This window comes from Strongylocentrotus purpuratus, unplaced genomic scaffold (assembly GCF_000002235.5).
Source record: "Strongylocentrotus purpuratus isolate Spur 01 unplaced genomic scaffold, Spur_5.0 spur5_scaffold_5, whole genome shotgun sequence".
Lineage (NCBI taxonomy): Eukaryota > Metazoa > Echinodermata > Echinoidea > Camarodonta > Strongylocentrotidae > Strongylocentrotus > Strongylocentrotus purpuratus.
This window is the reverse complement of record NW_022145611.1, coordinates 22,945,566-23,067,461: the sequence shown is the minus strand read 5'-3', so window position 1 is coordinate 23,067,461 and position 121,896 is coordinate 22,945,566. Positions and strand designations below refer to the sequence as shown.

The following is a 121,896-nucleotide window of genomic DNA, read 5'->3' as shown; positions in this document are numbered from 1 at the left end:
ATTTTGTAAATTTTGTTGAAAACTACACTCGGTCATAAATAAAAGAACGTACGAAACACATATCAACGGTTCAACATATTGATTTATTATGGGTTTATTTTTCTTTTATTCTATAAGTTAGACATCTCCTCCCCCCCCCAATTATACCCCCCTTTTAAAAACCCAGGCTCTCTCTCTCTCTCTCTCTCTCTCTCTCTCTCTCTCTCCCCCCTCCCGGCCCCTCTCTCTTTTCAATTTCCATGATCTCTTACCCCTCCTCATTCAGTCAAATGACCTCCGAACCTGTGCTTCTTACTGATTTGATTTAAACAAAAGTCTGTTATACCATTTTCAGAAGTTGTCATTAGCAAATGTAAATTTGGTGAAGTGTGTTTTCACATTTTACTACCGGTAAAAGTCACCATTTTTGTTATCTCTCTATACTATCTTCCGCACAAAACGGATCTTATGACTAAGGCCATGTAAAATTGATTACATGTTGATCGTCCGGATTTTTTGAAAAAGAGGAGGAGGGTGTACCATGTTATTTGATATTTGATATTTCAAAATGGCCGCTCAAAATGGCCGCTCGGTACATTTTCCCTGACAGTCGAGGCTATTTTTTTTCAAGATGGCCGCCGACAATTTTTTTTTTTTTAAATCAGAAATAGAGCCATTTTAGCAGTGTTTTTCATGTTTTTTTTCTTTCAAAAAAAAAAAAAAAATCAAAATAAATTTCAAAAAAAAAAAAAAAAAAAAAAAAAAAAAAAAAATAACAAATAACAAAAAATAGGAGGCGGCCCCCAAAAAGGAAGCGGGCGGGGACGATCAACATGAAATCAATTTTACATGGCCTAATCCAGTTTTATAGTTACAGGTGGAAAGATCGATTCCTTTTGTCGATGTCATTCAAAATAATTTAATAGGTATCCTAAAAAATATCCTCCTTGATACAACCCTCTACCTGTGAGTTGAAAAGGCCTGTTTGCTTGAGTGGATCCTTTCATTTGATGAGGCCGGTAAAGTGTTTCTAATTAACACACCATCTTTTCATAATGTTTGATACACCTGTTTTCTATCAGAAATGCAGACAAGGCGACCCTATCAAAGTATAAAAAGTAGGCCTACCCACCTCAGTCAAAATTATCTGAGATTCTGAAGGGGCCGGAGACTAAAAATTATTTGCAATTGATCCCAAATTGGCAGGGGCGATGTTGTCCCTCTGTATAGATCTGCTAACTAGTCCATGCTTATAGGTTGGACATTTGCATTATTATAATAAATACATTTGGCCTACATAATGTGAGTAAAATGATGTGCACAATATTGTGCCTATTGGTACGTCGATGTCGCAGAGTGAGTCCCGAATGTTAGGGTGCCGGTAGGAAAGGTATACGGAGGCACAGAGAGAAAGAGAGAGAGAGAGAGAGAGAGAGAGAGAGAGAGAGAGAGAGAGAGGAGGGGGGGGGGCACTTCAGAGGGCTGCTCCAACTCAATTCCAAAAACAGAAATAAAAAAAAAAAGGAACGCAGAAAGGAAGGGAAAAGGAGAGAAAGGAAGGAAGGAAGAGCAAAAGTAAGGCATCAGCTTTTGTTTACATATCTTCCGTGCCACTTTTTTCACAATCATATTGGTTTCATCAAGTATACCGTCAAACTATGTAAGGTTCGTTTTTATAGGGCCTTATGTTTTGTCTTTTGGGGTCTAACTTCTTTAGTCCATGCCCTTTATAGAACGTGCATTTTCATTACTACAGGAGGTCGTCTATTAACTGGCTGAATGTTTAGAAATATTGCAATATATTATATTCTTCCCGACTCAATCCCCTCAATTATGCTTTAATGTGCCCTGCACGCAGGGAGGGGGTGCTTGGTCATGGCCGCGATGTACTAGAGTCTAGAGAGATGGTCGTAGAGGGAGGGGGGGGGGGGGGGGGGGGGGGGGAGGTAATTGTCCTGAGTTTTCCTTTTCTTTTTCTTCTCGTTTAAATCCGGGATTTCATTTTTATTTCAATGAATTGTTTGATAAACATCTAGTTTGGTATTCTCTCACTCTATACATAATGCTAATCTGGCTCCGGGCAGAAGTTCACAATTCTCCTCTTCTTTTTCATTCATGTCTTTTAATCGTATACTATAGTGTATAGCATATATATCGTATAGTTACATGTAATATTATCTATAAAATAGCAATAAAAAAAATATTTAAAAATATTATCAATTAGGGAGAAATGAAAAAGAAAGAAGTTTGACGGGATCGAGAGAGAGATTGCAAAAAGCCTGAGGGAAAATCGCCTTGTAGTTTGATCTTGCATGAAACTTTTTAACATTCTAAATTCTTGCTTATATCTAAGCATTGACTGAAACTATATCCTTAAACAAAATAATTAACTTTTGCCCCCTCCCCTCCTCTCCTGTAAAATCTAGTCATTTTTTTCCTGATCATGGTACTGTGGCACCACTCCCCTTTTCGTGATGATCAACAAACAAAGACACATTTTGACTATTGTCAAGAAGGCATCTTTTATTTTTTTTGCACTTCCGTTGCAGTCGAAATGGTTTACAGTGGTTACGCGATCTTTGCCTTGGACGAAATATTTAAAAAATATCTGATTTAAATTGTTGTTATACGATGGTTTAAGTATTCCTCCATCATTTATACAATAAAGAATATCATTGGTATTATGAATGACTAGAAGGTAAGTTGAAATATTACGTATTTATTGGACGTTAATGTTGTTTTTGTAGTGGTCTTCGTGTCGAAGTTGAAAACGGTATTGACGGTGGGCGGTGCACGATCGTAGCAAGCTCCACTGGCGCGGTGCGCCTAGTGTTCTCCGATAGATCAAAGTCAGGATTCGCTCGCGATGTCGGAGTTGAACCAGAACAATTGTCTACTCTAGCTTGTGCATGTGCACTTAAGTTTACTTGTATTTTCAAAAAATAATAATTCTATAAATTTATGAAATCGACTTCATTTCCTTTATGCCATTCAAAAGAGGAAATCTTACTAAACTTTAATCTGTTAATTGTTGTGTCAATTATGAATTATTTTGTTGTTGCATGCAAAAACATGTGATCATCCAAAATCATCCAAAAACCAAAATGCACCAGTTTGGATCGCTACAATAAGCGTAAAATTTAAAGATTTGTCACATATGGGGATGTTTCTCATTTTGTATTTGTGCATGTAAAAACTTTGATGCTAACTAGACTAATCCTGGACTTGCACTGGGCAACGCGCTCATGATGTAGTCTTGTCTGGCCACGAAAAACTTTGCGCATTGAGCGCTGTACAGTGAGTTTACGCACTCCCATTGGCCAATCTGCTCGAGTGGTTTCAAATTTAAGTGAGAGAGGGCCTACTTACCTTAAGCTCAACTTAACTTCAATGGCAATGTCAATACGTAATATTACGTCACACCACAGAGATTTTGACATGTCAGTCTTTAAACAGGTAAAGCACTTCACACATGAAATAGAAAAATCAACAAACATTTCAGTTATTCTTGGTCACACACAAGTCACAAGTTATGTTTAGAGTCGATGGAGACCAGGATGCGTGTGCTTCATTCCGTCATATGCAAGTCATGTGTATAGTCAATGAAGTGACATTGAGGAAACCAACGTGTGTGACGGAATGAGGCATGCACTGTGGCGGTGCAAAAGCATACTAGCGACAAAATTTTGATATTAAGCAGTGACAGTAAGCCTTATGTTTGTATTATTTCACTGACATCTCTTTGACTATATTACTGTCTCTATTTTACGCTGTAAGTTTTAGTCAATCTCACTACGTCTTTCTACCTACCCTTTGGATCTCTCTTTGTAGAGGCCTACCTTTTAACTTACTCGTAGCCATGCTCTCTTAGGCCATTTAAAAAAGTTTGCATGTTTAGCGTCCCTGTCTGCTTCCTATTTGGGGCCGCCTCCTATTTTGTTTTTTTTTTTAAGAAAAAAACATGAAAAACTGCTAAAAATGGATCTATTTCTGATTTAAAAAAAAAAAAAAATGTCGGCGGCCATCTTGAAAAATAGCCCGACTGTGAGGGAAAATGTGCTGAGCGACCATTTTGAAAAAAAAAAAAAAGGGCCTCCTCCTTCCTATTTTTCAAAAAAACAGGAAGCTAAACATGTTTTTTTTTTATTTGGCCTTACTATTGCATGATTGTTATGGTCTGATATCATCAATCATAGAATGACATTGATAAATGTTATGCAATTGTAACCTTTTGCGTTTCAATTAAAAAAATTATCTAAGATTGGGTTGCTGCATTCCACTGTTTCATATTTCTCTTACCGTAAGTCATCCCTTTTGCAGAGTATCACCATTGATTAGCATTTATAAAATACATGAAATGTAGAGGATTCCATGAAAATTCAGTTTTCAGTCAGTCTTTAAAATATTTAGAAGGGACTTCTTAAAGGTAAAGACCAGTTTTGGAAACGCCCCCCTCTCAAAAAATGAAATGGAAGTTCTTACCAATCATGTGAAAGAATATGTTTTGACTAATATATATGATGATTAAAATTTTGCCGGGAAACCACCTACTAATTGATATATTTGGTAAATTAGATTATCTATTTGGACGTGATAGATAAAATGCATGTGTCGCGCACGTGTGCGTAGTCCCATATACATCTTTCTGTGTACAGTGCTTGTAACATTACGAAGACCGAGCCAAATTTCTTATCATTTTGATGATTCCAGAACCTTGCAGAAGTTGCAGTACACACCAATACTTATATGCTAGATGATCAACCTTTTCAGATTGATTCCACAACGTTTCTTTCACAATGCAATCGCATAACCATAACTGGTCTTTATCTTTAAAGTGTATTTTCTTGAACTTGCCATTTTCAAACAAACCATCCTATTTGATTGGCCTGCCGAGGGGATACAGTATTTTGACATGCTATTTTGCAGATCCGTTTATACAGTTTTTATACACCTAAGCAATACAAAATGTTTTATCAATGTTTATTGTTGTTTTCCTCATTTAATAGCTGACTGATCTTCCAAGATCATGGCCTCTGTAGGGTCAGGCCAAGGTGCCAGTCACTTTGAGAAGGGGCGCATCCATGCTCTACAAGAGGAACGCATTGCCATTCAAAAGAAGACTTTCACTAAATGGATCAACTCTCATTTGGCAAAGGTATGTACATCACGTGTATGTATGGGTGCGTTTATCGTGACTTGCCGCTCAGAATCAGCGTTTCTATATATCGAACCCCACTGCACGAACGTGATTTGTGGATGTCTCGTTTATCGTCTCTTCACGATTCAAAATAAAAAATTATGAAAGAAAACAAATTTGTGTGGTCATACCATATTTTCTATAGGGGTGTTGTAAAGCACAAGTGCTTCTTCTCCTCCTTGATGTTATTTCTTGTTCTTAGAAACATTACAACAGGCATGTAATATAGTATTAATGACTGCTTTGAGAGAAATAGTTGTTTTTATTCGCTCAAGGGAAGGTTAGAATTGTGCTATTGCCCGAGGCGTGCCGAGGGCAATAGCCCAATTGTAACCTTCCCGAGAGCGTATAAAAACAACTATTTCTCGAATATTAAAGCAGTCATTAATACTTTTATATGCCAAAAAAATTATGACACCACCTTGGCCTTTTTCTAGTTTATCTGCACGGTTGTTTTTTATGATTGTTTCTTTGAGAGTAGACTAGATCTAGATCAGTACTAGTCTAAGCAAGATATTTTTACAATTTTGGGGGTGGGCCGGCCCTGTGGGGAATATGGAGAAAAACCTGCGCTAGTGCGCTTTCATATGACACCTCACTTATTGAGTATCACCTTCAGGATCACAAGCAATATTAGTTTGAATCTCTGGTAATTAAAACATCGACCAATCTAGCATGATCGAATGTGCAATGGCCAATGGAAATGCATAGGGATGTGTGTAATCTCTACGGGAAGGATCTGCATCTGTCCGTGACGTACAAATCACTACAATCACCAGCATCTGGTTGTCGCGTACTAGAATCTAGATCTAGGGCTACTGAAAAAATTATGGAAGATTTCACGTACCCTTTTTGGAGTTCTTGCTGTCAGCATGTCTTGCATTTGATCCTCATCCAGAAGTCAAAATCTTGGGAGTGTTTCTAATTCAGCCATTTTGGCCTAGTACAGTCGGTCGTCTGCGCTGGCGCAGCTACTAGGGAGTCGGGCTAACTCGCCCCACGGGACATCTCGCCCCAGCGAGATATCCCGACATGATTTATCGATCGAGAGATACCAGTAGTCTGCTAATTAACGGCCAGGATGAAAGAATGTGAACAAATATCAGCCATATCGTCTAAAATGTACAATGAGCACAAACATATACACATTGGTATCTCTCGATCGATGAATCGTGTCGGGACATCTCGACCCAGTCTTTGATGCTGGGGCGAGATGTCCCGTGGGGCGAGTTAGCCCGGATTCGCTGCTAGTTGTATTACAAAATTGGTAAAATATAGCGACCAATTCTTCGCACACGTACGGTAGTCTCGATCGCTCAGACCATTTTTTAACATATGTAAACCTATGGGGTAACCGTGGAGACTGAACTATTTTCCCAATAACCATGGTTACTGGGATTTTTACGGAAATAGTTGAAGTTTATGAATGCAATTTCGACCAATCAGATGGCTGGATTTCTTAAGTGAGGTATATAATTATTGATATTATTATTATTTTGTTATTGCTGTTGCTGTGTACATGTTGCTGATGTACATGTAGATTTATTTGGAGTGTTGTGTATTCCTCACTGTTTTTAAATACATTGTAATACACCTAACCTGCCAGATAATATGATTTGTAAAATTTAAAAAAATTAAACATGTAAGTTATTTTTCACTAGTTTTACACCACTCTATCGTATTATCCCAGCCTTATTATTTTGGTTAATGTTAGGCATCAAATTTCTGGCTAGTTTTCTTCATAACATTTACCTCACTCTTTTTGGTCCCCCTCCTTGCAGGCAAACCTTCACATTCAGAATCTATTTGAGGACCTCCATGATGGTAAGGCTCTGATGCGTCTCCTTGAGGTCATCTCTGGTGAGTCGGTAGGACGACCCAACCATGGCAAGCTTAGAGTACAGAAGATGGAGAACATCAATAAGGCACTCAAGTTCCTCTCATCCAAGGTTAGTCAGGCCTGTCAACTTGATTCAGTGAAATTGAATTCGCTTTGACATTGGTAGAGATAACTAAAATATCACATTAATAAAACGATTGATACAAATCAACTGTAAGTCCTCCAATCAATCACAAGTTTGCAGTCTCCTATCTCTTATGAACAAAGTTGTGATTGATATCAACTCTTTACAAGACAGGCCAGGTCTTTCAATAAGGCCTAAAATAAAAACTTGTTGCATTGCCCTTTGGGTGCCAAAACATGGGTCAGTCGGTCGGAAAAGTTTTTTTTGTCGCCCTCTTTTGGCCGATATTTGTCAGTTTTCAATGTTTTTTAGTGCCTTCAAAAAATATAAAAGTGTTGTGAGCCTTTTCGTAGAAACAGCGACCGTCGCCCAAATCTCCTTGGTTTCTAGCTGGTGCAGTGCATGGTATAAACGGGCCTATAAACACGTACACGAGGCCGGGGTCTACCTATGTGCAAGTTTACGCTAGTAGGATTTTGAAACTAGGGCAAAACTTTGAAGATGAGTGAGAATTTGGAAAGAATTTTATTTTATTCATTCATATCTCATTTAAACAATCAAAATACATGTTTTTCTATTCATTAATAAAAAAAAATCTAAAAAATGGTAAAAAAATCTAAAAAATGGTAAAAAAAAAAAAAAAACTTTTTTAAAATGCCGACCATAGATTTTCAGATTTTTGGGTCTGTCGCAAAGGGCAATCCAACAAGTTTTTATTTTAGGCCTAATGTGTTGCTCTCATGAAGATGACCTGATTGTAGGTAAACATCACAATTTAGTTTTTTTTAAAGTTCTTAGACAATCACTCTATTTGCCTGATGATGGAGTAAAAGAAATATTATGTGAATATCCTAAAATGAGAGGGAGTGGGCTTGTGAGTTTTTTGTTTGCCCACTTTGTGGAGAGGATGCATCATCTCATATTCTACAATTACAGTATTGTTTTGCATAACCATAAAATACGTAGCAAAGAACTGTGCCATAATCATTTGCATTTATAATGTAAGAAACACAGTACATGTACATGTGCAGTTTGTATACTTTGTACACTTTGCAACAATAAATCCCGTACTCTTGTCTGTTAAATTGATAATGGAGTCCAGAGTACAGTTTTGGCTTACTTATCTGAGCTGCGCATAAAATAAAATTATGTGGCTCCATTTTACTACTTATTTTTAATGGTTGTTTTGTGGAATCGCAAATCCTCAAGAAAGGTTAAAGTATATATTCATTGATTTTAAAAACTAACTTAAATTCATTATTGCAAAGTTGAAACTTTGATTCGACAAGGTTATCAAAATTCAATGCTTGGAAACATTCAAAGTAATGATTATTATAAATTATAAACGCTTAAATACAGCCTCGTCATAGCACCTGAAGAGCTCTCCGAACGCTGCTGAGATGTGTGAGATCACAGTATGGACACGATTTGCACAAGCAGACGATGTCCCATGACATCTCACACATTTTCAGTGCCTGTGTTTTCATCTTCTCTTGAGTTCTTTCTCTTACTTCACTACCGTCAGGCTAAATGTATAATATATTGCCTCACTCTAAACCCTGCACATGTTTTTATTTTGATGACAAATGCAGCGATACAAAAATAAAGGAATCTGTCGCTTGTAAACAAAATAAGACGCCATTGAATATTCAGCTGCACACACCGCGGTATGTTTGGCGTTTCAAGAGGGAACAAATGCCGGCCTTAATATCATTCGGGGGGGTTTTTTCGATTTGAAAGTCTGGTTTCTTTGATTGTTAATTAACCCCTATCCTGTGCATTTACAAGCAAAAGATTTTAGTTATCGGAATCGGGTCATATCTCCTTTTGAATGGTGTGACATGCCATCACATTTGTATACACTAAACTCATTATAATTTGACATACTTGTGATTTTCTTTGAATTTCACCTTTAATGTTGTTGAAATTAAGTCAGTTTGTTAAATGTGTATTCAGTTGATAAAACTTGTTTAGGAATAAGTTTTTGTTTGTTTTTTTGCTTCTTGCAAAAAGATATTCTTGCAAACTGTGTACCTACATGTATATGCAAAAGCTAAATTTAGCAGATACAATACTTTCTTTACGGAAATATTTTATTTAAAAAAAGTCAAACTTTTTACACTGTACAATTTAAAGGTGTAAACAGAGAAAATTTGGTGCAATCAGGGAACAAGATATGTATGTGATGATAACATTCATATTAGGCCTATGATGTACACTTCATTTGTGTATAGTGTGTAGTCCCACCCTTGTCCCTGTGATTCTTTACTTTGGAGCATTTGTAAACATACTACAAAGCTTGTAAAATAGGAGTGATTTGCTATGCAAATATCAAGAGCAATTAACAGCAGCACGAAAAACAAAGAGAGAGCTTTGCAGTCACACTGCATTGGTGCAACTAACATTATTGATCTTAAGTCTCCAGAAACATGTGTTACTAGGTACACAAAGTTTGTTGACATAGTGGTCCTAAGGTGGAAATCTCAGGAGATATTGATTTTTTTAAACAGTTTAATTATTTCCTGTACTGCATATGGCTCATTAATCTCTTTTAACCCGATGAATACAGTTCCATCGAGGTATCATCTATGTTTACCATATGACCCCACATGGAGTTAATTGGCTCTAGCTGTTGTCATTGTTAAGATTCATACTTTAACAAATCTTTCTTTATGTTTGTTTTAGTAGGTAAGGGAGAGTTTTACATTAAGATTTTAATTTGGAATATAAATATGAGTTTTTGGTAAACCATTCAAGAAACCTTGTGTCTTATTATTTACATAATTTTTCTATTTTGATTCTAAATAAGATGAATATGCCATTATCTTTTGTTCATTCAAACTTTGCCATGCTTGAAGAATACACTTATTTCTGCCTTGAGATCGTTGATAATACACACTTTAGTTTTTGAAAAGATTTTAACTATGGATATACATGTATGTCTCTACATATATGCTACACGAAATGATCATTGTTGCTTTTTAGTATTTTTGTACATACATATACATGTATATATACATAAATACATACCGGTATATATATATATATATATGGGAGCCTATTCATATACAAGCTACCGGTATGCTTATTATTTAGGCTCCTCACATTTTACATTGTTTTACTTTGCCTGTTATATCTACATATTTCGAAATTTTTGTACTTATTTTACGTACATTATACTTGGATTTGAAATCTTTAATATTTTTTTTCTTGTGTGAAATCTACTCTTACATGTATACAATATTTGCTTGTATATAAAAAAAAAAGAAGGAAAAAATATAAACTGTTTTCTTATGCAAAATGTGGAATAAATAAACTTCAGTATACAATGTCAACATGTCTGTTTTCATCCATTGATTTAATTGTCACTTGTGTTTTTGCAGAAAGTACGTCTTGAAAGTATTGGTGCTGAGGACATTGCTGATGGCAACACTCGTCTCATACTAGGGTTGATCTGGACTGTTATTCTTAGATTTCAGATTCAAGATATCCAGGTTGAAGTGAGTATTATATTTACACCAAATAGAGATGATCAGTAATATTTATGCACGTTTTTACAATGTTGGAAGAAAATCTTGAAATTCAACTTATTTATTAAACATTTTGAGGTAATTTTAAAGTTTTCTTTTGGATATGAAGAAAATGGATTCCAATCAGAGTGTTGTGGAATATATCATGCATATCAAAATTAAATTTAAAAACCAAAAGGTGTAAAGAAATGCTTCTCTACTTGTGTATTTATGTGTCTGTTGAAATAACACATGTAACCTAATATTCCACAAAATGAAGTCCAATTATGGATCAGAAAATGAAGGGGGAAAAAAGAGAGAGAGAGAGAAGAGAAAGGGGGGGGGGGGTGAAAGCTCATATGTACTCTTTGTGTTGACAAGACGTATTTCATACATGTTCATAATTTTTGTTTTGCCAACATTCAGAGCGAATATGTAATCGTAAAGAAGTAAAGACACTAAGGATTCATCACAACATTTATTTTTTCTGGATGTTGTAACTTGTAATGAAAACACTATTCTTTTAATTTTGTATGCATATTAATTTCCCCTTATGCATGTATTTCTTTTCTTCTTTAAAAAAAAAAAAACTTAACTATTTTAGGATGATGGCTCAACAGAAACCAAATCAGCCAAGGAAGCTTTGTTGCTGTGGTGTCAGAGAAAGACAGCTGGGTAAATATTGTACCAATATCTAATAACTCTCTGAGCTTGAAGAAAATCACAATTAATTATGAAAAATATTTTGTTTCCATGTAAATTATCAATGCAAATTGCTTTAAAAATTTGAAGAAATGTGAGATGTAAAATTTCAAGTTTAATTGTTAACAATTGGAACAGTGGATTAGGAGGGGGAATGTTATGACAGTTTTGAAATGTGTTCCAATCAATGCTATATCTTTTATGAGAATTTCCCTGTTACTACTTAAGTACTATCACTTTCAATCGTTTAGGTATCCTGGTGTGGATGTTCGTAACTTCACCAGCAGCTGGCGATCTGGTTTGGCATTCAATGCACTTATTCATGCTCACAGGTAAGAATGAATGGATATATTATACTCAATTAATCACATAAAGATGTAAACAAATCAGTAGATAGTCAAATATTCAGATTGTGCAAAAAAACATGTCTATTAAAGTTGTAACTAACAAATGCTGTTACTGCTCAATTTTGTTTACAGAATAGTTTAACATTTCATCTGAATTTACATATGTAAAGATTTCAGTGTAATTGATATTATTACCAAAATTTTCCCTTGTTAAGAATTTTCAATTTTTTAAGTAACTCATGAACAGAAAATAAGTATAGAGTGGAATTATTGGATAGTATTATTATTGATATATAGAAATGGGGATTGGTAGTAATGTAACCTAATGTTAAGTCAATCATTTCTGTTTTTCATTTATTTGTATTTGTAGACCTGAGCTGTTGAACTTTGAGGTGTTGAAGCATCAGAGCAATATAGGTAATCTCAACAATGCTTTCAAGGTGGCTCATGAGAAGCTGGGTATAGCCAGGCTACTTGATGCTGAAGGTAATTATTCTTAGCCAGTACTGTAGGGTGAACTTACTTTTTATGCAGTTTATAGGCACAAAAGAAACAATATTGCAGAAGTACTCAATTAACATGTGAGTTGAGTATAGACAGGACTCTCTCCATGTACTCAAGGGGGAAAATGGCTGTGTTAGATGGAAAATGTTTTTGACTCACATTATATAAGGCGTATAGAGGCTATACCCCAGTCGTAAAAAAATAGGAAAAAAATAGGGGAAAAATAGGGGAAAAATAGTCCAGAAAATATATTTTTTTTCTATTTTTTCCCTATTTTTTTTAAAGGAAAAAATAGGGAAAAAATAGTTTTGGAAATAGGAAAAAAATATAGGTTTGAAACAATTTTTTCTATTTTTTTCCTATTTTTTTCCTATTTTTCAGACCTGAAAATAGGAAAAAAATAGGGAAAAAATAGTGTAGAAAATGGTGAAGAAAATAGTAAAAAAATAGTGATAACTAGGTGCTAGTGGACAGTGAAAAATAGTGAGGAAATAGGAAAAAAAATAGTGAGGAAAATTGGAAAAAAATAGTAAGGAAATAGGAAAAAAATAGTAAGAAAATAGGAAAAAAATAGTAAGAAAATAGGGAAAATAGTAAGAAAATAGGAAAAAAATAGTAAGAAAATAGGAAAAAAATAGTAAGAAAATAGGGGAAAATAGTAAGAAAATAGGAAAAAAATAGTAAGGAAATAGGAAAACAAATAGTAAGAAAATAGGAAAAAAATAGTAAGAAAATAGGGAAAATAATAAGAAAATAGGAAAAAAATAGTAAGGAAATATGAAAAAAATAGTAAATAAGTGAGGAAATCAGAAAAAAAATAGTCAGGAAATAGGGGGGGGGGATCACTCATCCTTTACTTTCATGGATTTCTCAAGCACTACCATCTCACACATCCAGTCAACGACTCTGTACATTCAATTAAATCATACAGTGCAAACTTGATATAAAGAGATCAGTTATACCTGAAATGACAAGGTAATTTAACAGCTTTTGGGGGTTAAGATTTCTTGGTTGCACATGACCTCATTGTCAAAAGTTTCCACTGTAGAATAGTCACCCTACTCCTACAGCTCTTTTCTCTGCATCGATGCACCTACTCAGTTTGCCAAATTCACTTCATCCTTTCAGTCCAATCCATTCAGTAGAACATTTAAAATAGTCAATGGGTATATGGAAAATGTTATACAGTCCACTCCTATTATAACGAACATGGATACACCAAGATTTTATTATCAGGCAATTCTCATCAGTCCCAATTTTAAACAAACCAATGTGTTCAGTAACTTGAGTATAACATGATTTCATTTTAACAAGGAAATTGGCTTGGTTCCAAGCACCTCGTTATAATGGCAGTGGACTGTAACAAACAAAAATAATAAAAGGGAATGTGTCAAATAAAATACATGTACTTTATTTTCGAGAGGTAAACACAATGACATGAGTTTAGTATAGTATGTGTGTTCATATAAGCAAATAAATAAAAGAACTTAACTGATATTTACAATCTTTGGTTAAGTACTGTAGTGTACATGTTGTAGTAATAGAGTTGTTCATGGTTTGCTATGATTATACTCTAAAAAAAAAACAAGACAAATGCGACTGCGTCTCCTATATGCCTCCGCCTTAAAAAAATATCATCCACCTAGAATGTAGCTTTCTATTTTTGTTCAAATAAAGTATTCAGGTGAGTTTCAGGACTATTACTGAGCCGATGTGGATATGCCAGGCGATCACAAGCTCTCTCCCTCACTAGTAACCAAATAAAGCAGTATTCTGGACATGAGAGTGTTGTTTTCTGTCTCTTTTATTACAATTTAATTGCAAAGTGCTCTTAATAATGTAATCACATTTTCAAACCTCAAGAAAATCATGACAAATAATTTTTTTTTTCTCGTTATTTACAAAGATAACAAAATAAAATAAATCATAAAACAGATTTTTCAACAATGCATGCATGCTCTATAGTACAGTTGACATGTTACATAATTTTCTCAATCTCAATTGAACTGTCAAAATCTTAATACAATCATCATAATCTAGAAACACTTACTACAAAATCAATGACATGTCATGTCATTGAGATATATATAAACAAGAAAATGACAGACTTACATGCTACTATTTTCAAATAGTTTTACAAAGTATAGGCCTACCATCATTACCATGTATCATAAGTAATGGTCTTATGGTCCTTTATCTTCACAATATGCAGGCACTCATTGTGTACACATACATGTTGTACTTGCCTATGAATCTCAATGATTAGACATAATAATTACATAATAAAATGGAAACAAATACTAATGTAAAGGATACAGATGTTGGTCATGCTGTTCACAGGCATCGAATGGTGGTTGTACTTTACATGTACATTGTAGCTTGATTAGTTTCAATGGATCTGTAAAGATATAAATGAAATGTGAGTTAGGGGTTAGAATAATCATGCATTGGTACATTTATGAACATGCAATTAATACTTAGTACAAGTATTTATGTATTTCATAATGAAAAATTCAAAGGCACAGAACATGTGTGTACAAAAGTATGATAGCAAAAAAGATGCCAGGCTGACGACGAACGGATGGTGAAACAACGGAGTCATCAAAGAGCTGTCAAGGTGCATGAAATGTAAACCACTCAGGTAGGCAATTAATTAGAGTTATTTTATTCTTAGATATATTGGGTGAACATACATAAAATAAAACATAAAACACAGAAAAGAAAATAGTAAAGGAACAATTTGTTGAAGAAAAAAATAAAAAGGAAAGAGAAAAATAATGTAGATCTAGGTAGAAATTGTGCCACCTGCAAATTATTGTTCTAGCATAATGATGAGGTAAACTACTCTAATATTTTGATGTCAGATCTTAACAAACATGAAATAAATAAACCCCAAAAAATTATCAACAATAGATTTAGATTTCTACTTAGTAAGGACATACCTCGCAGACACATGCACTCTCGGACTTGGAAGACTTGCTCTTCTTCTTGCGTGGTGCTTTAGCAGGTTGTGTTTTCTGATTCCTAGAAAAATAATTTGAGATACAATTTAGCCTAAAACCACATCAAAATATTATATCATGCAAGGCAATATAATTGACAGACGTAGTAATGGTACAAAATCTGAAATTTCTACGTGGATTTATTGTAATCACGTTTGTTTACATTCACTCATTCACTAACAGACACTACACTGCACATGGAGATTCACTAGGCCTACGTACACTTCACTCAGAAGTTTTGTAGTATAAGTTACAACCTCAACACGTCATGGGAATATTGATACGTAAAATAACATTCTATAGGCCTACTATGTCTATGAAGTAGCATTATATTCAACAACAGACACAATAAAAATATATATATCATAATATAATTAAGTTTCAGAAATAAACGTACCTTTTCAGCTGTTTTCTGGGGCCAGTTCCGCTCGTCGATGTTCCGTCATTCGACAACAAACTCATTTCTCTACGAGTGGGACTAGTAATATTTTGAACATTTGTCGGGCTCATTTTCTTGGGAAGAATCACTAAAATGGGATAAGGAGGCATCGGAGTATGAGGAGTCACTATCTCTTGATGAAATTTCATCGCTAGAATAATTGCTGGAAGACATTTTGGTGTGATTTGGAGACGTTTGATGAAGGAAAATCAGCAAAAGTCCGATGCGCACAGTAAGTGGGGAAAAAAAATAACGGGTAATTTTCAAATTACGTACTTGCGTACTGTCCTCTACGTTGAAACTTTGCACACACATAGAACGGGAATATCTCGATCGAATGCTTTTTTTTTCTATTAATAAAGGAGATTTTTTTTGGTTGAAATTTCTATGTGTACATTTTCTTTTTACACATGGTTTATGTATGGTTATCTTTGAGTGCACTAGTCACTACTATAGTTTGTAAATAAAATCAAGAATATTAATAAAGGAACAAAATTGAAATTTCGTACATTTTCTTTTTACACATTGTTTATTTATGGTCATCTTTGAGCTCACTATTCAATATGTGACCCCACAGCTAAAAACCACCAACAAGTCGCGAAATGAACAACAGAGATAATGGCAGGAGAAGCGGGCTTTTTTAATCGGATGCCAGTCATAAACAATGAAAATATGCAAGTTTAGAAAATAGACAAAAAATAGTTTACAAATTTGTATCATGTCATAAAAAATTTAAGTGCAAAAAAAAGGAAGAAAATAGTACTCGCAAATAGGTAAAAAGAAGTCTGAAAAAGATAAAGGTGAAAAAATAGGCAAAAAATTGTCTGAAAAAAATTAAGGTGAAAAAATAGGGAAAAAATAGTCTGAAAAAGATTAAGATGAAAAAATAGGGAAAAAATAGTCCTATTTTTTCATATTTTTTTGGAGAAAATAGGCAAAAAATAGTCTGAAAAAGATGAAGGTGAAAAAATAGGGAAAAAATAGTTTGGTACTCGAGAATAGGAAAAAATAGAACTATTTTTTTCCTGTTTTCTTATAGGAAATAGGAAAAAAATAGTCTGAAAAAAATATAGGTGAAAAAAATAGGGAAAAAATAGTTTGTACTTGAAAATAGGAAAAAAATAGGACTATTTTTTTCCTGTTTTTTTATAGGAAATAGGAAAAAAAATATAGGTGAAAAAAATAGGGAAAAAATAGTTTGTACTTGAAAATAGGGAAAAAATAGCTCTATTTTTTTCCTATTTTCTTGAAGGAAATAGGGAAAAAATAGTCTGCATTTCCAGAAAATAGGGAAAAAATAGGAAAAAAATAGGGAAAAAATATATTTTCGCAACACACAAAACTACTAGGGTATGCAAAGTTGTGATCCAACAAATAATTATCTTAACAATATTACAAACATAACATTACAATAATAATATTACAATTCTGTTATAATACTAATATAGTAATGTAACATTGTTATTATTATTATTATTACATTATATAAGGCTGAGAGGCAATGAAAATATGTGATCTAGCAAGTGCTACAGGGTATTTCATCAAAGATTTAGGATTAAGGTTTGGGTAATGTCTGTGTTTTTGTTAGTGTTTTATCAAGGGTTGAAGTGATCGAGGACAGAAGTAGAATTGTCATAGGAACAATCATGAAAAGGTTTCCAAGTGTAAAAGTCTGTTTCTTTTCTCTAAAATAGATTTGGATGTTGAACGACCTGATGATAAGTCGGTGATGACATATGTTGCTGCCTACTATCACTACTTTGCTAAGATGAAGACGGAGAAGACAGGTGGCAAAAGAATAGCAAAGGTATGAATGTATTTAGTTACAACAGGCTCATAATTTGAAATTGAAAAATATATAGATATCATGTTTTGGAACATGTTTGAGAAGTGTGAGGAGTGAATGTAGAATTAAATGTTATCATGGATTGGAAAAATGTGTATCTGCAAACATAGATTGATATTTGATATCTTGAATTTGATTCCTTATATATCAGAGCAACATGCATGTTGAAAGGGTATATTTCTAATTTTCCGTCTGATTTCTAGATCATCAGTCAAATCAAGGACATAGACACCCTCCAGGATGAGTATGAGAGACTTGTGACTGATCTGTTGGAATGGATTACTAGTACCACCAGGAAGATGAATGATAGAGATCTTCCCAACCTCCTAGCCGGTATCCAGGAGGAGATGGCCAGATTCAAGACGTACAGGATGACGGAGAAACCTCCCAAGTAAGTGAGCTTTAGGGTGTCCTTTCACTAATGTGGCTCGAGAAGCATGATATTGCATGGCCCCATTCATTTGGTGATAAGTATTGCTGAAGGAACTTGTATCAATTCTAGAAAAAAACTAAGTACCATCTAACATATGGTTCTATGTCTTATTAGACCTGGGGGCGTTTCACAAAGATCCTAAGTAGAACTTAACTCTAAGTTGGACTTAAAAATTATGGAGAGCCTTGTGTAGCCTTAAAATGAAATATATCCCAACGCAGAAATTTAAGTATTTTAGACTTTTCATAAATTCCACATCAAGAACATGAAATCTACTTGATATAAAATATGAATGAATTAAATCAAATCAACATTTTATGCCTTTAAAATAAAATATTTTCAAAGATGCTAACGGCTTTCCATAATTGTAAAGTCCAACTTAGAGATAAGTTAATCTTAGGATCTTTGTGAAACACCCCCAGGGTCCTGTATTATAAATAGTTTCAATTGATTAAAACCATCATCGACATCACGATCAACATTACCTCATCACCACCATCATTTTCGCAACCACTACCTACCTCCACAATCACCATAGACACTTCTCATCATTTTTATCCTTCTGAATTTCACAGGTATGCAGAGAGGGGGAACATAGAAGCCACATTGTTCAGTATCCAGACCAAGATCAGGGCGTGCAGACGGAAGATGTACGTGCCAGCTGAAGGCAAACTCATCAACGACATTGAGAAGAAATGGGCCCTCTTGGAAGAAGCAGAGCACAAGAGGAAGACTGCACTACGAGAGGAGCTAGCTCGGCAAGAAAAACTGGAGAGACTGGCTGAGAAGTTTGAGAGAAAGGTAGGGTCAAACCTTGAATCCTCTGATGCAGGTACACTTGCTTGTTTACAAAATTAATTACACAAGGAAAGTTAACTTACTCTTCTTGACCATAGATTGTGTGTACATTTTTAATAGAATCTTGGGTTCATGGGTACTCATTGGATGGTTTGGATTTAGGAAACTAGTTTCTTAAGCACTTGGTATGTAGATACTTATCCCTTTTACAGATTCTCTGCGCCACTTAACTACCATTCCATACTTGTTATTTCTGCACTTGGTGCAACTTTACCAAGTCTTCATGATGACTTTGTTTATTGTGTTAATGACAAAGAATAGTAGCAGTAGTAGAAGTAATGGATTTTATTGGACTTGTTTAGCACAAGGTCCATGAATGAAAGTATTCACATATTAAACACATTAAGTATAATTTTCTAAAAGTGAATTAGTCTGTGGTAGAGGAATTCAGAATATTGTTGCAGATGGTCATGTTTTTGATCATCTTGTTCCTCACTGTATGTGTAATATTTTTCTCCATTGCTTTCAATTGTAGTAGGAGATTACATTCTTTCTTTTTATGTAACTATTCCAAGTCTTTATATTCAATACTCTAATAAACAACTTTCTTCCATAATCACCTCTTTTTGTTCAGGTGCTCTTGAGAGAATCTTGGCTAGAGGATATGATGAGTGTCTTGACTCAGAGTGTCGTCCCCAGCAGTGATGTCCATGCTGTGGATGCAGCTACTAAGAGACATGAAGCTATAACAGCAGATGTCATGGCAAGGGTATGTATTGATTGATGTCATTGAAATTACAGCTTGGCATTAATCCTCGGGAGTATATTATTTCGTCTCCGGGAATCAATGAACAAATGACCTTTTGTAGCTATGGATGGTTTGTGATAAAGAAACGACTTAATGAGAACTTTTTTTTTCTTGGCGTGATATTGACGAATACCTTAAATTTGCTAGTTTTCTTGAAAGCTAGTTTCCTTTAATAGTGTATGAAGCAAAATATGCAGACTTCTTTTCCGTCAAACAGCACAGACTATTTGTCACTGTAGAACTAATCACCATTTTAGCACGTTTAAAAAAAATGCATTTAGTAGTAAGTAGCTTTAGACAAATATAATTTATAGCAAACTTTTAAATTAATGTTTAAAAATTGAGATAATGACATGAAGCTTGCATTTACTTTGTGCTGTCTTTAACCCGATTGTGGCTTTGGAATTTCCTGTGTATACAGAAAGAAAGATTTGCTGACTTGGAATCCATGGCACTGGAGCTCGCCAAAGAGGGCTACCACCGAGAAAGAGAGGTCACTCAGAAATCACAGGAGGTCAGTCGGAAATGGAAGGAGCTTCTCAGGCTGTTGGAGAAGAGACAGGAGGTACTGAAAGGGATCAATGAGCTGATGGGCATGTTTCGAGAGGTGGATGGTATCATGGCGGAGATGAAAGAAATACAGGTTAGTTATTGCTTTTTTTTAATAAATCTTGTAAAAATCTTGTAAAAACAATTACTGTCGTATGTATGGCTGGTTCATTGAGTATTCTGTTCAAATGTATCAGATATGCTCATTTTTATTCCTCATTTCTGTTCTCTTTAATTCCTGAGAAATTTTGCAATGTGGAAATATTGAGAATATACACAAATCCAAGTAAATATGAAATAAGGGTAGTAATTGTCTGATTTCTATTTTGTATAACATACTGGTTTTTCAAAGAATTTGCAAAGATATAAAAATGCATCCAATTGAGAAATATGAGGAAGTGTCCAGATTGATAAAAGGCATTTTCAAATTAAAAGTAGAAATGAAATGCTATGTATTAATTTCCTTCAAATTTTGGACTGTTGTTCGGAAGGGGGAGGGGTCAAATCAGTCCTGCCAAAGCCATGTGTACATGTAGATAGTTTGATGTGGGGGAAAACTAGAAATTATGCCGTCTGTACTAATTTTGCAAGGACACTGACTGGTGGTTATCTCATCAAATCGGCTCTCAATTAACATAAGAAAAAGAGGATCATGGGGGACCAACAGATACTCATTATGCATTGTTTGATATATAGGGCACAAATAGCTATAATTAGTGCAGTGGGGCTTTAAATGAAAATTTCTTGCTTTTTCAGGTGACTTTACAGTCTGATGAGAGAGGCAAGCATCTGCAGGCTGTAGAGGACCTCCTTCAGAAGCAGAGCCTGGTGGACACCCAGATCCTGACACAGGGAGAGAGGATCAACCAAGTCAATGTGATCGCTGATAGGTGCCTCAAACAAGATCATCCAGAGAGCTCTACCATCAAGCGCAGAACAGTGGACCTCAATGTCACTTACAATGCGTGAGTATATAGCCATTTGGGATGTGCCACCATATTACCTGTGGTCTGTATCCAGCATTTTGTACAGCTTAAATCCATTTACAGAATTCTGCTTTATTAAGAGCAAATAAATGGTACTGTTCTTGTACTGTTTGATCTGCAGAATTGAAAAAGAAATGGGCAGGTAAAAAAACAAAAACAAATAGAAGTGATTTGAATCAAACTTGCACTAATGCTAATTTTAGTACCACCAATATAGTCACTCTTTAAAAAATTGCCCTATTACCCATGTCCAGCATTAATTTTAAATAAATTGCTTTGGTAGTATGAAATATCTTACAGAATATTAGGGTTCAGGCCATAACAAATTGTGATTGAAAAGTCCATGTAAATTAATATCTGGCCTTCCATTATTTAGACAGTTAAGTATTGGCTATGTAGACTTATCTAGTATCTGGTTGTCTGTTTCCTATCTTTTCTTGTAGAATCAAAGAGATGAGTCATTTGAGAAAGTCTTGCCTTGAGGATTCCTTGAAGTTCTTCCAGTTCATGAGAGACAGCGAGGAGGAGGAGTCTTGGCTGATGGAGAAGCAACGTATTGCCAAGTCAGCTGTCACAGGCCGTGATCTGCGCAGTGTGCTCAGCATGAAACAGAAGCATGCAGTAAGTAGACCATGAATAAATGAATGAGTGAATGAATAGGTGAACCTTAACACTGAAGTGACGAGACATTTTTCACAGTTGTAAGGATCACCTGATGTATTTATTTAGAAAGAGTTGTGGACAGCTTCAGAAAATGCAAGTGACATGGAGCCATAGCTTTTAATTCTTTTCTAAAATGTTACCGTAATTTTTTGATTTTTTTAATTTTTTTTTTTAAAAGTTTTGATTTATGGCGCTTTGCCTGGCAATGTCTCCCAGCTCAGTAATCAGTGTGTTGACTCACCACTCAGAAACTACAACAACACTCAAATTTGTCTGTCATCTTGGTTTGAAAGTAATCTTTCTAACAGATCTCAATATGTAGTTTATAATAATAATTCCTCAAATTTTTTTTCTATAACAAATGGTGTACCACATGGTTCTATCCTAGGTACTCTTTTAAATTTTTTTTTACATTAATGATCTTACACATTATTCTAAAAACAACATTGTTACTATTATTTGTGACAAGTTCACAAGCACATATCAGCGCCTTCAACTGCACCTCAATGTTAAATGAAGGTCCTTGCCCGCGTCGGCAACAAAACAACAACAAAACAAAACAACAAAAAACAAAAACAATTTTTTTTTTTTTTTGCCCCCAAAATAGGGGTGCGCCTTATACACAGAGATTTACGGTAGTTTACAAATATTTCCTTTATCAAATATTAAACATTTATTTTATGAGTGAACAACCATTCAAATTAGAACCATGATAATCTAGATAAATTTGCACACAATAATAACAAGCGATTAATTCAGGATTTAAAGAAAATTTATCAGTTACTGACCTTATTATGTATACTACTGGATAAGTTAATGTGTATTGGTGTAGGAACAAAAGTAGACTGTTTGCTACATAAAATGGTTTCTTTCAGAACAGCATACAATAACATTTTATCCTCAGTGGTTCTTTTTATAATTTTTCTGTTCAAATTTCATTTCCAGAGTAGTGAGATTACAAAGAGAGACCATACCCATAACAATAATGTGCCTTATCTCATTCCTAGGTGCTTGAAGCAGAGGTGACAGCTAGACAGCGGACAGTCCAGGGAGTACTGGACACTGGTCAAGAGCTGATAGATACCGGTCATCCATCCAAGAGGAAGATCAAGACCAGGATGGAGAGTGTAAGAGAGAAGATGGATCGGCTGAGGGAGTATGTGGAGGGAAGGAAACTGAGGCTACAGATGGCTGTAGAATCTCATCAGGTATGTGTGATAAGTGCAATGTTTTTAGCTTATCTTGTCTTAAATTGCAGTTGCAAAAAAAAAGACAATTAAAACACAGAAAGTTTAAAACCTTTAGGAAGAAAAAGAAGTGTTTTTTAGCATTTGCTTATTATTAAAAAAACATATTACTGGAAAGGTAATTATAGTCAAGTATGCTCATGATTACAATATAACATGGCTTTTTACAGATAACGCTAGGCCATAGGAATATACTAGTTCTGACCCATTCCTTTTACTCAATTTTGATTTTTAAGTTGCTACTCTAATATCACTAATGTACATAACTTCAGTGACCCATTGTATAAACACATTGAACTCTGTACCAGCGAACCTGCATCTTCAAACTATTGGTATGTGTGTTATATAAGAATAAAACCGTATCCACTAGATTAAAGTAATTCTTTGAAATTTCACCTTAGTACTACATTGATGCCAATGAGGCTGAGTCCTGGATGAGAGAGAAGATGCCCTTGGTGTGCAGCGATGACTACGGGAAGGATGCAGACTCGGCCAAAGTCATGCTACAGAAACACACAGTGCTTCATGAGCAGATCCAAGCCTATGACAATGAGGTCGTACAACTCAGAGACAATGGACAGAAGATGATGGCTACCATCAAATCTAATCAGGTATATTGTCTTGTCTAAACAAAAATGAAGGTTGAATGAAAAGGATTCCAGTAATGGCAAATTATGATACTTCATAAATTTCCATCTATTATACTTTTTGTTAGTGACAATTTTGATCATAACACTCATAACAACAACAAAGCGTTCTTGGTCATAGTTGGGCCATAGGCTTCTTGTAGATTTTCGTCTTGGTAACATTGTCATACAACATCGGTTTCTTTGTTAAATTCCTTATGTAGTACAGAGATTGGAATCTAGGGACCGTGCATTTTTTGGATAATCAATGTTAAAGTAGATATTCATTGATTTTAAAAACTAACTCTATTTTCATTATTGTAAAGTTGAAACTTTGATTTGACAAGGTAATCAAAATTCAATGCTTGGAAACATTTGAAGTAATGATTATTATAAATTACAAAACGGTTAAATACAGCCCCGGCATAGCACCTGAAGAGCTCTCCGAACGCTGCTGAGATGTGTGAGATCACAGTATGGACATGATTTGCACAAGCAGACGATGTCCCATGACATCTCACACATTTTCAGTGCCTGTGTTTTCATCTTCTCTTGAGTTCTTTCTCTTACTTCACTACCATCAGGCTAAATGTATAATCTATTGCCTCACTCTAAACCCTGCGCATGGTTTTATTTTGATGAAAAATGCAGCGATACAAAAATAAAGGAATCTGTCGCTTGTAAACAAAATAAGACGCTATTGTATATTCAGCTGCACACACCGGGGTATGTTCGGCGTTTCAAGAGGGAACAAATGCCGTCCTTAATATCATTCTGAGGGTTTTTCAATTTGAAAGTCTGGTTTCTTTGATTGTTAATTAACCCCTATCCTGTGACTTTACAAGCAAAAGATTTTAGTTATCAGAATCGGGTCATATCCCCTTTTGAATGGTTTGACATGCCATCACATTTATATACACTAAACTCGTCTGCTTGGGCAGTGTTGGTCCATATAGTGACGTCATTAAAACATCGTTATTTTTCTGGCGAATCTCTTGTATATCCCAGCTGCTATGGAGGTGGTTGTATTTGTATTTTTATAAATCACTCCATATGTAGTTGACCTAAAAATTGTCCGATGTCCATCTGTTAGCTTACCAGTTTCCGGTGAAACATTAGTTGACATATTTGTGATCTTCTTTGAATTTTCACCTTTAACCTTTCAGTTGAGAGCTGACAAAATGAATGTTTCTAAAGATTTCTTTGGTCAATGCAACATATTTTAAATACCATTGAACAGGCAAAGATTCAAGACAGGTCATCACCCCCGACCAATGAGGAATCCTTCACGACAGAGACGGTGGATGTTCCTTATGAGGTGGAAGAGGAGGAGATCGTCGAGCGAGAGGTCATCAAGGAAGTGATTGAGGAGAGGAAGTACCCTCAGGTCAAGGCCCTGTATAACTACAAAGGAGAAGACATGCAAATAGCCAAGGGAGAGGTAAGATATGAGAGCCCCAGGGTTACTATTAACCCCTTAAGTGCCACTGAGTATACATTCTGGAGTCAAATGTTTATATTTAATCCCTTGTTTCAGATGTTCTCAGGAAAAAGTTTCACAATGCATGTACCTGTTCCTTGTTTTACTAAGAAAGGCAAATTTTCTTAACCCCAAAATAGAGCACAAAATGGCAGCGTGGTGTGTGGGTAGGGGCACCCATGTACATTTCTACTCTGCTGGGTATAAAGGTATGATAAATTTGTCTTTGCCATGTGGTACAATTCCACCCCCTTCCACCTTTATCCCATACTGCTGTAATTTAGGGAAGTCTACATTTTCCCATTGATTTCCATACATATTGATTACTTAATACAGTATCTGAGATGTAATATCTGCTTTCTTGCTAAATACCTCCTGAATTTAATAGAATTGCATTCTCTCTTTGCACAGATCATGATATTAATAGATAAGACCAACAATGATTGGTGGAGTGTGAGGAGAGGTAACGCCCAGGAAGGCTTCATCCCAGCAAACTACATCAAAGAGGTCAGCCCCAAGGTCGTCAAGAAGAAGGTCAAGAGAAAGGTCAAAGTTCCTGAAAAGGTCATGGTCAAGAAGACCAAGATCAGACAGGAGGTGATCAAGAAGAGGATTAAACCGAAGGATAGGAAGAGTATGCTGTCAAGATCAGGGAGTGGTAAGAGCTTTCCTACAAAAGCTTCTATGTTAGGAGGAGGGGCATGTTGTCTTTTAAAGTAATGTTATCAAGGGGAAATAAGATGATGTTATAGAAGCAACACAATCTCAGGTAATACAATTTCTAGAAATGTCAGCATTCATTATTTTTTTTTACAAAGTACAAATTTGTCAACAGAATAAATATATCAGTACATGGAAGGAATGGTTGTAACAGAAACCTGATATTTGAATATTAAGCAATGTTTTGTTTTATCACTTATGAAGTGTAAATCCAGCTGTCCTTTGATGATCTTCAGCCGGTCAACTCTGCTTTAACCTAATAAAGTTTTTAAATAACATGAAAGTATCAACAGCACCATTCGCCTTTTGATAAAAACTGGAATCAAGAGAAACCCTTTCTCTGTGTGAAAGTTTAGAAGAGCTCCAAATCAGTATTTCTATCTAAAAAAGAGCGAGTTCTTAACCTTTCTGATCACTTCCTTTCTGTACACATTAGCGCGAAGACAGAGTCATCACTTTGATGAGGACAACATTGAATTAAAACTAGCCGCTATCAACAGCACCTACAAGAGACTACGCAAGCTGAGTGAGGCCAGGTCTAGGTACTTAGAGGATGCCATCAAGCTCTTCACATTCTACCATGATTGTGATGAGTTCCAGGATTGGATGAAGGAGAAGGTCAGTACTGCCTCAAGGTCACCAGAGCATATAATTTAGGCTCACATTTAGTTTAGAATATTAGAGTAAAGGAGCCGATAATCGGCCAGCTCCAGTTTTCGGCCGATTGGTTGGAGGCAAGGTAAAATCCCTCTAAAATACATCGCATAATAGCATAACACATATCCCACACATACCATACCATGCCAGTGTCACTGAAGAACCACATTTGCAATGAAAAATATATCCTAAAATATCACATTTTAGCGATGTAATCGGCGGTCCCGCTACCCGAATCTGAAAAATTGAGTATCTTACGCGTGTCTGTAAGAAATATGGGTACCATAAAATGAGCTTTATTTCAAGTATTTTTCAGATTTAGAACCCGATTTTGTGCTAGTCGCAAGCTCAAAAGTATCTCATCGCATGTATTAAATCAATGCAGCCGCACACCGCAACGCACACACGATATCTCTTTCTAATTCAGATTACAATATCCGATCACCGCAGTACTAGTTTTCGGCCTGGCGAGCTCCGGGGAGCTCCGGCGTGGGATATCTGCCCCACCCGCTAGTGCTATAGATCAGCGCGGAAACGCACGGCGCATGCGCGCGCTTCCTATTGACTTTGTACATGCGGCCGAAAACTGGTACGCTATGCCGAAAACTGACTCCGAAACAGTGAAAATTGAAATGAATATTGTCATGGCAATTCGTGATTTTTTCTGGGATTCTTGTTTTGTTTAAATAATAATAATATTTGCTTCATGATTTGAACAAAAAATGATAATAAATAGGAAGTAAAGGGTCCAAAAAATAGGATTTTATCTTAAGTGGCCGAAAACAGGCTCCTTTTACTCTATACTGAATACTTGTTTCTTTCTTTTTTTTGTATCATGCTGTGTAAAATGTCACCAAAAGACTTGAAAAGTCAGACAATAAGGACTCCCTTAATTTGCATGTAGCAGTAATAGGTTTTCCTGTTTTTCAGCTAAAAGAAAAAAGAAATCGACTATTTTGTATAAAGTAATTTCAGACATTTTGTCCTCATTTCATGTCAGTAGACCTCATACAGATATTTCTCTTTCCTTGATAAGAGCTTTTGGAGAACACTTTGAAAAAGGAAACCTTAATGATACCTGAGGTTATGTATTTACCTATATGATGTCCTTTTTCCTCGTTCATACATAGGAGAAAGCCCTGAAGAAGAAGGAGAGCTTCTCAGAACACGTTGAGGCAACAAGGAGAAAATTTGAGAACCTTCTTATTGATCTGGTGGCAAACCAGGGCAGGGTTGAGAGGATCAACAAGATGGCCGACAGGTTCGTTGAGACGGGTCACAGCAAGCAGGGAGAGGTGAGGAGCAGACAGAAGGAGGTCAAAGAGCAGTGGAAGAGGCTCCTCGAGCTCAAAGCTGAGAAGGAGAAGATGCTGGAAGGAGCCTCCAGGTATGACCTTCCAAGTGTTGGCAGAAAACTTTATTCTGGTTATATACGTAAGGATAGAAGCATTTCAGTCAGAAGTTATAAATGCATTGTTCAATGTTATTTGTTTATGTTTTTGTTTTGTTTAGCTTTGAATGTATCATGACCTATTGTGATGTATTATTTACACCAAAGCTTCATATGACTGTGTTTGAAATTATTTTCTTACAGAAAACATAAAAAAGTTAAATATGTATTTTGGTAAAATTAAATGTTCTTAATCTGGCATTAACAGGTAAATAATTAAGAGAATCCATCATACTATTCACTATTCAATTATCTCCATGTCAGTAAATTTGATCAGATATCAATCTTTGTGCTTCAAACTTTTTATTGTAGCATTGAGCTGTACAATCATTCCTGGGGTGAGACCAAGGAATGGATCATGGATAAGTTCAAAGCTCTGACGTCCGATGATCCAGGCAAACAACCCCTGCCAGCAGAGGCTCTACAGCGCAAATATGAGAACCTACAGAGGGAGCTCACACCTGTCATGGACAAACTACGCAAACTGGGACTCCTTGCTAAGGCGTAAGTAATAGTGTTCCGATGATATTTGGAAAATATATTCCTTACTAATGAAGAACACCCATTTCTAGCCATCATTATTAATTTTGTTGGAAAATTATTAAGGTAAGCAAGACATGTATATAGTACATCGGTTAGATTTAGGACAATTTTTACTTGGAGAAATGATGTTGAATGAATTGTATGACTTGTAGGCATTTTCTTCACATTTAGTATTGTTATATATTTCTTTGATCTGATCAAATGTAAAAAGAGACTAACTTTGCCCTACTTGACTCCATCTATATTGTATGTAATCATGCAATTGGTCCACAGTATTGGTCTAGGTCACATTTTGTTTAAAGGTGATAATGTAATTGATCACCCTCTGTCGTCCACATGTCCTTTGATGTGATTTATACTATTTTTACTGTATCTACATGATCTTTAGTACTTGTAGAGTACTGTAATTAACGTTGTATAAACCGCCCTCGTGTATAAACCGCACCCCTCTTTTTCGCCCTTTTTTTTTTGCCGATTCTGTCGGCAGCAAGCCAGGTCCGTGTTAAAAAAGCCCATGCGGGAAGGCCTTTCATTTAACTGCGAGGTGCAGCTGAATGTGTAAGATCATTAATGTAAATTAAAAAATAGTAGAGGACCTAGGATAGAACCTTGTGGTACACCGTGTGTAGGAATTATTATTATAAACTACGGTACATATTGAGATCTATCAGAAAGATTACTTTCAAACCAACGGTTTATACACCGTTAATTACGGTAAAGACATTCTACCCTGATGAAGGTGACCATATCAGCAATCATCAGGATGAGATCTGTAAGCCTTAGGGTAGTCTAGATGAACAAGGATACTTTGTTTATTTTGTTTACCATATTCGTATGTTTCTTCTGTAACTTGCAGAGTAAAAACCTCCTACCCAGATGAGGGTGATCACATCAGCAATCGTCAAGATGACATCCACAAGCTTTGGGATAATCTGGAGGATAAGGCTACAGAGAGGAAAACCCAGCTGGCTCAGTCTAGGGATATCACTACATTCCATAATGAATCCAAAGAATTGGTGAGTAAAGAATGTTTTTGGCACTAGGTTTTGTACTATTATCTCATGTATTTAATCATAAATGCTTCAGATGATATTTTAGGGTTTCTACACTGCATTTTGAAAATAAGGGCTGAAATGGGGATGTTATCTGCATGATAATTGTTGGAATGTGCTAATTGTGGGGGGGGGGGGGGTGGGGGGCATATGCAAGAGAAAGTATGATACCATCATAACTGTACCCAAGGAATGATTAATTCAAAATGATTGTAAATTGAAGAATTAGCATTTTGCAGTCATAGTCATTTGATCAGTATTCGAATACAGCCAACCCCTGTCTATAGAAGCCACTTAAAGGAACAAAAAGTGGCCATAGTAAAAAGGTGTCCTTTCTAGACAGGTTAAATATATATCTTCAGATAGAGAGACTAAGAGAGAGAGAGAGAGAGAGAGAGAGAGAGAGAGAGAGAGAGAGAGGAGAGAGAGAGAGAAAGGGAGGGAGGGTGAAATATATATGTAAGGAGACACTGTTGACCAGTGACCTCTATGTAGAGGTGGCCACAAGGGTTTGAGTGGTCTCAATAAGCTGTAGAATAAATGTGTAGATTCAGTGAGACTATGCTTGTTAGATATGGTATCACTGTCTCCCTGTCTGTCCTGTAGATTGCATGGTGTAATGAGATGAATGGTAAACTCCTAGACACTGAGCTCGCTAAAGATGTAGCAGGCTCAGAAGACTTGCTCAAGAGACATGGTGATCTACTTCAGGACATTCAAGCTCATGGAGACAAGTGAGTTCCCTTATTTTCCCTCAATTTTATTTTAAACTTAAGAGAGTCCTTGTTATGTGCTTAAAATATCCATGTAAAACAATTGTTATTATTTTTTTCTTCATCATTCTGGAGTGAGCTGTTACAATTTCGAACATCAATGTCATTGTGATTCATGGTAAAGCTGCTTTACACATTGCTGCCCTTACACTTACAAATTATTGAATTTGTGATTGATTTTTAGATTCCTGATTAGTTTGAAAGATTTCCTTAACATTCTGTTTGGTGATCACTTCAGCCTTTTGAAGAAAAAAATGTCCCTAATATTATCCTCTTCACTTGAACAGTTTGATTATTTCTGTATTGAAGAAAGTTTTTGTTTTGTTCAGTGTGCACTTCCAATGAGAATGAACTGAAAAATTTCAGCTATAAATTGGTCTCTATTAAGACATGGATTGATAGCGCATTGTCTCCTGACCTTCATGCATAGATTCACCAAACTGACCAAACTGGGAGGGCAGCTCCTGAAGACCTTACCTGATTCACTGACCATTGCACACAAGGTAGAGAAGCTATCAGCCATGAAGGAAGGTCTGGGAACCAGATGGGATAAGAGGAATACACACCTGGAAGATGCTCTGGACTTAGCTGTAAGTTCACAGTTCTCTTTATCACAGAGTGTTGACCTTCCTTGCAATTCACAAATTATTAGCTGCCATGCTGTGGTCTGTTGTTTAAGTTTAAGTCCCTATGCGCTCAGAAAAAAAAAGAAGGGATAATAGCAGACATGAGGGAAGAGAAAGAAAGAATAACTGCTTTGTCATAACATAACATCATGGTTGGATGATTACAATGGTGCGATATCTTTGTTTCAGAGGTCTTCTTCAGAGCTGTTAGGTGAATAGTGTGAAACTTTCATTGTGAGCATGCTTCAATAGATTCTTTATCATATATTATGAATGGAGAGCAATATGGTTATTGTTAATGTGAAGAAAACAAATTGGAAGTTATTCATTGTGAAATTATGTCTGATTATAAAGGAAGTGCATATCAACATATTTCTATCAATATGAATGTTAGTACTGAATCATAATATAACTTTTTTCTAATGATAATGTACCATGAATTTAGTCAGATACATCAGTTGTACTATGAATTTTACCATACTGCCAATAAATGGATTAGTCCTAGTTCTTATGTTGTTCCATTTCTTGATGTTGTATGACAGATGTTCAATCGAGAGGCAGATCAGATTGATGTAACCACCAGTGGTCATGAAGACTTCCTGGACTTTCGTGATCTAGGGGTAAGTTTACTCTCTATCGTCAAAAGTGTTTCTATTTGTAAGCCTTTGTAAAAAGCTTAATTGAAACTCAATTAAAATCATTGAAATCATTTATTTGAAGAAATTAATGTTAGAGAGTCCCCAGTTTATAAAATGTGCTTTTAAAGTCGAAAGTCATTTAATTCCATTTTATAGTTTTATACATTCTGTAAAATCTGAAAATTCAAAGACATTTTCAGAGGCTGCAGTTGTAATTTTTGTTCTGTTGGGCGTACGTTTTCGCAAAGGAATATGCACAAATTATCATACAAACAATAAATTTCATCATTTTACCTACTCAGTGTGTGGACATTATGTTTCAGTTCTTTTTTTTTTTTTAAACATTGCAGTATTTCCAAACATGTATTTTATTTACGTAGAGCACAGTGGAGAGTGTCATTTCACTGCTGAAGAGACATGGGGATTTCATGAAGAAATTTGACCTTCAAGAAGAAAAGGTCAAAGGCTTGCAGGATATGGCTGAATCACTCCTTGCCAAACAACACTACGCAAAGAACTTGTGAGTATGAACATTGCCGTACCAGAAAAGAAGATGCTAGTAATGGTTAGTGTGTTAAAGCAGCAAGATCAGGACAGTTGTTGGAAAATGGTGGTAGTACAGATTCAATGAATATAACATTTAATGTCATTTTTACGTTGAATTTACATACAGAAAGAATATATTTAGTGGAGAGAATGGCAAATATCAAAATGAGATGTGGTGATAATTCGTCCTTGTTTTCACGAAGTGACGGTAGTGAGGAAAATCGTAACGCAAAGTGAATGCAATTTTTTTTCACTACCGTCACTTTGTGAAAACAGCGACGAATTGTTTATCTTGAAAATGAGCCTCCCACCTCTGATTTTCAGAATATTTATGTGGAGTTGATATGAGTTCAAGAGTAAAAGCTAGGACTCTAAATATTCATGCTTGTTCAGCTATCAAAAAAGTAAAAACTATAATCCATTAACCTTAATTCATTTTAGTTTTTAAACATATTAAGTTTTCTGCTTCTTTCCAGTGTTGGTTCTCGGAGAGATGAAGTCATAGAGCGAAGGAATAAAGTGAAGGAGAGGAGCGAGCAGAGATACAAAGCCTTGAAGGAATCTAAAGAGCATCTAGAGTTTGTTAGAGATGCTGATGAGGTAAGGTTATTAGAGAATTGACGATGGGGATGTATGATCTTCAATTTAATAGACAGCTTAGTAGTTGAATTCATATTTGTGTGTTGAGTTTGTTATCAATATTGCCAAATAACCTTTTATGTATGGACTTGCAGAAGGAAGTAAGTGTCTCTGTGCTGCAATAAAATGAAATGACATGAAACCTTCACCCATAAGTTTTCAGACTATATATGCATTAAGCAGATAAACATCTAAAAGTTGTAATTGTGCCATATGTCCAAAAGATTGAAACTGACAGAAAAGTAGCTGTAAAATTTATGTCAATGGCAGTTGTGTTAAGATACTGTAATTCATGAGTACTGTGAAACAAAAATATAATCTTTCACAATTTTCAAAGAATTAGGACTCTGTAAAATATGATAATGGCATATTTTCAGAGTGTATTTTTCTGATAGAATGTAGTTGCCATGTTCGTTTGCATTGTATGAATTTAATTTTCCATTCCATTCTGATCTTTTGGAACAGATATCATCATGGCTCGCTGAAAAGTTTGAAATCGCTGATGATGAGTCCTACAGAGAACTGACCAACCTACCTGGGAAAGTGAAGAAACATCAAGCTTTTGAAGCAGAGATAACGGCCAACAAGGAGAGACTAGATAAACTCAATGAGGTAGTTAGTCAGTGTCAGATTTAAATACTGTAAATTACTATGGTCTGACAATAAATTAGGTTCTGATGAAATGAGTATGTATCACAAGAAAATCAAGCAATTTAAAGAGTAAAATATTGTGTACAAACAGTTTATTTAAGAGCCATCGGCTCAATATAATTAAACATGCGAATAATTGACAAAAATAAAATGATTCAGAATCACTATGAACTTAGATAGGAGTATATCCTATCACTGTATATAATATCGTCTTATCGGTACTCGATTATATCACAATATATCACTCCATATTTCCAAAGGAAAATAAATTACCTGATGACCAGGTCATCCTTCGAGGTATAAACTCAATCATCCCCCGACTCTAGCCCGGTCTTTATATATAAAGTAAACTGTTGTGGGTTAGAGAGTCCCGATTTAGAGTTTGTAAATACCACCTCTTCCTGTTTCTGAGTATGTGAAACGAAATACTCCGGTGTATGTAGTATCCGGTGCGGTGGTGCATGACCTGCTAAGCCTGTCCTACCTGACCGGTGTACGACCGCAATGGGCGTTGACTCAACGACTTGACGCGAGTAGGTTGCCTGAGCGTGTCGACTATGAACACATGTCCATTCACTCCATTGATGGTGCTTAGAATTATGGCTACGAGCCCAGCTTGTCCAGTTCAGATGGTCAAACAATGATTCAAGATGAGGCGAGGACTGATGAGGCTTCTACCACGTCGGCCTGTGCTGCCTGGTTCTTGCCTGGCCCCATAGTATAGGGAAAGTCTATGCCAACAGCAGCATGCTTATAGCCTGTGGTTGTAACTTTTACCTTCGTGGCCAACACCCCTCATTCACTCCCAAAATCAGACCAAGTTCTGAAAGGTCTGCTCCTCTCGAGATCTCATATGCAATCTGATTAAACTACCCTAAATCTCTTAATCCACTTTGGCTCTCTCAATAGTAACCTCCTTAACATTCTTTGTATTCCTCTCATGCCAAAACTGTCCATCCAAATTCCTTTTACTGAATCCTCTATTCAAAACTTTCCTATTAACATTCTCCTCATCCTTTCCACACACACAGACAAAGACAGACACCTGCTCTACTAGAGACCCAAGTTAGTTGACCTAGTAAATTGCTACCAACAACATCTATTCAGCTAACACATTCTCTGTCTAAAAAAGAAATCCCAGTCACATTGTGACAGTCAGTGGTACACCCCCACAAATATCTGTATGATTGCTAAAATTACTAAACTTAAACTTATGTACAAATTAAAGAGTAGGAGGTCAAACGGGAAGTAAAAATGACAGTAAGGATCAATACTGTTTGAGCATGCAAAGACATATCACCTTTTTATATTGATTGATAATAGAATGCTTGTCATATATGGCTTTCAGAAAACAACCAGCTTAATACCAGGCTTTATTTTTATGGTAGTCCATGTCAGTGAGGCACAGCAATAGGGTAAATTCACTAACATTACACATCATAGGTTCATACTATGTTTACCGTCCAACTCCCTCTCGGCTCATTTTCTTTACATTAGACTGGCGCTGCTATCGTCAAGTCCGACAATGCCAACTCAGAGGAGATCCAGGTCTTACTGAAAGCCATCAACTCGCGCTGGACGGATCTGACGGACAGGTTCAAGGAGAGAGGGAAGAAGCTCCAGCAGGCCGTGGAGGAGCAGCAGCTGATACGGGCAATGGAAAATGCTGCGGGTAACATCCAGGAGATAGAGGTTGCCATGGCATCGCAGGATGTGGGTCATGACCTTCGAAGCGTCAAGAGTCTTCTCAAAAGACAGCAGGTAATTTCATGAATGATATTTGCCTTTTTTAAACATCTTCTTGATAGCAAAAATAGCTTTCTGTCACATTAAATTTGAAGAATTGTCTGCTTTCTTGGATTTTGAGGAATTTGTGTTCAGCTTTGACACATATGTAAATCTATGAGTGAATTGAGGGGCTTAAACTCAGTCTTAACTCCACCCAACACCCCATTGAAGTAAATGGCTAGTGAAACATAGACTTAGCTCCTTATAAAGGCCCAAGTGCTCAGTGACACATAAACCAGTCTTTCTCAAAATGGCCAAAATGGAGTTACGTCTTTGTGTCACTGACCCCTCGACATGTATGTATTACATGCAACATCTCAATCATCATAAAGCTAGAGATAGAACTTCCACCGATTGATTACAAGGCATACTTCTCAGTGTGACATGCTGTGTCACTGCATCATATATTTTTGTTTTCTTTTGTAGGTGTTGGATACAGAGATGTCTCTGCAGGCCGAGAGGATGAAGAAACTATCCCAGGAATCCAAGGAGCTTGCAGACCAAGGTCACTTTGACACAGACAAGATTAAATCCGAGACGGCATACGTCACACATAGGTATACTTGTGAAGACTTAAGACCCGTGTTTGATTGATTATTCATAGGAAGTATTCCATGTTGTCACCAGGAGAAGTGTCATAGATGCAGATTAAATGTTATGTAAATTTTGATGGTTTGATGTGATATAATGTTTTAAAGCTCCACTGCACTACTTATAGCTACTTGCTCCCTCTATATAGAAAACAATGCCAAAGCGGTGCCTGTTGGTCCCCCATGATCCTCTTTTTCTTATGTTAATTGAGAGCTGAGTTCTAGTACAGACGGGCTTTAAAGGTTATCACCATGTGACCTCATTCCTCTGTGCATGCTCTCCTAGATTCAAAGAGTTACAGGCCCCAGCTGAGAAGAGGCGCAAGAAGCTTGAGGAATCCCTCAGGGTACAGCAGTTCTACCATGATGTCGACAATGAGCTTCAATGGATCAAAGACCACTCTCCTGCAGCCAGCTCTACCAACTATGGAAGAGATTTCACTTCTACTCAGAGCATGGTCAAGAAACATCAGGTATGAGAACACCATAAATAGATCTTGTATAAAATTTTAAGCCATGATGTAATCATTAGATTCATCCTTTTTAATTTGACATACTTGATTTTTCATGATATGAAGAAGTTTGATTGTACTTTCTCTCAGGTTACAGATATGCTGTGGAATAATATGAATCAATTCTCTTGAAATATGAAATTGTCGATACACGTAATTTTGGTATATTTGATATATAAATTATATACGTAAAACTGCTTTTTAGTTACTTATATGTAATCATTTTGATGATTTTGCCCTCAGAAACTTGAAGCTGAGATATCTGGTCACCAGCCTGTTATTGACAAGGATCTGAGCACCGGTCAGCATCTCATTGACTCCGGTCACTTTGCCTTGCATGAGGTCCAGGAACGATGTCAGGACCTGTCCCTGTCATGGGACCAGTTACTAGACCAGGCCTTGGCCAGGAAAAAGCAACTGGATATGGCATTTGAAGCACAGAAGGTAAGTTGTGCTTTGAGAATTGAGAAGCATTAACAATCTGTAATTGCTGGAATAGAATTATACAAGAATTTAAAAGAAATATTATATAAGAAACAGTGATGCAGTACAAGCAGAACCTTGCCTAGAATGCTTTATTATTGATATAGATAACCTCAATTTTAGATATTTTAATATATTTTAATACGCCATAACACAACACAGAATCACCATTTTCATATAAGTTCAAAATAACATACTACAACAATTTATTTCTTAGTATCAAAAAATTGTTGTTTCATGAGACATGTCATATAGACCCAACAAATTCATAGGACTTTAATGTAAATAAGGTTTGGATTTTACATCCTGATATTCTCAATATTTTAGTTTAGTTCTATCTTCATCAGTTTATGTCGAAGTACTGCTTTCTGTCATCAAAACATGAAGGTATTAACTTTTCTTTTTGCCTTTCTTATGCCTTTCTCCATCTGAAATTGATATCTCTTGCATTCATGTTTGTTTTAGTACTACTCAGAGGCTGCTGAAGCTGAATCCTGGATGATTGAGAAGCTGTCTCTGGCAATGATCACTGACTATGGCAAAGATGAGGATGCTACGGAAAAGATGCTTGCAAAGAATAAGGTACTAACCCAGGGTTTTTTGCCTGTTATGTTCCCCTTTTCCTTTACTCTTCAGAGGTGTTGCTCACTTTGAATCGTTAATGTATTATATATATATATATATAAATATATATATATATATATCTGCTTTAAAATGAATATCATGTTTTCAAGTGTTCTGAAGGCAGTAAAACATTGAAAGGATATAGTTGCATGCATATGTATATACATTAGAAATGCTTTTGCTCTAACTTTTCAAATGTTAAAGTCTATGAAACTTGCCCAATTTATGAAAAAGGTAGAAAACACTTAGTTTATTAATGTAAAAACCACTTCCCATACTATGCATTGCAGTAAAGGGAATCTTTGCCTCATTTTGAGTATCCAGTAGGGTAAGATGTCGAAATTGTCTTTGAAAGGTCAGGGAAATTGTAATTTTTTTTTCTTTTTTTTCTTGCAGTAAAGATGTGAGACATTTACTACCCTTATAACACTTGACCTAATATGTGTATCTGTTTTATCCAGGCCCTAGAACTGAACATAGAGCACTATAACAGTGTGATCAGGGCTCTAGGAGACAGGAAGGAGCAGATGGTTTCATCAGGGAACCCAGAGGCTCAAGGCATCTCTGAAAGACAGGTCAGTCTATTATAGAGTGTCTTCTCAGGGGTTTAAGAACCCATCTACTTTTATTTTCTTCTTCTTTCTTGATTTAAACTAGAATGATATGGAATGGGGATGTCAAGTAAAACATGCGACTGATTTACTAGTTGATTTGTCTGGATATATTTAAATTTGTGCATAAACTCCCCATCTTTATCAGTATAGTCTTTTCAAATCGATAGTCACCCCTAATATTATTTTCATCCTGTCTCATGTCTAGTATTATTGTCATTTTGTTATGTATATCTGTCTTCCTATATTGTTTTCTCTCTCCCTTCAATTTTGATCTCTCCCTCTTTCTTGTTTTATCTCTCAACATCTCTGCTTTATCTCAATGATGACATTTATTCAGGTCGAGATGAAGGCAAAACATTGAATAAAATGTATTTAGATAAATGAAAAATTACATGGAAATGAGTAACTCTATGATGCCATTAAATAGTATGATGTTGTTCACCAATTCTTGATTTATTATGTCCCTTCAGGATGAGCTTCTTCAGCAGTACAAGAACGTGATGGACCAGGGTACCCACAGGACCTTCAAGCTAGAACAGACCAAGCTGATGCATCAGTACGTGAGGGAGAGCGATGAGCTTGGAGAATGGATTGAAGAACAGTATCAGGTGGCCAGCTCAGGGGAGTATGGTCAGGATTATGAACATCTGGAGGTAAACAATGTTTGCATGGTGTCTTTTGTTTTTTTGATGGAGAAGATCAATATTCCCTACATATTGTGAATTGATTTTTCAAAACTTAAAGAATGATTATATGTCCCAATGATGTTTTTGATGTAAATTTCTCTGATGATGAAGCAATAAAATGTAGATTTTGCTGATCTGACTTCAGAAAAACTTTGAAAAGATAAGTTAGGATTTACTTTGCGGTGTCAGATAAGGTATAAATGAAGTGATTTATAGTTGATATTACTATTTAGATTTAAGACCAGGGCCCCGTCTTACAAAGAGTTGATATCAATCGCAGCTATGTACATAAGACATAGGAGACTGCAAATTTGCGATTGATTGGAGGACTTGCGATTGATCCAAAGCAATCGCAACTCTTTGTAAGACGGGGCCCAGATTTCACATCATGTTATCAATATCAGTGAATATAATATTAAATTAATTAGTAATTAAATGAGCTGATATATGTCATATTTTGATAGGCTTCTACTAAACAGTTAATAAATGAATAATGATTGTGCAGTTGTAAAGGTTTGAATAAAAAATTAAAAAAACATTTTTGTGTGTGCTTTTTTGCTAATAGGAGCTGAGCAAGAAGTTTGATGAGTTTTGTCGCCATGTAGAGACGGGTATGGATCAGTTCAAGAGATGCGATAAGCAGGTCCAGAGCCTTGTTGCAGAGAGATATGAGCAGAGTGATTCATTGATAGAGAAACAGGATAGTTTGCAGTAAGTAGTGAACAGATGAGGTGCCAGAGGTATCAATTTGGGAAAGCTAGACCATTTAAACCAAAGTTGTCTAAAACTTTGTATAAGGATAGAACAATGGTTTGAGAGCTTATAATTGATTACCATAACCTTTCATGTCTGTACCTTTCCTATCGCACTTTGTATAAATGTATCATGTATGTATTTCATCTCTTGCACAAGCTGTGCCTTGAGCATTTGACTGTCAAGTGGATTTGGCGCCTTATAAATCATATGTATTATTATTATTATTATTATGTCAGGTAAAGAAGTAAAATTCATGACACAATGCCAAGACGATACATGTCTAATTTGTGGGTTAAAAGTTGCTTGAGTATGAGTGAATTCTGCTCCACTCATATCAAACCTGCACTCTAACACAATTCCATTTTGCCACTATAAGGTAAATTCAAATAATATTATTCAGATTTTAATTGAGCACTCTCATCAACTCTAATTTTATATCATCCCATCTATTTCAGACAAGCACTTGATATGTTGATGGATAGGCTAAACAGTAGGAAAGAGAAGCTGGAGGCAGCAAGACAGATCCACCAGTTTAACAGAGACTACGAGGAAGCTATGTCTAGAATACAGGTGAGCTGAAGACCCCCCCCCCCCCCCCACCTACAAACACACCATTGTCGTCTCCTCCAACCTAGATGCTACTTTAATAGAAAGATTATGATCTTTCTTAATACATTAATATTTCAGTCATTTTATGTTGGTGTAGTTTGCATCATTTTTCTATCTGTGTGCATGCAGTGACTTAAACATTTCTTTCTGATTTAATATAGCATGTACTAAAGTTGCTTTTAACAGTTGCAGTCTCATACATGATTACTGTAGTGCGCCAGCTAGGCTTGATATTTAATTAGCTGTTTAAAAATTCAACTGTAAAATTATATCTATGATCTAATGTAAAATAGTGATTCCATGCCCATGTTTTCTATAATTTGAACAAGATTAGATTAGAATAGCAACAAATATGTTACAACTAATTAGCAGTGCATGTTGAAACATATAGTTATCTAGTAACTGTACAGAAGATATAAATGATGCAAAAACAACATTAATTTTCTTTTTGTCATGTAACAGGAGAAATATGCCATCATACCTGAAGAGCTTGGTAAGGATGTCAACGCAGTACAGTCACTGGTCAGGAAACATGAGGCCTTTGAAAGTGACCTGGTAGCTCTTGAAGGACAGGTAAGTCTATTCTATGTCTACCATTATTTTGATAGAGCCAAGACTCTTTTTGATTGATATTCTTTTGCTGGAGAGACAGCTGTGCCCGACAATTTTCAACTTTTTCTTATTCCCACAGTATTATATTCCTTGTGGAAAGAAATTTTCTGTTTATCATTCACTGATTTTAAAAAATGTAGAAAGGATAGTAAGGACATACATATTCAATTGTAGGGATGCAGCGATTCTATACCTTTGTCTGTAAATTGTCACAGTTGTAAAATACATGTACATATATATTGAAAGGAGTTTCCATTTCATGAGTTTTATATTCATGAATAAAAAGATATTATACCCTGTGTATTTAGCCTCCAAGTTGCAAATATTTTATAAATGATGGTGGTGGTTGCTATTTTACCTGACTGCTAAGAAAGCATAAATGCTTGTACTGTAAGTAACCAACCAGACGGCTGACGGCTTTAGGTCCTCTCCGAGGGACCTGGTAATGAGGATTAATGCCTTACCAATGGGCACTAGCGCATGGCCTTGGTTTCGAACCCCGGTCACCGGATTACGAGACCACTGCTCTACCGACTGAGCTATCGCGCCTCATAAACAAAATATGATGGGCCAGGACGACTACCCTGATGGTCAGGAAAGCAGTGCTTACACTTTCAATGTGGCAGCTAGTACACTAGTATATGGAATACCTTTTTAAATGCATGAGCATGGGTTGGAAAATGGCAGCTCACACCTTTTATTTTTTAACCATACAGTTGCAGACCCTTGTCAATGAGGCTGTTCGTCTTCAGGAGGAGTACCCAGGAGAGAACGCCATGCAGCTTGATGAGCAGCAGAGTGTCATGGTAGCCGACTGGAACCTCCTACAGGAGAGAGCCACAGAGAGGAGATCAAGTCTTCAAGCAGCAAATGACTTCCACAGACTCATGGCTACTGTAAGCCCCCGTACCGTTTAATGCTCATCCATAGTACAGTTAAACCTGTCTATAGCAACCGCCCAAGGGAAACACAAAAAGTGGTCTATGTAGACAGGTGGTCTTTGTAGACAGGTTTCTTTAGTACATGTTTCAAAGAGACACCATTTTTAAGGGAGACAAAAAATGTATTCTTTCTAGAGAGGTGGTCACTAAAAAGGTTTGACTGTAGTTGGAAGTTCACTTGCAGTTGATTATTAAGCAAATCACTTGTAAGCACGTCACAGTGGAATCCTTACTTCTGATTGGCTATTAAAATATTTTTAGTAAATCCTAATAGTTTGATGTGATATAACATGTATTCAGGATACTAAGAAAGCAAGTACATACTTGTAGGTAAGCAGACAGGGAACCTACAGCTTTACGTATACGTCTTATCTGAAGTATAAGTTCAAGAGATTAGACAGTGTGAATGTAGAGATACAAGCTGATGAACTACTCTGATTAATTTCACCTATATACAACCTTTACTGACTAAGTTCTTAAATGAAATGCTTCCTTGAAATGCTAGAGCGCCGTAATGGCAGCCGTGCTAAACCAGGGTAATAATCTCCCTCTGCGCCTCAGAATATAGTTTACTTAGAGCGATGGCGCAAAATAAATGCTGTAGTACTATTATATCCATCAAGGGTCTTTATCAGAATTATCATATGTGTACATTTTCAACAGAGGTTGTATAGTCACATTTCTTTGCCCTAATCATACCATATTTGTGTTCTCTCTTATTCTGTCCTCAGTGTAAGGACCTGATCAAGTGGTCAGACAATGCAAATGCAGAGATACAAGCTGAGGAACCTGTAAAGGATGTATACACTACTATGAGTATGATTAACAACCATGTACAGCTCAGGTCAGAGATAGAGGCCAGAGAAGACAACTTTAGCTCCTTGGTTCAGGCAGGAGAGATCCTCATTCAGCAGGGGCACTTTGCCAGCGAAGAGGTAGGGATTGTAAGCTTTATGTGAACTTTAAAACTTGCTGATAGCTGTTTTACATAAATTGAATATCAATATGAGGCTGGAAATTAAATTTCATGTTAAAACATGCGAAGTATCTAGTTGTTAGACTTGTGAGTTCTTCGACAAAAGAGGTGGATGGTTATTTTACTTTTGTCAAAATGATGAATAGTTGATATTGATCACTGTTGGTCGATCAAGATGTCAAGATAGGTGCATGTGTAGCCCCCAAACATGATACCTTTTTGGTTGTGAATTTGACGAGAAGTTCAGTGTTGTAGGTGGGTGCATATCTATAACTTCGCCCCCCCCCCCCCCAAAAAAAAAAAAAAAAAAAAAAAATATATATATATATATATTACTTGGGTATTATTTGTGTCTCTTTTGTATTCTTGCCTGACTGCACATAAGTGTTTTTAACTTCGCCATGATTGTATTATGTATTTAGTTACTGATGAGCCTTCTGGCGAAACAGTCTGTATAACTCGTACCAATAAAGTGTAACCTTCCAACTCCTATATCTACATTTGCTCCTACAGTTGAGCACTGTCAGAAATTGCAGTTTCACTAAACTTGCTTTTATATATATATATATATAAATAAATAAATAAATAAATAAATGAATGAATGAATGAATGAATGAATGAATGAATGAATGAATGAATGAATGAATAAATATATAAATAAATAAATAAATAAAATAGAATTTAAAAATTATAAATATATATATTTAAAAAAAATAATAACAATAAAAATAATAATAATAATAAATAAATATATATAGATAGAAATAAAATTACTTTAAAGAACTGAAAGCTGCAGTTTTCTGTGTATTTTGATGACACCCATGAATAGACTGGTATTTAAACGTGGGTAAATCTGTTATTGTTTTAGATCCAGGAGAGAATTGAAGCAGTCTTACAGGCCAGAGAGGACCTTCACGGAGGCTGGCAGACTAAGAAGGAGAAACTAGACCAGGCCCATCAACAGCAACAGTTCTACAGAGAGGCAAAGATCCTAGAAACCCTTAGCAGCCAACAAGAGGTAGGCCATCTTTTTGCCTTCAGGCAATGCATTACAGCTTAATGATCATATGTTAAGGCAAATTGTTCTTCTTTGCAAAAGATTAATGAGTCTACTCAGGATTACGTACATATATTTTTCACTGTTGTCAATCAAATCCCATTGGGATGAGCAATTCAGATTTACAGCACTTACAAACGTAAGGGTAGATAACGCTATACGTCTTTGCATGAATTCATTTGATATTGAAAAGCTAATGATGAAATCAAGAAAAATGAAAGGTAGCAGATACTTATTGATTATTGATGAAAAATTGAATGTTGGATACTCTTTTTTTTTTGTAACCCCAGGTCTACCTTCAAAGCAGTGACATGGGAGCAACTGTGGAAGAAGTTGAAGCACAGATCAAGAAGCATGAAGCTTTTGAGAAAATTCTTGCAACTCAAGAAGAGAAGGTGAGTTCAAACGTTGCCATTAATGCAGCAACGTCTGAAAAGTCAAGAATTCATGCTATTTTGAATTTACAAGTTGTGAGGTGAATCGAGGTCACCGTTGGTGAAATTTAGTGGTAAGTAGAAACCCTGATCATTAGCATATGTTCCATCATAAATTTGATTAGGCGCTAGTTTTGTAGAGCTCTAAATAATTTATATTAAAAGAATGTAATTTTTAAATTTATCTATTTGATTATGTTATTTTTCTTTTGTAGACAAATACACTTCAAGTATTCGGTAGCCAGCTGATGGAAGAAGGTCATTTTGATGCACCAGGTATTCAAGAGAAACTGAAAGAAGTTACAAAAAGGTAAGAGCCTTTTAACTTCTCCCTCTTTCTATCTCATTTTTTGCACCCCTTCTTTTCCATTTTTTCTTTTACAATCTTTTGTTTGATTGGAGATATAGATGGTGTTCAATATTTCCTTGGTTTTTCCTGTTCCTTTATCCAGGTCCTTTTCTTTCTTCTATTCTTCCTGAGTAGTTGTTATTGTATTTTTGCTGTCAGTTCATACCACTTCTCATTTCTTTCTTATATAGGCGAGCAAGACTTCGAGATCTGAGTGCAGAGAGGAGACAGAAATTATCATCTGCTAAGCTGTATGCTCAATTCAGCAGAGACATTGCAGAGGTTAGTAACCTGCATTTTATTTGTTATCATGGAGCTATTATAGATACCTATTTTTCCTCTAACAAGTGCTTGTACTTGCTCTTCTCATAAAAGTAAAATTTGTAAGTGACAGTTGCTCTATTTGACTAAAGTGGCTCATTACATGTATTTATGTGGACTTGTTGAAGTTTTGCAATATTTTTTTTCTTCATATTATTCTAAAAATATTGTTTTTAATTTTTCTTAATACATTAATGATTGTTCAGAAAATGTTTGCAAAATATCTTTAGTCCACTAAAAATAATATGGTATCTATTCCTAGCAATTTTTTCTTTGATGCTAAATATTAGCTTCTCCTGACCACTTTTTTTTTGTTCTTTGACACATTTCTATGTTTTCTATTTAAAAAAAGAGTTTTATTCAATTTCAGTTCATTTATTAACTAATAATTTCATCATTTGATGTTATCTTTGTCTCAGGCTCAGGCATGGATTGGTGAGAAGTGGAAGACCTTTGGAGACGATGATCTGGAATCCCTCAGTAACCTGAAGGAGAAGATGAAGAGACTGCAGAAACATCAAGCCTTTGAGGCTGAGATCAAAGCCAATGAGAAGCTCATCTCTGATGTCAAACAGGTAATAAGGTCTCTCTTTATTTCCCTTCTTAATTTTACAAAGTACAGTTCACCCTTGAGTTTATTGTTGTACTATTTGGCAGGTTTGGTGCATTGTATGTACACCATCTGGAATGAATTAATTTTGAGGTTACGGAAATGGCGGTGATGACTGATTATAGCAAACTTCACTTCTGTGTCCATTTAAAAGCTAAACACATGATCTTTCTAGCTCTTTGAAATAACCGTATTCCATGGGAAAACATGTTTATTTTGTCTAGTTAACTTAATATCTCCCCAAAATACCCACCTTTAAACAAAAGTGAAAATAAAAAAATGTAACATTTTGCAAATGATGTGCAAAACCATATAGCAATTTTGCTAGTTTCCTTGTGATATTTGAGGCATATTCGGATATAGGATGGATGTGAATTTGTTTTTATATCTTTATTTTGTTAAATACGTTATTATTATGATTCCTTTTCTTTTTAATGTACTGCTATTTGTTTTTTCCATTGTCTTTCAGGAGGGGGAATCGCTTTTAAAGCAACAGCATCCTGACTCTACAAACATCAAGCAAAGAATGTCAGAAATGATGAAATCATGGAATGACCTGAGACAGGCATCCGTCAAGAGAGGGCAGCATTTAGAAGAGGTCAGGGACTTGCTGGAGTACAACCAAATGGCAGAGAAGATCGAAAAGTGGACGAGAGAGAAGGTGGGTAGAATTCAGATTTCAAATTCTTGATCGATGGATAAATGAATATTGATCTTGTCAAATCCAAAATAAACACATCTCTTGATATCATATTGCTATGACAACCTTTTGCAATATCTATGATTCTTCCTACTCTTGAGAGCTTTAAATTTCCCATGTTTGTGACCAACAGGAAGTGATGGTGTCTGCACATGACGTAGGGAATGACTATGAACACTGTATGGAACTACAGAAGAAACTCAATGACATCGGTTCAGTAAGTAAATATGAATTACATTACTTTACATATACATGTATCAGCTCCAACAACCCACTTGGCTGGTAGTACTGGTAGTCAGTTTGGAGTTTGATGTTGATCTAGTCTTTTCTTTCTAATACTTCACTTTCAGTTACTGTTTTCTAATTTTTTTTTTTTACTAAAATATGTTATAAATTGTACACATAGCATTTTTATTTTATTGTGCCAGTATATATTTTTTATTGAAAAAAATTGAAGGAAAAGTTTGCATATCAGAGAATTTCAACAGCTTGGAGGACATTTGAGTGTTAACTATGAAGTAAGATTAGAATAGCTCACCCAACTTGCAATTCTCCATGTCTCTTTTACAGGATCTCTCAGTGGATGACGCCTTTGTGAAGCGTATGTGTGAGATGGGTGAGAGACTGATGAAGGAAGGCAACCCAGATCAGACGAACAACATTAGAAAGAGAACCAAGGATATCAAAGCAAGGTGACAAATCTTGATGCTTTTTGTCGTAAGAAAAGTCAGAGGATTATTGAATGTTGTTGTTTTGGTTTAATTCTACATTGTAGAATAATTATCAACCAGGGCCCCCATCTTGTAAAGAGTTGCAATCGTTCCAAATTAAGCGCAAGTCCTCCAGTCAATCCCAAGTTTGCAGTCTCCTATCTTTTAGGTACATACATGTAGTTGCGATAGATATCAACTCTGTATAAGACGGGCCCCAGGTTTCTAAAGCTTTTTTCTAAAGCTTTATTGTCCATCTTTTCTTGACACCTAAATGTATGGAAATTCTGTATTATTAAGTTGCTACTATATTTTTATGTGGGAAACAAAGTGATGAAACTATTATTTTAGCAGACTAGACCTCAAATAAGAATTGTTCATGCAATGTTTTTGGTGGGAAGTGTCAATTTTATTTTTGTTATACATACTACACACAAGCTTCACTCTGTTTAGCAATTTTTGAATAATAAACATTGATATGATTGATTTGATTCCCCTAGCTGGCAAGGTCTTCAGTCTGGACTCACCAAGTATCGTACAGAGCTCACCAATGCTGCTGAGATACATGCCTTCAATAGGGATATGGATGATGTTATGGAAAGGATTAGTGAAAAGGTAATTTTAAACTTTTTATCAAAACCTGAAGTATAATTATTGTTTGCTTTTGTCTTACACACTACAGTAATAATGATACCCTTATTTGTCTTACTGTATAACCGTTATTGTTTTCAAGTGGTATCTACATATTTCAAGGAAATCCTATTTATGGTTAGTTTATTTGTTTGTAGAATTGTCATGTAATTTGTAGAGAAACTGTGATATTTTCCTTGTTTTCTTGGTTCATCCTAAGGAATATCAGGAAACAGCTAGGTTCATATGGCTTGGGTTTTTTGTTTTTCCAAGGCTATCAATCATCAAATGCATTACAACTTGGTAATTAGATGATTTAGGATTATACTATAGTATAGGATTTTACCTTATCCTTAGATGTTCATGTTCAAGAGGTAAGCTGATCGAGACATTAATGTTTTAATAGTATAATTGTATATATTTTTTTTTTTCGATGTCAGAGATTTGCTATGGACATTGAGGAAGTAGGCAAAGATGTGAGTTCTGCGGAGTCACTTCAGAGAAGACACGGTGAGCTTGTCCGGGATTCTACAGCTATAGAGACTAGACTCAAGGTGAGTGGTTGAATATTTTTGATTGAGTGATATGCTTCCTGTATCTTAGTGCTAATAATGCACAAAGATCCTGCATAGAAACGCAACTAGGGGCTAATGGTTTCAGAAGTGGTTCTAGAATAGCAATTAAGGAGGGTGATTTGGGGTTCTTACCTTCATTTTGTACATGTGCCTCACACAAAACTAGGGGGGCTTGAAGAAATAAAGCCCCCCCCCCCTGCCCCTAGAACCCTTACTGAGTGGTATGAAATCTTAGCCAAGAGCTTTTTTGCACTGATTTGGTTTCAAACCCGATTTCTTAAATACATTGAGCTAACCCTGTTACTTAGGGCTCATTTTTTTTAATTTTTTTTTTAATGACAACATTTTTCAAGTTTTTGGCTATCAAATGCTTTAAAAAAAATCATGGCTGGGATTATTTTGTCATTTGGAGTTGTTGTAGACCATGTTTGTTGATATTTAGTGCCTTTTCATGACTTTGAAATTAATAATATTGGTCTAAGAGAAGAGGCAAAAGCATGCCTACATTATAATCCAAGATGGCGGCCCTCATGTTTTGCCTCTTCTCTTAGACCAATATTATTAATTTCAAAGTCATGAAAAGGCACTAAATATCAACAAACATGGTCTACAACAACTCCAAATGACAAAATAATCGCAGCTATGAATTTTTTTAAAGCATTTGATAGCCAAAAACCTGAAAATTTTCGGCATTAAAAAAAAAAAAAAAAAAAAAAAAATCTGCCGATTTTTTTTCGATCATTTTAATTGATCAGCAATCGGAAATTATTATCCGATCACCCCTGATCGGATCGGTATCAGCGTCCGATCCGTTGATCGTTTACAGGGTTACATTGAGCCAACTCATCTACATTTACTTTAAATTAGCTCTTTAACAATGTGTAGAATAAGGACAAGGTAGTATAATGGGTCCACTGTGAATGAAGTTACCTATTAACGCATTTATGATTTGCTAGAGAACCTTGATCTAGCAAAGGGTTAAGATGAAGGATGAATATTTACAAGGTTTAAAATGAAAAGTCAATATTCTTTGATGATATTACTAAACATTTTATTACAACATCATTTAGGAGCTAAAGAAGACTGCTGCAGAGCTCAGCAAGAGGCAACCTTCTGCAAAAGCCTCAGTCCTAGCCACAGAACAGGAAGCAGAAAAGAAATGGGGCGCCCTCTGTGAGCTGAGTCAGCAGCGGCAGGAGAAGCTTGATAGCTCCCTCAATCTACAAAAGTTCTACAAGGACTACAGAGAAATGGTGAGTAAAACTTATATGTCTGCGCTAGTTCATTTGTCTTGATGATTGTGACCTGGATGTGAACTTATTTTGGGGTTCTCTAAAAATGTCAATTGTTTTAGATCGATGAGAAATCTGTAGTTTCCCTTCATTGTTTGAGCCTTTTTATAAAAGTTCTTGTAGTTGGAATTAAATGTGCATGAATAATTGATGAGGAATGAGTTTGGTGACATTTAATACATGTAATTACCAATTCTACCCCAAAACTGATGCCTGTAACATATCACCATCACTTGTGAGAGCATTTATTCTATAGTGTACATCATATTGTTGTTCTTTGTGACAGATGGGTTGGACTGGTCAGGTGATCAATCACATGACTTCTGGGGAGCTCGCCAAAACATCTAGTGAAGTGGAGAATTTGTGTGAGCTTCACAAGGAGAGAAAGGTATGTTGGTCAAACTAATGTGTCAGATTTAATATCTGATCATGTCAAGTTTCATAAAGGGATAATATTCACTGAAAATGAATGAACTGTTTTCATTTCAGACAGTGCATTATTTAACAAATGAAAAAGATGTCTTCTTTTTCAAAAAAAATAGTATTGAATTTTTATCCAGAGGTAAATCAGAATGAGAGCCATTGAAATATATGCTCAATGGAAATGAGTCCCTCAAACAGATTTATAATGGTTTTAGTCTTCAATCAGCATAATAGTACATGTTCACATCATACATTTATGGACACATGTATGGGTAAATTGACCTTAATTTCATTCCTGTTCTCCTAGGCTGAAATTGACGGTCGCAATGCCAAGTTCGAGTCCCTCTACGAGACGAGCTCCTCCATGGTGGACCAGGGTCACTATGCCTCAGAGGACATCAAGCAGTGCCTGGAGCAGCTGACCGAGGCTAAGGCCCAGGTTGAGACTAGCTGGGAGGAGCGCAAGACACTCCTGGCTCAGTGCTTTGATCTTCAAGTCTTCCAGGAGTTCACAGAGCAGGCAGAGAGCTGGCTGGCATCCAAGGAGGCCTTTATCACCCAGGAGGATGCAGGGGTAAGTATACTCATGTTGATGAGGAGGAGGATGAGTTAAGAAAAGTTGGGGGATCCACAAACTTCAAGCACTGCTTTTTAGTGGATCCCCCATTTCCTCAGAAATTAAGAATTTATTTTATAATTTATTCAAATGATTTATTTATGAGTACAGGGTATTTTTATACTTATCAAGATAAAAATGAATATGATCATATATTTTTCCATACTTTCTGTAATAATATCTGCAATTCCCTTGTTTATTTTTTGGTTGAACATGAAAAATAAGTTATGATACAAGGATGTTATTGATGATGAGGTGGAGGAGGATAAGTATTGTGATGAATGTAAATATGATTTGGAGCCTGAAAAAGAAAGATGGTTGTAATAAGGATTTTGATGGACTCTTAGGGTAATTAAGTTCTGCTATTGATAATGATAATAATGATGATGTAGATAATGAGGAGGAGGAGGGGGAAGAGGATGTGATGATTAGCATTACAACAAATAAAAAGATAAATATGAGGATGATAATGATAATTTTATTTCAAATTATGATTTTAATGATTCAACTCTACTTGTATTTAGTTTAGTAGTGAAAAGCGGGTAGCATCAAGATATCAATAGATTATTCAAGCATATCGGATTTCATTCACAGTGTACGGTTCTTTTTCAGGATTCCCTCACCACGGTGGAATCTCTGGCCAGAAAACATGACGGTTTTGAGAAGACTCTCGAGAGCCAAGTTGAGAAGATTGATGAGCTCCAGGTCTTTGCTTCCCAGCTGGTGTCTGGAGGGCATTATGATGCTGGATGGGTAGAGTCTAAATGCCAGGCCATTGCAGACAGGTCAGTGTCAGAAATCAGATTGACAGAATGAATTGCATGCACAAGCGTATGTTAATGGCAGGATCAAAAACTCTATGGAGAAAAAAAGTGTTGTGACTCACACAGTGGTTTTCAAGAGATGATAGCATTATAAACCTTATGTCATTTGATAATCGTTGAAGTTACTAGGCGTAAATGGAGTGATTTTGACACACTGAACATAGCAATGTTAGTAGGAACACAGTATCTAAGGTTCAAGGCCCAGTACGCTAGTTTCCTTGGACGTTCATCCTCAATTGCACATTCTCTTACAAAATAGATTGTGTAAAGCATGCGTTACAAAGGTATATTGACTCTGAGAACTCAGGTCACAGAAACCATATTATAAGTCTTCTATGCTCTCTGTTTTTTATATGTCCTGTACGACACTGGGGCTCTTGCAGTTTGCAAGATTGGAGTTAATCTTTATGTATTCATTGGTATCATGTGCAGGAGAGACAAGCTATATCAAGAGACAGAGGCAAGGAGGAAGCGTTTGGCTGAGTCCCTCGAGATGCACCAGTTTCTACAGGACATCTATGAGGTGGGGTCGTGGATCAGCGAAAAGACCCAGATTGCTTCTGATGAATCCTTCCGTGATGAGAGTAACCTCACCCACAAGCTTCAGAAGCATCAGGCCTTTGAAGCAGAGCTGCTCTCCAACAGGGGCAGGGTCGATTCAGTTCAACAGGTTTGTAGATGTTCTACTACTCCTTCACCAGGATTATTAACAAGAATATGTATTTTTTTAAAGAGAGCGTTGCAAAAATTTTGCAGTGAAATCTTGTTTGTTTGGTAGGTACTCATTTTAGTCAGAATGTGCAGATACTCTTGGGAAAAAGTGGTCTGACCTAAACCTCCTTGAATGTCTTTCATATGTTTAATACCCTTTATCACTTTTTCACCTTTTAGACTTTCAGCCTCAGTGTTCATCTTGCAATTTTGACAAAGTATTTTTTAAATACCAAAGATAACACTTATTTTTTAAAAAATATAACTACATTTTTCATGATTACAGATCCAGTGCTTTCCATCCTACTGTAATGTCTATAACAAAGTCCAAAACATTACATTAATAATAATAACTATGATATAGAATATGGATTATTTCATCATTAATTGGAAGAAAAATTTTGTGAATGACGATGGTGATAATTAATAAAAGTATTTGTTTTCCACAGCGTGGCAAAGCTATGATTGAACAGGAGCATCATGCATCAGCTGACATCAATGAGAAACTTCTTGAGCTAGAACAGAGATGGCAACATCTGATGGATCGATGTGCCTGGAAACAAGATCATCTACAGCAGGCATACAAGGTAGGAATTTGATTACAAGTATTGTCTACTTATCATCGACAGAAATAGACATGAGTTAGTATGTTGAAACCCTATACAAAACAGTGCAATGAAGAGATTTGAATATGTCTTGTAACTTGTTCAGTATTGTTGGACATTAATAATTTAGTAGATATTAGCTGTATTTATGAACAATAAATGTAAAATTTAGAGGTGAAGGATAGATGATGACATTTGGTAGTAAAACTTAGGATTTATTTCAAGAAAATGTAAATATACCCTTTGAATTATTACCATTTAAATTGTATAACATGTGTGAATAAAGTTATATTACATGATAAAGAGTTATGTCAAGTATCATTTGATTTGTTGACTACAAGTTTCACTCCAAGACCCTTTCTGTAATGTCTGATTTGTGTTGTTTGATCCCACAAGGCCCATGTCCTCCAGCGTACTATAGATGATATGAGTGAATGGTTGAGTGAGGTAGAGAGCTATCTTCAGTCCAGTGATGTAGGCAAGGACATGGCTAGTGTCAAGCATCTCATTAAGAAACATCAGGTAGGAACAATCAAACTTTTCTTCAGTGTTCACCTCCATAAAAATGATTTCTGAGGTTGAAAAAACATTATTGCCTGGAAAAGTGAAACTAGATGTGCAGGCACATGGGTGTATACATTTAAGAATGATCATTTGCTTACAGACTTATCATATGTCAGGAGTAAGTATTTATTTATTTTTAAAATAAAAACTTCTTGGTTTGAAAGATCATTGAACGGAAAGGCATCATAGCTTGAGAGAGATAGAATTCCTTTTTAATGTGAAAATCTGTTGCAATTCTTCTTAATCTGAGATCATTTCTGTATGAAATTGTCATCGATATGAATTGATTTAACTGATATTGCAAACATATTTGAATTTGTGAACCATGCAAGCAAGAGAAGTCCCTTATTTGATACTGAAATGTAGTGTTAATGAGTGAACTATAAGCAGTGATATGATTTTACACGTTATTTTCCCCTTTCTTTATTACCAGGCTCTAAACCTTGATATTGAATCATATGAAGAGAAAGTGATTGAGATCAAGCAGACAGCAGGTACGCTCAAAGAAGAAGAGAACTTCCTAGCTGATGACATGATCAACAAAACAGATTCAGTTTATGAAAGGTAAGGCTACAGTCTTCCATTTCTTGCATGGATGGTGACGTTTAAACGTCGGTCCGCAGACGTAAATAATCATATCTGATTGATACATGTCTGTAAAAACCCAACACACACACACACACACACACACATTGCAGAAATTAAATTCCTTATCCATGAGAAACTGTATCTGCCTGTAGAAGAAAAACATTTATAGAAATGTAATGGACTTCATCCAATTTTCAGCTTTTTTCACCTTTTTTGTATACCGGTACATCCTTTTCATTCATATGGACCTATATGTATATATATATATATATATATATATATAGGCTTGTAAATCTGTTCATGCATGAAGAGAGAAAAGGACATGAAATTTTCATTCCCTTTAGTAGAAACACTCATTACGATACTCTTTCTTTCTGTATTTCAAGGTATGATGCAGTCACTGAGTTGGCTGTAAGGAGACAGAAGCAGTTGGATGATGCCTTCACCCTCTACAAGTTCTCAAGAGATGTTGATGATGAGTTGTCATGGATACAGGAGAAAATGAACCTAGCATCATCCAATGAATATGGCAACTCCCTGACTGCAGTTCAAAACCTAGTCAAGAGACATCAAGTAAGTGATCCCCTTTTTTCTGTCATTCATATACAAATGAAGATGTTTCTTTAAATATAAGATAACTAATTACCAAGCTGCTTTTGAGTCCTTATTATATTTGTCCACTTTATTACCCCCTGCCTTAAATTGCCCGCTCTTTGAATAATGATGGTGTCATTTTTGGAACGTTTATTCCCCTTTTTAAATGCTTTCATTTTGTGGGCTATTTATTGAGAATATTTTTTGATTTCATCAAAGCTCAACAAATAACTAATTGGAGACAATATTTGATATTGATACATTCTGATACATTCTTTAATCCTGTTTAATTTTTTTTATTTTCTTGACTAGATGCTGGAGAGTGAGATAACAGCCCACGAGCAGTTGATCGGTGCAGTGTCCAACACTGCTCACCAGCTGCTGGATACGGGTCACTATGGCAACGGTGAAATCAAAGACCAGGAGATGAATCTTAACTCAAGATGGAGTCAACTCAAGGAGGCTGCCTCGGAAAGAAAAAGGAAACTCTCTTCTGCACTTGATATTCAGAAGGTAGGAATGAAAACATATAATTCTCGCTACCCTAAATAGGTACGAAAATCTCGAAATTCGCGAGACAAGGTAATTTTCACTCTCTCGGGTCGTCACTACAACTTCCGGTATAGAGTCCCATCCCAAGTCACGGCCTTCATCCACCCCCATTTTTCAGGGTTCTTACGCTTGGAATCATGAGCCCAGCACTGTGCAGCCTCACAAAAGAAAACCATCGTCACTGATGTCAAAAGATGCAAAAAACAACGAATGAAATGTTCAAATAAACGTTGAAATATTTGCAAAAAAAAAACAAGACCGAGCAGACGACATATTCGGTGCATACACGTTGTGTGGCGACGGCGTTTTACGTTTGCGCTATCGCGCCGCCTGCACAGGAAGCTGTAATGTCGAAAAGCTATCCCATAATGCAATGCGCGTTTTCAGGATTTTCCCCGGATCTCGGCAGAATCGCTATTTGGGGTAGCGAGAATTGCTTTAAGTCCATCTATTAGTGCAATAAATTGAGTGAAAATGTATTGTAATCAATCTAGCAGGAGGCTATGATTCACAGTGTATTGTTTAAAAGGGCAATTCCTGTGGTGAAAGGACCTATACATTTTTCATTCCGTAGTGTTTTCTATGTACAATTCATTTATGTACAATTCATTGTATGGTAATTGATAATTGTTTGCATCACATTAGAAAACTAATATATACTTGCAATGATGTGAGTACTGTGGAAAATTGAAATGATGCAGATCAGGGTGTTCCATCCCTCAAGTGTAAATTTTTTTTTTTTTAATGAATGTTTGATATTGAAGATACATGATATGATAATAATATTCCCCTTTTATATAGCGCTTAATAATCTAAATGCTTTACAGATATACTGTTATCCCGGTCATTGGATTCAGTACTTGCCCACACACACTGTGTGCACCATGTCCACTCCATTATGAAAGGGTCTAAGAAAGAAAAAATATTTTGTTCATTAAACTTCTTGTTAATTTGCCTCGATCAGTTCCTCTCTGACCTGATGGAAGCCGAGTCCTGGATGAACGACAAGCGCCCTCTAGTGACAAGCACAGACTGCGGCAAGAATGAGGACTCTGTAGTATCCTTGTTGAAGAAGCTGGATGGTTTGGAGCTAGACCTAGAAGGCTACTCTGGAACTCTGCAAGCTCTAGCAACTACAGCCAGTAACCTGTCTGATCCATCTAACCCTCTTATCAAGGATGTACAGGAAAGACAGGTTCGTAGATATTATGTTATTTTACAGTAGATATTTTGTACATTTGCTATTTATGAGATAGATATAGGAAAAGAATTAGAGTAGTGAAGAAAGGATTTTGAATTTTGAACAGTTCCATTCACAAATCTCAGGGATCATTCAGGGATGATGGCAAATATTTTGATAGGAATAAATATGTTTTCTTCAACATGTGTTATTGTTTGACAGACACATTCAAAATCAACAATCATCTAGCTCTCAAAGCAATACATGCCCTTTTGGTTAAAACTGAACAGTCTTACCTTTACTTTCATATATCATGATGATATGAATTCTATGACTTCTTTCTTTTGTTGCTCAAATTATCAAGAAGACTGAACTACATGTATAAATGCAGTTAACTTATCTCTTCTTTTATTGTGTGTTGGTTAATGCTAGAATGAGATAGAGAGTCAGTACCAGGATGTCCTGGACTTACTTGAGGCTAGGAAACATGTCCTGATGGGCCATCTCAAACAGTTTGAGTTCCTGAGAGAGATGGATGAGATGGTGGATTGGATCCAGGAGAAGGAGGTCCTGGCCCTATCAGAGGACTATGGCAAGGACCTGGAACATGTTGAGGTAAGGGATAGGAGGCAAGGATGTCAGCTTTGTTTTTTCTTCTACATTATGTTACCTGAAATTGTACTTTATGCAAGGCGAAAATTAAAAAATCAATGAATGGCCTTGATTGGTATGTGAGGTAGCACCTGTAAAGTGAGTTTCTAGAAATGGACAAATTATCAGCTGGAGTTCATGTTTACCAGTGAAGATTACTTAGGAAAAAGATATATGCCTTATTCAGACTCTAGAACAGGACTATATAGATAAAGGGGCTTAACAAAAGAATGTAATATAAAGTGCAATATGTTTTCAATGAAGATACATTAAAAGAGACCACCAAACTGTCTTCAGTATCAAAAGTGTGATGTTCCTTCAAAATCACGTACATGTAGCTCATGTGCTTTAGTATGTTACATACACAGACATAGATTTTCCTTTTTTCCTTTTTGTCAAACCATTTAGAAAAAAGTTGATATTTCCTATTCAAGTTTTTCTTATTGTATAGGGATGTTTTAATTGTTGTCATCATTTGTCCTCTCTTGCATTTATCAGATCTTGCAGGCAAGATTCAATAGTTTCACCAAAGATATTCTCACCAACGAGGGTCGTATCAGGGCTATCGGGAACAAGGCCAACACCCTTATCAAGAGTGGCATCGATGAAGACGATACCATAGCAACCAAATGTCAGGAGCTTGAGGTCAGATGGGATGAACTGAAGGAGGCTACAAATGCTAGGACACAGGTGATCTAAAATAGCAAAGACTAGAAGCAAAAACTGAAACCTTATACTAGATGCAAAGACCGAAACCTTATACTAGAAGCAAAGACCGAAACCTTCTACTAGAAGCAAAGACCAAAACCTTATACTAGACGCAAAGACTGAAACTATATACTAGACCCAAAGACTGAAAACTTATACTAGACGCAAAGACTGAAACCTTATACGAGACGCAAAGACTGAAACCTTATACTAGAAGCAAAGACTGAAAACTTATACTAGATGCAAAGACTGAAACCTTATACAAGACGCAAAGATTGAAACCTTATACGAGACACAAAGACTGAAACCTTATACTAGAAGCAAAGACTGAAAAGACTAGAAGCAAAGACTGGAAACTTATACTAGATGCAAAGATTGAAACCTTATACGAGACGCAAAGACTGAAAAGACTAGAAGCAAAGAATGAAAACTTATACTAGATGCAAAACTGAAACCTTATACGAGACGCAAAGATTGAAACCTTATACTAGAAGCAAAGACTGAAAACTTATACTAGAATCAAAGACTGAAAAGACTAGACGCAAAGACTGAAACCTTATACGAGAAGCAAAGGCTGAAACCTTATACTAGATGCAAAACTGAAACCTAATACGAGACGCAAAGATTGAAACCTTATATTAGAAGCAAAGACAGAAAACTTATACTAGACGCAAACCCTATACTATACTAGACACAAAACCTTATACTAGAAGCAAAGACTGAAAACTTATACTAGACGCAAACCTTATACTATACTAGACACAAAAACTTATACTAGACACAAAACCTTATACTAGAAGCAAAGACTGAAAACTTATGCTAGACACAAAACCTTATACTAGATGCAAAGACTGAAAACTTATACTAGACGCAAAACCTTATACTAGACGCAAAGACTGAAAACTTATACTAGACAAAACCTTATACTAGACGCAAAGACTGAAACCTTATACGAGAAGCAAAGGCTGAAACCTTATACTAGATGCAAAACTGAAACCTAATACGAGACGCAAAGATTGAAACCTTATATTAGAAGCAAAGACAGAAAACTTATACTAGACGCAAACCCTATACTATACTAGACACAAAACCTTATACTAGAAGCAAAGACTGAAAACTTATACTAGATGCAAACCTTATACTATACTAGATGCAAACCTTATACTATACTAGACACAAAAACTTATACTAGACACAAAACCTTATACTAGAAGCAAAGACTAGACGCAAAACCTACCAAAACGCAAAACCTTGTACTAGACGCAAAACCTTTTACTAGACGCAAAACCTTGTACTAGATGCAAAGACTGAAACCTTAAACTAGAAGCAAAGACTGAAAACTTATACTAGACAAAACCTTATACTAGACGCAAAGACTGAAACCTTATACGAGAAGCAAAGGCTGAAACCTTATACTAGAAGCAAAGACTGAAAACTTATACTAGACACAAAACCTTATACTATACTAGACTCAAAGACTGAAACCTTATACTAGACGCAAAGACTGAAACCTCATACTAGAATAAACCATTACATACCAAGTCACTGTCAAGAACACTTATATTTAAATATACTACTGGAGTCCTCCAATATATATGTATTGAGTGAAGTTAGTTTTGTTCAGCATTCCTGAAGGCCATTCATGTATATTGCAAATGCAGATAGTATCGCACCAAAACCAGGTGGGCTATATAGATAGTGGAGGCATTCAAATTCTTGAAATTGACATTTAAAAATGGACCATCTTGTGACTACCTGTGATTCAAGCATACTATGTGATTATTTTAAGTACCTTGAATTTACACAAACCTGGATGTCTTAATTCTGTCACTTTGAGTATTGTAGGTTCACATGTGAAGAATAATATTCACTCAATTCCGTAAAGAATTGAAATTGTTTAAAAGGCATTGACAAAATTGCCTGCAGATTTTATTTTATGATATGATAACTTTTGATCATACGTAGGCTCTAGCTGATGTGCGAGTAGTGCATGCCTTTGATCGAGATATTGCTGAGACCTTAGCATGGATCCAGGAAAAGGATACAGCAGTGTCCAGTGAGGATTACGGCCATGATCTACCCAGTGTCCAAGCCCTGGTCAGAAGACATACAGGCTTTGAGGTGAATATAGACTGACCATTGCAACTTCTCTGTGGTTATCTTTTTCTCCAGACATTATTCACTTTTACATCATAGAAGCATATACCAAAGTATTTTTCATTCATGATGAAACTTGTGGTTTCAGCATTTTTTTTAAAGGATGTTGATTTTACTTCCCATTAAATGTTCCAGAAGAATGTTACAATAAAATTTTAATGATGGAAAAGGATTGATGAAGGTGTAATAAATCACAGATATCATGTTGTATTTCTTTGATGTTCTTTGTGCTCAAGAAAGAAGTGAACAAAATGGAAGGGATGGCAATTGAAACACTAGTCATAATATCACACATCCATCTTACAGCCTTTTCACACACAGCTAAAATTCATCGTATCTAGAGATGATTAGTATAAACGTGTTTAACTCAACAGTTTTAAACATGTTTATAGAAAATTTTCCCTTCGTGAACATCGTTTATACAATGTTGGGATAGATACAAAGTCGCGATTCATACGCCCCTAAAAGCAGGCTGCAGATACGAAGTTCGTATCTAGAGAGCTTGACATTTTGTGTGTGAAAGGTTATTCGTGTTTAAACGTGTTTCAGACGTGTTTAAACTGGATGGAGCGTGCGCTTTGATTAATATGACATGATCTTCAATGCACAATGGCACTACTGCGCATTTTACGAGCAGTAGTTAATCACGAAACGATTAACGATCGCACCAAAATTTCTGTGTGTGAATGATGTCGTATGTTCAGGTGATTAGTTTAAAGCCCTTTAAACTAGTCATGTTTATAAAATTTTAGCTGTGTGTGAAAAGGCTGCTAATCTTGTTGCATTGCAGAGGGATCTAGCTGCTGTTGAGGAGAAGGTAGAGTCCACCTCAACCCAGGCAGCTCAGCTGGTGGAAGAGTACACTGATGCCTATCAGCATATCAGTGATGAGAATGATTCTATGGTGAGTGCATGGAACATGTTACTGGAGAGAGCAGCCCTTAGGAAAGACAGACTGATGCAGGCAGAACAGCTTCAGCTCTACTTCAATGAATTCAGGGAACTGAGGTAAGGACATTGATTGCAGAACTGTTCTTCCTTATTTTGTTTATCGTATGACCTGTGCTGTATTGGCAGATTGGGTGTGGTCCATGTAGAGAATTTGTTTGGAATTCTGTATTATGTGTCGTGCTAGCTTTTTTATGGTGCAAATATTACCCCAGAAATATAAAAGGGAAAGGTTCTCTTGTCCTACTGGTCAGTTTATTAGGTACATATTGAATACTTTTTTACCTGATTAACATTATAACCAATTAATCGTCTACACCACTTCCACCTACAGCACATGGATCAATGAGATGAATGCTCTACTCTCATCAGACGAGACACCCCATGATGTGACCAGTGCTGAAGCTCTCATCAACAAACATTCTGAACATCAGCTAGAGATGTCTCTCCATGCTACCAACATTGCTGACTTCATTGAGACGGGCAAGAAGCTGATTGAAGAGGATCACTTTTTAGCCAAGGAGGTAAGTTGCTTGGCATTTATAGTTGAATATGATTCTTCCTGTGTAAGAGATACATGTGGCCAAAGTCTTTATCTAATGAACTTTTATTGTTGAATGGTCTCTGAGTGGGGAATTGATGTAGGATTGAATCATTAGATTGATTAGTCAGTAGTCCCTTTATGTGGAATGGAATTGTTTTTGTGAATGTTATGAAACAAGTCCCAGGAAATTTTGTATCACTGTAACTAAATTGTGGAAAAGCGTATGGAATTTATCAAGCAAAATGAATATTAGATGTGTGCCTAGAGGATTTTTTTGTTTGTTGGTAGTTATACTCTTATTCCATATCTGGTTGAAGATATTAAGCATATGATATTTTGCATTAAACTTTGTTCTAATCTAATGTTTTAATTTTTTGCTTGAGAAATATTTAACTCTGTGATTCTTTTGATGATGGAACAGGGAATATCTTTACCCTGTATTTTCATTATAATAAAATTCCTATATCACATTGATTGTTATCCTAAGGTTGAGGCTAAAGTGCGGCAACTGGACCAGGCATGGGTCAATCTGAATGCCAAGTGTGAGGAGAGGCTGAACAACTATGAGGCCAAACTAGATACCTTCCTGTTGCAGAGAGACCTTGAGGTGGCAGATTCCTGGCTTAATGATAAGGACCCTATCCTTGTAGACCAGTCATTCCTGGTAAGTGGCACAGGTCTCATTACAGGGAGGGAGAGGGGTGGGAGTGGTCCTTGAAGGAGCCAGGTCCTGGCTCAATGATAACGATTCTATCAAACAGGGCCAGTCATCCCTGATATGTAGTCCAGGCCTCATTTACAGGGAAGGGGATCTTGAAGGCTTGTTTTTATAAAAAAAACATGTTTAATGGACATTTGATGTACAGATTCAAGAGACACGTTTTGTTCGTTTGATGAAAAAAAATTGATATGTTGTTGAAATTGTGTATTACTGGTAATTTTGAAACCTGTATACATTATACATTTTGAAAAGTACATATTACCAATCTACCAATAGTGCCAATACTTTTGAATTACCATAAGAAGGTTTAAGAAGTGCTGAAAGTAGAGACTAATCTCTTGGTCTCTCTCTCTCTCTCTCTCTCTCTCCCTATCTCACTTCTCTCCATACTACATCTCCCTACTACATCTCCCTTTGCCAGCTCTCTTTATATTTTATCCTCCTCTTACTGTATTTCTTTTATCCTGTCGTTCTCTTCCTGTCAGTCACTAGCTCACCCCATTGCCCCCTTCCCCTCTCTCTCTCTCTCTCTCTCTCTCTCTCTCTATCTCTCTCTCTCTCCTTCCTTTCTATTGTTCCCAATACGCTTTTCTTCCCATTTTTATGACCAAAAGGATAGAAATCAGGATGTTGGAACAGTATGCAATATCCAAGGATTTTAGAAAATTTGCTTTTTTTCTTCAAGATAGAGCAAGGTCTTTAAATACGGTACCATACATAAGATTAATCCAAAGAAAGAGTTACTGAGAGAGTGGGGAAAGAGAAGAGCAAGGAGATTTAAAACAACTCAATAGAACAAATTATGAGGCAAGTTTTTCAAGCTGGGGTTTTCTTCAATCTAGGGGAAAAGAGACAAAACTTTTCATCTGTAACTTTCTGACAAAGAAATCTTTATTGAAAGATTTCATGGTCCAGTGATTCTAAGAAGGATTTTCAGAAGCCGTAGAAGGTTTCAAATTGAAAAGAGACATGGGAGCCCATTGTTTATTGTGTTTACACCTGGTGTATAAATACTGTCTCAAAGACCTGAGTGTTGAAATCTGTCAAAAGCTACTGAGGGTCCTTATTGTACCACTTGAAGAGCTAACAACCCGCTGAATTTTACAATGAGGACAAAGCCTCTTTGAATACCAAATGTATAATGAGTTTGTGTACAAGTGACTTTTTGTATTCCTGATTGCTTCTTCATCTAGCAGTTATCAAGCGTATATAGCTACATGAACATGTTTCTGTTCTTGTGGTGTTATTTGATGTGATTCTGATTATTTTTTGTACAGGATGATTCTTGCGATATTGAGGAGCTGTTGAAGAAACAGGAGGACTTTGAGAAGATGATCGAAGCGCAGGAGGAAAGGTTTGCTGCCCTCACAAGGCTGACCAAGGTAATTAGTTTGGGTGTGGTCTTCATGCACTCAAAACCACATGTTTCTTGTGATTTCTTGCTTGATATGACAAATTAACCAGTTCTTAAAATTATTTAAACAAATATGCATATCTTGAAGAGTTCTTCGTGACAATGGAAACCTTGCCTGAGGCTTCACAGTACAGCAATATATACAATGTAGATTCCATTCATAGACACATTTGAAAGGTGATAATTTGTATTGAAGACCTCATTTTATTTTGTGAGGACATTTGTGTGTTTTAGCCGTCCCTTCTTGTACTTGTATGCAAATGATTGGCCCAACCTACAAAAGAGGATTATTCATTGACTGTTATTATATTTTTACATGGATTAACATGATATTTCAAGGGGTTATTAAGTCCAAAAATTTCATTTATCTTTTCTAAAAATTCAGGCTGAGGCAAAGCGTGATGCTGGCCATACAACTCTAGATGATGTCCTACGAGAATTTGACAAAGTGGAGAAGATGGGAGCACCCCCTAATGGCAGAGGTCTTCTTAACAAGCAGTTTACAATAGAGGAGGAAGATGAAGAAGCAGAGGTAGAAGAGAGGAATAAGGTAAGTCTTTTGAAAATGTGATACCTTGTTTCTGTTTCTTGATAAGCCTGTTTGAAGATGACATCTAACGCTTTTAATTTTTTTTCTTCCGATGTTTTGCATGGTGATCTACCGAGTCATACAGACTTTGGCTATTAGTTGCTAAATGTATGCCTGAGAAACAGACATCTAAGCTAATTTGAATATGTGAAGTGTCATTTTTCTTTCAACTTTTACACCTCAAATAAAGCATTGCACAATTTTGCAACAAATGTTATAATTTGCTTGGTGTGTACATATTTTATTGCAATATAATACATCGACCCAAGTTTCATCCTCGGTAACACATTTACTTGCCTTAAACTTTAAATATTGTTGATTTATTTATCCTTTTTTTCAGACTCTTCAGGATGGAAATATAAGCAACATGCTTGATGAAATGGCTGGCATGTCACCAGAGAATGCAACCATTCATAACACAGACAACTCAGAGTTTGATCAGACTGACTTGGTATCATCTAAGCAAACTTCCAGTCAGAAGGCTGCCATTCCCTCATCTGTTGCTAAGCAACAAGAGGAAGCTTCTCCACGTAGGCATGTACCAAAGTCCTTCAGACCACCACTCACATCCTCAAAAATATCATCAAGGAACGGTAGGAGTGAGATGCAATCCGATAAAATTGATGGTGATGATGAAGGCAAAATGGAGGAGGAAAAGAAGAAGGAGGAAGGACAGGAGGAGGCTGCGGAAGCTTCAGCCAGATCAAGAAGACGGATGTTGATCCCCAGGATAAGCATCACCATGTTTGATGACGAACTTCCAGAGACCTTTGGTGTTCCTGAGGATGCTGATATTAAGAAGGATGAAGCAGACCAGATTGAACAGATTATCAGACAGAACTCTATAGAGGAGGAAGCAGGAGACAATGATGGTGAGATCGATGAAGATGTTACACATGATCTCTCAATGTTTTATGCAATTATCATTAAAATGGCTACATCAATATGTACAATACACACATCAATCTTTGGGGATGTTTCCCAGCCCCCCCCCCCAACTCCGGGGTCGGAGGGACCACACCGGACTTAGGGGGGTGTTTTCAAAAGGAGGGAACATGCATACGCGTACCCTAAATAACACTGAGGGGGGGGGGGCAGGGGATGTTCAAGGCAATGTGTGCTATCATTACCTTGGATTAAAAACTCAGCTGCACTTGATCGTCCTACAATTTTTATGAAGAATTTTGGGTTAAAGAGTGGCAAATATTTAAAAGCTGGAGTGACAGCCTTTCCCAAATGTTACATCTTACTATTCCTCCTGCTTGATCGAACAGTGTAAAGTTTGTATCTAGAAGTTAAAAGTGTTATATTTACCATTATATTGTTACTCCCTTTGCCCTTATGAATCTAGATTTTACAATTTAAAGTGTAGTGTTACTCCTAGAATTCAAACATTTACCATAGTCAAGATATTTTTTGAGGGATACATACGCTTAAATAAGTTCAAATCTGTACTGTTATAGAAAATCTTTATCATGTTAAGATGTCCTCTAGTTGAAGTTTTTGATGTTGTTCTCCACTTTAATAGATGATCTCCTGGATGAAGACTATCCCCTTGACGACGATGATCTCGCTTTTCAGGATAGTGATGAAAGTGGTCCTGTTGATGACCCAGAATTTGATGATGCTGATGATTTACTGGGTAAAACAACTTTTATTTCATTCTTTCTTTCCATTAATTGTTTTCATACTCATGAAAGGTTTTGTGTGAGAGTCATTCTATTGGCGGGTGATAGGTATTAAAGTCCATTGCACAAATTTTGTGGAGCAATTCAATTCCATGGTTTTCATGGTATTCCATTGAAAGCATTTAAATTTGGCTGCAATGAAGTGTATCTGTCTCTTTTATATTCCTGTTTTTCCTTTTTTTGTTGCAGGGGTAGGGGGGGGGGGGTTAGGGTGAATTCATTGTCATGGCACTCCATCTCATCTTCCATTATGCCCCCACTTTTCTAAAATTGCACTGCAAATACTCAAGATTGCCTTACATGTGTATAATGTGTAGAAAAGTCAATTCTCCATTCTATTTCTTCTTTGCTCCGTTACAATACAATATTTACATTTTAGGCACCTTGCTCATGTCATTTGCATCATTTGTTCCACTTCATTATATTTCATTTCATTTCATATCATATGTTAGATCCACCTGACACAGTACCATCTGTAGACTCAGTTAAAAATCAGGTAAGTCCCAGAGCGGCATAACAAAAATACTGAAAGTTGCAATTCTTTGTAAAAAATGATTTATGTATACCCCAGTGGTTACACTATGGTTGCACTGTATGCCCAAATATCTTTCAAACTACATACAACGCTAGTTCTTTAGATGTATATTATATATGTATTAGGGATCTAAGGTTACGCTAGTATAATGTTTCTCATCACTTCTTTTTATTCCATTTCATGTTCAAATTTAATTGCCATATGTTCCCCATGATTGACATGAACGAGAAGTAGAACTATGCTAATTGCATGACAAATAACCGGTTGACATTTTAATTTATTGTTTAAAATACAAGTAATTTTCCCCCCCAAAAATATTAATGTAATCAAAATCTGGGGATACTTGTTGCAAGAAAACCCCCACCAATGAATTTGTGAGAATGAAATTTGTATGACCTGTTATAGATTGAGTCGAACTCATATCTCTAATTATCTCCTCAGCCTGAGACTAAACCACCACCTCCATCTAGCAAAAAGCCGGAGACTACCAGACGCCCAGCAGGACCAAGACCCCAAACTTCACACCCCTCTCCCCCAACCTCAGACCCCCAATTGCAAACATTGCCCCCATCTCCCCCAACTGCACACCCCTCATCCAGCACAGCCTCATCTTCCAGTCACACAAATGGAGCTTCAAGCCACCACCAAGGAAACAGTGGAGATCAAAGGTCACCAAGGTCAATACCCCAAGATGCAACAACTCCAAAGCCGAGGGTGGGGCGAGTCACGGCGGCACCCCCGCCTCCGATACAGGTGGTGGACCTGAAGGGGCGTTCCCCTCCGTCTGATGGCAAGGAGAAGAAGATCTCTATCAGTAGCATCTTCAAAAAGAAAAAGTAATCACTGTCACTTGAGGTAAGGTGTGGAAGATTATCAATAACGGCATCTTTAAAAGATGAAGTACAGCCACACTTTTGTTTTAAAGCCTATCTGCACTAGTCTGGCCAGGAGGGATTAGACCTCCCTGCATGGGTCACTGACAGGTGGTTATCTCATCAAATCAGCTCTCGATTAACATAAGAAAAAGTGGACCATGGGGCACCAACGGGTACCGCTTAGGCATTTTTTGTTATATAGAGGGCGCAAGTAGCTACAAGTAGTGCAGTCCAGCTCTAAGTTATGGATCTTGTGTGGAATTGCAGCTGATGGTTGAGAAAAGACTGTAATACAGTGGGAGTATCTACATGAAACAAAAAAATAAAAAAATAAAATATGCGATTTGTTAAAAAGTCATTAATCATCATCTTTTTTTAAAAAGTATAATGATAATAGAATGTTTAATGCAGTAGATCTAGGGTTGTGAGAGAGGCCTAGCTGATATCATTCACATTCCATTGAAAAGCCATTTTCACAAAGAAACAGAAATTCCATATTTTCTGCTTAACAGGTGATTTCTTCCTTGATCGTGTGTATGAGATTTCTTTAGAAATTCAAAACCAAACAGTACAAAGATCTACTTAACTTTTAAGCACATATATGGCCTGAGAAGTTTAAATGTTCATCCTTTTATATATATATATATATATATATATATATATATATATATATTTTCTTCTGTATTATGACAGCAAAAAAGGTTCTGCTTATATTATCTGCCTTTTCTACAAGCGCTTTCTCATTTTGTACTGAAATATTTGTAATATAATTATTCCAAATTGTTTTCTTTTGACCTATATGCAGCAAATAATATGTTGTTAATTGTATCTCATTGTTATTGGTATATTTCACAATGTTTTGCATACTGGCGTTATCACTTCATGGGTATTCACACTTTTCACTCAATTGTGGCTTTTCCCCCAACTTCTAAATGTGTACATCACATTTGCACATTTAATTCAAAATTATTATTATATTCCTCATTGCATATATTACATTTTAACCTCTTTCTCCATTTCAACATTGATGTGTACATATATGATAAGATATTGGCTCTGTTATCTCCTCAGGAAAATTTAAACTAATAAAAATTAATCAAATTTAATCATAGAACTGAAATAATTATAAGAAGTGGTGCAGATTTGATCGTGTGAATCAGTCAATCAGTGACTTTGTAAAGCTTTGTGTATATAATTCAGTTCTTTTGTCTCTTAATCATTATCATCTTAATACTGTGTGTGAATAATAGTACTTTTTAAAAACTTTGATAATTAATTAGTGATTTATTTTTTCCTGTGACATTTTCTTTTTAGTTAGGAAATGATTTTGTGTAAAGGTAATAGACAAATCATTTTGAGCTATGATACAAAATTGATCCAAAATGAAGAAACAAACCACTACTCTTTTAAGGCAAAACTGGCAGTATCTTTGCTAACTTAATTATTTTCTGTATGATTATTCAAAGATAGATGATACACATTTCAAAGTTTAGTTGCTGCAAAGTATACTTGATCAATATCCGAACAAACAATACAAATCAAACATTTATGGGTAATTTTTATCTAATTTCTTGTTATTTTGATATTACCATAGTCAAGTGAGAGACATGTACCGGTAAATCTATTAAACTTTGTACCTGGCATTTGGTATGTTTGTTCAAATTTCAGCTACTTGTATGCTGTTTTGTTAAATTGTCAGGAATCTTTGCAATCAAAATTAAGTCAATCAATTTTGAGATTTTTCACTTGTCATAAAGAAGAATATTGTTACAAATACACTGTATTAGCTAGTAGCCCATGCTGTTTTGTTTAGTTATCAAAATAAACTCTATCAATTGACAATTATCCAGTGTTGTATATTAATATTGCCTTTATTAGAAAATAATTGTAATGATATTTCCTATACATGTGACATGAAATTATAATTATAACTTTCCTGCATATCTTCTTCTAGTTGCAATATATGTAAAGATATTTGTGAATATTGCTTAAGTTTATACATTTAATTATCAATTTTCAATTGACATTTCATTTTCTATTGACTGTCTCTTAACTTTGTAATTGTGCAGTGAAATTTGGTAAAAACTATAAGAGAAATATTTAGCTATTAGCTTGTGGTGGGAAGTGTATGAATTGTTTTGTGTGTCTGTATATATAGCAATCATTATTTGTAAAATTTGGTTTGTTTAATTTATCAAGGAATAATCAAGGTAGCTCTAAGCATTTATGTGACTCAGAATGTAAATATATATTTCAAAATAACTGTTATAAATTTGTAGAAATAATCTAATGGAAACTAATCAACCATTCAATTGAATACTTCATACTGATTGTGTGCTTATTAGACAATGCTTAATAATATTGCTTGTAATTGCACTGTGGCATGTTATATATGATTATGGAAGTAATAATTAACAGTACATTATAGTGGGCATAGCAAGTAGACGCAATGTAGTGAGTGTGCTAATTAGCTTTGGGAAATTAACCCAGCTTTCTCATCTCAATCATGATACATATCTGTATGTGAAATTCTATTTTAGTGTGTATGAGTTCATGTGATCAATAGTTTAGAAATGAATTGTGTTCAGCTGGCAATCTTACTGTATATTTATTCTGCGGATCCAGGCTAACTGGAAACAATTATGGAAGTTTATCGGGATAGTTGACTCTGTCACAGATATGTGCATAATTTGCATAGATTAAAGGGTACTTAATACCCATTTCATGTTCATTTGATAGAAATGTTTAAAGTAGTGTCTCAAGAAGGAATAGTACTATTTAGCGAAATTAGCGTTCTGTTGTGGAAGTTAGCATTTTTTAACCTCTGGAAACCTATTTGCCACATGTTGCTGAGTTATCCCCTAGATCTAGTTAGCCCGATACCTATTGTACCTAACATGTTCATGTGTGCCTGGAGAGAGTAATGCTGTCTGCTACGGCAAAATATACATACACCTTGTGCAAGTATCATTCAGATTTTGAAGTAAATTGTCACATTCATCAACCAGTAGGATAATTTTTGCAAATGTAAGTGCCAAAAGAAAGTGATTTGGTCCAAAATGTAAACACCTTGAAAAGTTTGTCAAAGCTCTTCCGTCCAGTAAATTATTTACATGTTTTCCAGCTGTGTATATTTCTCTGTACGGTCACTCATATGTAGCGATTATCTGAGAAGAAGCTCCAAGAAAATGTTTTCATTATTTTTAAATTTTGTACAAGGATGTGAAGTTAATATAAACATGCTTTTATGTCATAATTATAAAGATTATAATGTATTGATTGATGAATTGGCAATTGCAAATAGAATTATTTATTGTATGTGAACTTGTGTTTGTGGATATTTACCCCTTACAAATTACAGTCATTTTTTTAAAAGAGAGAAAAAATACGGAGGTGAACAAATTATTCAAAGAAAAAAGATCCTTATTTTACTGACAAAGGGTTACCGTATCTATGTACATTCATATGATAGTAGTTTGTAATTTATATAATAATATTCAAGTAAATATGATAATATGCTTGCTATCTAACTAAAAATGAAAATCAGCATTATCTACGGTATATCAAATACATGTACATCAAAGAAAAGGTACTCATAAACAAAATGGAGCATAATAAACAGTATATTCTCCTTTGATTTGATACAGGAATTTTTTGCAGTTTGCGCAATTAGCGAATCAATCACTCGCGCTCTCTCACTCTCTCTCTCTCTTTGTCTTTGTCTTCAGTTGTTTTATTAGCTGTACATCAAAATGTTTATATCCATATCTCATTGGATTAATTGCTTTGGTATTCTTGAACAATGCATAATGCTTAAAGGTGTGTGTTTTATTTATATGTTTATCATATGACTTCAAACAAGTAAAATTCTGATTAAACAAAAACAATACGTTTTAATCCTTTTTGAGTTTTCTTCAAAGTTTTAATTTTGTTTTTCTATGATTCTTAGATTTTTCTTTTATTAAAGTCATATCCTGAGGTATACTACCTGGGATTCATCCATATAGTTTTGCTTGAAATACTTTTCGAAATGACACAGTAGAAGATGATATGAAGAGAAGGAGGAAAGGGATATAGCAATAGAGAGATGTATAATCAGAGATAGAGGATGGAAAGAAAAGAATGAGAGACAGAGAGAGGAGGGTTGGCGAGATTTAGACGGATAGAGAGGGAGAGAAAGAAATAAAGAATATTAATAGCAAAAAATAGACTTAAACTGCTGAAAAGGATTCTAGAAAGTTAAACCGAATTATTTCCTTGCTAGTTTATATAAATAATACATATTTTTTTAATTCATAGTGCATTTTATATCAAAAAATATATGTTAATAAAAAAGTAAATGTTCAAATTAAAATGAGAATTTCTCTTTTTATTCTGCTAACAAAGGGCAGTAGAATAGAAATTTCTTTTTCACACTCATCTCGATTCCATCAGTTTTATATCTCATAATCTATCGGAAGATATGCCTGATCATATGGAAAGAAAATTCATGGAGATGGCGTGTGAACATTTCTGCCCAAATCGATATTGAAAAGCGCCATCTCCGTCTCTCGACAAACAACAAGCAACTTTTAGCTTCCGATGAACGGTATTACTTGCCTGAGAAGTCGGCTATTGTAGGTCACTTTTAACCAAAACTAGAATATGTATTTACAACTGAGGAATCAAGAATAAATCTACTGTAATCTACTGCGCAGACGAAGTTGATACCGCATTTGTAGCTAAACTGTGGACAAAATGGTCGCTTCCGTTCGACGAGCTTGGAGACGAGCGCAGAGTATATCATCGCACTGGGTGGTTTGGGCCCGGAACACTGCGGTGAAGGTCGTGCTGCTCACCGCTCTGACGACTTTTCAGCTGTGGCTGGCATTCTTCTTGTATGGGACTTTTTATTATGCTTACATGCCAACAGAATTGCATACAAAACCAGTTTATCTTGATTATGGGTGAGCAAGTGTTTCTCTTGATAATTATTTATGATTTAAATAATGTGTGGAAAGTATATAAATGCAGTAGCAAAGTCAAAGAAGTTTGTAATCGTATGAATATAAATTGAAAAAATGGTGTTTTACTTTTAACAAAAGCAAATCTGTAAATCAGTAAGTTCAGAATTCAGTGGTTAAATTATAGTCGGACCATGCGGAACTTTAGCTTACTTTTAGTGCATGCGCATAACCTTCATCTGATCTCGACGAATTGCAGCCTCATTTTACTAAATTGGCGCCGACGAGCCCTTCTTATTGCTATATTGCCTATCAGGCACGCCGGAAGCAGTTTGGGACTGGGGGGGCAAACATTCCAGGGGGCTCACATTCCAGGGGCAGTGACGTAATGAGAAAAAAAGTTCGGAAGGGGGGGGGGGGCACACGAAAAATTTGCATCACCACCAGTCTTACACGTTACATGCAGGTCCCGCGGAACGTTTTTCAAAGTGGAGTATTATCGATCAGGTAGAGCGTAAATTGGCGTGGGGTCCAGGGAATGAGCCTCGGCAGGGGGTCAAGGGGCTGAGCCCCCGGAAGCTCAGGGGTTTTAGGTATTTATTTACGGTTAGATGAGCATCCAGGGGCCCTCTGTAAGGCAATTGACGTGTTCCAAGGGGGGGGGGGGGGAGAGCCCCCAGAAATTCAGAGGTTTTGATATTTAACTACGGTCAGATGAGCATCCAGGGGCCGTCTTAGGGCCCTTGGTGTGGTTCAGGGGGCAGAGCCCCCGGAATCTCAGGGGTTTTAGGTATTTAATTACAGTCAGATGAGCATCCAGGGGCCCGCCTTAGGGCCCTTGGTGGGGTCCAGGGGGCAGAGCCCCCGGAAGCTCAGGGGTTTTAGGTATTTAATTACGGTCAGATGAGCATCCAGGGGCCCGCCTTAGGGCCCATGGTGGGGTCCAGGGGGCAGAGCCCCCGGAAGCTCAGAGGTTTTAGGTATTTAATTAAGGTCAGATGAGCATCCAGGGGGCCGCCTTAGGGCCCTTGGTGGGGTCCAGGGGGCAGAGCCCCCGGAAGCTCAGGGGTTTTAGGTATTTAATTACGGTCAGATGAGCATCCAGGGGCACGCCTTAGGGCCCTTGGTGAGGTCCAGGGGGCAGAGCCCCCGGAAGCTCAGAGGTTTTAGGTATTTAATTAAGGTCAGATGAGCATCCAGGGGGCCGCCTTAGGGCCCTTGGTGGGGTCCAGGGGGTTTTAGGTATTTAATTACGGTCAGATGAGCATCCAGGGGCCCGCCTAAGGTCCCTTGGTGGCGTCCGGGGGCGGAGCCCCCGTAAGCTCTGGGGTTTTAAGCATTTAATTACGGTCAGATGAGCATTTTTTATACCTTATTTGTGACATTGGCAGGTCACTTATTTTTTTCTCCGTCTTTCTTTCTTTTTTTCTTTAACATACTTTTTCAAAAAGGAGGGGGGGGGGGGGCTCGAGCCCAGCCACTTTGCAGACCATGACATAAAGGCTTCTAAATTAGCGTATTTCGCCTGACTGTAATTTGGGAATTTCTTATTTTCCAACAAACGCATAAAAAGGTATGACTTACAAAAGAAATGGAGAAAAAATGCCGGAAAATCATGTCACAACATCAACATTTGTAAATCAATTGTTTCGAATAAGAAATACATCATCCCCCCCCCCATCAGTACGCCAGCGTTCAGGGGCTCATGTCTTCTCACCCCTATAACAAAAAAACGGGCACGCTTTCCCATTCTCGCACAATATGTCCACGATATGCGCGTATCGCTATTATAGAGACCTCCATTGATAAATACCGTATAGGTGGCATGCGCAATGTTTATGAAATTTAATTCCTGTGAACTTTCCGTTTCTTCGAATGGAATTGTATATGTGATTTAATTCAGGTTTTTATTATTGTTACGTTCTTTTGGATTAAAAATACAAGCCTTTACTGTTTTTTTTTTTTTTTTTTTTTTTGGAGGGGGGGGGGGGCGTTTTGGGGGGGCAAAAATGCGTTTTGCCCCCCCACTTTTTTGACTGGGGGGGCAACTGCCCCCCCTGCCCCCCCACTTCCGGCGCCTATGTTGCCTATTCACTATTCAATTGGCTATCGCTGGCTTCACTCAATGTTATAAGATATCGGTGCGAGGAGAAAGCTTGCGATTTTCTGTTTGATCCGATACCAAAATGCTGAAAAACCGTATCGAATAGTTCTAGAAGGTTCGACTAAAATATGATTTTTGTAACAGATCAAACAGAAAATTGCAAGCTTTCTCCTCGCACCAATATCTTTTATAACATTGAGTGAATGGCAGCCAGCGATAGCCAATCAGAAGGGCACTTGTAGGCGCCAATGTAGGAAAATGAGGCTGAGACTAGATCATTGTAATGCGCATGCGCTAGAATCGGCTAGCTGTAAGCTAAAGTTCTACCTGTACAGTGGCTTCAGAAGTTCAGAGTGCGCTAGTGCCAAGAGGACTCTTCTTTCTTCTTCTCATGAAAAGCACTTTGAAATTGGTCAAGAAATTAATATAAAATGTGAGATTTAGCTATTGGAGTGGTAGCGATAAATTTGCTTACCTTCAACATGTTCCAGATGACAATTAGTGAAGGTGCGATTGATATTACAAAAAAGCTGACCTCTTAAGGGACTTTGCGATGTTTAATAGTTACAGGCAGAAATGCGAAGACACAAGGTAAAAATTAAAAAAAAACGTTTTTGCTGATTAGATACTCACTTTACGATTATAGTGGTAATCGCTCTTCTCTGACAAGCAAAAAAAAAAGGGTCATTAACTTTTTGCGGGCATGTTTTTATTCCCATTTTGGGGGGCAAGTAAAAAAGAAAAATAGATTCTACTAAGTACTGCCTCGCCCTCACAATGCGTATTTATGCCTAGACCAAAAGTTTAAAGCCCCACTGCACTACTTATAGCTACTTGTGCCCTCTATTTAGCAGACAATGCCTAATCGGTGACCATTGGTCCCCCATGATCCTCCTTTTCTTATGTTAATTGAGAGCTGATTTGATGAGATAACGACCTGTCAGTGACCTAGCAGGGTGGTCTAATCCCTCCTGTAAACTATTGCAGATGGGCTTTAAATCTTTGATGTCAACAGTTGTTCAAATGGTGTATATGACCCTCAAATGGGGATATGACAATAATTAGAAATTCATTAAATTCATATATGGATTTTGACTCAACTTGATTGAAACTGAAAGCATTCCTCAGGCAGGGGGATATGAAATTGTTCTAAACTCTAAAGGGCTACTGAGCTGACCCCTCCAGGGAAGGGAGCTTGGAAAGTTGAGAGAAGCAACTCACCCCCCCCCCCCCCCAAATAAAAAAGCCCACTGGTTTACAATTTCCACTTCTCTTAAATGCAAGGCCAGATTGAACCAAACTTGGTAGGAATCATTCTTAGGCAAAGGTGATTGAAAAAAATTTAAATGGGGTACGTATCCCCAAGGGGGGCCTGGGGCAGCACCTCAAAAAGTTTCCCGGTGGCAGTAAATGAACATTTGTTTTTTCTTCTTGAAAACCCATGGCTGGATTCTAAACATAATTTGTAGGAATCGCCTGCAGGAAAGGGAGATCTAAAGTTGTTCAAATGGGGTACCTGCCTCCAAAGGGGACTCGGGGCAGCCCTCAATATCTACTATCCAAACAGCAATCATTTTTATGTGCAGAAGACCTGAATTTGTTTGAATGGGCAACCTGCCCCTGCAGGCTACTTTGAAGTAGCACCTCTGAATTGCCCTACTGTTCCAATAAATCCTATGTTCCTGGTGCAAGGAGGATGGGAGCTAATGTGAGGCCCCTTCTTTCATCTGCTCAGGCCCCCCCCCCCCCCCACTCCGAGAACGGACGGACCCCATGCGTGTTACCAAAATGTCCGGCTCGTAACAAAAGAAAAAGGTCGACCCGTATTGACTTTACACACCAGACTTTTGCTGAAAAGGGGGGGGGGGGGTCGCTTGGAACATGCATATATATGCATACCCTAAATACATGTAACACTGAGTGGGGGGGGGGGGGTGGGGGGCCAGGATTCATGAGCAGATTAAGGTCATTGGAGACCCAATCGTGAAATACACAGAGACAAAATACTGGATACGTGCTCATGAAAGTTATGTAATCATTATTCATTTATGCACAAGCAGTGCACTCCATGAGACCATGATACACAGGTGGAAGAATTCTTTGAAAAGGGAAAACAAGGCCTATTTACATGTACATTTTGTAGGTGGCACCTCCCACTATGAATATGACTGACAAAGAAAGCGGACAAAATATACAGTTCCTCAGGTAGACAAAGGAACATCCCTTCACTGCTATTATGTAAAAAGGTGAATATGCATGTGACACCTGTTCTACACATTTTTTACATAATAGCAGTGAAGGGATGTTCCTTTGTCTCCCTGAGGAACTGTATATTTTGTCCGCTTTCTTTGTCAGTCATATTCATAGTGTCCATCGCTATAGGAGTGATTATTTCAAAGTGTACAAAGTGGGACCTCTTCATGTTTTGAAGATCTGTGGATATTTGGGGTGACTTGGGACGTTTTACTAACAGTGAACTGGTCTATTTAGAGAGTGTCAAGTCCCTGATGTTAGTTGCAGTTATGTTGTGGAATGTTTTTACAAATAGGCTCAACAACACCCCCCCCCCCCCAAAAAAAAAAAAAAAAAAAAAAAAAATAGGTCTACAGTATAATGAATTCAGCACCATAATATTCTGTCCTACTTAACATTCAATTAAAAGAATACTTATCTGCCATTTTGATGTACCTGGTATGACAATCACCTGTTATTGTATTCAATAGCAAGAATGGAGATTACATACATTAGTTGTTGCTAGATGGGGGGACAAGCATTAAAGCTTGTCTTACATAATGACCATTAAAATACAATTATTTGTAACAGGTGAATAGTTTGTCACTATAGGCCAAGAGCTACATTCCTCTCATGATTAAATTTTTTAATCGAATCATAGAGTACAAACACAATTCTTTGCATTTTTGAACAAAGAGAGGTCAACAGGTAGTGTCAATGGGGAATTCTCATTATTAGGTCACTTTGTTTTTTAAGATTGGTATTCCTCACAGTAGCCTCTTATATAATACAGTACCGGTACCTAATAGAAGGGATTATAGCCTTTAAAACCTGTAGCTTTCACAGATTCCATCCATGAATAGGAGTCTAGTGCCTGCATAATAATGGCTCCTGTAGTTTAAACTTTAGGCTTTTATGTCTAGTGCAGCTGATTAAAATATTTCACTAAATTACATGTACAATGTGCATAAGTATGAAGGGGGTAGTCTGTGACTGCATGTGCATGTAGGCCTGTATGTACATCATCTATGTACTGGTGTACAGGAGGGTGTGGCAGCCCTGGGGTGTGGTAAGGTGGGAGTTTAGTTTAAAAACTGAAACATTATCAGCCTTAATATCTTTTTGACTATGTATGTGGACATTGTGTAAGTCAAACTTGTCTTTGTTGCCACCGTTCTCTAAATCCTACCATCTCTGTTGTCATTTAGACTTTTTTTGGTCACATTTCTCAAGAAGGTTTTTTAACACCTACAAAAAGAAGTGCCTCAAGTCCTCCTACAATGACCACTACCTGCAATCCCTTCACCCCTCCTCAGATACATGAAGGAAAAGTTGGGAAACAGTAATTTTAAGAATGTATGTATATTTACTTTTGAAAAATTATAAATTACCTTATCATTCCACTGTGGACATGACCATGTCAAATGTATCTTCAAATCCAAATATGTAGTTTGCAACCTAAAGTTACAGTCTTGGTTAAAAGATGAATCATTGCAATTTTTAACTGAGAATTATTTGTTTGCACTTTCATTGTTTGCTTCCTTTGTTATCGTTTGTTATCTTACAAAATTTGTTTCTTGTTTTACAGTTTATGTGATCGTTTTGATGGAAGTGAAGCATGCCCTTTCCCTCAGACCAACATCAGTCTAGTAAAACATCCAGGTCAAGAAAGGGTAAGTTCAATAATAACTCTGTTACATTCCTCATGAACATTACATTGGCATTCTCCTGTTCAAATCGACCTGTATTCTGAATATCATTTGTTGAGAGTTAGAAGAGTGTAAGTCTGTTTGAACAAAATATTGTTCAATGAAATTGAAGTGGTTTTAATAGTAAAATTTTACGATGGCCAGTGGCCGAACAGCAAAATCTCTTGCAGAGAAACAATACAGAAAAATCCTAAAAAGGGGCTCAAAACTATAAAGCTGGATACAGATTTTGTGTGAGAGTATTGTGCATGCATTGTAATAGTACTATGCATAGTATGATATTGATAATAGTAGGAACTACATGTACCAATGTTTGGGCAAGTTGAACAGATGAGTAAGGTGGAATAACCATTTAAGTAAGGATGCCCTTCTTGATCACAGCAGATAGGGAATTGGCTGCCCATTTGTAAGAATAAAAAATCGTATCAGACTTTTACATCTATTCACAGTTTCACACAAATCTCAAAAGTGAATATTTCTTTATTAATTTGTATTTTATTTTAGACAAGAATCTCCACCAGAGATTGAATAGCGAAATCACGTTCCTGGAGCTTTCACTGGAATGACCAGAATGACATTTTTCATGATTTAATTAATTTTTTTTAAAACTAGAGCTCTCTTTTAGATTTCCAGACCTCAAATCAGGCCTTGCTCCTGTGTTTGTTTGTTTGATTGTTGATTTGATTGACGAAACTATAATGACGAGTACATATAAGATTGCTTGATTCACATTTTGCAGTGCGCACCTATTGTTTGAAGCCGTAGGCAGGGCTCAATACTAACGAGTGCCCGGGACACGTACATGTAGAGGCCCAAAATACAATTCCGGGCCCCCCAAATTTTGAAAATCTCACATAGAGATTGTGTACATATACATGTAGACTCTAAGAGATTCAATCCAGACCCATTTGAAAAAAAGGTTAAGTGTGGAGCCCTGCCATACTGTACTTGTTGGTGATTACCAGCAGAGTGTTGTATGATTGATGGTATCATATCTTTGTTTGTTACAGTTATTCATGCCAGGTCAGAAGTATCATGTGAGATTGGATATGGATATGCCTCAGTCTCCTGTCAATGAAAACCTAGGTGAGTTGATAAGATAGATAGATAGCTGGCACCATCTTTGTATGTGATTAAAGGTGATGTAAAAACAATATTTTGTATTTTATTCAATTGTATTTTTCTAGGTCAACCAAAGAGGATTTATTCTTGTATGAAACAAAACTGGAAAGAGTGCCCAGGGTGTCCAATTTTTTTGGCGCACTAGGGCTCATATACATAAAACTTTACTAAGTATATTTCGTTGACGACTACCGGTAGTCACTATTCACAATTAATTTTGTACAGTTTTATGAATATGGGCCCTGAACTAGACTGATCAGCAGCTCCATATTTATTCACTTGCAGCTAAATTCTGTTCTCCATTATTACATTATTGTACCAGCACTGTGAGTCAGCTAGCAAATTATAAGTTAACTAGCAGGACCCGCGGAAATCCGCGGGATTCTAGAGGGGGGCGGGGGTGTAAATAGATATACAGAGACTGTCTAAATTAAAACCACCAAGAACTTTATTTGCCATTCAGGCCATTAAAAAAATATACATGTTTAGCGTCCCCGCCCGCTTCCTTTTTGGGGGCCACCTCCTATATTTTTTTTTTTTTTTTAAACAGCTTCCCCGCCCATTTCCTTTTTGGGGGCCGCCTCCTATTTTTTTTTTTTTTGAAATTTTTTTGAATTTTTTTTATTTTTTTAAATTTTTTTATAGAAAAAAAACAGCGTCCCCACCCGCTTCCTTTCTGGGGGCCGCCTCTCCTATTTTTTTTTTTTTTTTTGAATTTTTTTTTTGATTTTTTTTTTTTTTTTTTTTAAGAAAAAAAACATGAAAAGCACTGCTAAAATGTATTTCTGATCTTAAAAAAGAAAAGAAAAAAAATTGTCGGCTGCCTGCCATTTTGAACAATAGCCTGAATGTCAGGGAAAATGTACGGAGCAGCCATTTGAAAGAAAAAAAAAAAAAAAAAAGGGCCTCGATCCTCCTTCCCATTTTTCAGAAAAAACAGGACGCTAAACATGTTTTTTTTAAAATTTGGCCTTATATAAAAAAAAAAAAAAAAACGATCCAACTGTACCGGTAGTTATTCTTTAAGCCACTGGAACTGCGTAGAGTTCCGTAGTGTGGCGTACCGACTACGCAGAAATTAGGCTGCGTATTAATGGGAAAATAGTCCCTGCGTAGGTTATGCGTAGGCTGGCGTACAGGTTTGCTTATATGGTTGCTTACTGTGTGGAAAGCTTTTACTGCTTTGACGATCTGGCGTAGGGTAGCATAGTGTTGCGTAAAAAGGCGTACTTTCTGCGTCAAGTTTCTACGCTGAAAGTACGCGAAAAAAATTAAAACATGTTGACTTGTTTTCGTTCATCTTGCGTACCCCTTTCTGTCCCTCAGCATATAGTAACGTAGGCCAGCGTAGTTGGTAGCAACACTACGCAACTCTACGTATTGACCCCACGCCAATTAGTGACCCGCAAGTGTCACAAATAAAGTATTAAAAATATGCTCATCTGACCCTAATTAAACGCCTAAAACCCCCGAGCTTTCGGGGGTTTATGGCCCCTTGAAACCCGTGGACCCCACGCCTATATTGTATATACACTCAACTCGCTGCGATCTGATCTCTCCCCCCCCCCCCAACTTTGAAGAACGTAACCCCCGAGCTTTTGGGGGTTTATGGCCCCTTGAAACAAATATACACTCAACTCAGGGTTTCAGGTTTCCTTCTTCATAATTGCCTATTTTAAAAAAAAAACATTTTTCTAGTTCAATAACTAAGTTTTCATGCATTGATTTGATGCAAGAACTGTAACATAATAGACCCTAGATTGTGATTATTTCTGACCATAAATTTCGATAATTATTTTTCAAAGTAAAATTTTCACAAGAAAATCAGACAGTCGTTTAAAAACGTAGACATTAGTAATACTTTTACTAATTCTAAGCTCAGGTTTCGTAAATCTATTCACGAAACTATATTGAAATCGCGGCAATAATGATGCAAACCAACAGATAACAATTTCAAAGTGTCAAATCTCTTCGACTCGAGCTCAGCTCAGCTCTACTCACACACATAACACTCCAGCGTAACTCCACGAAGCTCAAACACAGGCGCCGCAGGCCTCGGACGCCTGCGGTGCCCGGTGCCGGTGTTGGAGATTCCTCGAGTTACTGCACTGTGATGTGTGGTGACTGAAGTTAGCTTGCGACTGAATTGTCAGTCCAATGGTTTTCTTGTCAAAACTTTCCTTTTAGAAAATGATAATCAAAATTGAGTACACATGGCCGTAATAATCACAAAATAAGCTTTGATTTCATACCTCCATTCACGAAAACTATATAAAAATCGCGGCAATTAATCATGATGGAAATAGGTCTCTAAGTTTGGACGTCGACGGGAAGCCCCGTGTATCTCTTGTGCAGCTACTACATGCAAATCCATGCAAAGCACATCCTACCTACAACAAAGCACATCCTATAGAAAGATGCTTTACTCTCGGTAATCCCGCCCTTTGCATAGAGCATTTAATACGCAACTTAATGTGAGTGGATAGTCATCGGTCGTGTGTCTACGGATGTCATGTTGAATATCCATGAGGTATCTCTGTCGTCACGCATATCCTGCATTATGCATGTCGCGTCTGTTTTCGCCCTGGACGTCGACACGGAGGAGGACCTCGGGCGTAGTATAGCCAATTCGCTAGAGTAGACTCTCCCGCGGACGACGGCACCGGGCACGGGTACCCCGAGGGCAGGGTTCAGGAGGAGATAGCCGCACCAACTTGGGTCGGCGATCTCATTAAAAAACAATAGAATACAAAGGCTCGCCGAGACGTCGCGCCCCCCGCGGAGCCTTAGCGTATTACTTATATAGATTGTGATTTACTGTCCTGAATTCGAGCTCATCCAGTCATAATAAGCTAGGAGGATGTTCACATGTAGATCTAATTTCTTTTTGTTTGTAATAGCACAATTGATTCAGTAGGAGTATTTGCATACAATATGATATCATAAAGTAATGTTTATTCAACTGACTAATAGATCATACTCTCTGATAAGTACAGGTAGTGTGAAGGTGACTTTGAGGATGGGTAAGATTATTAGTTTTTCTTAAATGATATTCCTTTCCACTGAATATCATACAGTTGTATATATTTTAGAGGATTATTTATGCATTCTAGAAATTATCGTTCCCTTAGAAATACATATAGTGAATGCTTTAAGGTTTTTCTGTTCGGTTGAATAAAGTTGCCACAAATACAAGGAAAATGTTTATGTCTACACTCTACAGGATGGTGTATACAGAATGTACAAGGTACTTCATATAGTTCTACCTCTATGAATTGATTGAGACTATTTATGTTTTTCTCGGTGTAAAGTACAATGTATTTAACGATGATTTTTCGTTCTTGCTCGCACCAGAGTGACAAAACCACGATTTCCAAACTAATGATCATTTTCACTGTGCTCACTTTTGAATAGAAGCCAAAATATATTATACAACAGCAAATGAAGTTGAACCAATTTGATTAAATCAATATGAATACTATATATTGGAGTGCAGTGTGGCTTATTGTAGCAGTGCACAGATCTTCTTTATGTTGTGTTCATTAAATTATAGATTTTATACGTATTGGCAATCATCAATTTTAATAACAGTAAAAATGAAATACAGGTTCCCTTTAAAAATGATTGCTTATCATTTTTACCTGAAATCCAAAACATGTTTTGAATGTGTACCTTCAGAAATCTTATCCCTATGCTAACAATACTATGAAAGGATAATGAATGGGTGAGATAATGGAAGGTCTCCAAATGTTGCAAATAGATCAAATGGATGTTGTACAACATACATGTACAAGCTATGTGTAACCTCCACAGAGTGAAATACTTGGTGTCATGACTCGTGCTTATTCACTTCACCTAGACGCCTACCTGTATTTTTCTTTTACTAATGTGTTAATCAGGATCCTAATAAACCATGCACATGATATGCAGTTCTGTTAATTTTGTAAAATGGGAATGATAACTGAATGGCTTTCTCTTAAATCCACAGAAGGAAGTTGAGTGAGAAATGTCATTGTCTACCTTTTTGAATAGTATCAGATCTTAAATTTATTACTCTTTGATATTGCTTATAATTCAAAATTGCTTAAAAATGATATCCCTTAAAAAGAGTTAACTCATTAAGGATTGTAGACCCATAGGTGTAAGTGTTAGAGTAGATTACAGTATGAACAGATGGTTCATTTCCTTTGCTGGGGATACAGACAAGATTTGTGATAGGGAATAATTCTTTTACAGATGACTACAAAAGATGGTTTGATGATTAAATCAGGGGAAATGTATCTTTAATGAACATATTTTTCAGAGATATGTTTTAGTGTTACTCTGTAGGTTCAATAGAACATATTTGTATATCATTTTCCCCATGAAGAATGATTTCAAAGGCATGTGTACATGTATGCAGCAGGGTAGGTACACATCATTTTCAGAAGGGGGTGGCACAATTTGACGAAAAAAAAATTAAAAGGCGCAAATAAAGCTTATATACTTGTTGGTGCTGAATTTCATGACCACCCCCCCCCCCCCCTCAATGGGGGAGAAAATAAAGATAGGTGGATTTTATTTTGTTTTCTAACAATTATACACACAATTAATTGCATTGGAGAGAAGAGGGTGGGGATAGGCAAGTATCCCCATCTACCAGTATTTACAAGTACAAAATAAATAATAATAATAATAAAAACGTTACTTATAAAGCACTTACCACAAGTCTTTCCTTTTTTAATGTTACAGATGTATCAGATTTTTGTGTTTAGGTGTACAGTGTAGGTTATTATTACATTTTGTTGCATACTGTATTTTTTTGTGCATTTTCTATCAGGATAATCTAAGTTGCAAGATGCCACTAATTTGTTGATAATTATGCACCTCTACGTTCTGTACTTCTGGTGTAGCATATGATACGTTATATGTGGAAGGTTCTGAAAGACACCTTCAAATTCCCAAATATACATTGTATAGGTTTATGCTTATGATTGCTTTTTAATGATCCTGCCAGACATCAAATAAAAATAATCTCACTTCAAGGGCAATAAAGTGTCTGCCTTGCAAACAGCAAATAATCTAGGCACATGTACCCTATTTGCTTGCATTTATGCAAAGATGAGACATGCTGGTTATTCCAGAGGCTAAATCATGATAGAAACAAATGGGGATGTTTGCACAGAATTCTAATTGAAGATAGCACATGATGAATAAAGGCATGGGTCTTTAGTCCATCCTGTTTCATCTACTTTGAATTTTATTTGTGGCTCTTGTCAAATTCATTTCAATTCGAAATATACATGATGCATTCAAATTTATTTACTTTTGCCTAGCAACAAAATATTGCATCCACCTGTGTAAAGAGGTACCAGGTACTGTATATCAATAGCCGTACTCAGAACGCAAATTGCATATATTATCTGTTGCTAGGTGGGACAAACATGAAAGTTCCTCTGGCCTACTAACATGAAATTGCATTATGATAATATGATTACTGAATTAGAATTACTTGTAACAGTTGATTGAATGAAGCATCTGATAGTGGACCATTGAATTTGAATGAATACAATATACATTAAGTGTGTCCAGTTGCATGCAAACATTTCATTGAAGATCTTTGCATGTAACATTCTGATGCTTACAGTTTCATAGAATTGTTCACACATTCTTTCCTTTTCTCTTTATGCCTCTTTATCGTGTTCTATCTCTTTAACAGGAGTCTTCATGATCAAGATCCAAACATTTTCAAAATCTGGTGAAATTACTTCAAAATCATCTAGACCAGTAAGTTTGTATTTATTATTTCTTTATTGCAACCAAAACTTAAGGTTGGATTTGAAACAAAAATGAAAAAGAAACAGTTACATAACAATGGTAGAAATAATTTACAACAGTAAAAAATAAATAAAAAAAAAAGGAAAAGAAGAAAATTGTAGAGTCTGATTCATGAATATATGAATAACAGTGTGCTACAATAAAATTATTACACAACACATTATCAAATGAGATATTTTAAGCACAAATCAGTAGAACTCCAATTATTGAAATATTCTTATGATCAGACAAAGTGACAGTAATAAGGAAACATGTACTTTCCAATTTTCTTGATTCAAGAACTCAAGCTTAATTCCATGAAATTGGAAGGTGTCTATGACCTCAGTTCAACTTAAATATTTTATTGCAGATAATTTCATGGAATGTGGCCCCTTTTTGAGAAAAATGGCTAGGGGTTAGCCCATAATGTTGGGCAAAAATTTGAACAGTTCCAAAAAGGCCTCTTTTCATCTGTGGAAGGTGTCTACTGTATGAACGTTGTTCATCCAAAATATGTTATTGCAGATAATTTTATGACATGTGGAAAAATGGCAAGGGGTTAGCCCGTCAAAAATGCCCCTTTGTTTAATTGGGTGGTAGCTACATCATTACAGTTTAACAAATCATCCCTTACCAATGATCTGACTTGAGTATAATTCTGACCATTTATCTGTTTTACAGGCCATGATACGGTATCGCTCCCCTCTGCTCAAAATGATCAACGTTGTGTTTCTTGCACCACTCTATCTGACGGGATACACAGAAGAAAAACAGAATCTACAAGTAAACTTAATAGATGACTTTGTCGACAATGCTGTAAGTAATCAATTTTCAATCTGAATGGAATGGCTCAGTAGACAACAGATGGGGTCCTTGGGGATTTGTATTGCTTTATTTCTTTTCTGGTGTTTATTGCAAAAGAGAGCAGACATGAAAGATCTTTTGGTGAATGTGCATGGGTTTGTAGAAATATTAATTTTGCTGTAGACTATAATTGATTTCCATGAAAGGTACACAGATGTTTATTGTGGGCAAAAAGAATTTTCATTTCGGTTTAATAAAATTTGGAGTGGACTAAAAGATTATTATTATTATTATTATTATTATACTATATTTTTTGAGTCTTTTAATTTTGACTTATACTCACAATTTATATTTAATTGTAATTCAGGAGGGCAATTTCAAATTTTTTGTATTATGAAATCTATTTTTATGTTTGTTGCTGTTGCTTTTATTGATTTGCAGTACAAACCTACTATCAAAATTGGACTGGAAGTGAGAGCCAAGAAAATTGAAACGTATGCTGCTGTGCTCAAGGTCCATGCCCAGTTCACAGGATTACGGTAAGCTTTTTCGTTTTTCAAATTGGTTTTTAGATGCAACGCCATGACAGATATTAGAATGTGAAACATGTGTGATGTAGGCTACTAGGAAGTTTTTAAATTTCACCTTTTCATTGCCTATTTTGGTTAACCAGCTACCATATTTATTTTTTTTCCTGATCAGTGAGTTCAGCCTTGGTCAGTGTTATCTCTGCAAGTTCTTTTGCTTCCTGGTGTTTTATCTTTTATTTACATTAATGACTATCATTTAATACCATTCTTGTTGTTTGTTTGTGCATTCAGAACACTTTTGATTGTGTTTCAACTTTCAAGAATCTTTAGTCTACATTATTTAGAAATCATTTAATTTCTACCACCCCTTTGTTCATTGTTTTACCTTGGTGCATAACACAGTCAAGAGAGTAGGTTGGGCATTTATTGTAACTATGTCCCTCAGAGCAGTCAATATTTGTAAACTGTGCCTCTCATAGCAGTCAATATATCTATACTATGCCCCTTAGAGCTATCAATCTTTGAATAATGTTAGATTTTCTATTTGGTTTACCAGGTACCTCATGTTTTACTGGCCTGTGAGTTCAGTCGTGGTCAGCGTCATCTCTAACTTCTGCTTCTTGACGGTGCTGACGATGATGATGTGGCAGCAGTGCGTGGGTTACCTGATAGGTGACCCTAGTCTAGAGGAGAGAGAGGTACCCACCACCTCAACGGTGCTCAGCTATGAGGAGAGACGCAGGATGGCCAGGCAGAGTATGGGACAAGAAAGATCAGGTGGGTTATATAGTGTGCGAGTTGGAAAAAAGAACACAATTCTTTACATGCCTTGTTTCATGATAGAGTTGAAAATATGAAAGAACATGAGTTGCCAAACAAAAATGGTACCAAAAGAAGCAGGTAGAGTTTGTCTTCTTGGCCCCGTTTGATTGATCCAAATCAATCGTAAGTCAATCGTAAGTCTTCCAATCAATCAAAAGTTTGCAGTCTCCTTTCTCTTTTGTACATTAGTTGCGAATGATATCAACTCTTCATAAGATGGGGCCCATGTCAAAATATGTGATATCCACCATTCAGTCTTGTGGTCAATTTCTAAACAAATGGAATTCCTAACTTCATCCCTCGAGACAACCGTATAACTATTGCTCTATCCCCAGCCCTTAATCTTATAAATTAATTGCAACACCACTCTAACCTGGTATCTAAGCTTGGAGACTTGGAGCAAACGTTAGATCAAATGCCTGGCGGTCAAAATTCAGCCAAGCCCCTGTTCATGTTGGTTGGATAAAGCTTGAGAGTATGCTGTAGATTGAAATTACACAGAACGTTCAAATATTATTTTCTATTGATCAGTTGAAAAGAGTGCTGCCCATTAACCCTGTACTTTTTTTTCTCAAGTAAATTGTCACGGCGTATATAGTAGGTATGTATGTTGTGACTATTGTATTCTTGCAATATTAAATGAATTTGCTGGGGACTGATAATCAACAATATTTCTAATTCTGCAGCACTATTCAGGAATCGTCCACCCCACGTGACCATCATCGACCCCTTAGATCCTGCACCTCATCATGCTCAAATCACTCCATCCACATCCACCACTAGCCAGCAGCCAGGACCGTCCCACCGCCCAGCCTCCTCCTCCGGTGGTAAGAGCCCCCAGAGGAACGTCCGTAAGAGGGCATCAAGAACACCCGATGGTGGCCTTGCTCAAGATGAAGGCGAGGCTCTACCAGAAGCACCCAGCTCTGGGATCAGCAGCGACAACAGTGACTCGGCCAATCAGAAGGGAGGGAAGCACAAGGTGGAAACGCTCAAAGGCGATGATAGTTTATCGAGTTACTCGGATGACACCAGCGACGATCCTCCCCCAGGGTTGGAGGATAATAAGGATGAGGTTTATTATAAGAAGGACGAGGAGGAGGAGAATATAGATGAAGTTGCAGACTTAAATGAAAATGTGGCTAGTCCACAACCAACCGCAGGGATACTAAGGAATCGCAATTTCAAATCATCTTAACACCTTTTACTATTGATAGATTTAGGAACATTCTTGTGCTTGTGTGAGTAAGGTAGAATATTAAGATTAGGTCCGAGCCATCACAGTTTCCTTTAAATCGTGGCCCAATGGCTGAGAGCCGGTCAGGCCCCGATGCAGTACAGACTTTGTATTGAATCTGAACCCACCTAAAACTTGGCTTGAGGAGGTGAGAAAGATGGCTAAAATTTCACTTTTCATATGAAAGTCAAATTTTGATAAAAAAGATAATAGTATTCTTTCATTTAAATTTGTTTACAGTCCATTTTGTCTCAAAAAGTAGTGAACTTCTCTAAATTTTTCTTCTCAAACATGTAGGTTATCACGAATACAAACATGATCACATGACCCAAAAATGTCTGAGAAATTTACTTTGTTGGAAGCAAAATTGAAATGCAAAATATGACTCCAATGTCAGATAGTTCTGAATTGAAAGAATACTAATACCTTTTGTTTTATAGAATGAATTGTGGCATAAAATTACACCTGGTGTAAGGTGTAAAAGTAACATATATCAAAAAGTGATATTTTAGTGATCTTTCTAACCCACAAAATGTTTGGGTAAGTACAAAGAGAATGCAAAATCTATACTGTTGTCTTACATGTGGAGATCAGTGCACCAGATGAGAGAAATCAGTTTTGTAACCAAAATGACTCGGGCCTACTTTAGATGAAATGACATGTCTGTCTTTTTAGCTGAAGAAGTGTAATGTGTGATGGACTGAATATCAGTATGCATTGGAGAGAAGAGAACAGTCGATCTTGTGATGTTTTTAACCAAAATGTAGCTGCTGCGTTTGAAGAAGGACAAAAACAGTATTGGGGTCTCATGGTTGGTATCTTATGCAATACAGCGCACAGTTTTATTCTAAAAAGTTTCTGAAATTTGTTAGTAGTAGTACTGAAATCAGTATATCTCAATTATAGCTGTTGCTATTAAAGATCAGTGTGGCTAGTTGAATTCATTGCTTGCCATACCACTGCTCCATGAAATGAAGAAGTGAAGGATTGCATTGGATTACTAGGCAATGAATTGTGGATGATTATTTTGGCGATAAAGTAAGAGGTGAAGAATGCAGCTAGTTGGTTGTCAAACATGGTTTATAAGGAGAGGGTGATTTCTGTGATGGGATTGCAGCATAAATTGGGCCACTCTTGTGTGCAGTCATGCGTGCCCCCTTCTGTGCAACATGGATATGAAGTTAAATTCTCACTTTGTTATTTTTGGTTTATTGCTAAATGAGGCATAAATTATCTTGCATGATAATGAACTTTGCAAAGAGGGTAACTTCTTTTGCATCAAAAAGAAGCTGTTCTTGGTCCTAACACATTCTTAGTTGGGATGTGCGACTCCACTAGTGCACAAAAGGGCAAGGAGATACACAGGAGTGACTAGTTTGACATGTCAAAGGGTCATGGAGGAGGATAGGATTTAATGTTATAAATATTGTTGATATTTCATACCAAAGAAAGGTTGTTGTGATGTTGTACCAATCCAGCCTACTGACTGAATGTCACCAGTTTTTTTTAGTTCTATGTTGCTCTTTGTATAAAAGCACTTCATTTTTAATTACCTCTCCACCCAGGTTTAGTACAGCGGGTACCTAAGCTAGGGTTACAATACAATTTACAAATGTTTGATATGATTATGCTATGTCCGTTGTACTTTGGTATTAAGGTTAGGAGTTTGTTGCATTACTGTAATCTAATAACACACTTAAATTAAGATATATTGAAAGTTCCAATACTCTCTCAAAAAAACACAAAGGTGACTAATGAGTAGATTTGTAGACATGTGTATGCTTTACTTTCCATAAAATACTGGGTGAAGTTTTTAGAGGTTGATTTTATACCTTCTTAGGTTTGTTTTTAAAGGTACATGTTTATATATACATGTAGTTATGATTTTAATACTTTTGTGTATGAATGCTTATTATTTTACCTAAAACAGTGTGTGATTGTAAAAAAAAACGTTTTTCTAGTTTCATGGCTTGTTATCTAGGCCTACTGCCTATCAGTCACACAAAAATGTGGAGAGAATGAATGTAAAAATATATGCACTAGATTGTGTTTATATGTTATGACCTGCTTTGGCAAATTGTTCTGGGTCATGCTATATGTCTGTATTATAAGATGACGTGGATCCTAATCAAATGATTGGTTGAGAGCGTACACGTTACCAGGCATTTATTTTGCCCAACACGTAATAAAACCTCATTTTGTTCGGGTATTAGTAAAATTACCCACACTCGGTACCTTTAAAACAGTCCAAAGGTACCTTGTGTAGGTAGTTCTTACTAATGCCCTCACTGCTGTGTATTATTTGTTTATTACTGTATTTGTGAGAAAAATAGACATTAATGGAGAGTAGATATTTTGGAGTATTGGCTGAGAAAACAATTGAATATTAATATATATGACATGAATTTTTTTAAATCAAGCATTGTGTGCAATGAATATTAAGCAAATTGTCCCTCAAAAATCTAGGTAGCAGCATTGCATAAAGTACATTAGAAAGTGAAATTCCAGCCTTTTATTGAAATTTCTTGCCATATACTTTGTTTTATATTGGTCTTTGTACCAAGCAACATTTTCGCACCAATTCCTGCAAATGTGGAATTAATATTTGGGCAAGAACTTACAGTACTGGAATTATCAAGGTTCCTGTCATGCCTAGCTATACAGTGCGTCCCAGAACTTAATGACACATATTTGTAAAAACTTAGATCCTCCTGTTTCAAAGAAAACAAGAATTATCAATGTTTTATCATAATTAATAAACTCATCTCATATTACATGCATAAGTGATTAAAAAACAATTTGAAGAAAAGGTACCAAAAAATTCATTTAGCGAATGGTATTTGAATTTCAAAGAGAAAAATCATATTTCCAGCCCTTTCATATGAGCCAGGAATAACAAAGTTCTGTTAAAAGTAATGCTTGCATTTCCATAATTTTATTAAATGAGTACGTTTTCACTACCTGTTGTAACAACAGACTTTGCTGTTAGGGCAGGCAGTGGAACGGATTCATTTAATCCAATGATTGAGGTGTCATATGAAAGGGCAGAAGATGAACTTTCTTCAAATTGTTTTAATAATTACGATAAAACATCGTTTTGTTGGAACGTACTGTGCGTCCCAGAAAAAACGAAACCGAGAATTATCTATGTTTTATCATAACTTAGTCATAATTATAATTGATAAATGACACATATTTGGAAAGCTTAGATCCTCTTCTTTCATTTGATGCATATTTCATGCATGAGTGATTAAAATCAATTTGAAGAGAGGAAACTTAATTGGTTGACGGTATCTGAATTTCAAAGTTTTTGCTCATTTTTCATGATTGAGGTGTCGTATGAAAGGGCAGAAACTGAAATTTGTCTTTGGAATTCAGATACTGTCCGCCAAATGATTTTTTTTGGTTCCCTCTCTTCAAATTGCTTATAATCACTCGTGCGTGATCTATGCATCATACAAGTTCAAATAAAAGAGGAGGATCTAAGCTTTACAAACACGTGTCATTTATTAATTATTGTGATTAAGTTATGATAAAACATTGATAATTCTCAGTTTCGTTGGGACTCGCTGTATAAATGAATTAATAAGAAAACAGTATTTATTTGGAATATCATTTTATTCACCATTTCAAGGAATCTGAACAATAAATTGCATATTATCTATTTCCAACCGCCTTCTGCCTCTTTTACTTTGTCAAGCATGTTGACCCAGGAGTGTGACAATGTATGAAATTAGAAGAAGCAACACATTGGGAAGGTTTGATTGGAACCCCTAAAGGGCAAGATAATGAAAAGCTCATATTGCAAAATTTAAACCTTCCAATTCAGAGGACTTTTAGCTAGATGCATTCTTTGTATCACAAGTTTACTGATATTTTTTTAAACTTGCCAAGAACCCAACTAGTCTAGTAGACGGTACCATATATGCACATGACCTGGAAAAGTTTAAGTACAATTTTGTTGATTCTCGTTCTAGATCTCTGCAACCTTGGGCATTTTTTTTTATTACTAGCCTAATTAGCATAATCATCTAATTAGCATACATGCAATATGTATTATGTTGCTTATCTTAATCCAGGAAGCCTAAAAACATGGATAATACTTCTTCTCAAGGGTTTTTCTTTGACAAGGAATTCATTTATAACACCAGTTTTTATTTTTAAGTAATGCAATTGTCATAGGATGTACAATATATGGACTTCATGTCATTGTCAATCTAGAAAGCCTGAAAATGTTGCAACGCAACATTGTAAATCACGTTTTAAAGACAACACATTAATTCATGAGAAGATGTAGTATGATTAGCCGAATTAGCATTTATTGATACAGGTCTAGTTTTATCCGGAAAAATCTGGAATGACAATTTTAATGTGTATTTTTTTTTAATGACAACCAATATTGATCTCAGAGGTCAATAATGTTGAATGGAAAAATAATAAGCCTCCTAGCATAATTAAACTAATTAGCTTATTAATCAGGCAATTGCCTAATGGCATTGTGAACCTCTGTTCATTTTTGATTTTTTTTTTTTTTTTTTTTGTTAAGCAAAATTAACAGTGTAGACAGAGACCAGTTAGTTATTAAAGATAGAAAGATATTGTTTGTGTCGACTGAATGATGGTTATGGTGGCAAAGTGTATTTAGAATGTTCTTTTTCTTCTTTGAGTTTAGGTATTGGGGACAGAGTTAAGAGTTTCAGTTATTGTTTCAGTTATCTAGACATACAGGTGTATTGGTAATTTGCAATCTAACAGTGCTTATACTCAGATGCATAGGTAATGAATTAACAAATTACAATCCTTGCCTATTTAATCTAACCACCGCATTGGTGAAGCCGATTTCGTGAAGCCGGAGGAGTCCCTCATCCCATACTACGCAACCAACCACCTGACAAAATTCAGATAAGTGCATTCCACCTCAAGAACAGGGATACCAACCATCAACTCTACCATCAGCTGGTATGGGAAAAGGATAAAGCACACTCACAACCAAGTCTACCTAGGCATCACACTAGATTGCTCCCTTACCTACAAGAACCACATTGCCAACACAAAGGGAAAAGTTGAAGCCTGCAATAGCATCCTCAAGAAGCTAGCCATCACCAACTGGGGAACTGATGCCAGAACATTCCGGAAAACAACCCTTGCTTTCCTTCTCTGCTGCGGAGTATGAATCACCAGTATGGAGTAGGTCTGCTCATGCGCCCAAGATTGACCCTGCAGAGCACTCACTGGTTGCCTTTAGCTAACTAAAGTAGAAGACCTCTACCTGCTTTGCGGTATTGCCCCACCACACATCTGAAGCTTGGTCTTGTCCCAGAAAGGATAGGAGAAACAAGAAAACAATCCACTCCACCCACTCTTCCAACAACAGCCAGTGGGCAAGCAGCTCAAATCCAGACAGTTTCCTGAACACTGTAGAGCCCCTTAATACCAGCCTTCATAACCTCTCCCTTAAGGAATCCCTCGCATCCGGCTCCAGCGAGACTTGTCCTTTTTTGGCTAAGCCTCAAGCGCCTAAGAAGTGGTTGCGGACAATGCAAAGTCCTAATGCAGTGGAGTTTCGAAGACAAACAAACAGCATGTGAATGCGGCCAGGAACAGACAATGGAACACCTACCAGAGCCATGCACACAAGATGACCTCAAAGCCGTGAACTGCCGTGCTAGAGCCTGTGTGGAGCACTGGACTCAAATATTGGAGAGAGTACCACGTGTTTGGGCTAGTGTGATCAAACTCAGAAAGGTCATCTCCACATCGACTTTGGTTCCCTTCTTCATCTTCTTCATGGTCTTGACAAGACTGCTTACACTGGTGTAAAACTTTTCAGGCAGGTTTGAGACGAATTGGCCTTCATCTGTCTGCCAATGCTAAGTGCTTCTTCAAACATTAATTTCAGGGGAGGCAATTTGTCCTGTTACAATGTTGTATAAGCAGTCACAGCTGTCGTTGAGAGGATGAGAATGCTGTCATCATGAGAGATTGTCTTGCTCTGTGTATTGCAAGTGCGAGTCAGGAGTGAACTGTTGAAATCCAAACAAGTCAGAAGATAACAGAGATGATGAAGACATTAACAAAGACTCATCAGACGACGAAGAATCGGAGTGAATTCAACTTTGCAACCAATGTTTCGCTGAGGTTAGATTAAATAGGCGAAGATTGTAACTTTGTAATTACCTATGCATCTGAGTATAAGCATTGTTAGATTGCAAAGTAACAATATGTCCAGATAACTGAAACAATAATTGAAACTCTTAATTCTGACCCCAATACCTAAACTCAAAGAAGAAAAGAAGATTCTAAATACACTTTGCCACCATAACCATCTTTCAGTCGACCCAAACCATTTCTTTCTATCTTTAATAACTTACTGGCCTCTGTCATGACTATTTATTCTGCTCTTACCACTGGTACAGTGGGAAATTAAAAATGAATACTTATGTATTCTGTCTTGTCAGGCAGAAATCCACAAGGGCATTAGGCAATTACCTGATTAATATGCTAATAAGGGTTAATTATGCTAGTAAGGCTAATTATTTTTCATTTCAACATGATTGACCTGTGAGATAAATTAATGGTTGTCATTAAAAAAAAATACACATTAAAATTATCATTCCAGATTTTTCTGGATAAAACTAGACCTGTGTCAATAAATGCTTAGTAGACTAATTATACTACATTTTCTCATAAATTCATGTTTTGTTTTTAAAAAGTGATTTCAAAGTTGCATTGCACCATTTTCAGGCTTTCTAGATTGACAATAACAACGAAGTCCATATATTGAACATATGCTAAACTAAAGCTCATTATGCTATGACAATCGCATTACTTAAAAATAAAAACTGGTGTCATAAATGAATTCCTCGTCACAGAAAAACCCTTGAAAAGTAGTATTATCCAGGTTTTTAGGCTTCCTGGATTAAGATAAGCAACATAATACATATTGCATGTATGCTAATTAGATGATTATGCTAATTAGGCTAATAAAAAAATTACCCAAGGTTGCACAGATCTAGAACACGAATCAACAACATTGTACTTAAACTTTTCCAGGTCATGTACAAATATGGTACCGTCTACTGGACTAGTTGGGTTCTTTGCAAATTAATAAAAAATATCAGTAAACCTGTGATACAAGGAATGCATCTAGCTAAAAGTCCTCTGAATTGGAAGGTTTAAATTTTGCAATATGAGCTTTTCATTGGCTTGCCCTTTGGGGGTTCCAATCATACCTTCCCAATGTCTTGCTTCTTCTAATTGTATACACTATCACACTCCTGGGGCAACATTATTGAAAAACTTCTATTCTGTAAAGTAATCTGTAAACCTGTGATAACCTGTTATATTGATTGTACTAGCATACTAAGAATTGAGTATTCCCTCTCATTTTATGCAAAGTGCATGGAAACTTCATTTCAAGCTTGTCCTGCATTTGATAGAAATTGTCAATAGACCCAAAATTACAATTGATGTCATTTGCAAAACAACTCCTTCCAATGTCACGCATCCTTTATAATATTGCCATCTTTTGAATTATTTGATTCTCCTTGTTAATTTCAGTATGAATTTCTCTGCTTAATGAGAGAGAATATAAATTATTTCTAAAAAATTTACACTTATTAATTGCAACCTCAAATTAAGTTCATGATTAGACAATCCTAAATTGGTAAGAATTTATACCATTTTGAGAGGTTTGTGACAACATATCAAAGTACATAACGTGGTTATCTGATCGAATGAGTTTTATTGAATAGAATAATGGTTAATTATTGATCTGTACTACAGTTTTGAAGCCGTAAAACTGAACACATTTTGAAAATGGCACAAAGAAAATTGAGGATTTCATATATTAGCATTCAATTTTAACTTCTTTCATTCGAGCAGATTACCATGTTGTGAACTCATTGTAAAAGGCAATTAAAAACTTTAATGTATTATTTGGAATAATATTTTAAAATTATAAAAAAGCAAAATATCAAGGTTTTTTAAATCCCTGCAAGTCCAATTTACAAAATTGAAAACAAAGTTCATGATTCTCAATCATAAAATTACTTACAAAATAACATTTACAAAATAACAAATGACCAGGGACTCGTTTCACAAAGCATTTTTTCAATGACAAATGACAAAAATCAGTGACAAATCTGTTGGTAACCAATCAGAAGCAAGGATTTCAGTAGCGTATAACAACAACTGTCATTTGTCACTGATGACAAGTTTTGTGAAACGCCCCCTCCAGGAGTCTCTGTACATGCAACAAACGCTGCAAACCATGTCACCACAATCTTACGTAACTTTCTACTGGTCAGCTCTCCGTTTCAGCCAACTTAATTTCAGACTTAAATAGTTATAATAACAAATTAGTTTTCACACACATAAGCCCTGTTCACATCTACTAAAAGAACAATAGTACCGTAATATGAGGGTATTATTTATCTGAATACCCATGTAGGTAATACATTATTAATTCAAATTGCTGAACACTATATGGTGACCCAGTAAGCAAGGGACATTATTACCAGTTAAGTGGTCCAACGCTAAGCTTTCCCGCCACAAAAAATTATCTTTTATATTAAAAATGATAACAATTAAATCTGCCTGGTGTCAGTTAATACCAGATATTTCCTAGATCCTAGCAGGGAAAAGCAAAAAATTTAAAATAAATTCAAAAATTCACAATGAATTAATTTATATAGCACTCTTCCTCATTGAACAAAGAGCAAGATCCTGCATTATTACCTATACAAGGCATTCTGGCTGCAAAATAAAAAGCCATTTTCTGCACGCTACTCCGAAGACGAAACGAAGCAGGCAACATTTGCCATAATTGCCCTCTTCTGGGTTTTCCCTGTAGTAATTTAGAGGGTAACATTTGACATATTCCACTCTTTCTTGTCAGTGCGCAGTATTGTGTACACACGGTAACAATTAATGTCACAATTACATTTTCATACATTTTTATCTCTTGAAAAGAGTACCGTAAGCGAAAAACATGCATACACGGTAAATACACAATTAAAAAGCATGCCTGATATTAAAGTTGTATATCATTTGTAAAAAATTGCCTTGTATAGGTCAACAGGGCCGTCTTTCGGGGTACATCATGAGACCATCACTAAGACCATATTGCCCTCGTCTTCGACTCAAGGCAATATAATCTTAGCTTGGTCAATATTTCTGATGTACCCCTCGAGCCCAGCCAATATAATACAATTATTTTGTAGTACCCTTTAATGATATCTCCCATTAGCGTCAGTATATGCGACGATACCAACAACATTGCTAATTTACAGATGAGTGGGAGGCATGAACATGGCAATAAAGAGCCTCTCCAATTTATATACCCATGTAGTTAGTAGACCTTAATGAATAAACCTTGTAGATAGTCTTGATGTCGTCAACAGTCGTAGGACAGGTTCGGTCGGAGCCATTTCTCTACGTCTTTCACTTCCATCTGCTTCCTAGCTGCATAGTCCTCAACCTAAATATACAAATAATAATAATAATAATATTCCACTTTTTATATAGCGCCCAATACATTGATACAATGATGTGTCAAAGCACTTTACAGATATTATTATTACAAAACCAAGGGTAATGAGAGAATGGTTTATTCTCCAGTTTAGAAAGAAATATAAAAAGTCAATTCAATTGTGATCTTTCTTGTACATATTCCTTTCCAGGACATGGACATTTCACTTCCTTTATGCACTATATTAATTTTAAGCCTCTATCCTTCTCAGGGAGAACAGTATTTAAGCAAAATCTTAAATCTAATAGCTACTTGGAAAGCAAGCAGAAAAATTAGTAATGCAGATTGTCGAATGTTTGAAGGATAAAAAAAGCTACGAACATTAGAATATTGTTATCACTATATGTAAGGGAATTTCAAATTAGCTGAATGTCATTGTGAAGTAGTGGCAGACAATTCTCCCAACACACAAAATTACTAAAATGTTGATTTTTTTGAGGACCTATAATAATATACCACCCATTATAATATTTTAAAACGCGCCCCAAGTGGAGAAAAACATAAATTAATTATATTTTTGTACACAACGGAAGAGTTGTCAATGACTACGTCACAATCCACTGACTGAATTGCCAATTTGAGATTTGCCCAGATTTAGTGTGATTTCATATTTCAAACAACTTTTTTAGTATTGGTCTGATTATTTCAAACTTCACTCAGTTTCTCTAATATAATTTCTGCATTCTGCTTTCACATAAATGAACTCATTACCTTTAATACTGATGAAGCTTCCATGGGTAAACAAAACATTATCATCACTTCTCCTAATTTTGTTGGTTGTAGGTTACGATAGCTCATACAAAATCAAACCTCGGCCCCATTCAATTTCTGTGTATGTACAGAATGGTCTTTGTGATAGCTGAATGGGATATAACCAATTTGCCATTTTACATTCATACATTTATAGTGATCTCACATTTAGTTTTAAATCATAGCTTTCTCATTGTTTTTTCTTCTCCAAATTCTCTGTTTCCCTTCAAAGCAACTTGATGTCAGACTTTCCCGAATCTATGAATTTTTTGAGGGTTGTATTGATTCCTACCTGGTCTTTTGCAATCTTGCCCACACCAAAGTAGAAAGACTTGGGATGAGCGAAGTAGAGTCCTGAGACGGAGGCGGCTGGGTCCATGGCCAGTGACTCAGTCAGATGAATACCTGTGCTGCTCTCAATGTCCATCAGCTTCCACATGCTCTCCTTCTCTGTATGGTCTGGCTGGGAGGGGTAGCCCGCAGCTGGACGGATGCCCTATTGAATCAACATTATAAAAATAATTACTCTTGGTATAAAAAATAAGGGCGCAGAAAACTATTTTACTGCCATTTCTTTTGGCACATCAAGGTCATTTTTACTCTAATTTTTTTTCCTGCCAAAGATGTGGCCTACAATCGTTTCTGAGCACAAACCTCTGCTTCCTCTAAATGATGGATTTTGTGTCTGTCATGCAATGACGCTCCAACAGGATTACTCCGGCCTTAGCCAAATAGCCAAATATGTAGAGTCCTAGCATATTGGGTACCCATTAGTGGCAAATTTGAGTTGTGTCTTGCCAAAGAACATTTGTGCCAGCATAGAATTCCAACTCTAAACCCTTTGATTGAGAGTCAAGTGGATGAACCCTGCGGGTGAATTCATTACACCTCTTATAACAATAATATACCACTTGATCTTACATCATAGTTGACCTTGTGTAGTTCATTGACCTCTAGGTTCTCAGTGTTACCGTAGCCCCACAGCTCCTTACGAACCCTCTCATGAAGCTCCTCAGCAAATGCCTGCAAGTGCAATAGAAACAAACAAAGTCAAGATTAAATATCTTTAAAATAATTTGATTATGTCAAATTTCATGTAAACATGTTCATCTCTGAATGCACATCATTTAATAATTATTATGGTGATATTGAATTTGTTTTATTATATGAAATGCATTAAATATATACATGACTGTCTCAACTAATAATATGAATGTCTAACTAAAATACTTCTTCAAATGACATGAAATACAAATTAGGAATATAGCATACTTCAAATTGTGACCAGCCCCATAACCAAACCTTCTATACTAATATATACATTAATCATGGCCAATTTCTTTATACATCAATTAATTGAAAAATAGCTAAAAACACCCAAAATATCATTTACAGTGTGTTTGGGGATGTTCTACTTTGTATAGAATGACAGGCTATCTACTCTGACATATTAGCATTGCCCTCTGAAATGCATCGCCCTCTGAAAAGCATTGCCCATAAAAACCTTACAACATCCCTACAGCCAGAATGCATTCAAGCAAAATGGCTGCACTGCACAAACATACACCATGCCTTGCCCTATCATAGTTGCACTCAGAAACACTCTACATTACTATAACAAAGAACCCTAGCTTGCTTAATACACAACCAACCTAGCAATGCATTCAGAAGTGCTCTCCATTACAATTGCAAAGAAATGGCATGAAAAGCAGCTTACTTGTTGAACAGACCTAGTAATTTATTCATTTATTCAAACCCTCTCTGTCATAGTAATGAAGAAGTACCTGGCATGCAAAGCCCAAGCTGTTCCATGCCTTACAATCCAAGTAATTTATTCAGAACCTCCCCAGCCATAGCAATGTTAAAACACCTGAAAATGAATCACGATCATAATCCTCTTCTCCCTTTCACTCTATATTGAACACATGTAAGACATCAAGTCTCACAATTTTTTAAATTTTCATGTAGAGTACTTCTGCTAGTCTATCAGCCAGAGTGCCAGTCCCTTCTTTCTCTCTCCCCCCCTCTCTCTCTCTCTCTCTCTCTCTCTCTCTCCCTCCCTCTCTCTTCCTCTTTTCTCCATTTCTCATTGTCTACTTTCCTCTCTTCTCTCCTACACTTTTCTCCCTTTCTCTCTCTCTTCCACAGCACACTGTGGAGACATCATAGATCAAACACATGTAGAATATAATGTCTTACATACAAACAAGTACAATGTTGGATCTCACCTCTGCCAGTCTATCAGCTAGAGCCTTGATCATGATGATGCTATAATCATCCATCTCCACTTCAAACTGCCTGCACATCTCCTCTCTACCGAACCCCGCGGATACAGCAAAGCCACCCACGTAATCTGTGATGCCCGTCTCTTGGGGTGCAATGAAGTCTGAGAGACAAGTGTAGTGTTCGCTCTCCTTCTCAGCCTGGACAATGGGGAAAAGGGGTATACAGTTGATAAGAAATTCATCAACAAAAGTAATATAACTATCTGGTTAGCAGTCATAATAATAATATATCATGAACAAGAAAGAAATTAAATGGGAATGGTTTTTTGTGTACTGTTTAGAGTTGTAAGAATTTCACTAACTTTGTCTAATTAATCAAATCATGTAATTCATGAAGTGCAAAATTAGCTAAAATTTGTTTGTGTGCTAACATTCTTTCAGCACTAGACAATTTGGCCTGTTCTTGAGCCATTGATACCTACTTTTAGTAAAGGGTTGATGGCGTTTTCTAGAATCCTTCTTACGATTACAAAAAATGCATACATCATTGTGCCCCACAACTGTAGAATAATAATTTTTTTCCTCAATGCAAATTTGGTAGCAAAGAGCGATACAGGTTCAATACAGCATGAGTTCAAGGAATACATATGGTTTTAGATGAGAAGGGAACCAGTGTTGAATATATCTCCTACATATTCAGATTTTCAGATTTTATTTCCGTTTCAAAACAAACAAAATATAAACAGACATAATATAATACAGTCAAATATAATATAAACAAAGTAAATTCAGTATTATGTAGAACAAAATTTAGTTGATAAGAAATATTGGGAAAAAACAGTACTGAACAATAGAAAAAAAAATGACCTTGATGAAGTAATTCAAAACGGAGGGGCTTGCTAAAAAAGCAGAGCTTGTATGAGGCAAGCCCCTGACTTAGTTACATGGATACGCTTAAATAATTATGGTCGAAAGCTAATACCAGTAAAACACACTAAAAGGGAATACAAAAAAAAAGAAAAAGTAAAAGTAAAAATAAAAGTAAGATAAATATAGTAACAGAGAGAGAGAGAGAAAGGGGAGAGAGCAAGAGAGAAATAGAGAGCGAGAGAAAGGCAGGAAGAAGGAGATGGGGACAGGAGGCAGGTACACCACCAGGTCGTTAGGCTTGTTTAGATTATTCTTAAAAAAGAAACAAAAAAGGAGGAAAGGAGGAATAACAAAAGGAAAGATTTGTTTTATCTTTCCGTAGGTTTAGATTTTTGAGCTTGGCTTGTTGGTGGGGAGTATTGGCTGATTAATGTTTTCCTAAGTTTACGTTTAAAATTGCTAAGACTAGGGGCTTCTTTTATATCGTTGGGAAGAGAATTCCAATAGGCACATCCAGCGAAGACAAATGAATTCTGTGCAAATAATGTTCGTGTTAAGGGTAAGTGATAACAGTTCCGTTGTCTAGTCGGGTAATTGTGTACAGAGGCATTTTTGCAGAACATATCGGAAAAAATTGCGGGGAGGTCGTCTTTACTTAGTTTGAACATAAATTGGCCGAGTTGGAACACATAGATATCTTTCACTTTGAGAATATTATTTTCGAAAAATAAAATATCTGTATGAGATCTGAATTGTGTTTGAAATATTATCCTGAGTGCTTTTCTGCAGCAGTAGGATCCTATTTAATTGTGTTTGTATTGCACATCCCCATGCTATAATCCCATAATTAATGTATGGTAATTTTAAGGTATGATATAATGTAAGAAGAGTTCGAGAAGGAAGAAAGTATTTGAGTTTATTGATAATACCGAAGAAGTATTGGGTCAAGATAAACTCTGTATCATTCTGGCAAGAAATGATAAAGACACACCTGTTGAGGAGCGTCAATGTTTTCTGTTTTCTTTTTTTCTTTTTATTCAAACTTTACTATACTGTAATACTAGAATTAACAGTATTGCTCATCAAGTACATAGCTGTTAGAGAGCTGTAAATGTCAGGTATTTAAAATCTGTTTTCAAGTCGAAAAGCAGCCCGCATAGCACATCAGTGATTTATGCCAGCAGAAAAAGCTGGCATAAATACTAATAAACAAGGCCGGTAATACAGTTCAGAGTTGTAGGGTGTTTGTTATTATTGCAGGTGTAAATGTTGGTATGTAATGTCAACATTTGTTGACTGTAAAGACTGTAGTGTATACTGTACACTGGCCTTGTCTGCTCACTGCATCCACTAGACCACTCCGCACAGGCTGCTTATATAACCCCACCATCACGGTGTACACCTTTTTATTGGTTACTTCATACTCATACCTGACAACCTTTCACAGCCAAAATTAGCCACATCTCACAGCAATTAGAAATAAAATGTTCTGTGTATGCCTTAACACATTAGTTTACATAAAAGGTGAGGAGTCTTAAGTTCATAAGATGAGTTTGAAGGCCCAAAATAGGAGTCTGACCTTCATATTTGGAATGGTAAGCAGAGATGCAACCACTATACTGATGGAAGTTATGAATAAACATGTTAAAGAACATGATTAAACATCAATTAGCAGAATAAATAAATATAAATGAGCAACCTAACTTGTGATGTACCCTCACTATGAACATGCCGGACAAGGAAAGCGGACACAATATACAGTTCCTTGGGTAGACAAAGGAACATCCCTTCACTGCTATTATGTAAAAAGGTGAATATGCATGTGACACCTGTTCTACACATGTTTACATAATAGCAGTAAAGGGATGTTCCTTTAATTGTCTACCTGAGGAACTGTATATTTTGTCCGCTTTCTATGTCAGTCATGTTCATAGTGCCTGTAGACTATTTTGTAGTGGTATCTAGAGTTTTTACATCTTCATGCATCAATGCATGTTTTGAATCAGAGACAAAGAACATTTAGGGATGTTTCTTCCCCTACTTAATTACATTTGCATTCACCTGTTACAAGTCATTGTATTTCAAAAGTCAGAATGCAGATTACAAGCATTTATTGTTGCTATGCTGGACAAGCATCTGGCAAGCCTCCAGTTGTTACTAGTAACCAATGCAGTAGATGCATACATGACATGTGCAATTATTTTGCATACATTTGTCAGCTTATAATGAATGACAGTATTTGTTATAAGTTACTGAAATCCTTGCTTCTGATTGGTTATCAGCAGATTTGTCATATCAAAAACCAATTTTGGCAGAATCGTGCTGCATATATATACCAAATCTTGCTTTATTATTATGATGACTTATTTCACTTAAAGGTACTATGTCCCATTTGCAGGCCAAAAAAAAAAGGGGGGCTTGAAAATGTCTTTAAGGTGGAAAATAATGACTATAAGTTGTCAAATCGACTTAAAGGACAAGTCCACTCGAAAAATAACTTACTTTCAATAAAAGCAGAAAAATCAGACAAAACAATCAAAACAAGTTTGAGCAAAATCGGATAACTAATAAGAAAGTTATGAATTTTTGAAAAGTATGTAAAACTATGGAACAATGAGAATCACAACACAAATTGCCAAGATGGTTATCAGTTTGTGACGTCATGTCCTCACTATTTATCAATTGCTCTATATGGTTTAATCCCATTAATTTCTCTTTTTATTCCCCAAAACTTGATTTCCAAATGCCTTTGCCCAGGTTACATAAATTTGTATCATATTGCATGCATGACATTTCACAAAATCTTTTATGAACTTTAAAGAATTTATACTTTTTTCTGAATATTGTATATTCATAATTATTGATTTTTGTTTATAAATAGTTTATCAAAATTCACATTTTTTATGATTTAACTTGAAAAAATTACTCTACCGGTATATTAGTGCATCCACACAAAAACATATTAATATTAAGCTAACTTGGATGCTGGTGTGAAGAAATGAGATTCTTAAGGAGAAAATAGGAAATTTATATCATCCATATAAAGAAAATAATTAGTGGATAGTGAGGAGGACATGACGTCACAGACTTATGAGTGAGTTGCCAATTTGTCTAGTGATTTTCAAGGTTTTTTATGTCATTAAAAATTCATAACTTTCTTATTAGTTATCCGATTTTGCTCAGACTTTTTTTGATTGGTTAGTCTGTTTTTTCTGCTTCTATTGAAAGTAAGTTATTTTTGGAGTGGACTTGGGCTTTAAGAGCTATAGAGCCAGTAAGTAAAAGTCTGATTTTCAGACCATTGTAGCAAATGGTCGTACGTTTTATGCTGCGCAAAGATTCAATCAGTTTAATTTTGGCCATTACAAGAAGTGGGTTATTGATGTAGACAAATGCTCATGTACCCTTTACAGCTCATTTTATGGATGTTATTACCAAAAAAGAAAAAAAAAGCCAGTCAGTCACTTAATAGTGTCTGACAGTGAAGTCTAGCAAGTAAACTTGTTTCTGTGTATTATTTGAATATTAGGACACTGCTAACGTTTAAATTTTATAGATAGGACAAACATGACAAATTTATAATTTCTGCAAATTTCTACAGAATTTGATGTTGGCTGCAAAAGGGACATACCGGTAGTGTCTTTAACAGGTCAAAATAAGAATGAAATGAGTGAAAATAATTTTTAGGCATAACAAAACACAAAATGCACTACAATTTTTAAAGGGTGGTAATAATTACAATATTACTACTACAATACTCAACCTACTCCTCAATGGAACAGGTTTTCTAACAAAATTTAGCCTGTTTCTATCAATTTTAAGCCTTTGCAGCCATGACACCATTAGAATAAATTGCTGTAAAATTCATGTGAGCCTAGTACATACTGTACCATAACACACAAAGCATAAACTATGTATAGGGGCTTTGATTATGAACAAATATATAAGCAAACCCATGCTATCCTGTCCCATTCGTTCCCAACCATATCCAAGTTTCAGGTAGCTTTATCTGATAAACTTCAATCACACAAAACATTCACACTTTCTATAATACTATTTTTAATGTATACCTTAGACTAGCCCATTTATTTATTTTTTATTTTTAATTACCATTGTTCACACATTAAAAAGGTTTACTATTATGTCTGAACATGCCTTAAACGTCACAGGTTTTCTAAACTCCCTATAAAAGTAACAATGAACTCTTTTCATAGAACATTCCATGGAAGGCTCACCTGTTGCCTGAGACCATAGAAGACTGCATCAGGTTTGCCACCGCTGGTCGTCTCACGGTCAGAGAAGACATGGATGTCATCCCCTACGCTATTGGCAGGGTAGAGACCCACAATACCGCTGGCTCGAAGCAGCTTCTGGTCCACAACCTTCTTCAGCATGTCCTGGGCATCATCATAGACCTTCTTCGCTTCCTCGCCTGTATGGAACAAACCCCCAAAATAAAAGGGTTGGTTGCATTATCGCTGATGGCAATTAACTGAAATTGGTCTACGTAGATAAGGTACTGAATCTGAGAAAATATGCGCTGTAGCCTCATTAGCATAAATCACTAGGCAAGTGGATTTCTAACACCTCAAATAGTTGCCTGTGATTCCTAGTTGGTCTTGCAAGATGAACATCACCCACTGAAAGTTTAAAGTTCATGCCATTTCAGTAAGAATCAACCATGATGAGTGGTAAATGGTCAAAAGATGATGATAAAAATATGCCGTTCTTGCAAAGCGCATATCACATTATGATTATAACATCTCTATCGGCTTCCAAAGTACCTTGGAGATTATTAAGCTGCAACAACGGTTGGTAGAAAACCTAGGTAACCTGACTGTCAGTCAAAGACTTACCGACCAACTTATCATTGAAGATTTTGGGATAGCCTCTATTTGGATAGCGCCCTCTAAGTTGCCAGACATCAAAGAAAGGTTTCCAGTCAATATAAGGAACCAGAAGAGACAGGTCGTAGTCCTCATAAACCTTGGTTCCAATGAAAGATGGTTCAACTAAAAGCAAACAATAAATCATTGGAACCATCATGTACATGGCAAGAGTGGAACCAATCAAACAACAGAAAAATTCAAAATGTTATCATTGCATATTCTGAAAAGTGTAAATACTGTAAAAAATTGCTAATTTAGAATGCTCAAATGAATTTTGTTGTTGATTTGTTTAAACTTTAATAATGCAAAGTATAACTTCTTCTCTTTTTTTCATGCTTTTACTTACTTGCTTGAAAATAATAGAATGCTTAAGTCGTCACACAGATTTGTTTCATTTTATATGTCATAATAAATACTTTTTCATACTTTTTTGTAAGATGATTGATTTCATAATTAAATAAATTTCAGGAAAACTTAAAATACCCACATTTCTTAGTGAAAGACTTACCAGGCTCAAAGTTGCTCCAATCGATTTCAAACTTTCTCTTCCTGACTTCTGACAGAGAGAGATATTTCCTATCCTGTTGGATAAAAAAAGTAAAAAACAAAAAATACAAATATTCATTTTGATTTATGTCCATCTGCTAGGCATGATAACACCAACTTGGCAACAGCTTTACAGGCATAGCACACAAGATGATTAAGTTAGAAGAAATGACACACTTTAACAACAATTGTACCTGACACTCGAGGCTGATCGAAAGGTCATATGAAACATGGCCCTTGGGGCATCCTATTGATTACATAACATTCCTACACAGAGTAAATACATATCTGTGGATTTAATTCAGTCAGGACACAGCTACATTGTGCATGGCAGCCAAATTTCTAGAGCATCTGCATGAAATATTAATGACACTGGCTTGTATAATGTGGTTGGAAATGACAAGTGCAATGCACAACAGTATTATATCAACTAGTGATACACACTGATTTGGGCCTTAATTTGTCCAAAGGTGAACACTGATCAAAACTTTAAAGTACAATTTTTGAAATTCTGAAGAAAAATAAATCTTTAATTTCTCTGAAAAGATTAAACATCCTTCAAATTTTATCATACTTAAAATTCAGTCTGGTATCAGTTTTATTGTTTGAATTATCAAATATAAAATGTTAAATATCTCCATTTCCACACCTAGTTATATAAAATCACACATAGCTCCCTCATATTCTAGAACAGAGGTGACTACAGTTCAGCGTCACAAACTTTCTCTATCCTTTAAAGATAAAATGCTTCTATGATCTCAATATATTCATTCTGCATTTCTCTGAACAAATGATATGGACAATGACCCAGTCTTTTCTTACCTTAAGGGAATCATAGTGATCTTCTCGGACCTCTTCATATTCTTCTTTGACTTCTTCCACATAGTCATCATACCGATCTTCATCAATCAATGATGAGCACTAGATATATTAAGTATGTGAGAAGAAGAAAGACAAATAATGCACCACTTGAGTTCAAAATTTACAAACATTTCACAGGTGAGTGTCCTACATTGCAGTTGAAATACAAGTCAGTAGGCATCTCACAAGTTGTTCTAATCTAACATCACTATTTCTAATCAAAATGGCGACTCCCTTGGGAAAATGGCTAGGAAATTAGAATCTGCAAACTTGGGAGATACTGGTTTTCCTTGCTAAATAATTAAATGCAAGTGATTTAAAGATATTTTCCGCTGACTGACATTTTTTACATTAGATTATCAGCTAATGTTTGTTCGGTTTCCTTCTCCTTTAAATAAAATGAGAAACTGCATCGTCATGGTCTACGGTACTCAGTGTTTTTTGTCCCACAAATAAAAAGGACTTTACATTGCATGGGCATTCCATTTTAGTGTTACGCACAGCTACTTTGGGTCACTTCAGTTCAGTTCATTAATTCAAAAATTCCATTAAAAATACAATTCAAACAGATAAAATGCAAATACATATACATTTACAAGTATGAGAGGGGGAAAAAAGGAGAAGAAAAGGAAAAAATGCTAAATATTATACAAAGAAATGGAGCTTAGAGGGTTGGTAGCAAAAGAACATTCAGTGTCCTGTCGAGGCACCAACCCTGAATGCTGTTACAAACAAACACCAGTTTTTAGGTAGTTTACCACCTATGAGCCATAAGATGAAAAAGAGTAGAAGTTATATTGATAAGACATACATGAAGATGCATAAATATGATTCTTATCAAACAATGGTAACATAATGTCTAGCACTCACCACCACAACACTCTTGGAAGCATCCAGAACATGGATGGTAGGTGAGGAGTAGCAAGGAGCAATCTTAACGGCTGTGTGCGTCTTGGATGTTGTGGCGCCCCCTATGAGAAGTGGGAGGGAGAAACCTAGTCTCTCCATCTCCTTGGCAACGTGGATCATCTCATCGAGCGAGGGTGTGATCAGGCCAGACAGTCCGACAATGTCTGTTTCACAATAGTGGATGAAAAGAAGTAAAAACATAGTCTAAGGCAATTGTTTTTCCTTAAACCTCTTGTGCATCCTGAATTACAAATTTGTAACTGCCTTTATATTTGCTGTCTCCTAAAATGAATCTTGGAAGAGTTTTTTTTTTTTTTAAATATTCAATTATACATTTTTGCTAAATCATTGACCTCCATTACACAAGTGTATAACTAAAATACTTTGTTGAACGATCCCAACGTGCTTCTACATCTTTAAACGTCAAAATCTTCCTGTAAGGGGATTTTTTATGTATTTTACATGAGTTTCTTTATTAAAAACTTCTCAATATCACTACAAAAATTTGTACTCAAATACATTTATATCCATTTAACATGACCTTATCAAAACCATCTTAAGATCATTGAACAAATTTTGTTCAAATGCCCGAGGAGATTTGCTTACCAGCTTTTTCTTGAATAGCTGTCTGGAGGATTTTCTCACAAGGGGTCATGACCCCCAGGTCGATGACCCTGTAGTTATTGCAGCCTAGCACAACACCTACAATGTTCTTGCCGATGTCATGAACATCTCCCTTCACAGTGGCCAGGACTATGGTGCCATTGTTGAAGGCCTGGTTAGAAGAGGTCAAGAAAGAGAGGTCAAGGAATCAGTGTTGATAGAAATATTGAACATGGGAACAATGAACCTTTCAAAACGATTATTTCATGATTTGAAAGACGTGAAATATGGAATGTTTGACATCAGACTAACTGAATAAGCATAAGAATGAGTAGAATCATTGCATTTGTACAACATTCAGAATATATTGAAAGTTGATGTAAAATACTTTCTATGGTGCTTATTCACCTTTTGACATAAGAATATTGTTTCCTAAAACTCACATTAAACCTCCAAGAAAATCTAAATTCAGTCACTTTTGATCAGAGTACTGATATATGAAACAAGCAATGATAAAAGTACTGATATATCAGAGTTCTGATATATGATACATGTACATTCAATGCATCATAAAAATGTGTTATGTGTCACAATCAACATATCTCTCCTTCTTCTCTATGTCCAAATCATGATCATTACCACTTCTTGTCCTGTTGCCTTCTGGGTTTCCTCCTTCTCTTTCTCCATGAATGGGATGAGATGACCCACGGCCTTCTTCATGACCCTCGCTGACTTGATGACCTGAGGTAAGAACATCTTACCAGCACCAAACAGATCACCAACGATGCTCATACCCTGGGGGTAGATAGAACAAGTGCGGGTTATTCAATGTGCATCAGGAAAGAGATCCTGAATATCATTGCACTCTTTATATTCACTCTCAATAAATCAACATACATAAAATATATTTAAAACCAGAACATCATTAATAGAAAATAATACAGAACAATCAGACAAAAACAAATGATGAGAAGGAGGGGTCCACACAAAAAAGCAAATGGCCTTAAAGTTGACCCCTAAATTGGCAATACATACATTACGATTTTTTATTAAAATAAGGGGGAAAAAAAATCCTTAAATGATCTTTACATGAATCTTATACAATTCGTCCTTGTTTTCACGAAGTGACGGTAGTGAGTAAAATCGTAACGCAAAGTGAATGCAATTTTTTTTCACTACCGTCACTTCGTGAAAACAGCGACGAATTGATATGTTTAATGTAATGAAGTATCATTGCCCTTAAACAAGTTGTTAAAAGAGAAGTAAAATGGTGAAATCCATGTTAATATTTCATTTTCTAGAATATCAATTACTGGGAGTAGGAGCCAATGTTTTGCTCTTAAATACATTTGTCTTTTGTCTTTTTCTTTACGTCTTGAAGTAAGTCCAAACATTAAATTGATTCTTCTAGTAGACTAGATGCTGGGAGATTGCATTTCTATACATAACCTACAAATTAAAGGGTATCAAAAATATTGTTTATATGTACATAAGCTATACCCGTTTGGACTTTTGTTCTTACTTTCATGAGTGGTCCCTCAATGATATGTAGTGGTCTTTTATATCTCTCTGTATTCTGCCTTGCTTCTTCTGTATCTTCTACCGCATACTTGTCAATACCCTGTGTAGAGAGAGAGAGAAAGAAAGAAAGAAAAACTCTTACAATCAACAATTATTTTCAGCAGGTAACACTGATATATATATACTGACAATCTCAGAAACAACTTCTACCTGGTACCACAGTTCAACCAGTATTCAAGATTTGTTAAAATGCATTTATCTCCTTTTTGTATCTAATCAATATAAAATCTATGTTTGCATTCAAATACATGAAGGAATGTTAATATTTATGTTCCTTACCATATTAGTAAAAATCAACTGCATTAATTGCAAAACCCATCATATTTCCTGTACTTTTGGATCATTCTAGTGAATATTACACAAGATGTATGTGTTGGGTACTGCATGGACCCACCAGACAGAGAGAGAGAGCTTATAGGATATTTACCTTTACGAGAGAATACTCCAATCTATCCTCCACACTTTCCTTCCTCCATGACTCGTCCGCTACCGCTTTCTTCGCACCAGCCCCAAGGTTCTGTTAAGAGAGAAATGAGACACAAAACAATATCTTATCATCATCATCATTATTGCAATCATCAAAATTATGATTTTATTAATGCCAATTAATTTTATTCCATTTGTCATATAAAAACATACAAAATTAAATTAAAACATTGGTATTTACAGAAAAGTTAAGAACATGCGAACAGCATAACAAAAGATGAACACAAAATACCATTATATATAGAATGCGGAAACCGACAAGAAATTGCTGGTCCCTTATGATATAATAAAGACTGTTACCCTTATTTATACACACAACACCCAACACCTGATTGCATATATATATATATATATATACAAATAATAACATGCTATTCACATGAAACGTAATTTTGAGTATCTCTGCTTAAATGTATTTGAAGTTAGGCTTGATCATCACCCCCATCAAAATGCAACAGCATTACAATTATCTTTGCTATCATTATCATATCATAATCATGCATAGAATTACATTACACAGCTTTGAATGGTCAAGCCCCAAATTCTTTTTCTAAATTATTATCTTTTAAATCTCCTCATCCACATTCTAATAACCTCATAAAAGAAATTATGCCTTCAGTTGTGATGCACCAAAGTTTTGGAATAGCCTTACAATATATATAACAAGAACCCCATCTGTTGCATTCTTGAAAGCATTGTTGAAGATGCACTTAACTTCAAAAGCTTTTAAACAGTTAAGCATCAAACTCATGGCATGTAGAGACATTTATTGTGAGGAAACTAGCCTATTTAAACATTGGATTTTTTTTAGCCAAAATGCTGAACCACCCCCGCCCTTAACATTTCGGCATGAAAGTGGTGTTTATTCGACTTTTTACAATATTTGCCCCTACACCTCTTTCAAACGCATATGAGGGTCAGGGTTGATCTCATGGCATGTAGAGACATTTATTGTGAGGAAACTAGCCTATTTAAATTTTTGAATTTTTTTAGCCAAAATGCTGGGCCACCCCGGCCCTTAACATTTTGGCCAGAATGTGGTGTTTTTCAAAATTTTACAATATTTGCCCCTACGCCCCTTTCAAACGCATATGAGGGTCAGGGTCCATCTCATGGCATGTAGAGACATTTATTCTGAGGAATTTAGCCTATTTAAATATTTGACTTTTTTTAGCCAAAATGCTGGACCACCCCGGCCCTTAACATTTCGGCCTGAAAGTGGTGTTTATTCGTCTTTTTACAATATTTGCCCCTACACCCCTTTCAAACGCATATGAGGGTCAGGTTCCATCTCATGGCATGTAGAGACATTTATTGTGTTGAAACTAGCCTATTGAAATATTTGAAAATTTTCAGCCAAAATGCTGGGCCACCCCGGCCCTTACCATTTTGGCAAGAAAGTGGTGTTTTTCAAAATTTTACAATATTTGCCCCTACATCCCTTTCGAATGCATATGAGGGTCAGGGTTGATGTCATGGCGTGTAGAGACATTTAATCTGAGGAAACTAGCCTATTTAAATATTTGAATTTTTTCAGCCAAAATGCTGGACCACCCCGGCCCTTAACATTTCGGCCTGAAAGTGGCATTTATTTGGCTTTTTACAATATTTGCCCCTACATCCCTTTCGAAAGCATATGAGGGTCAGGGTTGATGTCATGGCATGTAGAGACATTTAATCTGAGGAAACTAGCCTATTTAAATATTTGAATTTTTTTAGCCAAAATGCTGGACCACCCCGGCCCTTACCATTTTGGCCAGAAAGTGGCCTTTATTTGGCTTTTTACAATATTTGCCCCTGCATCCCTTTCGAATGCATATGAGGGTCTGGGTTGATGTCATGGCGTGTAGAGACATTTAATCTGAGGAAACTAGCCTATTTAAATATTTGAATTTTTTCAGCCAAAATGCTGGACCACCCCGGCACTTAACATTTCGGCCTGAAAAGCCCCAGTCCCATATAAAGCCGGACCAGCACGGACGAGCACGGACCACTCCGGACCATCCCGGACCATGGTCTGGGGTGATCCGGGATGGTCCGGGATGTTTTGTTAAAAAAAGTGTGATGCTTTAAAAGCTACAGTCCCATATACGTCCCGGACCGTCCCGGACCATCCCGGACCCCATCCGGGGTGATCCGGGATTCGGTCCGTGTTGACACCGTGTTGGCACCGGGGTGGTCCTGGATGGTCCTGGATGGTCCTGGGCGGTCAATAACTCACTCCCGGACTGCCACGGATCAACACGGACCGCCCCGGCGCCACTACGGATGACCCCGGACCCAGCACGGTGGCTACACGGATCACCCCGGATCAAACTTTTGTCCCGGACCGTCCCGGACCACCCCGGCAGTTTTTGACCGTCAAAAACATCCGGGGTCGACTCCCGGACCGCCCAGGACCATCCAGGACCATCCAGGACCACCCAGGACCATCCAGGACCACCTCGGTGCCAACACGGTGTCAACACGGACCGAATCCCGGATCACCCCGGATGGGGTCCGGGATGGTCCGGGACGGTCCGGGACGTATATGGGACTGTAGCTAAAGTGGTGTTTATTCGACTTTTTACAATATTTGCCCCTACACCCCTTTCAAACGCATATGAGGGTCAGGGTTGATCTCATGGCATGTAGAGACATTTATTGTGAGGAAACTAGCCAATTTAAATTTTTGAATTTTTTTAGCCAAAATGCTGGGCCACCCCGGCCCTTACCATTTTGGCCAGAAAGTGGTGTTTTTCAAAATTTTACAATATTTGCCCCTACGCCCCTTTCAAACGCATATGAGGGTCAGGGTCCATCTCATGGCATGTAGAGACATTTATTCTGAGGAATTTAGCCTATTTAAATATTTGACTTTTTTTAGCCAAAATGCTGGACCACCCCGGCCCTTAACATTTCGGCCTGAAAATGGTGTTTATTCGTCTTTTTACAATATTTGCCCCTACACCCCTTTCAAACGCATATGAGGGTCAGGTTCCATCTCATGGCATGTAGAGACATTTATTGTGTTGAAACTAGCCTATTTAAATATTTGAAAATTTTCAGCCAAAATGCTGGGCCACCCCGGCCCTTACCATTTTGGCAAGAAAGTGGTGTTTTTCAAAATTTTACAATATTTGCCCCTACACCCCTTTCAAACGCATATGAGGGTCAGGGTTGATCTCATGGCATGTAGAGACATTTATTGTGTTGAAACTAGCCTATTTAAATATTTGAAAATTTTCAGCCAAAATGCTGGGCCACCCCGGCCCTTACCATTTTGGCAAGAAAGTGGTGTTTTTCAAAATTTTACAATATTTGCCCCTACGCCCCTTTCAAACGCATATGAGGGTCAGGGTTGATCTCATGGCATGTAGAGACATTTATTGTGAGGAAACTAGCCTATTTAAATATTTGAATTTTTTCAGCCAAAATGCTGGACCACCCCGGCCCTTAACATTTCGGCCTGAAAGTGGTGTTTTTCAAAATTTTACAATATTTGCCCCTACGCCCCTTTCAAATGCATATGAGGGTCAGGGTCTATCTCATGGCATGTAGAGACATTTATTCTGAGGAATTTAGCCTATTTAAATATTTGAATTTTTTCAGCCAAAATGCTGGACCACCCCGGCCCAAAATTTACAATATTTGCCCCTACGCCCCTTTCAAACGCATATGAGGGTCAGGGTCCATCTCATGGCATGTAGAGACATTTATTCTGAGGAATTTAGCCTATTTAAATATTTGACTTTTTTTAGCCAAAATGCTGGACCACCCCGGCCCTTACCATTTTGGCAAGAAAGTGGTGTTTTTCAAAATTTTACAATATTTGCCCCTACACCCCTTTCAAACGCATATGAGGGTCAGGGTTGATCTCATGGCATGTAGAGACATTTATTGTGAGGAAACTAGCCAATTTAAATATTTGAATTTTTTCAGCCAAAATGCTGGACCACCCCGGCCCTTAACATTTCGGACTGAAAGTGGTGTTTCTCAAATTTTTACAATATTTGCCCCTACGCCCCTTTCAAACGCATATGAGGGTCAGGGTTGATCTCATGGCATGTAGAGACATTTATTGTGAGGAAACTAGCCAATTTAAATATTTGAATTTTTTCAGCCAAAATGCTGGACCACCCCGGCCCTTAACATTTCGGCCTGAAAGTGGTGTTTATTCAACTTTTTACAATATTTGCCCCTACGCCCCTTTCAAACGCATATGAGGGTCAGGGTTGATCTCATGGCATGTAGAGACATTTATTGTGAGGAAACTAGCCTATTTAAATATTTGAAATTTTTCAGCCAAAATGCTGGACCACCCCGGCCCTTAACATTTCGGCCTGAAAGTGGTGTTTTTCAAAATTTTACAATATTTGCCCCTACGCCCCTTTCAAATGCATATGAGGGTCAGGGTCTATCTCATGGCATGTAGAGACATTTATTCTGAGGAATTTAGCCTATTTAAATATTTGAATTTTTTCAGCCAAAATGCTGGACCACCCCGGCCCAAAATTTACAATATTTGCCCCTACGCCCCTTTCAAATGCATATGAGGGTCAGGGTCCATCTCATGGCATGTAGAGACATTTATTCTGAGGAATTTAGCCTATTTAAATATTTGACTTTTTTTAGCCAAAATGCTGGACCACCCCGGCCCTTACCATTTTGGCAAGAAAGTGGTGTTTTTCAAAATTTTACAATATTTGCCCCTACACCCCTTTCAAACGCATATGAGGGTCAGGGTTGATCTCATGGCATGTAGAGACATTTATTGTGAGGAAACTAGCCAATTTAAATATTTGAATTTTTTCAGCCAAAATGCTGGACCACCCCGGCCCTTAACATTTCGGACTGAAAGTGGTGTTTCTCAAATTTTTACAATATTTGCCCCTACGCCCCTTTCAAACGCATATGAGGGTCAGGGTTGATCTCATGGCATGTAGAGACATTTATTGTGAGGAAACTAGCCTATTTAAATATTTGAATTTTTTCAGCCAAAATGCTGGACCACCCCGGCCCTTACCATTTTGGCCTGAAAGTGGTGTTTTTCAAAATTTTACAATATTTGCCCCTACACCCCTTTCAAACGCATATCAGGGTCGGGGTCCATCTCAAGGCATGTAGAGACATTTATTCTGAGGAATTTAGCCTATTTAAATATTTGACTTTTTTTAGCCAAAATGCTGGACCACCCCGGCCCTTAACATTTCGGCCTGAAAGTGGTGTTTATTCAACTTTTTACAATATTTGCCCCTACGCCCCTTTCAAACGCATATGAGGGTCAGGGTTGATCTCATGACATGTAGAGACATTTATTGTGAGGAAACTAGCCTATTTAAATATTTGAATTTTTTCACCCAAAATGCTGCACCACCCCGGCCCTTAACATTTCGGCCTGAAAGTGGTGTTTTTCAAAATTTTACAATATTTGCCCCTACGCCCCTTTCAAACGCATATGAGGGTCAGGGTTGAACTCATGACATGTAGAGACATTTATTGTGAGGAAACTAGCCTATTTAAATATTTGAAATTTTTCAGCCAAAATGCTGGACCACCCCGGCCCTTAACATTTCTGCCTGAAAGTGGCGTTTATTTGGCTTTTTACAATATTTGCCCCTACATCCCTTTCGAATGCATATGAGGGTCAGGGTTGATGTCATGGCGTGTAGAGACATTTAATCTGAGGAAACTAGTCTATTTAAATATTTGAATTTTTTCAGCCAGAATGCTGGACCACCCCGGCCCTTACCATTTTGGCCTGAAAGTGGTGTTTTTCAAAATTTTACAATATTTGCCCCTACACCCCTTTCAAACGCATATCAGGGTCGGGGTCCATCTCAAGGCATGTAGAGACATTTATTCTGAGGAATTTAGCCTATTTAAATATTTGACTTTTTTTAGCCAAAATGCTGGACCACTCCGGCCCTTAACATTTCGGCCTGAAAGTGGTGTTTATTCAACTTTTTACAATATTTGCCCCTACGCCCCTTTCAAACGCATATGAGGGTCAGGGTTGATCTCATGACATGTAGAGACATTTATTGTGAGGAAACTAGCCTATTTAAATATTTGAATTTTTTCACCCAAAATGCTGCACCACCCCGGCCCTTAACATTTCGGCCTGAAAGTGGTGTTTTTCAAAATTTTACAATATTTGCCCCTACGCCCCTTTCAAACGCATATGAGGGTCAGGGTTGAACTCATGACATGTAGAGACATTTATTGTGAGGAAACTAGCCTATTTAAATATTTGAAATTTTTCAGCCAAAATGCTGGACCACCCCGGCCCTTAACATTTCTGCCTGAAAGTGGCGTTTATTTGGCTTTTTACAATATTTGCCCCTACATCCCTTTCGAATGCATATGAGGGTCAGGGTTGATGTCATGGCGTGTAGAGACATTTATTGTGAGGAAACTAGCCAATTTAAATATTTGAATTTTTTCAGCCAAAATGCTGGACCACCCCGGCCCTTACCATTTTGGCCTGAAAGTGGTGTTTTTCAAAATTTTACAATATTTGCCCCTACACCCCTTTCAAACGCATATGAGGGTCGGGGTCCATCTCAAGGCATGTAGAGACATTTATTCTGAGGAATTTAGCCTATTTAAATATTTGAATTTTTTTAGCCAAAATGCTGGACCACCCCGGCCCTTAACATTTCGGCCTGAAAGTGGTGTTTATTCGTCTTTTTACAATATTTGCCCCTACACCCCTTTCAAACGCATATGAGGGTCAGGGTTGATCTCAAGGCATGTAGAGACATTTATTCTGAGGAATTTAGCCTATTTAAATATTTGAATTTTTTTAGCCAAAATGCTGGACCACCCCGGCCCTTAACATTTCGGCCTGAAAGTGGTGTTTATTCGTCTTTTTACAATATTTGCCCCTACGCCCCTTTCAAACGCATATGAGGGTCAGGGCTGATCTAATGACATGTAGAGACATTCATTGTGAGGAAACTAGCCTATTTAAATATTTGAATTTTTTCAGCCAAAATGCTGCACCACCCCGGCCCTTAACATTTCGGCCTGAAAGTGGTGTTTATTCGTCTTTTTACAATATTTGCCCCTACACCCCATTCAAACGCATATGAGGGTCAGGGTTGATCTCATGGCATGTAGAGACATTTATTCTGAGGAATTTAGCCTATTTAAATATTTGACTTTTTTTAGCCAAAATGCTGGACCACCCCGGCCTTAACATTTCGGCCTGAAAGTGGTGTTTATTCAACTTTTTACAATATTTGCCCCTACGCCCCTTTCAAACGCATATGAGGGTCAGGGTTGATCTCATGACATGTACAGACATTTATTGTGAGGAAACTAGCCTATTTAAATATTTGAATTTTTTCAGCCAAAATGCTGCACCACCCAGGCCCTTAACATTTCTGCCTGAAACTGGTGTTTTTCAAAATTTTACAATATTTGCCCCTACACCCCTTTCAAACGCATATGAGGGTCGGGGTCCATCTCATGGCATGTAGAGACATTTTTTCTGAGGAATTTAGCCTATTTAAATATTTGAATTTTTTTAGCCAAAATGCTGGACCACCCCGGCCCTTAACATTTCGGCCTGAAAGTGGTGTTTATTCGACTTTTTAAATATTTGCCTTTACACCCCTTTCAAACGCATATGAGGGTCAGGGTTGATCTCATGGCATGTAGAGACATTTATTGTGAGGAAACTAGCCAATTTAAATATTTGAATTTTTTCAGCCAAAATGCTGGACCACCCCGGCCCTTAACATTTCGGACTGAAAGTGGTGTTTCTCAAATTTTTACAATATTTGCCCCTACGCCCCTTTCAAACGCATATGAGGGTCAGGGTTGATCTCATGGCATGTAGAGACATTTATTGTGAGGAAACTAGCCTATTTAAATATTTGAATTTTTTCAGCCAAAATGCTGGACCACCCCGGCCCTTACCATTTTGGCCTGAAAGTGGTGTTTTTCAAAATTTTACAATATTTGCCCCTACACCCCTTTCAAACGCATATCAGGGTCGGGGTCCATCTCAAGGCATGTAGAATCATTTATTCTGAGGAATTTAGCCTATTTAAATATTTGACTTTTTTTAGCCAAAATGCTGGACCACCCCGGCCCTTAACATTTCGGCCTGAAAGTGGTGTTTATTCAACTTTTTACAATATTTGCCCCTACGCCCCTTTCAAACGCATATGAGGGTCAGGGTTGATCTCATGACATGTAGAGACATTTATTGTGAGGAAACTAGCCTATTTAAATATTTGAATTTTTTCACCCAAAATGCTGCACCACCCCGGCCCTTAACATTTCGGCCTGAAAGTGGTGTTTTTCAAAATTTTACAATATTTGCCCCTACGCCCCTTTCAAACGCATATGAGGGTCAGGGTTGAACTCATGACATGTAGAGACATTTATTGTGAGGAAACTAGCCTATTTAAATATTTGAATTTTTCAGCCAAAATGCTGGACCACCCCGGCCCTTAACATTTCTGCCTGAAAGTGGCGTTTATTTGGCTTTTTACAATATTTGCCCCTACATCCCTTTCGAATGCATATGAGGGTCAGGGTTGATGTCATGGCGTGTAGAGACATTTATTCTGAGGAATTTAGCCTATTTAAATATTTGAATTTTTTTAGCCAAAATGCTGGACCACCCCGGCCCTTAACATTTCGGCCTGAAAGTGGTGTTTATTCGTCTTTTTACAATATTTGCCCCTACACCCCTTTCAAACGCATATGAGGGTCAGGGTTGATCTCAAGGCATGTAGAGACATTTATTCTGAGGAATTTAGCCTATTTAAATATTTGACTTTTTTTAGCCAAAATGCTGGACCACCCCGGCCCTTAACATTTCGGCCTGAAAGTGGTGTTTTTCAAAATTTTACAATATTTGCCCCTACACCCCTTTCAAACGCATATGAGGGTCGGGGTCCATCTCATGGCATGTAGAGACATTTATTCTGAGGAATTTAGCCTATTTAAATATTTGACTTTTTTTAGCCAAAATGCTGGACCACCCCGGCCCTTAACATTTCGGCCTGAAAGTGGTGTTTTTCAAAATTTTACAATATTTGCCCCTACACCCCTTTCAAACGCATATGAGGGTCGGGGTCCATCTCATGGCATGTAGAGACATTTATTCTGAGGAATTTAGCCTATTTAAATATTTGAATTTTTTCAGCCAAAATGCTGGACCACCCCGGCCCTTAACATTTCGGCCTGAAAGTGGTGTTTTTCAAAATTTTACAATATTTGCCCCTACACCCCTTTCAAACGCATATGAGGGTCAGGGTTGATCTCATGGCATGTAGAGACATTTATTGTGAGGAAACTAGCCTATTTAAATATTTGAATTTTTTCAGCCAAAATGCTGGACCACCCCGGCCCTTACCATTTTGGCCTGAAAGTGGTGTTTTTCAAAATTTTACAATATTTGCCCCTACACCCCTTTCAAACGCATATGAGGGTCAGGGTGATCTCATGACATGTAGAGACATTTATTGTGAGGAAACTAGCCTATTTAAATATTTGAATTTTTTCAGCCAAAATGCTGGACCACCCCGGCCCTTAACATTTCGGCCTGAAAGTGGTGTTTATTTGGCTTTTTACAATATTTGCCCCTACATCCCTTTCAAACGCATATGAGGGTCAGGGTTGATCTCATGGCATGTAGAGACATTTATTGTGAGGAAACTAGCCTATTTAAATATTTGAATTTTTTCAGCCAAAATGCTGGACCACCCCGGCCCTTAACATTTCGGCCTGAAAGTGGTGTTTTTCAAAATTTTACAATATTTGCCCCTACACCCCTTTCAAACGCATATGAGGGTCGGGGTCCATCTCAGGCATGTAGAGACATTTATTCTGAGGAATTTAGCCTATTTAAATATTTGAATTTTTTTAGCCAAAATGCTGGACCACCCCGGCCCTTAACATTTCGGCCTGAAAGTGGTGTTTATTCGTCTTTTTACAATATTTGCCCCTACACCCCTTTCAAACGCATATGAGGGTCAGGGTTGATCTCATGGCATGTAGAGACATTTATTCTGAGGAATTTAGCCTATTTAAATATTTGAATTTTTTTAGCCAAAATGCTGGACCACCCCGGCCCTTAACATTTCGGCCTGAAAGTGGTGTTTATTCGTCTTTTTACAATATTTGCCCCTACGCCCCTTTCAAACGCATATGAGGGTCAGGGTTGATCTCATGACATGTAGAGACATTTATTGTGAGGAAACTAGCCTATTTAAATATTTGAATTTTTTCAGCCAAAATGCTGCACCACCCCGGCCCTTAACATTTCGGCCTGAAAGTGGTGTTTATTCGTCTTTTTACAATATTTGCCCCTACACCCCTTTCAAACGCATATGAGGGTCAGGGTTGATCTCATGGCATGTAGAGACATTTATTCTGAGGAATTTAGCCTATTTAAATATTTGACTTTTTTTAGCCAAAATGCTGGACCACCCCGGCCTTAACATTTCGGCCTGAAAGTGGTGTTTATTCAACTTTTTACAATATTTGCCCCTACGCCCCTTTCAAACGCATATGAGGGTCAGGGTTGATCTCATGACATGTAGAGACATTTATTGTGAGGAAACTAGCCTATTTAAATATTTGAATTTTTTCAGCCAAAATGCTGCACCAC

At 36.6% G+C, this 121,896-nt stretch overlaps 3 protein-coding genes and 1 long non-coding RNA gene across 4 annotated transcripts; 2 read left to right on the top strand and 2 right to left on the bottom strand.

Moving 5' to 3' along the window:
* Positions 1-2,533: 2,533 nt before the first annotated feature.
* Positions 2,534-66,776, top strand: LOC592871 (spectrin beta chain, non-erythrocytic 5). Its single transcript, XM_030999134.1, has 73 exons — positions 2,534-2,677; positions 4,986-5,134; positions 6,958-7,125; positions 10,524-10,640; positions 11,254-11,324; positions 11,603-11,683; positions 12,069-12,184; positions 17,338-17,450; positions 17,693-17,880; positions 18,498-18,723; positions 19,355-19,489; positions 19,950-20,171; positions 20,834-21,042; positions 21,507-21,684; positions 22,734-22,934; positions 23,375-23,584; positions 24,840-25,040; positions 25,491-25,737; positions 26,236-26,417; positions 27,587-27,843; positions 28,219-28,410; positions 29,306-29,465; positions 30,108-30,235; positions 30,705-30,864; positions 31,443-31,520; positions 31,919-32,058; positions 32,561-32,684; positions 33,189-33,335; positions 34,872-35,135; positions 35,589-35,719; positions 36,039-36,225; positions 36,508-36,708; positions 37,213-37,329; positions 37,833-37,946; positions 38,456-38,638; positions 39,237-39,382; positions 39,883-39,997; positions 40,499-40,609; positions 41,365-41,544; positions 42,321-42,524; positions 43,434-43,583; positions 43,913-44,017; positions 44,272-44,366; positions 44,597-44,687; positions 45,146-45,301; positions 45,806-45,997; positions 46,170-46,253; positions 46,607-46,728; positions 47,247-47,361; positions 47,817-47,930; positions 49,022-49,204; positions 49,530-49,631; positions 49,974-50,240; positions 50,895-51,067; positions 51,539-51,776; positions 52,267-52,404; positions 52,819-52,944; positions 53,420-53,550; positions 53,961-54,147; positions 54,481-54,681; positions 55,685-55,915; positions 56,333-56,515; positions 57,050-57,241; positions 59,225-59,380; positions 60,207-60,424; positions 60,699-60,888; positions 61,396-61,572; positions 62,907-63,011; positions 63,429-63,593; positions 63,973-64,504; positions 65,161-65,274; positions 65,773-65,816; positions 66,297-66,776. Exons 2-73 carry the CDS (start codon positions 5,006-5,008, stop codon positions 66,693-66,695), a joined length of 12,009 nt encoding a protein of 4,002 aa, XP_030854994.1. The 5' UTR covers positions 2,534-2,677; positions 4,986-5,005; the 3' UTR covers positions 66,696-66,776.
* LOC115929574 lies at positions 13,356-16,214 on the bottom strand. Its single transcript, XR_004066556.1, has 3 exons — positions 15,602-16,214; positions 15,145-15,226; positions 13,356-14,600 (listed from the first exon to the last, which is right to left on the bottom strand). It is a non-coding gene; the product is annotated as an uncharacterized LOC115929574 (long non-coding RNA).
* Positions 66,777-71,312: 4,536 nt separating the features above from the next.
* Positions 71,313-88,224, top strand: LOC579277 (seipin). The gene is made up of 8 exons (XM_779400.5): positions 71,313-71,676; positions 77,598-77,682; positions 78,729-78,804; positions 84,539-84,606; positions 85,318-85,452; positions 85,882-85,979; positions 86,527-86,747; positions 87,479-88,224. Exons 1-8 carry the CDS (start codon positions 71,468-71,470, stop codon positions 87,988-87,990), a joined length of 1,404 nt encoding a protein of 467 aa, XP_784493.3. The 5' UTR covers positions 71,313-71,467; the 3' UTR covers positions 87,991-88,224.
* An 8,091-nt stretch (positions 88,225-96,315) lies between these two features.
* On the bottom strand, positions 96,316-112,047 carry LOC580234 (methionine synthase). The gene is made up of 14 exons (XM_030999133.1): positions 111,934-112,047; positions 111,223-111,312; positions 110,737-110,835; positions 109,854-110,009; positions 109,218-109,386; positions 108,573-108,775; positions 107,664-107,762; positions 106,804-106,876; positions 106,263-106,418; positions 105,642-105,838; positions 100,540-100,734; positions 99,233-99,334; positions 98,604-98,807; positions 96,316-97,510 (listed from the first exon to the last, which is right to left on the bottom strand). The coding sequence occupies exons 1-14, from the start codon at positions 112,045-112,047 to the stop codon at positions 97,427-97,429; spliced, it is 1,941 nt and encodes a 646-aa protein (XP_030854993.1). The 3' UTR covers positions 96,316-97,426.
* Between the last annotated feature and the right edge of the window lie 9,849 nt (positions 112,048-121,896).

What these genes read in the sequence shown, in the direction of transcription:
- LOC592871 (XM_030999134.1), top strand. Translation starts at nt 5,006, where the DNA reads ATGGCCTCTGTAGGGTCAGGCCAAGGTGCCAGTCACTTTGAGAAGGGG. An exon ending in TGGACTTTCGTGATCTAGGG is followed by an intron (nt 31,521 to 31,918) that starts GTAAGTTTACTC and finishes TTATTTACGTAG; the next exon opens with AGCACAGTGGAGAGTGTCAT. An exon ending in AGCTTCACAAGGAGAGAAAG is followed by an intron (nt 49,632 to 49,973) that starts GTATGTTGGTCA and finishes CTGTTCTCCTAG; the next exon opens with GCTGAAATTGACGGTCGCAA.
- LOC579277 (XM_779400.5), top strand. Translation starts at nt 71,468, where the DNA reads ATGGTCGCTTCCGTTCGACGAGCTTGGAGACGAGCGCAGAGTATATCA. An exon ending in TCCTGTCAATGAAAACCTAG is followed by an intron (nt 78,805 to 84,538) that starts GTGAGTTGATAA and finishes TCTCTTTAACAG; the next exon opens with GAGTCTTCATGATCAAGATC. An exon ending in GCCCAGTTCACAGGATTACG is followed by an intron (nt 85,980 to 86,526) that starts GTAAGCTTTTTC and finishes TTGGTTTACCAG; the next exon opens with GTACCTCATGTTTTACTGGC.
- LOC580234 (XM_030999133.1), bottom strand. Translation starts at nt 112,047, where the DNA reads ATGTCTCTACATGCCATGAGTTTGATGCTTAACTGTTTAAAAGCTTTT. An exon ending in CTTCCAAGAGTGTTGTGGTG is followed by an intron (nt 107,763 to 108,572) that starts GTGAGTGCTAGA and finishes TAATATATCTAG; the next exon opens with TGCTCATCATTGATTGATGA. An exon ending in ATCACTATGATTCCCTTAAG is followed by an intron (nt 106,877 to 107,663) that starts GTAAGAAAAGAC and finishes TTTATCCAACAG; the next exon opens with GATAGGAAATATCTCTCTCT.